Raw genomic sequence first — 144,179 nt, forward strand, 5'->3', positions numbered from 1 at the left:
CACTATCAACCCAGGGATTTGCCTCTTCCAACTCAGGTCTGTATTTCTGGAGGCGTTTTGTCTTTTTAGGATGCGGTGGAGTAGATTTTTTCAAAGCGAGCGCGCAGACAGAGGTTGGGGACAGCTGCGGCACAGAACTCTTCCTAGCAACGTGAAAGCGCTAATTCTCATTGGTCGGTGAGCTGCTGAGCGCACGCCCACCATAACAGAGTTGCCATGTCTGTTTATTTCCCCCGACTTTGACTATTTTGGCTTGTTTTTGAACGCCGGCTGGCTCATTTCTCTCACTAAACTGGCAACCTTAAAATACGGAACATAGGGCGTCCCTTATCAGTTCAATACGGAACGCGTCTTTTAGTTTACAATTACGGAACGATTCCGTATTTTAAGGAACGGGTGGCAACCCTAGTTAAAGTCCGCAGGACTCCTACCTTCACCCTGAGCGCAGGCCGAGAGGACTGCAACACTGGTTAACGGGACAGCCGAAGTCGAACCCGGCGTCTCCTGCGTTGGTGACGAGGGTAATGTCCGCTGCGCCACCCAGCCGCCGTTCTCCATGTTGACGAAGTCCTCGCTGGCATGGCACCCGGTGTAGGGTCGACTAACATCCTCTGTCAAAGATGACGTCATAGTCAGAGTGTTTAAGGCTTGTCATACTCACAGTAACGTTCAACAGTGTAGCATTAAGCTAACAGCCGCTCCCGACGGATAGCAACAAGCTAACGTTTCCTAGCCTAGTGAACACAACGGGCTAGTGTGACGGATCGTATTGGTCTGCGTTGTGTTGTTGTTAAATGCTTATGTCCCGAGGGGGAGTCGAACAGGGGAGCTCCCGTGCCGCGGGCGACGACATAGGCCGCTGCACTAAGAAGTGAATCCACTCCTATGTACCGTACCTATGCGTCTATTAACCCTGTTATGAGGAAGTGAGTTTAACTTACCAGCCCGTAATGCCACAGTCACTTGTCAACACCCCTGTTTCTGTGACTGTGTATATACTCACGGGCTTCCCCGTTACACTAGCGCCGCAGCTAACAGCTGACTGGCTAAAAGTAGGCCACACACTAGCACGCAAGCTAAGCAGCTATCACCTGAACTGTACACAACGACATATCAAGCCACACTTCAGACAGGCCGCCGCCTGAATCCCTCCTCATCCTAAGAGAGAATAGAAAAAGAAATGTCAACACAGTTTTAAACAGTGATTTACCAGACATATGGCGGAGTCGGCTTGAGCATGGAACTACCAATAAAGAAGATCCAGACCCACATTTCCTCGTGTTTAGGGTGTAATCTCTCAATCATTTGAAAGAAGGGGCCTTCACGGGACAGAGAAGCATCCGCTCGTCCAGAGAATCCCGGGTTCAAACCAGATCTCGGTTGCGGCCCACTAGTTTGACCATCATGGGCGTCAGACCAGGACCCTCCAGACGTCGCCTAAGAGGACCCCAATCTGGGGCCGGCCTTCGTAAAATTGTCAGCCAACCCCATAGCATTAGCAGACAACTGGCGCTCGCAAGCAAAACATTACTCACCCAGCCCGGAAGCAACCAGTTTCTCACAACAGCCGGTGCCTCCCACAGTCCAACTGTAGAACCGGAGGTTCAAAACCTATCCAGCCGCAGCAAGGAGGACTGCAGGCGGGGAGTAGATCAGCGACGCGAGCCCCTAATACGAGAAAGCCGGTGGAGGTCAGAATGATCATCATCTTCCAGACACCCCAGTGACAAAGACATTATCGCCGTATTTTCTCGAAATAGTGAGAGAGAAAATAAAGATATAACGTCAACGTATCTCCTTGTTCTTCTGTTTTCCTTTCTTCAGCTAAATACCCTTGTCAAGTGATTGGTATACAGGCACTCTCTTGTGGTGAAAGTGAAGAAGGAGGCGAGTGTGTGGCCACACACCTGCTTATGTAGGTAGCGGATGGGGTGTGGCCAGACGGATGTTGGTATGTAAAGGTGCATTTGTGAGTTTTTATTCAGTGCATATGCACTAAGTGAGATATGTGCAGTTGACGCTGAGCGGAAGCTAATACGATATAGAACTGGGGCTTGTTCAATGAGATTAGTTTACCAAATGTGACATGAATGTGACCCCTTCACCTTTTATACGTATGTGTAGCAGAGTAACACAGGGGGAGACAAAAATCAAGGTACAAGGTTATTTATTTATTGTTTTTTCATATTTGCACACTTAAAAACAAAATGTTGTTCCTCACAGTGCAAACAATCAAACAATAATTTTTTTTATAAAGCAGCATATAGTAAAACAGTAGTTCACGCTTCAGAATAAAATGACAGACAGATGCGGTTCAACCCATGATTGGGATTAGCATCTTGTGTGTATTCAAAGTTCTGATGGCTTGGGGTCAGCTCACAGTCTGGCAGAGCTGGCCCGGATGCTCTGAAACCAGTCTAGTGCAAAGAGGAGGTGAGAGGGGTCAGCCTTTCGGACACACCATGCTTCATAGAGTAAGCTATGGCAGTCAGAGTGACACCCATGATCATTCTGGCTGTCCTCACAATCCTCTGCAGGGACATAAAAACAACAGAGGTGATGGGGAAGGGAAGGCACAAACAATGGAAGAGACGATCTACAAAAGAAAAGACGGAAAAATTAAGGAGCTGACACCAGGTCAGCTAAAATAGCCCAACGGCAAAATAGACACAGCTAGCCCACAAAATACGTTGGCTACCGTAACAAGGGGGGGCTGAGTGTGTATAGGGAAAAGAGCTACTGGGTAAATCTGCTTCCGGAGCCATTATTGTCCAGTTGTGCTTGGAGTATAGGTCAACCTGTTGAGGGAGAACTCAATGAGTGGCGTATTTGTTCACAGTTCAATATCCAACACCAACATGTGAACAGAAAAGATTCTAGTAGAAGTGATTCCCAAGCCAAGGCATCGAGCGGGTTCTGTGGTGTAGTGGTTGTGTTGGAGAAGGTTTGAAAAACCATTGCAGATGATGTTGTTCTGTGTGAGACTTCCTTGTAGGAACCAGTCTGACATTCCATATTTCCTTCCTGGTTTTATCTCCAAACTCTGTCATCATCTTCCTATAGGAATACTTACCTATAGGAGAGACAGCAGAAGGAGGAGATAGGGGCAAAAGTAGCCAATAGCACACAAACAATAAAGTGAGCCCTCCCCAATTAGTCCAATTACATCGTCCAGCTACCTCTCATGATAGCAGCTGGACTATGTAATAGGTCAAGGTTCAATGTCAATGTTACTGGTGGGGCATTCGCACAACCTTGGGAAAATTGCCGTTATCATAGTCTCTGGTCACAAAACAATAGGAACACAGGAGATTCCCTGTCAACCTCTGACAATTGCACTCAAGTTTGACAAGCTCACAACATTACTCCCAAATGTCCTCACTGGTCTACAAATTACAAGCAAAAACACCCACGAGAACCATCCAAATGCAGCATCAATATGATTTTTAAGTTGAAAATATGACAAGATAATATCATGATGAGGCTGAGGTGTCATTGTTAAGAGCGCTAACTGTTATGGATTTCCGGTCTGTTCACCCAGCCGCCCGGGTCAAACCCTCCCACATGTTCCCACACGCCTCTCAGTGTGGTGTGTCGGGTGATGGCAGACCTGTGGGCACCAGCTGGGGCTCCAAACGTGAGTTCAGCCAGCCACCACAACACCGCCCTGCCCCACCCCCCGCTCCTTCTCCTCCTGGCTGCAAAGAGAGACAGCTGACAGGTGTGAGGTTCAGTACAGCGAGCACGTACACAACAGACATGACGGACATGACAGACACGACAGACAGACATGTATAAATCACGGCTTCCACGGTAGCAAAGACCGGCAGATATGGAGTCAGATAGACAGGGAGGGTGGTACCGCAGGTCTAGGTAAATATGGAGGCCTTTAGTCAAAACAGGGAGACAAAACAAGAAAGATGATAGCCCAGCAGGTTGGTAAAACATAACAAGAGAGCAGATATCCAGGAGGGAGGCAGGCTGATAGACGTATAGGGAGAGAGGGGAATATATGGACCGGGATGAAGCCATATATGTGACCTTGGAATTATAAGGTAAAGGTTCTAATGACATCTTACATTTTGGCCAAGAATGTGTACATATAATGTACCTCTACAAACAGGTCTTTACATGTGGGCTTTTGGGATTTGCAGATTAGAATCTTTTGTATCTAAGTGGGAAAAGAAAAATGCAAATTAAAAATGTTTTCATTCCATGGGATGTGAAAGCTACTCCAGGCGTAGTAATTACCTTGTAATTCAAAGCTTGGATGCAGACTGAGAAATTAACCGGATTAAATTAATCACAGTGGTTTGCTTTCTGGTGCTTTCAACCCCAGCGCAATGGTCTAATAATAAATTGATTAACGATAAATACACCTCTCACAATAATGTATGTGACGCTTCACGCCGACATCAGGGTTTGTCAACACATTACGGGCCTCTTCCCAAACCGTTCAGGGACACCATGCCTGCCAGCCTGCATTGACAACATTGATTATCTGCCTGACGACATAAATAAGTCGACTAATGAAAAACCTTCCCACGTTGTAAACCAAGTGTGAAAAGACAGTGACCGTGTGTCAGGTCGATCCATCATGAGCCATGATGGAGGGGAAGATAGAGGTGTAGCCTCGACCTTGAAGGAAAGCCCCTGTCCTGCCACATCATTTATATTACCTATATGTAATTTATAGCTCTGTTCTTACTGCCCTGGTTCATTTATTTTGCCATGTGTTTCTGACCGGGCGCCACACACATGTTAACACACGTCACACACGTTAACACAAGTCACACACACGTTAACACACGCCACACACATGTTAACACACGTGACTATGTGCCTCCCAGCCAGGCACATGGACAGGACCCGAGGGGTCCGATCAGGAACGGCATCCACATAACACGCTATGGAAGTCTGTTGCATAACCATCTATTCTGATGTCATCACCTAAGAGCTGTATCGCGTGCAAGATGTGGCGGCGCGGTCGTTTCACATTTGGGAAAAATGCCTAAAATGTTGCAGGAACAAAGTGGACAGTCCAGTCATGCGGCCACTCGGTGTCAGCGACGCACCGATTAAATGATCCTACAAAACGACCATGAATGAGTATCCAACTTATAGCCCATGGCGCCAGTCTGCAGCACCAGGGGGAAAATAGCTTTAATTTAATAATAAGTCGTCTTGTAACTTGGTTTTCTTTCTTGTCTAGTCTAATTTCTTTGATTTCTCACTGGCCTATATTGTGAAGTAATTGTTGGAATGTCAGAATATACAATGTAGTGTTTGTATATTATATAGCGTGTACATCTTGGTGGTGATGTGTGGTTAATGCAGGCAGAGTTGGCCTACTAACTATAAAGGCCATTGGTCATAACTCTCCTCATTCCCGTAAATTGGACTCAACAGTGTTTGGCTGGAAAACAAAGTTATCTGTGTGCAGTCTGGCTGAGAGGCAAGTGTGACCATTTCCTATGGGAGCAAACCCAATTAGCATAGCTTTAATTCTATCAATGACAAGTTCTGAATTTACAGTAATGCTTGCAATGGGACTCCGAGCAACACAGGGTAATGGAGTTGCTGGCAAACTGTACAGTTTCATGATCAGAGCCAGCGAATAATCACAATTAACCGTTTCATTTCGGTGATATTTATTCCCGGAAAAGGCACTCACTACATTTGATGTAATGTTTCCACAAAATAAACTGTAAACAACAAAAAGTCTGAGCAAGATCAACTTGTCAGAAATGACAGTCGTGGTGAGGTTAATGCTATTCATAGCAGAAATACAGGTTACAAGTACAACCAATATCTATGGTATTCACCATTAGAAATGCATGCATTGCAAGCCAATGATACATCTTCTAATATTGTAAAATTACAATAGAGGCCTTACAAGGAATGTTTCTGTAGTTCTCTTTCTTCCTGTAACCATTGGTAACCACTTTCAAAAGAAAACTGAGCAGTGGTAGAGTAGGTAAAACATGTACTGTAGGTAGTAGAGTAGTGGTAGAGTAGGTAGCATGATATTGTGGTAGCCGGATTTCCCCAAGGGGATCAATAAAGGAATATCTTATCTTATCTTATATTGCTATTCCACTGTGAATTATTTCACAGTCTCATCAGAAAATGTAAATAAAGTACTAATTAACCACAGGAAAAAGGGTGCATAATGTATGTTATGTTATAGCCATAAGTAATATAAGTCTTATATATTATCTTATATATTATTATGTATTTATGTTTTGTATTGGCAAAAGTCCAAAAAAAACACCACGACTGGCAGTCGAACCAACAATGCGCGGGGGAGTGCTCTCACCACTAGATTAAGACACCCATTCACCCTGATATACACAGCAATACTATGATGATGGTTCATTTTAACATTTAGCGGTTATGGTTCAAATATAAAGTTAGGGTTAAGGTTAGGCTTCAATGGTTATGGTTAGTTTAAGGTAACAGTGTGGTTAGGGTTTGGGCGAGGCTAAGTGTATCTCGGTAGTCTTAAAGGCACTTGCCTCCAATGCAAACGCTCAGGGTTCTCCAGTAAGGGAAATCAAACATTTTCTGAAAACGTTAAACGTTTACATTTTCTGAATATGTAATATATGTTATTTGTAATACATACACATTCTACATTTTCATAAATACATCAATATATTACTATAGCATAATATGTACAATATGTACCTTTTTCCTGTGGTACTTTATTTACATATTTTAAGTGAGATTGGGCTGATTCTTTTCAAGATCCAGTAATAAGACACCAAATTATCATGTTTTTTGTTGATATATTTCTCATAAATTAACACATAGCAACCAATGTTTTGCACATAGCCTACAGTAGCAACCGTTGTCTCTCGCACAAAATAACGTTTGCTATGTTACAGGCAGCCATCCTGGAAGAAAGAGACCTCCATGCCCATTCCGTGCAAGGCCTCTGTTAGGCATTGGACAGCAGTATCAGTACCTGTTTTCATAATGCAGGTGATACAAATTAGTTTTACAAAATGACCAAAATGATCACAACTTTTAGAAAACTGGCAAAACGTTGAATGAGTAAAGCTTTAGAAAGAATATAAAATGTTGAGAAGAGACTGGCATCTTTTACCCTCAATGTGGAAAGTTCCTGATGGGTGTCAATACTTTATGACTGTTAGCAAGAGAATAAAAAAAATGTAATAAAACATGACATGACATCACACCTTTAGACATACTTCCTTTTTACAGTAGAATGAAAAAAATGCAGTTGAAGTGCAGGGATGATATAAAAATGGAATAAACACATACCTGTACAAACATGCTCGGTGAATACAAAATCATCAGTAGCATCACATTCGTTAAGTAAAAAGTCAATCAAACAGTCCGTCATAACATTACTAATAACTAGAATCATATAAAAAGAAAATGTTCTGAAGTAGTTTTTCAATTATGCTATAACAATCCCATAACCAAAGGTGATGAACGTGAGTTGGTTCAGGTGGACACCAGCGCTTTGAAACCATATCTTGTTGATTCATACTGTAGAAACTGGTAGTTAAGTCCTAATTGAAAAAAAAATCTCTCTCTTTCCTGGTTTTAGTGAACAATACAAAGAACAGTAGTACAGCTATAATAAGCCTTCAGGTTAGTAGCAATATCAGTTGTGTGTCAGAATACCCATGCACAATCAAGGTGAATAGCCTGCTTCATTATGAACTCTTAGTATGCAGTCGTTTATACCCTAAGGCTACGTTTTCATAGTCATATACCATGAATAATTTGACATGTCAAATGCACGTATCGTCTATTGATCCAGCAGAAACACCATTCACAACCTCTCTTCATTAAACCCTGGAGTAATTTTTATAGCTGTATGTTCGGCAGCTAAAAATAGCCACCACAGTATAAAGAGATGACAAAAAGCATGGGGCGATATTGTTTCTCATGAATGATGGCAAGACGCATGGGTCTCTGGGTCGCCTGGTCACATTAGTAAAAGGAAATTCAGTGTTGTCTTTGTCAACTTTTGTTTGTTGTTTTGCAAGCAAGAAGGGTAGTGGCAAGAAAAACATCCTCTGAGGAAAAAACAAGTTGTTTTTGAGGAATAGTACAGTATGATGAGAAGTAGGAGGTATTTCACTATAGCCGCTAACATCCTTTCCCTTTCATGTGTTTTTTGGCAACATCATCTTCCCATGGCTATGGCATAGTGACTGTGAACATCTTCAGACCAGTCCCAAATCTAAGCATAGGGAACAAAAAGGCACATTTCATGACATGGAAAAGGACCTTACACCAGAGACACACCAGACGCCGGAGCACCCCCAAAGAGCTGGGAAGAGCAGCCAGTTTCCATTTGGTGCCCATATTAACCGATCGGACCGGTCATACCGGCCACGACGTGGCACAGAGCTCCACAGGCAGCTCGTGAGCTTCAGCGATAGGTTCAGCATCTGGTCTGTTTTCTCTGCAAGCCACGAGCGCCTCTATATGTGTTTGGCCCAGAGGAGCGGAATATCTTTTCGACCGACGCAGAGAAATGTGTGAACAGCCAGGCTCCTGCCCTTCTGCTGTGAACAGCCAGGGTCCTTCTCTTCTGGTGTGAACAGCCAGGCTCCTGCCCTTCTGCTGTGAACAGCCAGGGTCCTTCTCTTCTGGTGTGAACAGCCAGGGTCCTGCTCTTCTGCTGTGAACAGCCAGGCTCGTTCCAGAATTGACACTTCACGGTGCTCCGGCGTTCTGTGTGTCCCCGGCCTCACAACCTCTCCCTCTCTCCCTTTCTCGACAGACCCTATGGGCTCATCTGAGGTGGGAGAGCCCTCGCTTCCGGCATCTCGTCGCTCTCCCCCTCTCTGACCTGTGCCGGTATGAACCCGTTGAGCTTGGCGCGCTCCACGGAATACTGCGACAGATTCGACAGGCTGGTGTTTCCCACCTTCCTCTCGCCACTTTCCTCGTCCGCTTCCCCGTCTCCCTCCTCTTCCTCCCAGCTCTCCTCCCCCAGCATGATGCCACCACGGCCCGCAGCCTCGCATGCCCGCCGCACGTCCTCGGGAATGTTCCGCCTCATTTCCCGGTGCTTGCCGCGCCTGGGCAGCTTGGTGAGGGATCCGAAACGCAGGTTAAAGAGGTTATCCTCGGATGAAGATTCCGATGTCTGCCGTGGCTGCTCGCTAGCTCTCCGGTCATACGGCCCGCCGGCCCCCCTCAGCCTCAGGTTGTTGAGCTTGGTGTCGATGCTCTCCTGGGAGGACGTCTTGAAGCGGCCAGTGTCCAGACTGGCGAACACGGCCCTCTTCTCCGGGGAGAGCATGTCCAGGGACTGCGTGCGCTGCTCCAGGCCCAGCTGCCGGCGCTCCATGCTGCGGATGGTGGCTGCCCGCTGGAGCTTGTCGTGGATCTCCACGCTGAGGCGACGCCGCGTCTCGCGGAACTCTGCGCGCACGTTTGCCTTCCATTCGGCCGCATGGGCCTTAAACTCTCCGACCTGTGGTAAAAAAGATATTAGGGAAAATGGATCAAAACAAATTTTTATTATGTTAATGACAAACCATTATGACTGTGTTATTTGTTATTGTAGCAATAACAAACCCAGGGTGGATGTGCCCTTGAATGCTGAATATCCTTCAACTCTTCTGCCTCCTTTCCTTGGTTTAACTTTTAACAAGGGAATTGCAACTTTCTCTTTACATTTAGTAGAAAGCTATCCGGCTACAAACTAGCCTAGCTTAGCACAAATGGATGGACGTGGATATGGATCAGCTATCCTAGCTTAAAACTCTGGGAGAGGTGTTTTTTTTGTTTTTGACAGCTTTCTACTGAACGCACAGAGAGGAGGTTGTCTTGTCTGACTCTGGAAAAGAGGGTATGTGCAAGGAGATCTGGACCTCCCAGTCCCTGGTCTGTCTGGGCATAACGACAGCTTCTCTATAACCAGTCTCACTCCGTGATGGGCTCCAGACGAGGCACTATGCCACATAATAAGTCAGCGGACACAGACGACAGAGGAGAAGGGAGGCTGCGGCTGAGTGACCTTTCATTTTCCACCGTGTGATCGAATCAACCCCCACCTCCACCTCCTCTAGTAATGTGACGTTCACCAACGATCCAATTATTAAGCGAACCGAGTCATACTTGGAGGGAGCTGTACATCGTATCATTCAATTCACTCACGCTCTCTCAAGCGTTTCTTTTAATCCGACATTGCATGATTCATTTACAATCTCATTTCCCCTTCTGTCTTCTATAACGCAATAAGGATATAAGCGTTTTTTTTTACTGTAAGAACAAATCTGGGATGTTTTTGAGGACAGGATATGGTCGAGGACAGATGACCTCAGGGACTGTCATAAATACATTTGAACAATTTGAGGCTTTGTTTCCAGGGGCTTTAAGTATCTAAGTTTGAATCTGAACTAAATCGTCATTATCCTAGTGATTATTCCGCTAATAAACCAAAGCTTTAGATTTAAGACTGAGTAAAGTAACCCCCTGCCCCCTGATGATCCATTCTTTTGAACGTCTCTTGGAAAGGAACAAAGAAAGATCCGGCTCCCTTCAAAGAGCCGTAATTCCCATCCCTCACCTCCTCCTTGGTCTTCTTGGAGAGCACTCGCAACCAGTCTCCTATCATGCTCAGGACCGCCGCAAAGTAGGCTAAGCCCACCAGGATCCAGAACCACACCAGGGGCTTGTACCACGGCTTGTACTCGATCTTACGATCGCCACCTGGAGGGGAGGGGGAGATCGGATCGCTCAGACATTGAATTGTTGATAACTGCATTGCCTTATTCAATTGATGTAAACTGCTGCGTCGCATAGCACAAATACAATGTAAATGCAGAAATGAGTGGAAGCAACTGAAAGGTTTAACTCCAAAATGCTGTTCATCCATTTTGGAAAAAAAACATTTAATTTGATGGTAATTTCTCTATTATAAAAAAAAGATAATAATAATAAATAAATAAAAATATTACATCCTGAAGTTTTTTGCTATTATGCAAATGTATTAAGATAGATACTAGTTTCAATAATATTCTATATTAACTATATTATAATTATAACAGGAAGTTCTACTGAATTATGGAAATACCATGATGATGCAAAGCACCTCTATGACCGGCAATGTCACTAACTCACTCATTCATTCATTCATTCATTCATTCAGTCACTGATTCATCCAGTGATTCAGTCATTCACTCACACTCAGCCGCTCTGCGCTAGCCCCTAGTGGCGTCTCAAAGGCAAACCACTTTCTGGTTCACTCAACGCGATAATGCTTTGCATCTATGACACAGCGTGTCCTTGTTTGGAAATAAGAGTAAATACTTTCACAGTAGTGAACGGTGATCAAGTCACAATATACCTGCCACATAATCTCCTATTCCCACAGTGGTGAGAGTGATGACGACGAAGTAGATGGAATCCAGTGTGGACCACTCCTCGATGTGTTTGAAGATGACCGCCGGGAAAGCCACAAAGACGATGCAGCCGGCGAGGATGAAGAGGATGGTGGACGTCACTCGGATCTTTGTCTGGCTGATCTGCCTGTGTTTTTGCTGCGGGGTGGGGGATCAAAACATGTCATGAGAAATGGGTCAGAAAATATTTTCGATTATGTATTGAATGGTAAAATGGTAAATGTTGTATTTATATAGCGCTTTTATCGAAAGTGCTTTACAATTTTTGTTCCTCACATTCACACACCGACAGCGGAAGCAACCATACAAGGTGACAACCTGCACATCGGGAGCAATTAGGGGTTAGGTGTCTTGGTCAAGGACACATTGGCACTATGCCCGGGTGGAGCGGGAATCAAGAACCTTCCGGACCAGACGACCACTCTACCTCCTGAGCCACTGTCGCCCCGTAATACTGTGCAAGACGTTGTAACCCTCAAAGCTTAAAGACACTGGGAAGGCTTAACGAAACATGCCCTTTTTAACTTTTTAACTTAACGAAGAGAAAACGACAGACGTCGATAAACCCAGGTGGGGCAAACCAAACCGGCAAATTCTGTCTTTGTCAAAGCAATTCCCACTCCTCCTGACACCTTTTGTGGTGTATAAAGGCCATCGATCAGTCCAGAGCTCATCTCCTGCCCGGCCAGGTTCTTCAGCTCTGTTCACCCTCCTCTTCCTCACACTCCATTACACCCGGGCCTCACAACAAAGCTGCCCCACCTGACCTCCACAAGCCGCTGCGCTCCCCGGGGAAAAAAAGGTTCCGAATATATCCACAGACCCAGGGTAATACTGGATAACAGCCACCTACACTGTGTGGACAAAAGTGTGAATCAAAGATAGCTTGCTGTTTGCAGTGAATGGGCTCGTGGTGGGCTCGAGATAATACCTTGGTTCTTACTGTGGGAAGCGTAGTAATACTTGGTATTAGTTCACTGAAGAGCCCAGAAAGCCAATTTGATCAGTTACAAAGGCTTACAACTTAAGCTTTTTCCGACGCTAAGCCGGCACAAATAGCGCTGAAACACATTTAGCTATTCACAGAGGAGGCGCAACGGGTGAAATGAGGTGGTAACTGCGTTCCATCAGCATTGCGCCCGGTGCAATTAGCACGTATTTAAATTAGGTCATATGGGCGGAACATGTTCCCCTTTCTATGCAAATGAGCCTCCTCCAAAAACGCTCCCAATTCACAAAGCACCACGCAGTTAAAGCCATGCTTCTTGTTACATCCCCAGGCCCGGCCCTGGCTGGGTCGGGCATGAGAATGACAGTGGACAGTTCCCTCCTCCTGACATTGGTTCCCTACCTCCCTCTGGTGACCTAAGCCCGATGGTGCAGTTGGCCATCAGTTGGTTTGAAGTAATTTAATTGATTTCTAATTATTTGCTATCCTGGGCCATCCCTGTCTGTGTTTGATGCCGTCCCCCTGTCTGGTTGTTGTGTGTGTCATTGCCTTTGTTGTGTTTATGGTGTCAATGCTTTTTGTGTCTAGGTTGTGTTTGTGATTCTGTGTTTTGGCCTGGCCCTGCCAGGTGTTGTTTGTTGTTAATTAGTGTGGGTATTCAGGTGTCTGTTTGTCATCACTTCCTCGTGGCGTCATTGTCTCCCGTACCCTCATTGTACCCTCACCTACTTCGGGCCTCCCCTTGCCTTGTTTCATGTTCGTCTGTGCTGTAAGTTGTTATATTTCCCGTTTTCGCTCATCTTTGTTTTTCCGTCCCCTCAGTGTTGTTTTGTATGATTTTGTTAGTAAACTTATTTTGATTTCCACGTATCCTGCCGTCTCTGCCTCCTCTCTTCCCTCTGCAATTGCGTTCTCACCCTCACAGCACCCCTAATCCTAACAGAATGACGCCACCACCAAAGAACGCAGCAGAAGGTGTGGCCGATACCATGAGGATCATCCGGAGCCTGATGGACGGTGACATACAGAATTACTCACCGGCCAAGTGGGTGTTCTGGTTCCGGATGATCGACCGGGTCGCCACGGAGAGCTCGATAGACGAGCCAGCGATGCAGGACATAGCCGACCAGGTCACTGCCCTCATGGAGGGGTGTAGGTCGAGGGCTAATACAGCTAGCCTGCCGAGTAGTGTCAGGTTCACGGTCAGCCTAGAGCCCCTCACCGCCGTTGAGGGTGCTCAGATGTCCATCGCTGACCAGATGTATTTAGCTGGCACAGCCCCGTCCGTTAGCTTCGCTCCTTTAGCTAACCAGACGTCTCCAGCTAGCACAGCTCCGCCCGTTAGCATCGCTCCTATAGCTAACCAGGCGTCTCCAGCTAGCACAGCTCCGTCCGTTAGCGTCGCTCCTATAGCTAACCAGGCGCCCCCAGCTAGCACAGCTACGCCCATTAGCATCGCTCCTACAGCTAACCTGGAGTCCCCAGCTAGCACAGCTCCGCCCATTAGCATCGCTCCTATAGCTAACCAGGCGTCCCCAGCTAGCACAGCTCCGCCCGTTAGCATCGCTCCTATAGCTAACCAGGCATCTCCAGCTAGCACAGCTCCGTCGGTTAGCATTGCTCCTATAGCTAACCAGGAGTCCCCAGCTAGCACAGCTCCGCCCGTTAGCATTGTTCCTATAGCTAACCAGGCGTCCCCAGCTAGCACAGCTCCGTCCGTTAGCTTCGCTCCTGCAGCTAACCAGGAGTCCCCAGCTAGCACAGCTCCGCCCGTTAGCATCGCTCCTATAGCTAGCCAAGCCCTCCCAGCTAGCATTGTTCCTGCAGTTAGCCAGGTCTCCCCAGCTAGCACAGTCTCCACTGCTAGCTTAGACTCTGCAGCTAGCCAGGCCTCCCCAGCTAGCACAGTCCCCACTACTAGCTTAGGCTATGCAGCTAGCCAGGTGTCCAAAGCAAACCCAGCCCCCACTGCTAGCTTAGGCTCGGTAGCTAGCCAGGTTCAACCAACTAGCATTTCCCCCACAGTGAGTCCAGGCCCCACAGTTAGCCTAGCTCCCACAGCTCACAGACCTCTGAGAGTTAGCAAGACTCGGAGGTCTAGCGAGGCTCAGGCTAGTATTGCTAACAAGGCCTCCACAGCTGGTCCAGCTTCATCGCCCAGCTCAGTCTCTACACCTTGTTCGGCCGCAATGCCGGCTGCTACCGCTCCCCTTCCAGGCTCCACACCCAGCCCAGCCTCTACACCTGGTCCGGCTGCAACGCCGGCTGCCGCCGCTCCCTTTCCGGCCACACCTCGTCGCCTCAACTGGTCCGGCCTCCACGCCCAGCCCAGCCTCTACGCCTGGTCCGGCTGCTACGCCGGTTCCTGGCTCCTCGACTGGTCCTGGCTTCCCCTCTGGTCCAGCCCTACGCCGTGATCGACGCCCTGGTCCTCGCCGTGGTCCTCACCGTGGTCTGCACTGGATCCTATTCCGGGGGTCGTCGCCGTCGCACCTCCGTGCCGGCTCTCCCGATCCGGTTCCTAGTCCGGCGACGGGAGGGTTCCTCGTCCGGGATCCTGCTCCGGGGTCCTTACCCTTGCCCCTTGGCTCCAGGTCCTCTAACCGGCTCCCTGTTTATCTCTCCGCCTCCCCTCTCCGGTCCTCTGTCCCCGTCCCCACCCCCTCGTCGGGCCTCTGTTCCCAGGTCCAGCTCCCCTCTCCGGGTCTCGGCACCCATTCCCACCCCCCCTCGTCGGGCCTCTGTTCCCAGGCCCAGCCCCCCTCTCCGGGTCTCGGTGCCCATCCCCACCCCCCCTCGTCGAGCTTCTGCTCCCGGCTCCAGCTCTCCTCTCCGGCTCCCTGTTTCTTTCCCTGCCTCCCCTCTCCAGGCCTCGGTTCCCATCCCCAGCCCCCCTCTCCGGGCTTGTGCACCCGTTTTCGGGCTGCTATACCCCTCCTGGGTTTTTTGCTCAGGCTCCCGGCCCCAGGTCTCCGGGTTCTCTCCCTGGGTTCATTCCGGGGTCCCGGCTTCCTCCTTCGCCTGTGTCCGGATGTTATTCTCTGGGGTCTGGAAGCCCCCCGTTGAGGGGGAGGTACTGTTTGTCATCACTTCCTTGTGGCGCCATTGTCTCCCGTACCCTCATTGTACCCTCACCTACTTCGTGCCTCCCCTTGCCTTGTTTCATGTTTGTCTGTGCTGTAAGTTGTCATATTTCCCGTTTTTCGCTCATCTTTGTTTTCCGTCCCCTCAGTGTTGTTTTGTATGATTTTGTTAGTAAACTTATTTTGATTTCCACGTATCCTGCCGTCTCTGCCTCCTCTCTTCCCTCTGCAATTGCGTTCTCACCCTCTCAGCACCCCTAATCCTAACAGCTTCTACCGTCTTCAGAGACCTGGTGGTAACTAAGCGCAAAGCCTTAATTGCCAGCATCACTGCCAGCGTCACAGGTGATCATGGCAGCAGTATTGTTGCCAGACGCAGGCATCGTAATGCCAGGCGTGCCCGTGAAAGAATATTTCGAAGGAGAATATCACTTTTTTATTTAAGTGAGACCGAAATCATCTGGAGACACAGGTTGCCAGCTCAAGCAATCATTGATCTACTCTGGATGAAATCAAGGATGACATTGAGCCAGCCACCCAGAGATCCCATGCAATCGTATTTATTATTTAAATATTGTTATTTAACATTGTCAGCTTTCCCAATGTTGTTATGTTGCTATTGATTGATTGATTTTTAAATGAGATTTAGATTTTCCATCATGCTGCAATTTTACTTGTGTTATGCATTGCTCTTGCTGCTTGTTTTATTATGTATTCATTATATAAAGCACTTTGAACTGTAATCCTTGTATGAAAGATGCTATATAAATACAGTTTATTATTATCATTAATGACTGCACTCACGTTCCAATTGTACCACTGCACACTCTCCAGAATAAACTTTTAATTTATAACATTTCGTCGGGACCATGAGGAGTATACGCTGGAAACAGGCCAATGAAAAGTCTATTCTGGAGTATATGATAATGCAGGTTCTATTATCCTAACTAAACATTAAATACAAATTCGGTATAAAGATTCACCACTATGGACAGGTGTGCTCCAAAAGATTTATAATTTATTTGTCCATATTATTCAGCAGTAGGCTATTATGAGCAAACGAAATTAGTTAGATTGGACATTGTTGAAGTCAGAGGTTCTGTGTAGGATTGTTAGTAACTGTCTAACTGCATATATAACTGTTTCCACAAGTAACTGTCTAACTGCATATATAACTGTGTCCACTAGAGGGCGCTCTAGGCGGAGCCACTCAGGAACACCACCAGGTGGCGAGTATAAATAGATGTCTCCTCCCATTCTTTCTCTTTCCCCCAGCCTCTCAGTGAGAGGAGAACTGTAGAACTGCTGCTCTGCCATGTGAATAAATAAACCACGCCAGTTAAGGCTCAAGATAGAAACCATGCCTCTTGACCACATTATTGTCGCCCTATAGCCGGATTCTGTCAACAGACATTTTGATTAATTATTTCAAGCGGAGAATTGAGAAATTCGGCACTACTGATAGATGAAGTTATTTCAGGACACTGCCTATATTGAATAACATGACAAATGAGTATGAGTGAACAAAGCAATGAGTGCTTGAGAGGTTAGTCACCTTACTAAAAATGCTTCAAATATTTGCATGAATAGAACAATTAGATTGGACATTTGATTAAGTATGTCATCATGCACAATCACAATATGCGGCACGGTGGTGTAGTGGTTAACACTGTCGCCTCACAGCTAGAAGGTCTAGGGTTCGATTCCCGCTTGGGGACCAGGTTTCCGCGTTGCCAGGTACCCAGGTGGGGTATCTCCCAGGCCTTTCTGTGTGGAGTTTGCATGTACTCCCCGTGCTCGCAAGAGTTTCCCCTCCCGATAAGATAAACCCAATAGAAAAACATGCACAACAGATCGCTAACGCTGTCGCATTCCCTGACGAAGACAGACAGGAGCACTTGGATTGGTCCCGGGAGAAAAACAAAGGATGGAATGTGTCATGAAAATACAAATTAAGCAAGCTCTATACATTACGGAGTAAACGAAATACAATACGAAATAAACAGTATACTAATGGTGAAAAATACTGTTATGTCTATGCCTCATTTTTCCCCTTCCTGATATCTGCCAACAGCGCTGTCAGGTGCAAACTGCTCGGCGAGCAAACTGCACTGGAGCAAATCAGGAGCAAACTGCACACATATGGGCGTGTCTGCGCTAGTAGCTCATCCGTGCAATGTCCTTAGTGAATAGCGTGCAAAGACGGAGCAGATACTGCACGCTAAACTAAATGTCCCCATTGTGGACAAAATCTTTCGACAATGGTCAGCTGACTTCAGTGTTGTTCAGTGTAACAGGGTCACGGATGGCCGATTACATGCTGATCCACGTCGTCCTAGGGTCAGACAAAGTTCTGGTAGTGTCCAAAACTTTGGGGCATAGTCGTGCAGTGTGGTTGGTGGTAGGTATATATGGCAGCAATGAGGCTATCCCAGTAAGTGACCAATAGAAACACAGAAGGCAATGACAGCATGCTTGGCAGTCGATTGTAAAAAGAAAGAAAGAAGGGGAAAAGAACGTGAATATTTTGTCAAACTTGAAAGGAAAGCTAATACAGCCCAACTGGAACAGAGATCAAAAGGAATATGTCAGAGAGATTTTTATGGAATGAGAAGAAAGCCTGTGGGACACAACTCTTTGACCAGGACAGAACCCAACAGACATTGCTTGGGGAGAAACAGCGGAGCTGCCGGGTGAACAAACTAGATAACAGAATGACGCGCGTCGACTGGCCATCAGCTGACATTGGATTCAGCCCTGTTTGACAGCAGAATGGCTCCAACTTGAACGGTCTGACCTCGTTTTCCTCTTTCCCGTTGCACAATCTGATACATATTAAAGGGGCTTTTTCTTTTCACCTGGCAGCGCGGACTCTCACTGAGAGGGTGTAACGTGTGGAAGGATCACACTACCCCCCTTAGATCCTATCCACGCTGAGCAGGCGTCCCGACCGAACTGTAGGAGTCGCTGTTTACAACGACCCGGACCCACCCCGCCAGCTTTCCCACCCTCTAATACTGCCAATTGTATTAGTGTGAACGGCCAGCCAAGCTGGTGACAAAGCCGGAGCTGTGAGCTGGATTCGAACAGGCGAATCCAGCGTCTCCGGCGTTTGGTGACGAACGCAATCGCTTATTAACTTTTTATAATAAATACCCTCAAAAGTGTTTCATCTCTTTTATCTTTAAATATCTTATTACAACTTTCACGTATCCAAGTTTAAAATACGTGACAGCACCTTACATGGTTGCCTCCACCATCGGTGTGTGAATGTGTGAGTGAATGGGTAAATGTGTAACAAAATTGTAAAGCGCTTTTGATAAAAGCACTATATAAATGCACCATTTACCATTTATAATCTTACATTTATCTTTTACATTTAAAGTGCCCCTTTAAATGTAAAGGATGGGCAAAATTGCAGTGTGTCAATTCAATTCAACACAATTCAAATGATGAAATACCATCAAACAGTCCTGTTTCTTTAGCTGCAAAGCAAATAAATAGTCAACATTGGTTCACCGGCTGCTCCTCGGACACGGCCAATACATTCAAACAAACAACAACGACACAGTTTCACATGCAACGCACCCTGAATATTTTCTCCGCTCTCAAGATGCTCTTCACAAAGATGGTCCCCAGCTGGTCCCCGATTCCCGCCAACAGGAAGCCAAACAGAGGGATGCCAAATATGGCATACAGGATGCAGAAGATCTTCCCACCCTCCGTGCTAGGAGCTATATTACCATAACCTGCCAGAGAGGGGAGGGATTAAGAGAAGGGCATGAGGGGGGGGGGGGGGGGGTTAAGAGCAAGTGTTAGCAGAATGAATGTATGAATGAATGAATGAAAACTTTATTTAACAGATTGCAGAATGGGTACAATACAGTACGGCTCAATACACACAATTGTTAAGGGGATGCAGACCAGAGAAAGACGTTTGTCTTGTTTACATCAGGGTCCCCCATTTTCAATTCATATTGACATTTATGACATACACAACATACATGACATTTATGGCATAGGGACATACAGGTATTTAGTACTGACGAGAGAAGATGGTGAAGCCTTTTTATGTAACAGCTTGATCAACAGAGGGTCTTATGTAATACCCCTTAGTTCCTAGAAGAAGGGTTTGAGGTAAATCGTAGAGGGACAGTAATTAGGTTTAGGAAATTACATTAATTACAGCCCTGCAGTGACAGAGGTAAAACAAGAGCGCTGGAGGAAGTAGGAAGTAGCATCTTCCAAGCCGTCCCCTCCCACTTCCTCCACGTCAGGAAAGACCCTGTGATTCTATGTCAACGTATTGAATGCTGCTCCTCTGACCAGCCGTTAGGATGTCTGAGCTACAGCATGAAAGCATGGAGAACATTCAGACACGTTCCGTTTCTTTTCAGGTGTTCTCTTCCTAGTCTTGTGATGGTGTTGCTAGCAGTATGAAGAAAAGCCAGCACACATTATTTACTCAAGGCAACATTTCAATACGGTTGTATCTTCATCAGGTGTATTGACCTAACGAAGATCGAACCAGATCGAAATGTCTGAGTAAATAATTCAAATGCAGGCTTTTCTTCTGATAATACATGTTATACAACAGTTAGTTCCAACCAAGTAATTTGATTGGACAAGAGGCATTCCATGAGTGCTGGTATTTAGTATAACATCACTGGGACTTTTAACTATATGTATCACTATTAATAACCGTTCATTTCACATTGGTGTGCTCCACGGCACTTTGCGAGCGTCTGCTGCATTTTTCGCCAACCATTTCGAACACCACATCACTTGACCAATTGCATGCCTCGGTTCTCAAGTTACATGGCGATATGTCAGGCGAGCGTCTTTTTACAGGCCGCGTGTCAAATTACCACGTCTGACTTTATACGCTCTAGAACTGACACAATCACCGCTGATGGCGAAGATTATTAGTCAGTGTTGTAGCCAACGAGCGTCCGCTTCCAACAATACCCCACGTGGGTGGGTGTGAGTGGGGGAAGTAGGTGAAAGTTGATGAGCGAAAATGTGTGTTTTCATGCTTTTCTTTTTTGGTACACGGTTTACTAAAACCTTTCAAATTTTTGTATGGATTATTTTTTTATTTGGACCTGTACATGTACATAGGACTTCAGGCTATGGAACCGCTGTGTTTTCCAGGAACTTAAAAACAGGAATATGGCAACCACTAAAGATAAATGTGAGTACAAGTTCAAGTTCAAACCTCTGTTACTCTATTTCATTAGCACTAAAAGTGATTTTCCTTTTTTGCTTTGGTAACTTCAGAATGTTTCAAAAGAGACCAGGCTCATGCATGTGCTATTAAATAAGTATACAGTATAAAGCTCAAAAAAACTAAAATTACTTTTTGGGCCACCTGTTAAGAGGTTAAATCATAAAGAAATCTTAATCTGTTGTCGCTTATTACTGTTAACTAATAAATGGTGATTGTAGCAATATCACACTCGAGGTTGTGCTGTTCTGTATCACACTTAGCTCACGCTCAGCGTTTCATGCATATATCTCGCTTCAGCATATATACACTGAATAATTTCACAAATGTACCTTTAAATGCCAGCATTCATCTGGCCACACCCCCATCCGCTTACCTATATAAGCAGGGATGGTGCCACACACTCATCTCCTTCTCAAATTTCATCACAAGCAACGTGTTGCTATATGCCCACTTGACGTGGAGAAAAATATTGGCTCGAAAAGCAATGTTTACGGGAAAGGAAGAACAAGGAGATACGTTGACATCATATCTTTATTTTCTCTCTCACTATTTTCGAGAAAATACGGCGATATTGTCTTCGTACTGGAGTGTTTGGAAGATGGTGATCATTCTAAAATCCTCCACCGGTTTTCGTATTGGGAGCACGCCGCTGCATGCCTCTCAACTGCAGTTCCTTGCTGTGTTGGTTGGGGTGAAACCTTTCAGGGCACAACTGAACTGTAGGACGCGCCGCTGTTGTGAGAAGCGGTGGGTTTTCAGGTTGGGTGAGTACTGTTTGCTGGCAGGCTCCACTTGTCTGTTAGTGCTATGGGGGCTAATTGACAATGTTTATGAAAACCGGCCCCAGGCTAGGGTCCTTTGTTCAGCCTCCTAGGCGACGGAAGACCTTGGTCTGAAGCCATTTTAGTTTTAACTAGTGGGCCGCGACCATTAACACTGGTGATCCCTGTGTTTTCTGGACGAGTGGGTATCTCTCTGTCACCGTGTTAAAGCCCCTTCTTTCATATCCAAATGAGAGTATTCCTTCACGAGGAGATATGTGCATGGATGTTCGATAGCGGAAGATCCATGTTCAAGTCAGCTACACAAGCCAGTTTGGGTATTGTGCTGGCTCCGTCGGGTGTTGATAAAATCACCGTTGTAAAGCTGTGTTGACATCTTGTTTCTCTTTTCTCTTAAAAAGTGAGGAGGGTTTCAGAACGGCGGCCTGTCTGGGTGAGTGTTATATCATTGTTTACAAGTTCAGGTGATAGCTGCTTAGCTTACGGTTAGCCAGTCAGCTGTTAGCTGCGGCGTTAGCCTGCTGGGATCACTGCGTGGCCTACAAAGGTTGGGCCTACTGTTAGCCAGTCAGCTGTTAGCTGCGGCGCTAGCCTGTTGTGATCACTAGGAAACGTTAGCTTGCTGCTATCGGCCAAGGCCCAGCGTGGGGTAGCTCCGGCTACTCGTGCGCCGCCGCGAGCTACCCTCTGGTCGCGTGCGCCGTTCGCTCGGCGTCTCGCGAGCAGGGGCAGTAGCGACCGACGGTTGGAGCGGCCGTTAGCTTAATGCTACTCTGTTGAACGTGCTTTGATTATAACATGTTTTACACTCTTGACTACGACGTCATCTTTGACAGGGGATGTTCGTCGACCCTGCCCTGAGCCAGGACGGCAAGGATTGCGTCAACAAAGGGGACCGTTGCGACGGGTGGAGCGGCGACACTGCCCGGATTGAACAACACAGGATGGCTGTGTTTTCTACGGTGTCTTAAGACTGCACTTCGCTGATCTACGCTCCGGGTAGGACAAGGTTTGGCCAGACCTTATACGCGTCTTTCTGGCTTTACCTTCTATATGTTTTGTAAATAACGCTGTTTTCCAAAAACGTGTGTTGCTGCAATACATTTGGGATACGACGCAAGTTTTTGTGTGAACTGTCTTGTCACTGGTAAATAGCTTCTCCGGGCAAATCGGGTTGTTGTTACAGATGTGAAAATGATCTGGTTGTTGTGTGAGAAACATCATGTGTGTTGTTATGTACCGTGTACTCACAACTAAGGGGTAACTAACCTATGAAGCTATGCTTAGTGACAAATGAGTAAAGAATTTTCTTTTCTCAGCCTGTGATGACAATGAACAGTGTGTTCACATATTAACAGGTTTTCCTGTTTAACTGGCCGTATTAAGGGTAAAGCAGGAGGATTGTGTTTTCCCCCCGGTTCCCTGGGACTTTTTCATCCTCCTATCAGACATGTTGTTGCACTACATTGTGTCTTTTGTGTGGTAGGGATGCGATGTAACCCTTAGCTTGATTGCTGAGGTTGTGCTAAAACTGCTGGAGAAACTTTATTTTCCTAAAAGAAAAGATTGTTGGTCGCTGTCGTGTGTGCTTAGCAAGGCCTGTGGCCGATACTAATCGAGAATTATGTATTCTCTCATTATGAAAAACGCCGTTCCTCTGTAGAGTGTTTTTGCCATTTTTTGTAGGTGATGATGGGTTGTGTGTGTCATGTGACCTACAACTGGGTTGGACTGGCCACAGAAGCACATGTGTATGTTGGACCGGGGCTCTTAGAGAGCCCTCTCTATTCTGTGTTTTTTCCTTAGTAAAAATCAGATAGCAGGTTAGCTCATGCGCTGTGTGAAGCTGTCAAACGCTTCATAGAGCTGACTATGACTGTGTCATATTCTCTTTTTGTCATTACATCGTATCATGGGTGTGGGGTCGTAAAGGGGTGAACTGGTAACCTTTCCTCTCCCCCTTGTTTCTGTCGGTCAGGGGTACACCCTCTGTCCTTCAAGGTTCCTGTCACGTTGCGGTTCGGCACGTTACGGGATGGGGGGGGGGGAGTTTCCTGGTCCCACGGCCTGGAATATTGGGCGTGTGCACCGCAGAAATTCCCCCGCCATAGAGTACGTCACTGTGCGCGTCTCTGTTGGTAGGACTTCCGTGTGCTGTTCAGGTCCATGTGATGGATCTGTTTCGGGGGGGTGGTCGGGGCTCCTCCTCACCAAGCGCCTATTCGGGCCTTCTGTGAGTTCGGACTCCTCCTTCCATGTGAGGGAGCCTCCATCAGAGTCCAGAGCCTTCCTCCTCAGATTGTCAAAGTGAGTGGACCCTCTAGAAGGTGTCCTATTCTATTGTGTATGTATTCGATTCAATTCGATTATTGAGTGTGTATGGGTTCAGTGCCTCTTCCCCGGAGAGCCCTAAAACCAATTTTTTACATGGCTCAAGGTGCAATATATTCTTTTCAATCTGTACAGCTCGCGTGGGAAGTCTCTCTGGGGATTCCCGTCTCCTTCCTATGGGAGGGTGGTGGGATGTAAAAATGTGAAAAAATGTTACCCCCGGCTGTGTAGACTGGGATACATACTGTTGGTGCTTCCTTCTTTTCTATTAAAAAAAGAGTTGGAGTTAGGAAGTGTCACACCCCTCTTGTCGTTCCCCTGGGCGCCTTGGGGATTCAATGACAGGTCTAAATAGCCTGTTCATTGATGTGGGTGTGTCCCGACGCACGTATAGTGCTAGCTCGCTATAAACAGGCGACTGACTGGCACGCCTTGGTTGCTTGAGGTTAAAACGGCGTTTTTATAGAGCAACTGAGATGGAGGTTTTTCCTCTTCCGACGACCACATCCCACGACCTGGGTTGGTTATCGACGGATTCTCGTTCATGTCTGGGGGATGATGACGGAATGGATCTGAACATATGTAGAGGGGTCTCACGCCCTGGGGGTGGGCCACCGGGCGCGGTTCGCCCGAATGTCTGGGTGGCGCCTTCTTTTCATGTTAAGATCAACACGCATATCTGCCCTTTCTCCTGGAGTAGGCATGTCGGCGTGGTTAGGGCACGGGACTGGTTCTGGTCACGCTGGTCCGGATCAGTTGAACCCGTTGTCCGCCGGGGATGCAGATCTGCTGTTCTGGTACCCTGAGGGACTTGGGCTCTTTTCAGTGGGAAAAATCCCAGGTCGGTCCGGGTGTCACAGGGTTAAGCGCTATGGAGACCCTGGTTGAGTACGTTTTTACTCAGCACTGTCGTCATGGCTTACGGCCATGCCAACCTGTACACGCTCGATCTCGTCGGATCTCGGCCGCTACACAGGTTGGTCCTGGTTAGTACTTGGTTGGGAGACCGCCTGGGAATACCAAGTACGGTGGGCTTAGGGGCTGGTTCTCCATTCTTTTTCGCTCCTCTCTCACGCATGGCGAAGAGGGGCCTGTTGGGGTGGTCTTTGACCTCCTCTGGTGACCCTGTGCTTCCCGTATCGCCAGGCCCGGTCCGAAGTAATGTTTCGTCGACCCGTAACCCTGGGTTAACCCTTTTTTGAAAACTGAAACACTTGTACTGCGGTATAGCCGGTGTATACCCGCAGGTGTGTTTTGGAGTTTTTTCTTGAGGGGTTATAGGAACAACCACCGCGTTGGGTAACGCCAAGGTGGTTGATTCCCTGGTGTGTTGGAGCAGTGTCAACTCCCGGGTTCAACGTTTGAGGGTGCCCCTGCACGTTCATGACGTCTGCCAATCGTGTCAGCCTTCTCTGCCTCAACCCCTCTGGGTGGGTTTTTTTTAAATGGAGGCTTGGTCATGCAACACCGCCAGCTTACGCTCCTTCCGCCGGTGCGGCTGTGTTCAGCTGTCCCCTCTGGCGCCTGTCTCGTCCGCAGTCTCCAGGCTAGGGTTAATAGCCTGTTGCCTGGTTTTTCCCCGGTGCGCTGCCTGCTTCCGTTGGTTAACCTTTTTTGTGTGCTTACGGCCATGCTGACTGCCTGTTGCAGGGTCAGTGTGCCAGGCGGTGTACTATTGGGGGGACAGGGCCCGCTCGGCTGAGGGGCCTTTGTCCGAATACGCTGGCGATGTGGGGGGCGGGGCACTACGTGCCCACCTGGTGGGGTCTTGATGCTGGCATCATGGACTTCTCCGGGCCCCCGTTCCAGGGGGTCCAGTCCCTTGGTGGGTCTGGGTCTTCCTTCGCGCTCCGCTGCTACGGCCTTGCCACGGGGTTGGGTTTGCCCTTGACCCCGTGATTCTGGGGGCAGTAACGAGGTTGTTTCCCTCCGTTCATTCCCGGGTGGCATGCGGGTTGTGCGTGTGTGTAGTCGTGGGGTCAAGCCACGGTCTGCTCACCCTGTGCGTTGAGTTGCTTGAGTGCCTCTTCGCACGGTCGGGTCCGTCGCCCTCCCGTGAAGCCACCAATAGGGGGGGTGCCCTCCATTAGGGTGGGTCGGGGGGGGCTCGGCCCTCCCTGGTCTGATGGTTGTGGGGGGGCTCAGCAGGGTACATTTGTCGAGCTTCTAGCTCCCGCTCAGCTTCTATTATGCATGAAACGCTGAGCGTGAGCTAAGTGTGATACAGAACGTTAGGTTATGACTATAACCAAGTTCTGTTAACACTTAGTGAACGCTCAGCGTCTAGACGCTGCTGCAGGCCCTTGATTTTTCATTGTGGTGAAATTTGTTGGGAAGGAGATGAGTGTGTGGCACCATCCCTGCTTATATAGGTAAGCGGATGGGGGTGTGGCCAGATGAATGCTGGCATTTAAAGGTACATTTGTGAAATTATTCAGTGTATATATGCTGAAGCGAGATATATGCATGAAACGCTGAGCGTTCACTAAGTGTTAACAGAACTTGGTTATAGTCATAACCTAACGTTATACTGAATATCAGCGCGGCTGTGATCTTCAGTACTGCAGCCTCGTACCTATTACCGAATCACAGCCACACTGATATTCGGTATAATGGCACTCCCTCTCGTGTGATATTGCTTAATTAGCACTCAGCCTGACACCTACTATATCTGGATGTGTGTGTCACATACTGCACTGCTGCTATACTGCACACGTGATGAAGATCAAAGTGTTCTGAATGAGTGAGTGAGTGAGTGAGTGAATGGGTGAATGGGTGAGTGAGTGAGTGAGTGAGTGAGTGAGTGAGTGAGTGAGTGAGTGAGTGAGTGAGTGAGTGAGTGAGTGAGTGAGTGAAGGAATGAATGAACATGATTCACACATTACAATACAGATACACACACAGAAGCAGCTTAATTTCATACAAATTAAGCACATTAGGATTTATGAGTGCCCTCATATAGAATTGCTGAATGGAAGCTGGATGGTCAGCAGCTGATTAACTGTGCATAACCATGAATGATTCCCCAGGCTGTACCATAAATGCAGGACAGTGATATTGATTTTTATAATCAGTTTACATGGCTCTTTATAACAAGGAGCTTATACAAGGAGTAATCTTGAAATGCTTAACAGTAAAACTTAAATCATAAATAGCACCAAATTAAGTAAATCTCATTTTAATTGCATTCCATTTGATGTAAAACGTATATAGTTGATATAGTAGGCTAACTGTATGCCTATAACATGACTTAAGTACATGTAAATGTATGCTTACAATGTGACTTGTAAAGTACTTATAGTTGACTAACTGTATGCCTACAACATGACGTGTAAGTACATATTGTTGGCTAACTGTATGTCTACAACATGACTTGTAAATACATATAGTTGGCTAACTGTATGCCTACAACATGACTTGTAAATACATATAGTTGGCTAACTGTATACCTACAACATGACTTGTAAATACATATAGTTGGCTAACTGTATGCCTACAACATGACTTGTAAATACATATAGTTGGCTAACTGTATGCCTACAACATGACTTGTAAATACATATAGTTGGCTAACTGTATGCCTACAACATGACTTGTAAATACATATAGTTGGCTTGGCTAACTGTATGCCTACAACATGACTTGGAGTAGAAGAACAACTACAGTCATGGTGCTTGCTTCATCGTCCAACTCACACTGATCTTCACAGACAGTTAAATCCCAAGTACGCAAATGTTTTCCATCGTTTCACATTCACTTACTGAGGTATTGATTAGATATCCCTGAGCACATTTGCATGAGGGTAACAGCTGCTGTGGCAGCTGATATTACAGCTATAACCTCTAACTCTGCTGTATGGTTTCCTGTGGGAAAGAGAAAGATATGGTACGCTGATTGCCTTTCAAATGATTAATGGTGTGGTGTTGGGTGGCGTGTGTGTGTGTGTGTGTGTGTGTGTGTGTGTGTGTGTGTGTGTGTGTGTGTGTGTGTGTGTGTGTGTGTGTGTGTGTGTGTGTGTGTGTGTGTGTGTGTGTGTGTGTGCGTGCGTGCGTGCGTGCGTGCGTGCGTGCGTGCGTGCGTGCGTGCGTGCGTGCGTGCGTGTGTGTGTAGGATAGGCCACACCATACGTATGCCTGACCACCGCCTGCCCCGCCAAGTCCTCTATGGCCAACTGAGAGGAGCAAAGCGGGCTGCTGGAGGCCAAAAGAGAGGCTTTAAGGACTACACCAGGGACCTCCTAAAGTGTGCAAACATCACGCAGCTTGAAACTCTGGCACTCGACAGATCAGCCTGGCAAGTCACTTGTGCCACTGCAGTTTCCCAAATACACCAAACGAACCAAGACCGAAGATCTGAGAGGCGCACAACACCAGCACAACACCATCTGTGGACGGGTGTGCGGCTCAAGGATCGGACTTAACGCCCACGAGAAGTGGCACCAGCGGCAGCGGCGCTAACCCCCCCCCCCCCCCCCCCCATCCCTGGAGCAAGCGTCATCATCGAACACGATGGACAGCTAAGAGTGACAAAGCTAACTGTACCTATAGTAGTGATGACAGTCCCAGCAAAGAAGAAGGCACTGCCCATGTCCCAGTGGCTGGAGTTGTAGGACGTGTCTCCGATGGGACTCACCCCTGCACTCACTGCATCTACAGCATGCTGGGAACAAGAACACACACCACGATTAGTGACAGGAGTTGTAGGACGTGTCTCCAATGGGACGAACACCTGCACTCACTGCATGCTGTGAACAAGAACACACACCATGATTAGTGACAGGAGCAGAGTGAACTAGAATATGAGAGGCTGTACACAGCACGTACAGCACAAGGAGCAGTGGCGGCTCTGCCACTAGGGGCGCAAGGGCGCCGACCCACCTGCTGCCAGCTGCTGTTAAATCACAGAAGAAGAAAATAAAACTTTTTTGTTTTTTGTTTTATAACCCTATAAATAATATAAACATGTTTAAAATGAATAATATTTACTCATTTTAAGTATGTTTGTATTTCCAATGCACAATATAACATTATTATCTCAAATAAAAAAACACTCGTTTTCCTGAGCAGGAAGTGACATCAAGTTTTTTTAATTTTTTTTATTTTTTCGTATTTCTCGGCCCGGGATAGAAGCGATAGCGCTCTGAGTGCGCGTCACAGTTTGATCGCTGTATCCGTCACAGCCAATCAGTGCATAACGCGTTGTGCGTTGAAATATGACTATTATGTTGGAATCCGGGCGCGATTTGAAGCGGTCTAGCCAGTAGCGTCAAGAATGTCTGTAGCCGCATTTCGCGGAGACGCTCTCTGATTGGCCGACGCCAGTATTTTTTTCCGTAGCAGAATTTCACAGAGACGATCTCTGATTGGCCGAATCCAATTTCTAATGTTCCAATTCTAGCTTATTCCGGCTAGGTTGGTTCCTAGGTTGGTCCTAGGTTGTTTGTCTTAGAGCGTGCCGTGACTGCAAGTTCTTTAGACTGTTAAGCTTAGGCACTCTTTCAAAGTTGGTTAAGGTTAGAGTTTGTCTTAGAGCATGGCGATAGAACGCCAGGTAGTTTGCAGTCTGTTCGAGCGGAAATGGACAAAGGAATGAAGTACTTGTGACTGTTGTGTGGTGCTGCTAACAAGCTAACACTTGGCTAACAAGCTATATGGCGGATGCAGTCTGGACACAGTGGACAGTGGTCTGGAATCAACAGTGGATTATACACTTTATCAAGGCAAGCCCTGGACGTGTCAACTAAACAGTGAGTCTCTCTCTCTCTCGCTCTCTCTCTCTCTCTCTCTCTCTCTCTCTCTCTCTCTCTCTCTCTCTCTGTGGTTAACGTTAACGTTTGTAAATAGTTTTTTTTAGGAGCAGTACTGTTAGGCTACTGCTGGCCATTCATGAAGCGAGACATTGCTGATTGTTTATTTATTTTATAACACAAGACTATGACTACCAACTGCCTAGCCAGCCGTGTATCAATCTTGGATGCAATAATAACGTTACCACACTGACTGTGTCGATGGCTCATTGATTTAACTACTGCAGCTCTCTCGGATTGAAAATACGTGGATTATGGCTTGTTCAATATCGTCTATGTTTGAATGAATGAATGAATGAGAACTTTATTAACAGATTGCAGAATGGGTACAATACAGTACGGCTCAATACACACAATTGTTAAGGGGATGCAGACCAGAGAAAGACGTCTGTCTTGTTTACATCAGGGTCCCAGATTTTCGATTCATATCGATAGTTTAATAGCTAGCCTTGGCTCGTTTAACAATATGCAAAATATGTGTACAGCCCTGTACTCATACTGAAGTTATTCTTGGTATATAATAGGTCTGATTGTGTAACGAATCGATTCCACGTCGCGCTGTGTGTGAGAGAGAGAAGGAGAGAGGGAGAGATCTGCCTGTGTTTGGAGACGGGGCGAGTTTTGTTTCTAACTTTTCTATTTATATATTGTGTTTCAAGTTGTGAATTAGAGTCTAGACTATACTTTATTTGACTGGTTGTGTGTTGTTGTAGTAACAGCTGAGCGACTCGTTCATAAGAGCCGATTCATTGCCGTGAGCGTGAGTCGAATCGCTCACGTCTTGCCATGAGTCTGTTGCGTGGTACTGTACATGTTTGCAAAATGTTTGGTATAGCGCCCCTAGTGGCGAAGCACCCACCGGCCGCCACTGACAAGGAGGCTGTAGCTACACAGCACATACAGCACAAGGAGGCTGTAGCTACACAGCATGTACAGCACAAGGAGGCTGTAGCTACACAGCATGTACAGCACAGGGAGGCTGTAGCTACACAGCATGTACAGCACAAGGAGGCTGTAGCTACACAGCATGTACAGCACAAGGAGGCTGTAGCTACACAGCATGTACAGCACAAGGAGGCTGTAGCTACACAGCATGTACAGCACAAGGAGGCTGTAGCTACACAGCACATACAGCACAAGGAGGCTGTAGCTACACAGCATGTACAGCACAGGGAGGCTGTAGCTACACAGCATGTACAGCACAAGGAGGCTGTAGCTACACAGCATGTACAGCACAGGGAGGCTGTAGCTACACAGCATGTACAGCACAAGGAGGCTGTAGCTACACAGCATGTACAGCACAGGGAGGCTGTAGCTACACAGCATGTACAGCACAGGGATGCTGTAGCTACACAGCATGTACAGCACAAGGAGGCTGTGCAGCACAAGGCAGAGGAACATTATTTAAGACCACAAAATAGACAACCACCTTATGGAGTGATACAATCAACAATGTTTGGTAAATGCAGCGTTTTACTAGTACTACACTGTAGGACACAAAGTGGTTTAGAATGGAATTTAACCCTTAATCCTGGCAGTATTAGAATAGAATATATTTTCACACATGTAACAAATAATAAGAAAACAATCACACACACAAAAATAACCAGTAAAAATTAAATAATAATAAATGAAAGAAGCAGATTATCCATTCTCCACTTATGGTCCTACCCCCTTATAACTTAAATAATGAACTTCATGTTTACCCTACACATACATAATTATGTTCAAATTCATTGTATACAACTTTACTTTATTTACTTTTGTTTTGATCAAATATAACTTAAAAGAAGTACCTTACTGTTCAACTATCAACTTTACACATACATAATCATCGTGCAGGTGCCCATCCAGCATGCCCCCACAATCACATATAAAACAACAACAACATTTTTATTTCTTTTTATTTAACCTTTATTTATCCAGGCAAGCAAAGAACAAATTCGTATATACAAAAGCAGCCTGTCAACATCAACAACAAGCATCTCAGTCCTGAGATAAACAAGGCCGTGCTCAGAGAGGCAGCACCCAGTGAGCTACACTGGAGGCACATTTCAAAGTGAGACGCAGTGTCAAAAGATCTCTGATTAAATGTTTCCTTAACAGGGCTGGAGAGGCAGTTCCTTGGGCAAACAGGCCCAAAAAGTGCCCTGTGTATCATTGCCTTTTAGAGCCAATAGCAAATGAGCGCAATGAAGCAGAGCGTTGTGTTTGGCCTGTCAGACTGAGTCTGATGAGCATCAGGAGACGGTGAACAGGGACAGTGGCTTGCATGTCAGCTCAGGTAATAGAAACACAACGAATACATGTGTCTTCTTTTAATTCACACCATGAAGTCATCTTGCTGTGAAAATACTGAGCAGATTAAGCTGCCACCTCCTGTCTGCGTTGTGCATTTGTGTGTGTGTGTGTGTGTGCGTGTGTGTGTGTGTGTGTGTGTGTGTGTGTGTGTGTGTGTGTGTGTGTGTGTGTGTGTGTGTGTGTGTGTGTGTGTGTGTGTGTGTGTGTGTGTGTGTGTGTGTGTGTGTGTGTGTGTGTGTGTGTGTGTGACACAAGCTGTGGCTCTTACATAACGTAATGGCTGATGATGACCACGGCTGTCTCCGAATGAGCCCGGTCGAAACGAGGGAAGAACAACATGGAGTGGAAATTGGTTACATGTAGCAGGAGGAGGAGGAGGAGGAGGAGGATGATGAGGGGGAGTAAGAGATTATCTAGAGGTGGAGAGAGAGGGAGCGATAGAGATGTCACTGCTGTCATATTGCTTCATATTTTTTTTTTAATCCTCTTTTTCTCCGCCTGATTTTCTGTGCTTTTCCTCCCATCCCAATTGAGTCGTTATGCCAATTCCCCCCTCCCCTACCTGGTCGTTGTGCACATGTGCCCCCTACTGGTCGGTCAAGGGAGCCCTGAGGTCTACCACATGCTTCCTCCGACACATGCGGAGACAGCCAGCGGCTCTCTTTTCACCTGACAGCGCGGACTCTCATTGGTGAAGTGTAACGCGTGGGAGGTCACACTGCCTTCACCACTTCCTGTCTTTTGCTGTGCAGGCGCCCTGACCTGACCTGTAAGAGTCGCTGTCCACAGCGCCAGATTACCACCCCATCGACTTCCCTCCCGCTAACTCAGCCAAACGAGTTAGTATGACGGCTGGCCCAAGCCGGAGGCAATGCTGACACCCGGATTCGATATTGCTTCATATTCTGTGAGAAATTGGGGTAGAACACATGCCCAGTTAAAATCTGTTTTAACCCAACACTCTGAGCGCAATCTGAGCATCTGCCGTATGCCCTATCTCCCATTGGGTGACTTTGCCTCAAATATGTTAGCCTTGAAGAAATCAAGGTAGGAGAGACTCAAGAGAGGTAGGTGTGACCGAAACAGGGAGATGCCGATAGGGTTGGAGGATAAAGAAAGAAGGAGGCAGGCTTGGAGGGCATGGAGCGAGAGATGAAAGGATGAAGGCTTTTGGGGTGAAGAAGGGAAGGAAGGAAGAGAAGGGTGAACCGGGAAGAGGGTTTGTGTTCCTGCCCGTCCAGATGGCTTGGCTGCTTGTGGAAGAACAGTCAGGAACCAACACTGCCCAGTGCTGATCAACAGCACAGCTGTGAGAGTCAGCTTGTGAGGAGAGGTCAGGTTGAACGAAGTGAGGTAAGAAGGCAGGGCACTTTCCTTGGATACTTCCTGTCGAATGACCAGTCTAAGGATGTGGTGCATGGGATCTGCATGTACTGTACTCAGTGGTTGATGGAAATGATGATGAGTGATGAATAACATCTATCTAATAATATCTATCTAAAGTTCCTTTGTTGTATGTGTATTATATTTAGCACCTGCTGTGACAAACCCTACAACCCTTTTAAACAAGGCTACAGGATAAGTTCAAACGAAGCCACACACAGCCACACTGATGACATCTAATTATCACTATGAAGTACAATTAGGGCTGGGCGATATGGCCTAAATATGATATCACGATATTTTCTGACCTTTCGGCGATACACGATACACATCACGATGTTTTTCTTTTTTACCCCAAACAATTCATTATGAGGCTTACCAAGACAGTATTTGATTTTGCAAGCTAACATTAAAGACAAAATAAAATACCCATGCATTTAGCATTTTTATATTATATATTAGATTTAGATTATTAGATTATATATTGCATATATTTAGCAATGAGATATTATATGATTTAGATATGAAATATGATGAATTGAAAATGGGGGACCCTGATGTAAACAAGACTAAAGTCTTTCTCTGGTCTGCATCCCCTTAACAATTGTATGTATTGAGCTGTACTGTACCCATTCTGCAATATGTTAATAAAGTTTTAAATCAATCAATCAATCAATCAATAGCATTTTAATGAAACTACTGTATATATGTATGTCTCTAAATGTTTTGATGAATTGAAAATGGAGGACCCTTATGTAAAAAAGTCGAAAGTCTTTTTCTGGTCTTCATCCTCCTGTACTGTATTGTACCCATTCTGCAACCCTTTAACAAAGTCTTCACTCATTCATTCTGACGGAAACATATAATTTTGATTGACAGTCGAGTCTGCCAATTACGTCACAGCGCTTGCACCCGCCCTGCTGTTCTTAGCACCAATCGGCAAGCTCCGAGCTTTTTACTTCCTGAATGTCCTGTGGCTGAACAACGTCAACAAGGCTACTAACGTTAGCTCCCCGCGGCCGTCGAGTAGGAGACCAGTGCTAAACAGGATGACTAAATGAGGCATAATGATTTTACTACAACGAATGTTATAATAAAAGCCTTTCCATACATCTGTCTGATTGAAAACTTTATTAACAGACCGCGGAATGGGCATATCTCAGCACGGGCTGAGATATGAACGAGTAACGTGTGGACAGATTGACGCGACACAATCCTCTTGGGCAAAACATCACAATATCCACGATACGTTGAAAAAGTGTATCGTTAATGAACTGTACCCGATATTTATATAATATCGTCATATCGCCCAGCCCTAAGTACAATGTATCACTCCTCTGTATCTAATATTTTTTCGATTGAGAAAGCAATGGGTAATACGGGCAGCAAAAACATTTGTTGCATATAATAATCTTTATTTATATAGCACCTTTCATACATAGAATGCAGCTCAAAGTGCTTAACACTTTGAGTGCCGGGACACGTCTTTTCACGTCTTTGCTGGCCATGCTAAAGTTGCCGGGGGACGCTGTACAGCGTCCTTATATCAATATTTCAAAAATCTGCGATCGGATTCATAATGTCCCTCCGCTGGCCTGAGATCCACCAGCAGGACCCACTGAGCTCTCTGGCGGTTCAGGAGCGCCATCTGGTGGCCGATCGGCGCAATCGCCAAAACAGGATGTTGAATAGAGGTTGTCATGACGACCGTAGTACTTCCGGGCGCTCGCTATAGTTCATGTGACTCTGGCTCGTCACGCTACACGGTGATCGATTGCCAATAACTCGATAAACAACATGATTTGGACGTATATACCATTATACAAGCTGGAGATGGACCGGGTAAAAATATATCCCATAATGATAAAATGTCTACTCGACGATGATCGCCCAACGGCGCGCGGAGACTGGGGTGAGTTTCAGCGTGTAACGTTACCGTCTTCGATAATAACTGATATTATCAACATTTGACCCACATTAGATGATTGGTATAACGCTGCCCACGGAATTATAAACGCCCCCTCGCCCATCCGGTCAACATCAGATGACGTGTAGTAACTTCTAGAAGTACGTCTAGTTGGAATTTTTTATATCGCGCTGATTGCCATCAAACTGTATTTCATCATCAATATAATGCATTTGGGGCTATATATCACGTTCTGGAGAAAGCTGCAGAAAGAGATGAAAACATACTTATACATTAGACCATACTTTACTATGAATATGTGAATGAAAAAGTTTAACATTGCTACACAATGAACAATACATATAGGACTTTGAATGGGCCCTAATAATGGCAATGTAGCAATAGAATTTAAAAAGTTATAGCCCTGCAAAGAAGGGGACTTTCTCCATAGACAAATAGCGCTGGCAATCTATGGTATATCATTAATTTAACCTTAGGCAACCAAAGTGTTAACAGAGCAAAAAATATAAACACAAAATCTGACAATAAAGCAAAAGAAAAGTTAAGAAAAGAAAAGCAGGAGTTTAAAACCACAAAGAAGATAGCAAAACATGATTAAGAAAATAGCTCAAAAGCATAAATGACAACAGGGATTTTAAAATCAGCTAAAAGCAAGAGTATAAAAATAGGTCTTGAGCTGTGCTTTAAAGCTATCCACAGAGGCTGCCTGTTTTAGGTGTAGTGGGAGATTATTCCAAGCCGTCGGCCCATAGAAACAAAAAGCTGCTTCGCCGTATTTTTTATATTTCATTGTAGGCACCTCGAGCAGGTCCGCACTAGAGGACATCACACCCCTTCCTGACAGGGAGCGACGCGAGCGAGCGTGATTGCGAAAATGATTAAAATGTATTTGTTTCAATCAGACTATCCTGACCTACCGCAAGCGACAGCGAACTGAGCGGCGATGTCGCTCCCCCCTCAAATATTCGCTCGCTGTGTCTCTAGTTGAGCGATTACGCGGCCGAGTCCCGCCCCTAAACACTTTTTATTGGTCGAGAATCGCAGGCTGCTTTGCCCCTGTGCTTCCAGGTAAATACACACACACAGACACACTTGGACAAGCGCCGCGTCATATCAGGACAGTGTCGCGCGCGATTTCGTCTCCAGTTCGCTCGCTCGCTGCCTGTCAGGAACCGGTGTGAGGGCGCGGTTTGGAACATATCTATGTAGGCAGTCGCAGAGGTAGGATGGTGCCAGACCATTAACACATTGAGTGCCAACGACGAGAAATCTCGTTGTTGGCCGCCATGCGTTCAGTGCCAATGACGAGAAATCTCGTTATTTAATCGTTATTTCTTTTATTAGCGATATCCATACATTTTTCATCAATCCAGCCTCACGTTATCATTGGGACTGTCTATGAGCTCGAAAAGGGCAAATACCTATCGTCTCCCGGATGGTATTGCACCCATTGGAATGGACTCAATGAAAATGCATGTGAAAAGAAAACTCCGGATTCCACATTTTACTTCTCAGGCATGTAACCGGAGACTATTGCATTCATTGGGGCAACCGAAAGCAGCGTGGATTATCTGTTTCGAGGTCTATTGTTGGATCAATAAATGCGAATTGGAATAATCTTTTTGCAGAACATCTGATCTGAGGTAAGGAATCTATTTTACCAGTTTTGGGGTAATCAGATGTTTTTTTTTCACATATTTCACAACGTGTCTGTGTCTGTGTGTGTGTGCGTGTATGACGTTAGCGCTGACCAGGTCATAGATCATAGATTTTTTTTTAGCCCGCTTCTCTAGCGTGCATAAGTACACATATACTATCGATAATCTAGCGTTTATTTGAAAACGAAAAAAGCCGGAAAATGACAATGTGTTGTGTGTATTCCAGTAAAAGGCGATTCCTGTGGAATCTTTTTATTTTTTTCTAGAAATTTCCAAAACTATACTCGTATTCAAAACGGTATAAAACGGAAATGTACAGATGAAAAAACAATCCGTTTGGTACATGTTGACTGCAAGCAAGTCATTGATAAGCGACAGGCGTATTAGACACATAATTTAAGATATAGTTTATGCGTTCACAAATGTGCTCGCCCTCTCATTGACTTAAGCGCTGGCACTCAAGCGATAAATAGCCCACCCCATGCTGGCAATCAAAGTGTTAAGAGCTTTAAAAACAAGCAAGATAATTTTTTTATCAAACCCGAAAACAACCGGGAGCCAATGCAGTGAAGCTAAAACTGGAGTAATATGTTCCCTCATCTTAGTTCTAGTTAAAACTCTGGCTGCTGCATTTTGGACAAGTTGTAATCTGTCAGTTGTTTTCTTTGGCAGGCCAGAAAAAAGTTCATTACAATAATCAAGCCGAGAGAAAACAAAAGCGTGGATCAACGTTTTTGCATCATCCAGGGACAGATAGGCTCTAATTCACGCAATATTTCTAAGATGAAAGAAGGCAATCTTCGTAACATCATTAATGTGTGTATTGAAATTCAATTCAGAATCAATAATAAGCCCCAGGTTCTTTACTGCAATGTTATTTTCTACATTCAGGTTACCCAGTCTACGTATTATCGATTATCTCTGCTCAATAGACCCCACTATGAGAACTTCTGTCTTATCCTCATTTAGCTTGAGAAAATTCTCACTCATCCAACATTTAATGCTGGTCAAACAGGTCAACAGCGGGTCTAGAGCACAGGGCTCGCCTGGAGCTACGGAGAGATATAGCTGGGTATCGTCAGCATAGAAATGGAAGTTAACTCTGTGATTGGTAATAAGTCCACCCAGCGGCAGTATATACAGGGAGAACAATAAAGGGCCAAGAGTGTTTGTCAGAATCATAATCCGCTAGATTGACAAAGTAGCTTCTGCCTGTTAAATAGGAATAAAACCAGGACAAGGCCGTGCCTGACAGACCTATCCAGTACTCGAGACGGTGCATTAAAATTGTGTGATCAATTGTGTCAAACGCAGCCGTTAAATCTAGGAGTAGGAGAACGGATACCTCTTTATTGTCCGCAGACACCCTAAGGTCATTGATTACCTTTACAAGTGCTGTCTCAGTGCTATGGCCCCTCCTGAAGCCAGATTGGAATTGGTTATGGACCTTATTTTTCTGTAAAAAAAACACATCCAGTTGAAAAGGGAGATTAGAGAGTCTATAATTACTCAACACAGAGGGATCAGTTGTGTTTATTTAGTAAGGGCCTAACTACAGCCGTTTTCAGTGAGTCTGGAAAGACGCCTGATTGGAGAGAGCTGTTTACTATTTTAAGGATATCTCCAATCACACTGTCTAAAACCTCTTTGAGGAAGGGGGTGGGAATAGCATCCAATGAACAGGAGGATGATGACATTTGTGATATGGTTTTGCGAAGTTCCTCTTCATAAATTGCACAGAATTATGTTAGACTTCCCCTGGAGTGATTTACACTGTTGCATATAGCACCACTAGCGGCAGTTTGAGAGTTTGTGCTAGGAGCATCACTCATAATACTAGCGTGAATGTTACGAATTTTGTTATCGAAAAAGGATGCAAACTCATTACACTTAGCTTTAGTGGAAGCAAGCAACTGCTTGTAGGACTGGGGGGGATTTAAAAGACGTCCAATGGTGGAAAACAATACTCTGGCATTTGTCTTGTTCTCATTAATAATGCCAGAGAAAAATGCCTGCCTTGCCAAACGCAAGGCTTTGTTGTAGGCAACTGTAGATTGCTTTAAAATCTGTAGGTAGTTTGCTTTTTCTCCAAACTCGCTCCGCTCTACGACATTCCCTCTTAAGTGAACGCATATTATGTTCGGTGATATGGCAAACTGGAAACAAACTAATTCCATAGCCACTGTTAAAACATCCCTGCATGTGTATATGTGCATAAACAACAAGCAAGGAGACCTATTCTAAAATTATTCAGTGCACTGTTTACCCTGCTCAGTGTTCCACCCCAATTTCCATGTTTTTCAACTCTACGCGGGGGACAAATCCAGGGGGACCTTTGTCTCTCGGATGTCAGGCTTAATTTAGTTTCTAATGCTTTTCTTCATCCCCAGCTCCCTTTGGAGTAGAGCGAATATGAACCAGTCCCAGTCCCCTGCATTAACCATCGCTCCCATTCTCCTCTCTTAGTCTCTTTACTAGGCTGGATCTGCAGTACAGTGTAGCCTTAAATAACTCACTCTTAACATCTCACACCCTCTCACACTGCGCCCACTCTTCTCTCCTGTGGTTTACTATCTAGAGTAGAGTGTAGCCATAATAAGATGACAAACATCTCACACTCGCTCTCAGTCTGATGGGTGCTCTCCAACAATGAGGGTTTTTGTGAGAATTCCCTGTTGGAAATGTATAATTGAAGTGCCCATGAAGTGAAAAACCTTTTGCTCGTGTTACCTTGAGTGTCTGGATGTTGTATACAGTTATGTAATAATTACATTACATTCAAATTGCATCTTCTGATCTTTTCATATTCAAATGTGTATGCTCTCTATCTGGAAAGTGACAACATTCTCACCCATCCTTCACTCAAGGGCATAAATAAATAAATAAAAAAACATTAATATGATGGTAAATGTAAAAAATCTAAAAAATTCTAATCTGAATCTGATTTATATAGTGGTTTTATCCAAAGCGCTTTACAGCTTATGCCTCACATTCACACAATCACACACCAATGGCGGAGGCAACCAAGCAAGGTGCCAAGCTGCTCATCTGGAGCAGTTAGGGGTCTTGCTCAAGGACACTTATAGACACACTGCCCCATCATCGATTGATCAATTAAATTCTTCCCATTGGCCCTTGTGATGAAGTGAAGGCTAACATCACAGTCATTCTCCATATTGTCATTATCTTTAGTCACTGAATGTTCAAATCAGGTCCCTTCTGACGTGAAGTCCTGCCAAATCAGCCTGTTTAATTTTTAGAAACATGTCAAATGCCATTTCATGGGAATTTCCGGTTTTAAAATCCAACTAAAGACTTCTCATATGTCTTTGTATGCTGTCAGTTTGTGTGATGCTTGTGCCTCATGAAACATGTACACATTTTACAGACACATTTATAAAGAGAAAGACATTTCCTCACATCACATCATACAGTATCACATCACATCACCACGCATGCCCTCTCATAAATATGCAAGTGATAGAGATTTAAATCACCTTACAGTCTGTGAACCCCCCGCCCCCCCTAATTCTGTTTCTATAATTAGCCCATTACAGTAACATTACTTCACTGCTTTTAGGTAGCCATGCTCACTCAGCTACTTCATATACAGACTGTATCAAAGCTGTAATTAGAGGCTAATTCAGAAATAACCTAATTCTGGTGTGAAAGGGCCATAAATAGCCTCACACTGTATCTGAATACTTTATGAGGAAGTCTATTTTTGTCTCTCTCTCTCACTCTCACAAATACACACATTTTTCACAGCCCGTGTAGCCGGTCTCGTATTGCTCTGCGTTGTGTTTCAGATTCTACCCCTGTTAAGGGATTGCCCCGAGTGGGAGTTGAACCCCGGTCTCCCGCGTCGCGGGCGGCATCACAGACCACTATACCAAGAGGTGAATTCACCTCTAAGTAATGGGTCTGGATGCCTTTTAAGGGGGAGTACGTTTTAACTTGCAGTACCGCTTAACGTCCACAGCCACTTCACTATACAAGTCCCTTGTGACTGTGGATAGACATGCGGTACCTCCGTTACACTCACTCCACCCAGGGCATCCGGGTCGCCTGTAGCTGTTCCGCAACCGTTGCTATTTCCGGGGTAGGCCTGATTGGCCCCGACAGGCACGTGACCCGCCGCGGCCACGCCCCGCGGCAGCCCCAGCGGCAAGCGCGCTACTGCTGGAGTTCGCTTCGCCTTTCACATCGCTGCCGTTGGCGAAAGCAGGATGAGAGGCGAGAGCGTAGATTTCGCTGTGTATCATTTAATCATTTAACATTTGAAAGACATACATTGTTGTCATACAGAAGTACAGAATACTTTTATCCAAAATGCTTCTTACTGTTACACTGTTAGAGACTGTGCTAGACAAATGAAATAACGTAACTAATAACGTTAGTAAGCACTGCTTATATGCTTATTATGTCTGCGGGGTACAGTAAACGTTTCTCCCGGTACATTCTGAAGAGCACACCGCTGTATGTTGGAGAACCAGCGGTCTTCCGAAGTTCCGCTCCTCCTCACTCGAGTGAGACCCGTGCACAGCTCAGCCCTGCTGTGAGACGCGAGCAGGAAGGAGCTGGGAGTCCTTCCAATCGGAATATGTTGTTTCTTTACACATATGTTGGATTATGAATATGTCTTTATAGCTACAAATGAATGACTAATTCGGTCAGAAAGCAGTAACACAACAGTTGCAGTGTTACTGCTGTTCTTGGCATAAGCCCCAATAAGACCGTCACCAGAGCTCAGCGATGCCGCTCGCGTGAGCATATTCTCCCTGCTATTTTATTTCATACAACAATGTATGCCTTTCAAATGTTAAATGATAAATGATTGCATGACTGCCGACTGCGGCGCGACGCTGTACATATGTCTCTATACTATTTTATTTCATACAACAATGTATGCCTTTCAAATGTTAAATGATAAATGATTGCATGACTGCCGACTGCGGCGCGACGCTGTACATATGTCTCTATACTATTTTATTTCATACAACAATGTATGCCTTTCAAATGTTAAATGATAAATGATTGCATGACTGCCGACTGCGGCGCGATTATTATGACTGATGACTGCGATGTGAAAGGCGCCGCGAACTCCTTCCTAATGCTGCGGGCGGCGTTGAAGGCGGAAAGCGCCTGTGAACCACAGCAGCCTCGTTGCCGCGTCCTGAGGCTGCCGCGGGGCGTGGCCGCGGCGGGTCACGTGCCTGTCGGGGCCAATCAGGCCTACCCCGGAAATAGCAACGGTTGCGGAACAGCTACAGGCATCCGGGTCACTGGGCACCACGTCTAGCCGGTGTGATCTCGCTCTGCATTGTGTTTCGATTCGACCCCTGTTAAGGGATCGCCCTGAGTGGGAGTTGAACCCCGGTCTCCCGTGCCGCGGGCGGCATCATAGACCACTGTACCAAGAGGTGAATTCACTTCTAAGTACTGGGTCTGGATGCCTCTGGGGAGTGAGTTTACTTGCAGTACCGCTTAACGTCCACAGTCACTTCACTATACAAGTCCCTCGTGACTGTGGATAGACATGCGGTACCTCCGTTACACCAGCATCACACTGCATTAGTAATGTGTGCGGCCCAAAATGTTCATTTCTCAGGCATTATGAAGATGAGGATTTTCATTCACACTGCTGTCCATTTAGCAGGATGAAGCCAATTATTTTGTTGTTGTTGTTATTGTTGTTGTTTCACATGTGCTCTGTCCCATTTCAACAGTGCAAAAAGAACACAAAGATAATGCAGTTAACACAATTCCCGCCCAAGCACGGAGATCTCCGTGTTTCGAGTCCATGCGTTGTGGACAGAGGTGTAACGGGGAAGCCCGTGAGTATATCCACAGTCACAGAAACAGGGGTTAATTTACCATCCCTTGCCAGCTCTATTTGTCTATGGAGAAGTTCCCCTTCTTTGCAGGGCTATAACTTTTTAAATTCTATTGCTAAATTGCCATTATTATGGCCCATTCAATGTCCTATATGTATTGTTCAGGGTGTAGCAACGTTAAACTTTTTCATTCACATATTCATACTAAAATATGGTCTAAAGTATAAGTATGTTTTTATCGTTTTCTGCAGCTTTATCCAGAACTTGATTTATAGCTCCAAATGCATTATATTGATGATGAAATACAGTTTGATAGCAATCGGCGCGAGATGAAAAATTGCAACTGGACGTACTTCTAGAATGATCTACGTATGATCTGATGATGACCGGATGGGCGGGGGATCGTTTATAATTCCGTGGGCAGCGTTAGATGATTCATCCAGAGTGGGTCATATGTTCATCATAGCAGTTTATATGGAATACGTTAGAAAATAACGCTGAATCTTACCGTATGTTCCTCGCGCCGTTGGACGATCAGCGTGGAGTAGACCATTTTCGATTATGGGATGTTGATCCTGATGAACCATTTCCAGGTTGTATAATACTATATACGTCCAAATAACGTTGTTTATTGAGTTAGGGCGAGCGATTGATCATCCAGTGTGTTGAGATGGAGTCCGGCTACCGATCGCGAGTGCCCGGAGCACATATGGATGAGCACTTCCTGTTTGGCGCGCCCCTCCCTCTTGGCCACCAGATCGGCCACCAGATGGCGCTCTCGAACCGTTAGACAGTTGAGTGGAGCTCACCAGTACATCTCAGGGCTCCGGAGGGGAAATATGATTTCGATCACAGATTTTTGAAATATTGACATCAAAGACGAGTTACGGCGTCTTCGGCAGAATGAGCATGGCTAGGAATGACGTCTTAACTCGTCCCCGGCGATCACTTCCTCATAACAGGGTTAATAGACGCATAGTTACGGTACATAGGGCTGGGCGATATGACGATATTATATAAATATCGGGTACAGTTCATTAACGATACACTTTTTTAACGTATCGTGGATATCGTGATGTTTTGCCCAAGAGGATTGTGTCGCGTCAATCTGGTCCACCCCGTTCAAACTTTTGAACAACGCCGCTCCCACACACACACTACTGCATCAAAGTTAGTACTTATGATTAACAAAGGCATTCGTTTTGTGGCATCAACATTATATAGTTACACGTTATATAGTTACACATCAGCGTATTTACCCAAACATAGCAACGTCCGATGACGACATAGATAGCAAGCGTTACTGTTCATATCTCAGTCCGTGCCGAGTTGTGCGTGCCCATTCTGCGGTCTGTTAATAAAGTTTTCAATCAGACAGATGTATGGAAAGGCTTTTATTATAACATTTGTTGCAGTAAAATCATTATGCCTCGTTGTCATGCTGCGGTGCGCTAGTAATCACTCGTCGGCTGCGGTGAGCTGTTGTTGTTGTCGTTGAGCTGAGCTGAGCTCTCGTTAAAATCAATGGAGGGCATTCAGGAATGTAAAAAAAGAATAGCGCTGCTTGCCGATTGGTGCTAAGAACAGCAGGGCGGGTAGAAGCGGTGTGACGTAATTGGCAGACTCGACTGTCAATCAAAATTATTCTGTTGCCGGCTGAATGATTGAATGAATGAACGTTATTAACGATTGCAGAATGGGTACAATACAGTACAGCTCAATACAACAACAGTGGACTGACTGGAGGATGAAGACCAGAAAAAGACTTTCGGCTTTTTTACATAAGGGTCCTCCATTTTCAATTCATCAAAACATTTAGAGACATACAAATATACAGTAGTTTCATAAAAATGCTAAAATCCTATTGATTGATTGATTGATTGATTGATTTAAAACTTTATTAACATATTGCAGAATGGGTACAGTACAGCTCAATACATACAATTGTTAAGGGGATGCAGACCAGAGAAAGACTTTCGTCTTGTTTACATCAGGGTCCCCCATTTTCAATTCATCATATTTCATATCTAAATCATATAATATCTCATTGCTAAATATATGCAATATATAATCTAATAATCCAATTATCTAAATCTAATATATAATATAAAAATGCTAAATGCATGGGTATTTTATTTTGTCTTTAATGTTAGCTTGCAAACTCAAATACTGTCTTGGTAAGCCTCATAATGAATTGTTTGGGGAAAAAAAGAAAAACATCGTGATGCGTATCGTGTATCGCCGAAAGGTCAGAAAATATCGTGATATCATATTTAGGCCATATCGCCAAGCCCTAAGTGGACTCACTTCTTAGTGCAGCGGTCTATGTTGTCGCCCGCGGAGCGGGAGCTCCCCTGTTCGACTCCCCCTCGGGACATCAGTATTTAACACTATGGCGACCGGTGGGGCGCGGCGATTTAGGCCTCAGAGGACAGCAGATTGTAAACAAACCGATGTACTTTCTAAGAGCTTTATATATAATTTATAGTATTGCTATCTGTCCATTCTCATTGTCACTTGAGTGCATAAACCGTGCCTTCATAATGGCTTAAAGAAAATAAAAATCCATCGGTTGGTTGTCATTTTATAGTGTCGTGAATATAAGGTATATCGCACTTTTCGTCCAGGCTTTTCTGCAGGAGGCTGCCAAAAAGGCTAAACATTGGCGCCGTTATATCAAACGCCATTTCTGCTGTATATATACGAATGAAATAAAACAAACTGCGTAGCATCCGGACTATTACAGAGCATCTATGGATGAAATGGGGGCGGCGGGGAACGCCGATTACTATTATTGATTAGCAATACACTGTGTGTTCAATATAGCATTTTCACTGACCGATAACGTTACGTTATAAAACAATGTCCAATCCAGCTGTAATTTGGGGTAATATTATCCTACCGTCAGGCCATGTGATCGCTGGCAGCATTTCCTCACCAGTCATCGGATTCTGGTAGATCGATATGCACATTGGCTAATCATAAATCCCATTATTCCACGCTGAAAAAAACGCTCGGCAAGCTGATCCAAGATGGAGGGGCTTCGTTTGGAATCAAGGAACTATGATCCGCCCACAGAACTGTACTTGCATTTTTTTTTTTCACATAATGATACTGCAGTGGAGCGATGGCGCCCCTAAGCGGGTCTGGCCGGTACTGCATGTTTCGAAAATCAAATATGTGAAAAGATCCTGATAGTGGATCGGGTACCTAAGAAGCGTTATAAATATGGAATAAAACAATAACCACTCGTCACGTATATACTCGTGGCTCTGGTCCACAACGCTCTTTTTCTAAACACGTATATACTCGCTCTCGGACGCCATAGTGTTAACATCAACGCAGAGTGAACCAATACGATCCGTCACAGTGGTGCCCAGTGACCCGGATGTCCTGAGGGGCGTGAGTTTAGGGAGGTGAGTGTAACGGGGAAGCCTGTGAGTATATCCACAGTCACAGAAACAGGGGTGTTGACAAGTGACTGTGGCAGTAAGCGGGCTGGTAAGTTAAACTCACTTCCTCATAACAGGGTTAATAGACGCATAGGTACGGTACATAGCAGTGGATTCACTTCTTAGTGCAGCGGTCTATGTCGTCGCCCGCGGAGCGGGAGCTCCCCTGTTCAACTCCCCCTCGGGACATTAGCATTTAACATCAACGCAGAGTGAACCAATACGATCCGTCACAGAGGCACAGATAAATCCGTGGGAAGTTGTTATTGCTTTTATTCCATTTTAATAACCTATTCAAGGTCGCCGAGCGGCACTGCAGATTTACCCTACTCTATGAATTCAACAAGGTGCAATACCGGCCAGATCCTCTTAGGGGCGCTATCGCGATAATGCAGTGTGCCCTGTGGCTGAACGGATCAGTCTTTTTTCTTTTCTTTCAATAGAGATTTCAGTTAGCAGGATTCTAGATGTGCAGCATGTAGCTTGGATTACGTTTTGGATCGCAGATTTCACCATGCAATAAGGGGATTTATCATCAGCCAATGGACATATCGATCTACCAGATGGTGATCGATAACGGGGAAATGCTCGGGGGTATCCCACCGGACCACGGTAGGATCTTTTTCACGTAAAGTACATCCCGATCGGGCCTTGTTTTGATAGCCAACCAGGCGTTCAGCTATGAGGCTAATGAGGCTAACGCGGTTATTGGTAATCGATAATCAGAAACGACGTCCCCCGCCCCCCCCCCTTTCATGCATACATGCGTGAGGATTGTACCGATCATATGCAGTTTGAGTTTTAACTGGAGCATCTTTACTTTCACGTACCTCGTCCCATCCGCGATATCTGTGCCTGTCCATATTCTCCTTTTTATTGGCGACATCGCGCTGACACCCCACTGCTCCAGTTTCTCCAGAATCTCTTTGTCTGTTATATATCCTGGCAAATTCATGAATGAAACAACCATTTCATCATTTGACAGTTCTCTTGCCATTATGCGATTATTCTTTATCTTCAAGCCATCCATTACTTTCTCCTTTGTTTTCAAACATTTCAGTGTTAGCTCGTATTTCCTAGGCGTCTTGAATCGACAGCACATTACTGTACCACACTGCGCTTTCACTGCTCTCAATAATTCCATCATCTTAATCCGATCTTCTCCTTCAATATCCATTTCGATTGTTAGTTTCTTCTCATAGTTATTTTCCGTTCCATTATCATTTGCCCTCGTATTCCCTCCGCCATTCAAATTGTCCGATGCCATCGTATCCAGCCAATGATCATTTCCCCCGAACAGCACAAAGCTGCTGGGGGAAACAAACACAAAATAAGAACTATTAACACTTTAACTGCCACACACGAGATATCTCGGGTTTCCGATAGTTATGTTGAAAGCCACTCACGAGATTTCTCGGATTTTTTTCTTTTTTCTTTTAGCGATCTGAAATCATATTGCATCACGCGAGCCTACCCGAGTATACCCGAGCACCGCCGGCGATCATATGTGGAAAAAAGCGCCCCCTATCGTCTCCCAGATTACATAAGGGATTTTGGAATGGACTCAATGAAAAAAATTCGGTACTCCACATTTTCCAGTCCACTGATTCAGCAGGGACATCCACAGTTCATTCTGGAGCCTCTCAGCCCCGCGGAATCATGTGTACTACTGTATCACGTTGGATCCATACACTTATCGATTTTTTCGAATGGTGATCAGGAATTGGAATATACCAGTTGGATACCATCTGATGTCAGGTAAGGAATCTATGTTATCAGTGTTAGGATAATCAGACTAATTTTGATGAAGATATAGGCTGTTTTGTGAAATGGGCTCTTTCGGTTTCACTGTAAAAGTCCAAGAGGAAATCAACACGCCGATTATCCGTGCGCGGCCCGAATGTGCTTGCGTGCACGTATAATATTGATCATCTAGCGTTTATTTGAAAACGATTCATAAATAGGCCGACGAATATCAACGTTGTGGAATATTCCAGTAAAAGACGATTTTCATAGAATGGTCCAGAATGAACTGTTTTTTATCTCAAAACGGGTGCTTTTCTAAATGCTCTGAAACGGAAATGAAGCGATAAAAAACCAATCTGCCTTGACAGCACTGACTGGAAAAGTAGTCTTTGATAAGCGACGGGCAGATTAGACACATAGCCATCATTTAAAACATAGATTAGGCGATATTAACGTTAACATTGAAGTGGACCGTGGCATCAAGGGGGTAAAAAGGAAAACCCGGCGTGGCACTCAAAGTGTTAAAACCGAAAAGAAATAACAACTCTATATTACCTAAAAAACAATAATTATCCTAAAACTCCGCTCGCACTTCGTTCCAAACAACTCTCACTTCCTGTCGCAAAAAGTGACAGCTGTCAGACAACCGCTCTACCTCCTGAGCCATGATATACTATACCATATCATTCTTATTAGAGTACTGAATATTCTCTCCAGCTTATGTGAAATATGACTTTCTGAGTGTCCTTCCCCTCACGCTTTTACTGATAGCATGTATTCCAGCTGCATGAGCACTATGGCTAATGAAGTCCCATCTAAATGACCTTTAATTGTCTGCTAGGATCTAGACAAAGACCATAACTATATTTCCCTCTCCTGTAATGAAATCTGTTTGTTAAAAGAATGGATCCTGTCATAGAATGTATTATATGTATTTATATTTATGTGCACTATGCCTTTAGTAACTAACGTAAAGTGGACCTTTGACGTCTTTGACTTTTCACGTAATATTCAATACTTATGTGTGACGTAACCTGTATGCTGTTGCTCATTGGCTCGTCAGAAGTAAACAAACTTGAACAGAACACAGTGTGTGTGGACAGTGGAATGCTTTACTTTACATGGTGTCAGAAAGTGCTTGACGAACGCATTGCATCGGAGAAATGGCTAAATTTTATCCACCGGACAGTTTTTCTTTTGATCGTCCTGGAGAGTGGGCCGAATGGAAGCAGCGTTTCCAGCGATTTCGAGTGGCGACAAAACTAAACAGGGAGATTGGCGAGGTCCAGGTCAGTTCCTTGATTTATGCCATGGGCCATGAAGCCGAAAACATATTCAAGTAATTTACTTTTCTGGAGGAGGAGGATAAGGATAAGCTGGATGTTGTGTTAAAGAAATATGACGAGTACTTTTATCCCAAACGGAATGTAATTCACGAGCGCGCCTGTTTCCACCTGAGAGGACAGCGGCCCGGTGAGAAAGCTGAAATGTTTATTCGAGCTCTTTATGATTTGTCAGAACACTGTGACTTTGGAGTGAACAAAGATGAACATATTCGTGACCGTATAGTGGTGGGCATTATTGACAAGGAACTGTCACATAGGCTGCAGCTAATGGCTGAGCTTACTTTAGCCCAAACTATTCAGAGGAGGTTCAACTTCAAGTTCACCAGCAGGGAGAGGCATGCGCTGCAGTGCAGGAGATTGCACGTGGAAAAACGCCATACAGGGGAAGACCCAGGTGGAATTCCAATAGGAGAGAAAGTGAGGCGCAAAGAGAACCAAAGTGGGAGCAAAGAGAACCAAAGTGTGGAAGATGTGGAAAATGTAAGCACAAAGACCAGGAAAGGTGCCCAGCCATGACATCAAGGTGTAACAAATGTAAAAAGGTGGGTCACTGGGGAATAAAATGTCAGAGCAAGTCAGTCAGAGAAGTGACAGAGACTGTTTCACAGACACCATACTTCCTGGGTGCAGTCACAAACAAACACTCTCCCAACAGAAAGGAAAACAGTACATGTTTTCATCGGAGCGACATCTGTCAAATTTTTTATTGACACGGGTGCAGATGCAAACATCATGTGTGAAGAGACATTCAACATGTTAACCCCTGAAAAGACATTAGAGCAGTATAGTGTAAAACTGTGCAGTCCTGGGGGTCAGTTGAACTGTTTGGGGACATTTCAGGCCACACCGTACAAAGCCGTACACATTTCCAGTGTATGTCGTCCGCAGCCAGAATGCAAATAACCTGTTAAGCCAAGACACAGCGACTGCGATGGGGCTGGTAAAGCGCATCGAAGAGGTCCACAATGCATTTGGTGAGCATGGAACACTCGATACAGAACCAGTTAAAATACGGTTATGAGAGGACGCTCAGCCATATGCACAGTATACAGCGCGTCCCCTTGCCTCTCGTGAAAAAAATTGAGGAGGAGATAGAGCGCATGGAAAAGAACGGTGTCATAGAACAGGTGACAGAGCCCACTGACTGGTGTGCACCTATGGTGCCTGTTCCAAGGAGAAATGGAGGAGTGCGCATCTGCGTGGACTTGAAGAGGTTAAATGAAGCTGTAAGGAGAGAGAGGTACGTCCTTCCTACTACAGAGGAAATCACTGCAAAACTGAGTGGTGCAACCATGTTTACATCGTTGGATGCAGCCTCAGGATTTTGGCAGATACCTCTACACCCAGAAAGCAGCAAGCTAACCACCTTCATAACACCTTTTGGGAGGTACTGTTTCAAACGTCTCCCATTTGGAATCACAAGCGTTCCAGAGAAAAATGGCTGAAACTCTAAACGGCCTGGAAGGAATAGCCGTTTACATGGATGATATACTGGTGTATGGAGACACTCCAGAACAGCATGACCAACACCTTAGCAAGGTGTTGAAGAGGGTTGAGTCAGCCGGCTTGAAGTTAAACAGAGATAAGTGTGTTTTCAGAAAAGAACAACTTAATTTCCTGGGCCAAGTGATTGACAAATCAGGCGTGAGGCCTGACCCTGAAAAGGTCAGAGCAATCCGTGAGCTCCCATCGCCACAGGATGTGCAGGAGCTGAAACATATCCTGGGCATGTTCAATTACCTGGGCAAGTATATCCCAAACCTGTCAACAGTGGGACAGCCACTGTATGAACTGTTGAGATCCAAAACTGTTTGGACTTGGGACCACGCACAGCAGGAGGCATTCCAGCGCATCAAGGACATTCTGTCTACCTCTCCAGTCCTTCCTGATGTTCTACAATGTGAATCGGCCTACTGCTGTTTCAGCTGATGCCAGCAGTTATGGCATAGGTGGCGTACTGCTGCAGCTGCATGATGGGGATTGGAAACCGGTGGCATACTGTTCATGTCGTCTATCTGAGGCTGAAACCAGATACGCCCAGATCGAAAAAGAATGTCTTGCAAGTGTCTGGGCCTGCGAGAGGTTTGAAAAATACCTGATTGGCCTAGAAGACTTTAAGTTGGTCACCGATCACAGGCCTTTAGTGCCACTCATGAACAAAAAGGACTTGGACAATGTGCCGATACGGTGCCAGAGACTCCTCATGAGACTGATGAGGTTCAAACCAAATGCAGAATATGCACCGGGCAAAACCTTGACCATAGCCGACACCCTCTCACGAAGTCCACTACTGTGCATGGGACAGGAGACTGACACTCACTCAGATGTGGAGTGTTACATTGCAGCCGTTGTGGATAATATGCCTGCTACCACACATATGCTGGACACCATAAGGGCAGCTACAGCAGCTGACAGTAAGCTACAGATGGTGCTGCAGTATATCAAGTGTGGGTGGCCGGAGTATGTCGGTAATGTACCAGCAACAGTCAGAGAGTATTTTTCTGTCAAAACTGAACTGTCTGAATACACTGGAATTGTTACAAGGGGAAGCCGCATGATAATCCCGGATGTGTTGAAAACAGACATTCTAGACAGGATACATGATGGACACCAGGGTCTGACAAAATGCAGAGAGCGGTAGACTTCTCTGCTCACCCCCCTACTCCTCCACTCACCCCCAAACGTCTATTACAGTTCAACTCATTGGATTGCAGCCCGTTCTTCAAGCTCAGTGTTATACGGTCCCAAAAATAATATATGAAATGTTCTTTTCTTTTTTTTGTTATCAGGTTATGTTAGCATATCCGATCCTCTGCCTGAGCATGTCTAAATACAATCAGAATGTAAATGAACACTTTTGTTTTCCTGGCACGGTTTCCTTGTGAAGCCAACCTCACCAGGGGGAACAGATAGGAAAATCCATTTAACTATGGGAACATTCTTTCAATTCGGAAATTCAATTGGAAAGGTAAATAAACACGAAGGCTTTGGAATATACATTTCATGCTCTTCCATTTAGAGATGAACTAGGGGGCAGGTAACTATAAGAATTATTCTTCTTCCTGCTCCTTTTGCCCATGGTATGGTATTTATGATTTTGTATGAAAACTCTATGATTGTATTGCTTCCATGTGGCAAATAAAACTCTGAATCTGAATCTGAACTCAGAACCTGTTTGGGTACAGGGGTAAGGAAGTACAGAGTATCGGGGAAAATAATCCAGTCCTTCTATTCCGGGGCTGTGGAGAGCATCCTGACTGGGAATATCACTGCCTGGTTTGGCAACTGCACTGCCCAGGACAGGAAGGCTACAGAGAGTGGTGCGCTCAGCAGAGCGTACTACGGGTATTGCACTACCACCCCTGCAGGACTTATACAATAGGAGGTTCAAATCCAGAGCCTGCAGAATAATGAAGGACCCTCACCACCCCAACAATAGCCTGTTCAAGCTGCTGCGGTCAGGAAAGCGCCTCTGCATACATGCAGCAAGAGAGAGACTCAGACTCAGCTTCTTCCCCCAGACCATTAGAACACTGAACACTGATCACTCCACACACAAGCACACATGAACACACACACACACACACACACACACACACACACACACACACACACACACACACACACACACACACCACACATCCTGCACTCGCTCACACACAAACTCACTACAGGTCACTTTAAACACAAAAGAAAAGGTCACACAAAAACATAACTGTTTTTTGTATAGTATAGTTAGTATAGCTAGTATAGGATAGTTATATACATATAGTATAAATGTATATTGTATAGTATATTTTATAGTAGTGTATATAGGATAATTCGGAAGCTTAGTATTGTATTGTATTTTATCTTAATACTTTTTATCATGTCTATTTTATTATATCTTGAATCTTGAATCTAACTAATGTTGGATTGTTGCTTCTGTTTGGATTTCCATGCCAGGTTAATTGCATGCAACAATTACTAATAACTGCTGATTGAACATGAGATACCATAAGGAATACACACAATTGTTAAGGGGATGCAGACCAGAGAAAGACATTTGTCTTGTTTACATCAGGGTCCCCCATTTTCAATTCATAGTGACATTTATGACATACACAACATACAGTACATGACATTTATGGCATAGGGACATACATGACATACAGGTATTTAGTACTGTTACATTTGTGACATATACGATATGCAAATATACATAGTCTGTTACCCATAGATCCTGACAGAGTATATACATATGATGGGGAGGGGACTGTACATTAGGAGGGGGTGGGTGGGTGGGAGAGAAATATACATACGGTGGGGAGAGAATATATATACGGTGGGGAGGAGACTGTACATTAGGAGGGGGTGGGTGGGTGGGAGAGAAATACGGTGGGGAGAGAATATATACATGTGGTGGGGAGGAGACTGTCTATTAGGAGGGTGTGTGTGTGTGTGTGTGTGTGTGTGTGTGTGTGTGTGTACGTGTGTGTGTGTGTGTGCACTTACTTGCATCCATCAGTGTGTGTACACGTTGGTGTGTCACGGTATGGTTCCTTATATTATTGAAAATTGGTTCCTCTGATCTAACGACCAACCACAGCCATGTCCATGATGTCTATTTTAAAGCAAAGCCATTTATTTTAAATGAATTAATAAAAAAGAAAGACAGCACAAACAACAAGCCCTTGATTGATGTTGATGACAGCATGGCTTCACACAGTGTGAGTCATATGAATGGCACAGGCAATTAGATCACAGTCCTGCTGGGTGAAGAGTAGGTGGGAGGACACATGCTGAGACCAAGACAGACATGAGCCGTCTACACGTGTGCATTCACTCTCCCTCACTCTCTCTCTCTCTCTCTCTCTCTATCACAGTCTTATAAACTGCCATCTTGCTGCTAACTCCAACATTCCGACTGCCACCGCTCGGAGCACGCAAGAGAGAGAGAAGAGAGAGAGAGAGAGAGAGAGAGAGAGAGAGAGAGAGAGAGAGAGAGAGAGGAGTATGAGTGACAGGCTTGACACAGCAGCAAGGGTCTGGTCAGACCAGATGATTCACAGAACCTTTAGACAAAGGAGGGGGGCTTCTTTTCACACTGCGTGCCTCGCAGGCCACTTCTCAAGATAAAGATGCTGCTTTCCTTCAGTGTGAGCCTCAAACACACATTGATCTCTGGGACGAAAGCATACGTTTTGTGTCGTAAAAAAAAACAGAGGGACTGGGTCAATCTGAAAAGTCGACCTGTTTGCGTTTCTTCCGATATCAATCAAGCTTTTGGCTGCTAGCATTTAATTAAGGATCTCGAAGAGTAATTCCATTCAGACTAATGACTAATGATGATGTTTGCTTCTATTGGGAGAAAAGGCAGAGTTGTGTTTATGGTACCCTGTTCCTGTCAGTAACCAATAAATGGTATCTTATGCATTTACCTGTACTAATAGTATTTGATCCTGAACATCTATCTACGAGACAATGTTTCCTGTGATTCAGCGACTGCTGCTATTAGTGCTGTTGCCTGTTACAGCCGGCCCATGCAATGAATAATTTATATCCTACGGTACCCCTGGGCTCACCATGCCAGAAGGTTTTTTATTTCCAGTCCTTCCTTCAGGAAATACTACCATTGATTTTTATTTATTTTTTTATTTACAAACTCATGCTAGACCATTTTTATGGCTCAAAGCTTGTGTACCCCGTGAGGAAAAGGAGAAAATAGCTTAGGACGCTTCAGTGGAAAATAACGTGTGTGGAGAAAGAGAGAGAGCGAAGAAGAGAGCAGAGAGGCACACCCGTATCCGCTGGAGTAGCGCTAAAGGAGCTGCCATCAAAATGGAGTCATTCTAGTGGAAAGTGAAGCGCACCAAATGCCATGTGGTGGGTTCTCTCTTTGGGGTCATTTCAAGCTTAAGAGATACAAAAGAACCCATTGAAGCAATGAAGTGACTTCGCTCCGCTATTCTCGTAACACGCATGCAGCGTATTACTCCAAAAAGCTCCCCTTTGCCCTCTCGACAGCCATATCACACGTTACGTTTTTTCTTTTTGCTTCAAACCAGGAACTACAACCATATGCTTCCTGTAGAACACTGCTCCCTCTACGCCGCAGTTGGTAAAACAGGGTTGGTTTGTGTTCCGTGTGTAATAACCTCTCCTGGAGAAATAACCTGCTTTGACACAGGATTTCCCCTCTGTTATGTCTTTCTGTGCAGCTGTGTGGAATCGCCGGCTGAACAAAAACAAGTATCGCGAGGCCCCTAGTGGGGGGAGACCCCACTGATCTCAGGTCAGCTCTTTTCCATCATCTCACACCTCGACGACCTCAAGCCGCTTAGCTCTCGGTCAACTGCACACCAGAGGATTTCAAATAATTTTCTCTCAATCTCAGCTCCAGCTGTACATGTTCCTGTTGATATATGGACTAATTATTGCCCCATAGTTTTGGTTTTAGACCACGTGGGGATTATATTTGACCTGCTTGTTATCTGATCAAATACAGTTTTGCCGCTTCTCCAATGTCTTTGTTTTGCTTTCTCCGCTGCCAAGTGACCCAGAGTACCCGTGCCAATTTTTGCTACAGCTCTCAAGCTTTGTATGCCATGTATACAAAGCTCTATAAAGAACTGCAGTGGATTCTGAGGGTCAAGTCAAAAGTCGTCCTAACTAATTATTGCAAGTTCGCATTGTGTTTTTGAAGGGATCAACAGAAAGCTCAAAGGGTCTCGACAAAGGCCGGTGTGGTGAAAACACAAGCCGCTACTGAAATACAGTATAAAAGTACCCATTTCTTTCCGAAGTCTCCTTCTGTGGTTTTCTGGGAAAGCTTGACGAATGCTCAGTGCTGCCACCACTGGTCACCAGTAAAACACATTACTATCACTGTTAACACATTGGACGCCAGAGGTCGCTGTGGGCGTATGGCCGTTTGTGCCAGCGCTGTAATGCAATGGGGGTAGATGCCGGTGTTTGTAGTGCTAAAACTATATTAAATATTATAGCTATGGATCTAATAACAACGTTTCTTCCGGTCAACATGCAAAAAACAGATACATTTTTCATCCATACATTTCCATTTTATACCGTGGTGAATATGAGTATAGTTCTAGAGTGATTCTGTGTAATCCCAGGAAACTCTGTCAAACACCGCTTTACTGCATTCCACTATAAATCGTGCCACTCCTCGCCTGGATCAATAATCATCCTGAAATCAACGCTAGATTATCGGTATTATGTTTCATCATCGATGCATGAAAGGGGGGAGGGAAAGCCGGCCCTCCGTGCTTTGATCGCAACCAACGGGACACGGCCCACACACACACCACAGACACATGCTGCGATCGCGGAGAAAAAATTATCGGATCAACGCAAGATTGATAACATATAGTCCTTGTATATGATGTACTGCAAAAAGAAGAATCCAATTATCTGATCGCCATTCCAAATACTCATCGCGATCGTGTGTCCAACGTTATCCACCAAAGAAAATTAACGGGGGGGGGGCCTCGTCGATGACATCCCTATAAGCGATTGTCTTGCTGGAGTGTTTAGACCCCGCCTGCACGCTGCAGCTCGGCCCAGAAAACAAACTACATTGTTTCAAATGGAGTGCAATAGCGGCCGCAAGGCGTTAGACAGAGTGCCACACAGTCCTACAGCATAGGAGGATGAATTATGAATGGAAATAGCGAATAAAAGAAATAATGATCATAATAAGGAGTATACTCGTTGTTGGCAGAATTCGATTGGCGGGCTATAACGAGTTAACTCGTTGTTGGTGGCCATTGTGTTAAGAAGAAGTCTTTAATTGTCATGCAGATTAACACACATAAATGCGAGATGGGCGACCCACAGAAACACACACACACACACAGATGAAATGACTATCTGCACTTTTCCCATCCCATCGTCCTTCCCCCCAAGGGCAGCCGGGAGCAGACATGGGCTGCTGCGTGGGCCATGCCCGGGGACCAATCCAAGTGCTCCTGTCTGTCTTCGTCAGGGACGCGACAGCGTTAGCGATCTGTTCTGCATGTTTTTCCATTGGGTTTATCTTATTGGGAGGGGAAACCCTTGCAAGCACGGGGAGAACATGCAAACTCCACACAGAAAGGCCCGGGAGATACCCCACCTGGGTACCTGGCAACGCGGCAACCTGGTCCCCAAGCGGGAATCGAAACCAGGACCTTCTAGCTGTGAGGCGATGGTGTTAACCTCTACACCACTGTGCCGCCCAGGATTTTAATAGACTTGGGAGAGAAAATAGTGGAAAAGGGTGGATGACAGTGGCCAGCTGTCACCTATCATGCTTAGCGTTAACTTCTGAGGTAGGCCAACGTTCCAAACGAACACAGGAGGCACAGGGTAGCCATCTTTTCCAAATGCATAGCTAGAAGCAAGTATACCGAAGCCTTAACAGTCAACACGCCACGGGTAGGATACAAATGAAATGCCTGCCGTCATGTAAAGTGCCCTGCTGGTCAAGCGCCATTTAAGGCCGGTTTATGAAACATGGCACGCATTTAAGGTTCACAAGCCAAACCAAGCCAATAAAAGACCAGAGACCAGAGCACAGCAGACTAATTCAATCAGCCTCTCTGTAGGTCACTATTTACAGGGTGTCAATAACCTCAGTTATGGTGTCAACGACAAGTCCACACAACCTTAATCTCAGAGGCTGGTTAAAATAGTATCTCTACAATATAGCTGCCTCAGAGTGAGAGGTGTTTTTATCTTTACGTCCATCATTCCGTCCAGCTCTATTTCTGTAAAGCTGCATCATACAAGACCCTGAGGACTACTAAATTCCTTGCAGAGCTAAACTACTTGATGTAGGGCAATATTCTGTGAATATTCACATCAGGAAATGTATATCTGGCTTTACCAAAGGCTATATCCCCTTTTGTTAGATGAAAAAATCTATTGAGGTTGCCACGACTTTCAGCTTGTTTCCTTATTAAAGCTTTGTCTCCAACTACTGGCAGTGAGAGTAATTACATAAATACTGTCATCACCCTTGCCATTGAACACTTTTTTATTTAGTGTTTTTTTATTCTTTCATCATTTTATCTTGAGCATCCACTCCAGAAACCTTTCTTTGGTGCTTCTTAGGTGTTTCCGCCATTTCGGTTTCGCTCTTGGCTTCTAGAAAACGAACCAATCATTGCTGGTTGACATAAAACACATCACTACAGGTGCACCAGCACCAGAATGTCTACACAGACACTACTCTGGTATACTGAGAAATACAGAGACAGTCCCCTGGCAGTGATAGGCTTAACCATGTTCATTGACTACAGCTCAGCGCTCAGCGTTCAACACCATAGTCCCCAACAGACTGGTGGACAAGCTGATCGAGCTGGGTCTGAGCTCCGCCCTGAGCGCCTGGGTACTGGACTTTCTGAGTGAAAGACCCCAGGCGGTCAGGGTGGGGGGTCAGACCTCCAACACCATCACCCTGAGCATCGGGTCCCCCCAGGGCTGTGTTCTAAGCCCCCTGCTGTACTCACTCTACACACACGATTGTGTGGCCAAGTTCAGCTCCAACTCCATAGTGAAGTTCGCAGACGACACGGTGGTGGTGGGGCTGATCTCGGACAACGACGAGAAGGCCTACCGGGAGGAGGTTGAGGTACTGGAACGCTGGTGCCAGGACAACAGCCTGCTCCTGAACATTGGTAAAACCAAGGAGCTGATCGTGGATTATAGGAGAGGACAGCAGGAGACACACACACCACTGATGATTAACGGGGCTACCGTGGACAGGGTGAGCAGCTTTAAGTACCTGGGGGTCCACATCTCAGAGGATCTGACATGGTCAACACACATAGACACAGTAGTAAAGAAGGCGAAACAGCGCCTCTACCACCTGAGACAGTTAAGGAAGTTCAGAGTATCGGGGAAGATACTCCAGTCCTTCTACTCAGGAGCTGTAGAGAGCATCTTGACCGGAAACATCACTGCCTGGTATGGAAACAGCTCGGCACAGGACAAGAAGGCCCTACAGAGAGTGGTGCGCTCAGCCGAGCGTACTGTAAAGTCAACTCTTGCTTTCCACTCCAAAGGACATAAGGAAACAACTCCAAGTTCCAACTCCAAGTCAATTTTTATTTTCAACTTTTCAACAGTTTTAGTTGCAGTTGATTCTTGACTGGTTGGTTCTTCATATAGGTTGAAAACCTTCGAAAACAAAGAAAAAGGTTTTAACAATGCAATAAACATAAACAATAAACAACAATAACCATCTTTTCAAACCAATAAGTTCTTTTTAAACATGGTTGATTTTAAACATTAAATATATATTTTAAATAATCAAACGTCTTTTAACGATAGTGTTTACACAATGAATGCCAAAATGTAAAGTATTAAATTACCTTATAAAGTCGACATTTTAACACAGTCTTAAATTAACTCGACATTTTAACCCAATTATTAAAGTAATTTTCAATGAATCATTTCTGAATTGTAACCTTTAATAAATGATTCAAGTTAGTAAACATTTGATTCAAGTCAAGTAAACATTTGGTATTTTAAATTGAATAAGTGAAGAAATATAGCTAAACTTTAAGCTTGTAGATCAGCTCTGATTGAACAAGGCATTTTAAACCTTTAAACATGAGTTGTCGACCTTTTTAGTAGTCTTTCAAATTCTTAAATCATTTTAACATTTCTAACTTGGTCTTAACTTGTAAAGATACTTTTAAACATAAATGAAAACCAACTCTCAAGCAAGTGAATGTGTAGACTGAAACAGTTGGAGCTACTAAACACACAATTGAATTAGCCTGATTTTAACCACATTTAAGCAGAAGTATAAATAAACAGTAGAATAAGTAGAACATAACCGACCATTGGCGTCTTTGGGGGTAGAGCTCCTTGGGTCGACCTTCAGCTTGCTTTGTTTGTTTGTTCTGTGAGTGTCTCCACCACCTTCAGCTTGCTTTGTTTGCTTGTTCTGTGAGTGTCTCCACCACCAGCCTTTAACAGCTGTTCAATCAGCCAACGGCAGCCATCTTGCAGCTGATGCACTCTGGGAGATGTAGTTGGTAGTTGTCTGAGGTGTCTTGACATGCTCCACTCATGAGTTTTAACTCAACACCTCCCACTTGAGCTCCTGGGTTCTTAACCACAGAGGTCACTCAAGTCCTTCACGCCTCTGTTGTTCTTCAGTAGGAAGTAGAATGACCAGCCGTCTGACATCTCGATGCAGAATTGTGGCCGGGATTTTGGTTTTTTCACTATTTGATTTTGTGGGCTTTCCTTTGTCATTTGCTTTCGTGATGGGGACAGGATAGCTGGGAAAGGTCCTCACCAGCACATCTCTTACGATGCCTTTGCGGTCAGCGTTGACACTGACTACTCTAGCCAGCTTGTACTGTCCTCTCAGGGCATTTTGGTCAGCCAACCAGACCACATCTCCAACAGCAACATTTCGCTCTTTGGTGTGCCATTTGTTCCTTATGAACAAATTAGGACCGGCCAATTGGCTCCATTTCTTCCAGAACTTGCTGACTTCTGCCTGAATATTCTGAAGTCTTTTGTATGGGTAGCCATCAAACTGAAAGTCTCCAGGGTCACCTTTAGGATGGGCACGTCCTAAAAGCAGAGAGTTTGGAGTGATGTACTCTATGCAGTCTTCCCTGCTTTGAGTTCTTGCATCGATGGGTCTCTCATTAGCAAGGTTGGCTGCCATGAAGAGAAACGTTTGGAATTCTCCCCATGTGAAAACACCTTCTCCACCAAGGTTGCTTAAGGCCCGCTTCACTATTCTGACAGCTGCCTCTGCTGCACCGTTCCTGTGGGGAGAGTCTGCGGGGTGGATCTTCCACGACCATTCTGTGCCATGTTTGGCAGCTCTTCCTTCAAGTTCAGGCCTGTTCAGTTGGTCAAGGAATTTGTAAAGCTTTTCCAGAGCAGGCTTGGCTCCCACAAAGTTAGAGCCAGGGTCTGACCAGAGTTTCCTGGGGTGTCCTCTCAGCGAAGTGAACCTTTGATAGGCGAGCAGGAATCCTTCGGATGACTGGTCACTCACCACTTCAGTGTGCATGGCTCGGGAAGCCATGCAGCAGAAGACGATTCCCCATACCTTGAGTCTGGTCCTCTTTTTGACCTCATCCTTCACTTCATAGGGGCCGAACAGGTCCCTGGTGGTGAATTCAAAGGGTGCAGCTGGGCCTGTTCGCTCTGGAGGCAGGTCAGCCATGATTTGTTGACACTGTTTTACATTGTTCTTTCTGCAAACGACACAGCTGTCAACCACCCTCTTGGCAAGTCTCCGGCCTTTTATCACCCAAGCCTTTTTCCTCATGCGAAGAAGGGTTCCTGCTACTCCCTCATGGTTTGCTTTGTGGGATTCTTGTGCCAGCAATGTAGACACCCACGATTCAAAAGGTAAGACTGGCACTGCAGTCTTCACTTCGTTGAACATCTGGATTCTGCCTCCACAAAGTAGGAGTCCAGAGTTCACGTCTTTGTACACTGCCAATCTGCTTAGAGTCGTCTCTGGGAAGGCTATAGCTTCTTGAGCAGCGAGGAAAAGGTCTTCAGATGCGTTGTCAATTTCTTTTACAGTCAACCCAGCTTGTTTGGGTGATGCCTCCCACTTTGACTGCCCTGGCACCTGGCACTTCCTCTCTAGCCACTGCTTGACAGCTCGATAGACCCAGGCGATGACTCTCACCAGTTTGGACAGGTTGCTGAATCTTCTTATTTCCACAAGATCTTTGACCCAGCCAGTGGGCTTCCTTCTTAGAGGAGTTGGCATTTCCTTTTGACTTTCCTGTGTGGTCAGAGGGTCGTCTTCCTGCGGACTGATTTTAGCTTGAGCTCGTGTGATTGCAGCTGAAAATGCCTTCCTTTGGAGTCTGTTTACGCTCTCCCTGGCCTGGGCAGCTACCTCTCCAGCTGATTTAATGGGCCACTCCTCCACTGGCCACTTCAGGAAATCTGGTCCATTTTGCCAGGTGGAATCCTCTTTTAAATCTTCAGGAGTGCCTCCTCTTGTAATGATGTCAGCTATGTTCAGACCTCCACGGATCCACCACCAGTCCTGCACTGGTGCAGTCTTTTGGATTTCACCCACTCTGTTGGCAAAGAAGCTTTGGTACCCATAACTGTCTCTCTGGATTGCCCCAAGGACCGTCTGACTGTCCAGCAGATGGAACCATTTCTCGATCTTCATTCGAGCATGCTTTTCCACATACTTCCTGATTCTGGCTGCGAAGACTGCTCCACAGATCTCAGCTTTTACAGCTTCTCCCTTTTGATCCAGAGGTGTCAGTTTGGCTTTTGATTCCACGAACCGAACTTCAATGCCATGACATGTTTCCCACCTTAAGTACATCACAGCTCCAAAGGTTTTGTCACTTCCATCAGAGAATGTGATGCCCCAAGGGTTTCCTTTCCAGTCAGCTGGTGTGAGGCTTCTGTAGAATTTCACCTGACCAAGCTGTACATATTCTTCAAAAAGCTGTATGGCTTCTTCTCTGATGCTTTCCGAGAGTGGTTTGTCCCAGGTTTCTTGGGTCAGCTTGCCACCTCCTCCCTCTTGGAATGCCTTTCTGACAAGAATTGCTCCCTTCTGCTTGACCGGTGCTACTAGGCCAATTGGGTCGTACAGCCCGGCTACTTGGCTTAAGAGAGCCCTTCTAGTCAGTGGGTTTGGTGTTTCGGTTCTCACCTCTTCTTTGAGGAGATCTTTGCCAACTCTCATTTTCTTCTTTCTTTTGGAAAAGTTAACAGAGGTCAACATGTAGAGCTTGTCTTCGTCCACTTGGTAGCCGATGCCTAGAGCTTTGTTGTCTTCTTCCCTCATTTGATTTGGGAGAATGAAGGTTTTCCCTTGTTCCTCTTTTAGGACTTCCTTCTCTGTTCCTTTCCTCCCACTTTGCCCTGACCGGACCCATGGTTTGAGGAAGAAGCCTCCAGCTCCCAAAATCTCTTCAACTTTTGCAGTGATTTTGTCGAGTTGATCCAGGTTATTGTGGGAGGTCAAGAGGTCGTCCACATAACTGTCCTCTTCAATGACTCTGCGTTCATCTTCCAAGTGAACAAAGCTGGGCAGGCTCGCCGTTTCTCTCATAGCCAACTGAGCGATGCAACCAGCAGGTTTGTCCCCGATGTTGACTCTGGTGATTGCATATTCACTGATCTCCTCTTCTGGGCTGTCTCTCCAGAGGAATCTGTGTAGATGCATCTCACGCTGCTCCAGCCACACAGAGTTGTACATCTTCTTTATGTCTCCTAGAGCTGCATGCACACCTTCTCTGAACCGTAGCAGTACAGCTCTAATAGGGTTGAGTACATCTGGTCCCTTAAGAAGGATGTCATTCATGCTCACGCCTTTGTACTTCTGGCTGCTGTTCCAGACAATACGAACTGGTGTTGTCACTGAATGGGGGTTTGGCGCCACCAGGTGGCTCACATACCACACTGGTCCAATCCACTTGTCAATGATGTCATCGGTGAGTTTTATGGCTGCTCCTCGTTCGACCATTTCCTGGATTTGGGTTGTGTATGCGACTTTCCAGTCTGGTTCTTTGCTCAGTTGTTTTTCCATCCTTAAGAAGCAGGCCTGGACTGCACTTTTGTTGTAGGGGAGAGAGACAGGATCTACGGTCCAAGGATATTTTGCATCCCAGTGTGGAGATGGGGTGTGAGCATCCTCCTCTTTGTAGGTGAGGCCTCCTTTAATGATTTCATACTCCCTCTCCTCTGCCAGGGTCATTTCTTTTCCTCCTGGTGGACAGTTTCCACAGCGACATCCTCCACATTTTGGTTCACATGCAGCTCCGATGCTGTCCCAGTGCCACCACTCAAGGAACTCACGGTTACTGGCAACTGTGAATGTCTCTTGATATTTGACTGCTGCTGTTCTCATGGAGCGAGCAAAGTGAGTTCTTGATTCATATGCTTCCACGTCCACCTCTTCATGCAGATCAGGATGTGCTCCGCCCACCGTCTTCCCCAGTGGACTCTCCCATAAGACAAGGTCTCCAACTACTTTTACTCTTTGGGGAGAGAGTCTTCCCTCTCGGTGGCTTATGAGTAGTTCAACCTCTTCTGGCCTGTCCAGCTCTTCAAGCTTGACCTCCGGGAAAAACCTTTGCAACCTCTCTGGTTGAATCACTTGATGGACCTTGGCGATTTCATCTAGGCCGTAGCAGACTAGTTTGTGGGCTCTTTCAGTGCCTGTAGGTGTCTTCACTCTAACTTTGAGGAGGTATCTCTGAGTGTCCACCTTCATGGCCATTCCTCCAACCCCATGCACAATCAATGTTATCTTCTCTCTTCTCAACCCAAGTCTTTCAGCAGCCTTATGGGTGATGTAGTTTGTATCTGACGCTAGGTCAATCAATGTCCCAATTTTCTGACCAGCGTTTGCAGTGACTTTCATCAGCATCATGATGACAGGAAGCTCGGCGAGACCATTTCTTCGCAGTAGTTCAGACTGGCCGGAGGTTTTGAGTGCCACTGTAGTTTTGTTAGTAAAAGCCCTTCTGCCTCGATCTGCCATTTCAGAGGAGAGTTCAGACAAGAACGACTCTTGTTCCTCTGTGAGTTTGCCTTTGTTGCCGTCTCTTCCACCTCTTCCTTCTTCCCATCGAGGCTTGAATTCTCCTTTTGGGCAGAGGATATAGTGGTGGTCTGCAGCATTTCCTCCCTTCTTACAGTCTGCATTTCTGCATAGGAATGTCTCTCTGCAGTATGCAGTTCCGTCATGGCATCCGAGACATTTCCTGCATGCTCCCAGCTTCTTCAAGGCAGCCGTCTTCTCCGAAAGCTTCAGTCCCTTGAACTTCCGGCAAAAGAACAGTTTGTGGTTATGTCCACTGTCGCCACAGACAACACATACGTCAAGCTCTAGTCTCTTTGTGTTCTTTGTCAAGGCAAACTTTCTTTCATTCTTTTTGTCCGGGCGATCTGGCTTGTCAGTCTTCTCCACAATTCTTAGTTGATCAAGCCTCTCCAGTACGTCTTCCTGGTTCTTCAAATATTTCAAGAGCATGTCAAAATGGTTCTCTGCTGTGACATTGCTGCTGGGATCTACCATGAACATCAACCAGTCTCTCTTAATAAAGTCAGGTAACTTGCTTTCAATTGATTTGATCACAAGTGCGTTGTTCATGGCCCCAGAGTTGCCCAATTCAGTGAGATCTGACAGAGCCTTCTCCACAGTTTGTATAAGGTCGATGACCTTTCTTGGCTGGTTTCCTTTTACATATGGTATCCTGTCGAGCTCTTCAAGGATTTCCACAGTGATGCTTGATTTATTTCCATGCCTGTTCTCTAAAACTCTGAAAATGTCTCTGGCTGTAGTGTAGGTAGAAAGTCTGAGTTCTTTGGAGATTTTCTCCTCCACGCTGTCCAAGAGCTGGATCTTTTTAACTTCAGGGGATCCGGATGGCTCTCCCTGCCTTTGCAGGCTTTCCCAATATTTTCTCCATCTGTGATATTCTCTCTTATTTCCAGAGAAGGTAGGTAGGGTGGTTGGCTTTATCCTCACCAACGGTGTCGTCGGATGGTGTGGTGCAACTCCTGTGCCTTGCTCAGCATTCCTCAGGCTGCGTGCAGATGTAAACTGAGGTTTCCTCATCTTCAGCCTGAGAAGGGTGTCTTCTAGCTTCTTGAGCCTCGCATTCAGTTCATCTCTGGATTCGTCAGGTATCCATTTCTCCCACGTGGACATTATAGAGATGGCCTTGTCTCCCATCTCGTCTGAGAGCGTTAGGTGCTGTTCATAGCACTCTAAGGATTCAGTCCTCACTGGCACAGTTCCTGCTGCTTCACTTACTTTCTCAGCTCCATCAATAGCTGTTTCCAGCTCATGTTTTCCATATTTGGACCACAGGATTAGCTGCACAATGTCTTTGATCTCTCCCATCTTTGTTTCGGCTTCTTTTGAAGTATGTTTGAGGTCGTCCTCTTCCTTCTCGTCAAGCCCTTCATCCTCAGGTTTTACTTCAGCCTCCAGCCCAAACCTGAATTCATCATTTGCCTCAAGCACGGCTCTATAACAGAGTGAGAGTGTGCTGAACTCATCCATCAGCTCAGATCGCAGCATGGTGTCTGCTCCTCTGGCAATGTGGTTGGCTTGTTTGGTGAAGCGGCGTTTTGCTGTGGTCCTCTCCTTCTTTAGTTCTTTGACCTCCGCCATATCTTCAGCCATCTTTCCCTTCCGTGTCAGCAGTATTGGGTCGAAGCAGTTTTATCCTCGTCCTCCACTGCTAGCACTTGGTTTTCAACTGTAAAGTCAACTCTTGCTTTCCACTCCAAAGGACATAAGGAAACAACTCCAAGTTCCAACTCCAAGTAAATTTTTATTTTCAACTTTTCAACAGTTTTAGTTGCAGTTGATTCTTGACTGGTTGGTTCTTCATATAGGTTGAAAACCTTCGAAAACAAAGAAAAAGGTTTTAACAATGCAATAAACATAAACAATAAACAACAATAACCATCTTTTCAAACCAATAAGTTCTTTTTAAACATGGTTGATTTTAAACATTAAATATATATTTTAAATAATCAAACGTCTTTTAACGATAGTGTTTACACAATGAATGCCAAAATGTAAAGTATTAAATTACCTTATAAAGTCGACATTTTAACACAGTCTTAAATTAACTCGACATTTTAACCCAATTATTAAAGTAATTTTCAATGAATCATTTCTGAATTGTAACCTTTAATAAATGATTCAAGTTAGTAAACATTTGATTCAAGTCAAGTAAACATTTGGTATTTTAAATTGAATAAGTGAAGAAATATAGCTAAACTTTAAGCTTGTAGATCAGCTCTGATTGAACAAGGCATTTTAAACCTTTAAACATGAGTTGTCGACCTTTTTAGTAGTCTTTCAAATTCTTAAATCATTTTAACATTTCTAACTTGGTCTTAACTTGTAAAGATACTTTTAAACATAAATGAAAACCAACTCTCAAGCAAGTGAATGTGTAGACTGAAACAGTTGGAGCTACTAAACACACAATTGAATTAGCCTGATTTTAACCACATTTAAGCAGAAGTATAAATAAACAGTAGAATAAGTAGAACATAACCGACCATTGGCGTCTTTGGGGGTAGAGCTCCTTGGGTCGACCTTCAGCTTGCTTTGTTTGTTTGTTCTGTGAGTGTCTCCACCACCTTCAGCTTGCTTTGTTTGCTTGTTCTGTGAGTGTCTCCACCACCAGCCTTTAACAGCTGTTCAATCAGCCAACGGCAGCCATCTTGCAGCTGATGCACTCTGGGAGATGTAGTTGGTAGTTGTCTGAGGTGTCTTGACATGCTCCACTCATGAGTTTTAACTCAACACGTACCACGGGTATTGCACTACCTCCCCTGCAGGTTCTATACAACAAGAGGTGCAAATCCAGAGCCTGCAGGATAATGAAAGACCCTCACCACCCCAATAACAGCCTGTTCCAGCTGCTGAGGTCAGGCAGACGCCTGCGAACCCCAGCTACTAGGACAGAGCGGCTTAGGCTAAGCTTCTTCCCCCAGGCCATCAGAGCCCTGAACAATGAACATTGAGTGCCACAGAACACTGAACTATCCACACACAAGCACACATGAACACACACACGACACGCACGCTGTGCACGCTCACACACTAGCAGCCACTTAACACTTTAACATGAGCGGGCACACACTCATGCCGCACACACGCACACTTATGGCCAAAAGGAAAGGCCACTTTAAATTAGAATAACAGGAACAGTGTATTGCACTACCAAAGCTACCTAGCATGTCCTATATGCTCTGTAAATAACTATGTACAGATACCGAGATGTCACACCATGTTACCTGTTACCTGTTTATTGCACAATGTTTTTTTTTTATTGGATTCTATTATATGTTGTACCACTGTATTGCACATCGTTGCGGGCAAGACCACCCGCATTTCATTGTATACTTGTATGCCGTGACAATTAAAACTCTTGACTTGACTTGACTTGAACCAAGGGCTTAAATGTAACAGACATTAATTTATATGTAAAGGTTTCACACTGCAGTTTAAAGTAATGTGTGTGTGTTTGATTTAAAGCCCTAATCCGGATTTTTATTTGTTCTCTTTTGTACCAATACATCAATTATTGAAGGTAGGACTTGCAGAATGAAAATGTGTTTGTTGTTTTTGTTGTTGCCATTGTTGTTTTTGTTGTTGTTGTTGTTTGCAACCCTTTTATCCCACAGTATTTTAACACTTTGAGCGCCGAATAATTGGGTTAACTCGCCGAACGTTGAGCGCCAGGACCCCCGAAAACCCGAGTATAGTCGGGTTTTCATCGTTATTTATTTTATTCGATATTTCCATTCATAAAAACATACCGGCAGCCTGTGTTATCACTGGGGATGGGTCTGAGATCGCAAAAGTCCAATACCGCCGCCTAACGCCTTGCGGCCGCTATTGCACTCCATTTGAAACGATGTGGCTTGGTGTCTGGGCCGATCTACGGCCAGCGGGCATGGTCTAACTAATCGGGCAAGGCAATCACTTATAACGGATGCATCGACGAGGGTCGTGCCCCCCGCCCCCGTTCGTGTTCAGTGCTGGATTATGTTGGAAACGCGTTCGCGATCAGTACTTGGAATGGTGATCAGATAATTGGAATATTCTTTTCGGGATTGATCCTGGTCAAGGTAAGGAGTGGACTAAATGGTATCAATATTGCGTTGATCCGAAAATTTCTTCATGCGATCGGGAGCGTGTGTGTGTGGTGTGTGTGTGTGGCGTGTTCCGTTGGTTGCGATCAAAGCACGGAGGGGCACCCCCCCCCCCCCCCTTTCATGCATCCATGATTAAACATAATACCGATAATCTAAATTTGATTTGAGAACAGTAGCTAGTCCAGGGAAGAAACGATAACGCGTTTACTAGAATACACGTTGCCGGCCATTACGAAGCATTTTGGAAACTACACTCATATTCACGACGGTATAAAAGGGGAATGTATAGATGGAAAATTGTTCAGTTTTTTGCATCTTGACCAGAAGAAACTCAATGACAATCGACCATAGTATTAGATCCATAGCTACAGTATAATATATAATATAGCTTTAGGCCTGCAAACACAGCCACGTATCCCCATGTTAAAAGGCGCTGGCCTTTCAATAGTAACAGTAAACAGCGCTATCTGGCGCTGAAAGTGTTAACAGGTTCAGCGCCAGAGGTCGCTATGGGCGTTGGGCCGTTGTGTGCCAGCGCTCTGTTCAATGGGGATAAATTCAGGTGTTTGCAGTGCTAAACCTATATTAAATATTATAGCTATGGATCTAATAACAACGTCGATTGTCAGTGTGTTTCTTCCGGTCAACATGCAAAAAACTGTTAATTTTTTCATCCATACATTTCAGTTTTATACCGTGGTGAATATGAGTATAGTTTTAGAGTGATCCTGTGTAATCCCAGGAAACTCCAGCAAACAGCGCTTTACTGCACTTCATTATAAATCGTGCCATTTCTCGCCTGGTTGATTCTGAAATCAATGGTAGATTATCGGTATTATGTTTCATCATGCATGCACGAAATGGGGGGGGGGGTTTCTATGCTTCGAGCGCCACCAACGGCATACATTACACAGTACATTACAGACATGCAGTGAAAAAATCATCGGATCAATGCTAGATTGATAACATATAGTCCTTACCTCGTCTATGATGTACTGCAAAAAGAATAATCGAATTATCTGATCGCCATTCCAAATACTGATCGCGGTCGTGTGTCCAATGTTATCCACCAAAACAAATTAACCGGCGGTGCTCGAGTCTCCCCAATCCATGTGTTATAAACGTTACTCATGCCCGAGAAGGAAAACCTGGACCGGATTTCTTAGATCGACGTAGCGCTGAATGTGTTAAGGGGAACAACAGACATATTTTGGAAATATATATAAATATATATTATTTAGTAGGTACTACAACATGTTAGAAAAAAAGCCTGTACTTATACGTGCACATTCAAAGCCTTTTGGGGAGAGCGTCATCAAGGTCATCTCATCAAGCAGCTCAGCGTGGTAATGAATCAAGTGCAAAATGACAGCAATATTTTTACTTAAAATACCGATTCAATAACAGGCTGAGTTGCATTTTCTGAAAGAGGAAATGCTTGTAAGCTAGGACAGGTATAACTTACATTTCTGAGTTCATCATTTTCCTGTATCCATTGATTTTGTAAGCTTACTCGCTGGAAAGTGTGAGCAGTGCAGATAGAGGACTCTGTGGTTGGAGTATGCATATCAGACAAGCAGTGCTCAATTTCACTATTGGTCACAATATTTAGTCAGGAAATGCCTAACTTCCCTTTGGTGGTAAGCTCAGCAAATCGACACTGGAAAACAAACAAACTCGGAAATGTAAGGCTGCGGTTACACCTTAGTTTCATTTTCAGATGAGTTTCGCTTTTCCAGGTCGCAACGTAGCGGTAGCCGAGTGAGACATACGTTTTGCAACCTGAGTACAGTGATGTAGTACACTGCCAAAGCAGTAGGTGGCAGTAGGTGGCGAACATGAAGGCAATTTTCAACCAATCAGAACTTGAATGTGCCAATACACTTCCTGCAAAGAAAATGTCAACAAGGCGCCGCCATCTTTAAATGCCTATTTACCCAATGCAGCACTTATTTTTCAGCAAAGTGTAAAAGTGCAATAAACAAAACGGATACATTCACTGTGTGTTCTGCCTCTCATTTGTTGATGAAACAAAACTAACATCAACACAAGTGACCACCAAGAGCGGATAGTTTAGTCTCAAAAAGGATCGGCAATGTTGTTAGCTACATGCTAACGTGAATGGAGTATGCCAGTATAACAGTATAGCATTGTGGCTAGAAGCTAACGCTAGCTCACGTTAACCAGCCAGCACCAAACTGATGATATCGGGAGCTATCAGTAGCTAGATAACATTAGACAACGCCGTGTGTATTAAACAAAGGTGAATAGATGACTGGGCCATTTTGTTTAATGCTTGTTAAGATTGAAAGAGGAGCTTGAGCTAACAGGGTCTGATAGCTAACGCTAGCTCACGTTAGCCATCTGCAGTGCTCATGCAATCGGTAATGCTAGCAGAATGAATGGATGTAAACTTTATTTAACATATTGCATAATGGGTACAATACAATACGGCTCAATACAAACAATTGTTAAGGGAATGCAGACTGTTGTAGCTTGGACTGGGGTCCTTATAACAATAACTTGACAACACATGGTAGCTGCAGCTATTTGGGACAGCTCTGTTGTCACCGGAAGGGCTCGCAGATGGTATCTACTGCGCATGGGCGTTGAGCAACAACGGCTCCGCACAGATTACACGACATGTTGTCAGCGAGTTTTTGGCGCTATTCCAAAACGGAAACACAATTTAGCGTTTTCAGTAGGGCCACAACGTTTCCAGCAAAAATGGCATTTCTATGTAATAGGGACAGCAAACGTATTCAAAAACGTATAAAAACGAGCACAAAAACACTGTGTGTAACAAGGGCCTAAGATGTATCTGCTCTAGGTTAGAAGCTTTTCATCTCCCAGAAAATGGTGCTCTGCCTATTATTGAGTATGTAATTTAAGTTTTTGCAATTTTGCACTCCATTCATTTCCTCGATTAGCTGCCTGGCGAGATTGCTTTGATGACGCTCTCCCCAAAATACTTTGAAGTGTGTTCTCGATGAATGCGCAGGCATGAGTGGGGCGACAGTGGCTGAGGAGGTGGAGCAGTCGTCTGGTATTTCTCCCGATGTGCAGGTTGGCACGTTGCATGGTTGCCTCGGCCATCGGTGTGTGAATGTGTGAGTGAATGGGTAGAATGTGAGGAACAAAAATGTTAAAGCGCTTTGGATAAAAAATGCACCATATGCACAGTGCAGGCTTTTGTTTTAATGCCCTAAACAATATATATTTCCAAAACATTGTTCCCCTTTAACACTTCTGAGTGCCAACGACGAGAAATCTCGTTGTCCGCCGCCATGCGTTGAGTGCCAACGACGAGAAATCTCGTTATTTAAACGTTATTGCTTTTATTTAGGGATGCATGATCATTATCGGGCCGATATCAGCAATTATGACTTCATCCCGATAAACCCGATAACGTTATTGATAGCTCCGATAATATAATATATTTTTTGGTAAAAGAAAATGCGGTGTGGGTGAATTGGGATGAAGGGCGTTTGTTTTTACTGTAGGCTCCTCCTGTTTTGCCAGTACTGTGGTACGACTGATAGCGTGTGGTTTAGGAAGAGGGCGTTTTACACAAATCCAGCGCTCCCTTTCTTGGCTGTGACGTAGCCACGTAAGTTTCAGAAGCAGCGCGGATGTAAACAAAGATGGCGTCAGTAGTGTGGGAATAGTTTCAGAGGAAAAAAGTTTGCTTGCTATTTGTAACAAATGCAATGCAGAAGTTCCACAAGGAGGGAAAAGGGCAACAACTTATAATACATCCAACCTAACAAGTCACCTGCAACATCACCACCGCTACGATGGTGTGTTATTGTGTTAAAGCCTACAACGACGCGCGAGCAGCTAAAGCTGCTGCAAATCTAGCCCCTTTCATGACTGTGATGCAACCCTTGGTTGAATACGCAGTCACTTATTGCTCCGTAGTAGCCAGGTTAATTTGCACCACCAAGCACTGCTTAAAAGCTAGCGGCTTGAGCCCTTGGGTAATTTCTGTCAAACTTCTTTAATTTAGCAAACGCCTCGTCAATAGCTACAAGCGCCGCAGGTTCCTTTGTAGCTGGCTTTGGATTCACAGCAGCTTTAGCTGCTCGCGTGTCGTCGTAGGCTTTTAATGATGTTGCAGGTGACTTGTTAGGTTGGATGTATTATAAATTATTGACGGATTGTGAATTTTCTGATTCAAATTATATTTATTTGGAAAAATAAATATGGTCACTTTATCAGTCAAAACTGTTGTCTTGGCTTTGTTTTGTTCATAGTAGTAACGCTCATGTCATGATAAATCTGGTTAGGTTAGGACTTTTTTTTTTAAATTGTATAATACAATAAATATCGGTTATCGTAGGGCTGGGCGATATGGCCAAAAACATTATCGCGATAAAATTATACAATTATTTTCATATAACTCGATATCGATAATTATCGTCGATATAATGTCTGTCAAGTTTAATTAACTTCTTATACCCGGCGCCGATGGACGGGCTATTAATAGACTTGTTTTGCTGATGCGAATGTCTCGAGTTGATGTCGTCATCAGTCCGCGCACGTTAGCAGTTAGCCAGAGCAAGCGGTGTATCCCATGACAATGTACTAAATATGACCCTAAAATACTCCGTTCCGCCCCAATACATTGCAACGACGTCCACTGCATACCCCACACTACTCTAACCGTGGCCTCAGAATTCACGCCCAACACACCCACTCGGCACGTAAACTATAAAATAGCGCCGTGCAAGCTAATTATCCTAGCCAGCCTTGTTCCAATGTACTAAATATCACCCTAAAATACTCTGTTCCGCCCCAATACATTGCAACGATGTCCACCGCATACCCCACACTACTATAACCGTGGCCTCAGAATTCACGCCACACACCCACTCGGCACGTAAACTATAAAATAGCGCTGTGCAAGCTAATTATCCTAGCCAGCCTTGTTTACTACTTGAGTCATACCTCTCTACCCAGAGGTCTCCTTCCGCTGTCGGCCATCTCCTTCACTGATTGGTTGTTAGTGCGTGTGCTCATATCCAAGCTTGGAAAATCGATATATCGAAACTTTGCGACCACGTTTCATGTTTATTTCGAGGAAATAATTTATCGCGATAGTTATCGTTATCGTTTTATCGCCTCGGTATCGGCCTTGAGGAGCATAAAGTTATCGGTATCGGGGTCAAAAAATCTATATCGTGCACCCCTACTTTTATTAGCGATGTCCATTCATTTTTCATCAATCCAGCCTCACGTTATCATTGACCTCTGACCTCGAAAAGGGAAAATACCGCCCCCTATCGTCTCCCGGATGGTAATGCACCCATTGGATTGGACTCAATGGAAATGCATGGGGGGGAAAAAACCCGGATTCCACATTTTACTCCTCAGGCATGTAACCCGAGACGATTGCATTCATTGGGGACCCTCAGAGCAGCGTGGAATATGTGTTTCGAGGTTGGATCGTTGGATCAATAAACGCGATCGATATTTGGAATGGCGATCAGGAATTGGAATAATCTTTTTGCAGAACATCTGATGTGAGGTAAGGAGTCTATTTTACCAGTCTTGGGGTAATCAGATGTTTTTTTCACATATTCCACAACGTGTCCCCTATGTGTGTATGTGTGTATATGACATTAGCGCTGACCAGGTCATAGATAATCGATTTTTCAGCCCACTTCTCTAGCGTGCATAAGTACACATATACTATTGATAATCTAGCATTTATTTGAAAACGATTCATAAATCAGCCGGAAAATGACAACGTGTTGTGTGTATTCCAGTAAATGGCTATTAATCTTCTTTTTTCTTCTTATTTTTTCTTATTTTACGTCCGTTTTTCAAAACGGTATAAAACGGAAATGTACTGATGAAAAAACGATCCGTTTCGTACATGTTGACTGCAAGCAAGTCATTGATAAGCGACGGGCGTATTAGACACATAGCCATAATATAGAACAGACCTGGGCATTGTACGGCCCGCGGGCCGGATCCGGCCCGCGGGATGATTCTGACCGACCCGCGAAAGATTACATGATAATAAAAAAAATAAAAAAAAAAATAAAAAAAAAATTTTTTATTTAATATTTTTTTTTTTTTTTTACTTTTTTTTTTTCATGTCAACGTTCACACGCACAGTATACGCTTAGGAGACATGCTCAGAAGATGTTGGTTCTCTTTGGATCCACCTACATACAGTATGTGAACAGACATTCTCAGTCATGACGTTTACCAAGTCCAGGTACAGATCCTCTCTCACTGATGAACATCTGGCAGCTGTGCTTCGCATCTCCACCTCAGACATGCAACCTGACTTTGATGGACTTGTTAAAGCTCAACAGAGACTGGATTTCTCACACTGAATGAAAAAAAAGAACTGAAGAACACTAAAATGTGGAAATATAACAAGTGAAATGGGACACTTGATCTTTTTTTTTTTCTTTTTTTTGCACAGTTCTGAAAACATTAAATGTTTAATATAGGCATGTAAAGTAAAAAAGGCTACAAAACTGGGACACTTTTCTTTACACAGTTCAGTGACATGTTTTGTTTATTTTTGCTATAAGATGATGTGATGTCTTTAGAAAGCTAAGAAAATCCTTGTTTCAATAGTATATGAAACTCAAAATGCCCTTTGTTATTAATGTTTCACATTTTGTTTATCATTTTGGAAATAAATTCTATTTGAATAAATGATATTTTTGAAAGCTAACCTCACCTTTTAATTGCCAAATAATAACATACACTCTTACCAGGGGTCAAAACAATGCCATTTACTGCTTTTTATATAGAAATAAAATGTATATTATGCATAATTGAGTTTGGAATTTTGGCCCGGCCCCCCAACATATTTTCAGTTGCTCATTCGGCCCCCCGGGAAAAATAATTGCCCACCCCTGATATAGAATATAGAAATAGCTCCGCAAAAATCATGAAATATCAGAAAATCAGTCCCAAAAGGCTGGCATTCAAGCGATAAATCGTGTTAACATTACATGTCTATTTTACTACAATCTTACAAATCATGTAATGTAATAATGAAAATATTTGGCTTCATTATGTTTTTTAAATACAATTTTACCTTACATACATTTGCAGTTATATACAGTATTGTCACTAATTGAACCCTTGAGACGAACAACCATATAATTCTTTGGACAGACATTGACACTGTATTTGCAGTTGTAATCAAATCACTTGGAGTGTGAATGATATTTAACAAGAAAAGTACTCAACCTCTACTGTCTACTAGTATAAAAGAAGACAACACTCTAACTTACCACCTTAAATATAATAAAGTTGGAAGACATTAAGGGCCCTCATTTATCAACGTGGCGTACGCACAGATATGTGCGTAACCCGTGCGTACGATAATTTCTAAGCAAAGTGTGGGATTTATCAATTTGAACTTGTGCTTGACTTTGTGCGTATATTTAAGCACAGGTCGGACCATGCGTACCTGGCGCCCATCGGTAGAATATGGGGACTGCAGACGGACGGCATAGCTCTCATCAGTTGCATGCATTAGTTTCAATGCGGAAATAAGCTTGACTGACGTGTTCTGTATGACCCCCGTAATTCATTATAGTTCATTGTGAAATAGCGATAGTAGTGTAATTATTGTCAAACCCTAAATAGCATGTGGAATAGGTCTTTCTCTCGGAATGAATGCAGCATATGGTTTATATATAGTGTTATCGGATGCACTGACTGCGCTCGCAGGAACTGTTTTCAGAGATAGCATCAGATAGGGATGAATGAATGAATGAGGGGCAGTCTAATTGCAGAGAGAACATAATATTAACTAGAGTCCACTACCCGAGACACCTCCTTCATTTGTACCGCAATTTGGGACCCAAATTGGAGCTATAAGCTTAAAAGCTTTTCCGTGCTTATTTGATAAGGGTCCAGCTGCAGAGCCGGAGAGACAGACAGCAGAGAGACAGACAGACAGAGAGACAGACACTGTTCCACAGTGTGTGTGTGTGTGTGTGACTACTAGTCTCCTAGTAGAGACTCCCCCCCCCCTCTGGACCACCTCCTAGTAGAGACCCCCCCCCCCTCTGGACCACCTCCTAGTAGAGACCCCCCCCCCCCCTCTGGACCACCTCCTAGTAGAGACTCACCCCCCCCCCCCCCCCCCCTCTGGACCACCTCCTAGTAGAGACCCCCCCCTCTGGACCACCTCCTAGTAGAGACCCCCCCCCCCCTCTGGACCACCTCCTAGTAAAGGCTGTACGACCGGCTGCGATGAGGAGGGGGAATTGCAACCACCGCAAGCAAAACTTAACCCTTTCACTGCAGTACACGGCTGTAACCAGAAAAGTCAAGTCATTAATCCTCATCTTCGTCTTCTCCCTATAGAGAAGTCTCTACTAGGAGGTGGTCCAGGGGGGGGGGGGGGGGGTCTCTACTAGGAGACTAGTAGTCACACACACGCACGCACGCACGCACACACACACACACACACACACACACACACACACACACACACACACACACACACACACACACACACACACACACACACACACACACACACACACACACACACACTGTGGAACAGTGTCTGTCAAATCAAATAAAATGTATTTATAAGGTCTGTCTGTCTGTCTCTCTGCTGTCTCTCTCAAAATAGTATAAGTGCTATCTTGGCCCTGAGAGCGTTGCTCTCCGGCTCTGCAGCTGGACCCTTCTCAAATCAGCACGAAAAAAGCTATAAGCTTATAAAACGATTTAATATGCTAAACTTCGTTTTAAATTCTTTAATTCACATTTGTTTATTTCATAAATATTTTCCCGACATAATGCTACCTGCCCCGACCAGATCCGTGACTCTGTTGCGATACAGATTAATGATCTACTCAGAATAGTATTATAAAGTGGCTATCTTTTATGCTGTAGATCACTGCTGGTACGTGCGTGCAGAACCTTTATTTCAGCGGGTACGTATTTATTTGACGTTACTGTACAATATATGTGTGTATTAAAAGACGGAGCTGTCTTTTATTGTAATATAATAATTATTAGTATTAAAAATAAATGAAGAAAGGCATTCTTATTCCAGCATGCATTAATGACATCAACGGGCAACGGCAAAACAGTGGTTAATGGTCTTTATTAGTGTTTGCGGTGTCCAGGCAGCAATGGTCTTTTAGGAAGTTAATAGATATAATATCCGACGTCACCATGTACAACACGCTTCCCTCGGCTTAGTCCACTTTTCCACATTTCATGGGGGTGGCCCATTACCGTATATGGTTAATCGGGCGGTTCTGGTATGCAAATACTTAAAACAGTGCACAAGATCCAGCTTAGGAGCAAGGTGATATTTATCAAGACAGGTGTGCGTAGGACCTGTGTACGCACGTGTGATAAATCCAGTTTTTTTTGTGCGTGCACACATTCTAAATTCTGTGCTTAAGAACGAAAATAGTCTTACTTTGAGATCAATGACAATGGAGAAGTGACATCCACAATACTGTGGGAAGCTGCAAAAGCAACAATACGAGGAGAAATCATAGCATATTCATCCTGGAAAAAGAAGCAAAGAGATAGAGAAAAGATGGTACTGGAAAACAAAGTAAAAAAACTACAAGAAGAACATGAGAAAGGGAGGAACAAAGAAGTACAGATACAATTGAACGTAGCTAAAAAAGCATTGGAAACTATAGAAATACATGACATTGAAAAGAATCTCATGCTCTGTAGGCAAACATATTATGACAACAGCCCAAAAGCACTGAAAATATTAGCATTTAAACTAAAGAAACAGAAAGAAAAAACTGCAATAGCCACTATCATGGATAACAACTCCACATATAAGAGGGGGAAATCGAAAATAGCATTATGTTTTAAGGATTATTATCAAAACCTCTACACTCCAGAAGTAATAGGTGTGGACCCACAGAAAATTAAACAATACCTAGATATTTTAAACCTTCCCACAGTGTCCGTTAAACAAAATAATGAATTAGTACAACCAATAGTAGAGACAGAAATCCTAAAGGTCATCCAGAAGGGTAAACCGGGAAAAAGTCCTGGAAGTGATGGATTTACTTACGAATTCTACAGGGAGTTTAGATACCTAGTTACTCCCATCTTATGTAGAGTTTTTAATGAGATCCTACAAACAGGAAACTGGCCAGACACATGGAATTCTGCAATCATTACTGTTATACCTAAAGAAGGAAAAGACCCGACAGACTGTGCATCGTATAGACCAATATCGCTCTTAAATGTAGATCAAAAATTATTCACATCAATTATAGCAACCAGACTCTCACATATACTACCTAATATAATTAACTTGGACCAAACAGGATTCGTTAAAGATCGTCTCCTAAGCGACAATGTGCGGCGTACTCTTAATATCATTGATTATGCAGTACAAACAAAGCAACAAATGCTGACATTGACATTAGATGCTGAAAAAGCCTTTGATCGGGTGTCATGGCCCTTCATATTTGGAGTATGTGAGAATTTTGGATTCCACCAAACTTTTATTAAATTGATTAAGGGAATATATAAAGAACCTAACGCAAGAGTAAGAGTGAATGGGACACTCTCTACGAAATTTATTTTAAAAAGGGGGACAAGACAAGGGGACCCATTATCGCCCCAAATATTTGCCTTATGCATAGAACCCTTAGCCGAAAGCATAAGGAAAAATATGAGGATAAAAGGTCTCACAATAAAGGAAGATGAACATAAACTAGCACTGTACGCGGACGACATCATAGTGTATCTTACAGATATATATATTTCACTACCGGAGTTACTTGATGAAATTACAAACTATGGAGTTCTGTCTGGATATAAGCTTAATTTAAATAAAACTGAAGCTATGGAAGTAGGTGACCACTTGGAGAAAGACTTCAAAAAACAGTTTAACTTTAAATGGGAACGGAACAAAGTGAGATATCTGGGAATAACTATACCTAATAACAGCGTTTCCGTTAGCCGGTAATTACCGGTATTTGACCGGCAAAATCTGTTGAAGTCCGACATATTTAATCTCTCCGGTCATAATGTCCGGTGAAAATAATTCCCTCTAAACACAATTAGATTATTTGAATTGTATTAAAATAGGCTAAAATTAAATAGCCTATGCGATGAACGAAACAAACAATCATTACATTTGTTTCATCGTTGCTTCACCAAGCAGCCGGTCTAATAATGACATCCTGTTGTCAGCGCGAGCTGGCTGCTGATATATTTGCGAGAAGCATCCATCTGCCGGCCGGCAGGGTGCAGTACTCCAATTCAGCCATTGGCAATTCAGCTGTTGGGTGGGGGCGCTGCCGAGCGGTTTCCAGACCGGACCTAAAAACACTGCTGCTCCATGCTTCACGTAAATATATCAGCAGCCAGCTCGCGCTGACAACAGGATGTCATTATTAGACCGGCTGCTTGGTGAAGCAACGATGAAACAAATTTCTTGTTTCGTTCATCGCATAGGCTATTTAATTTTAGCCTATTTTAATACAATTCAAATAATCAAATTGTGTTTAGAGGGAATTATTTTCACAGCACATTATGACCAGCACCAAGTCGTTGGGAGGTAAGATAAGATAAGATAAGATATTCCTTTATTGATCCCCTTGGGGAAATTCAGGCATCATAGCAGCATGGGGGGGAGGGGGGAGGGGTACAGGTAGTTACCGGTAATTGGAGTGGAGATATACATCACGCAAACCCACGATAATGTTGCCGTCTCTCTCTGCCAAATTTCTCAGTTCTTCGCTTGATATAATTAATACAAATGTCCAATATAACGGAATTCGTTAGCTCATAAAAATGTGATTATAACAGACTGCTGTTTATTAAGGTCGGGCAGACTGCCCACCGACACCTCAAGTCGGCAGCAGCACGAAGTCTCGAGGGACTCATTTTATTTGGAATATATTAATGACTGTATATACGCAAAAGTAGCCTAGTTTTAAGTTAAAATATTATAAATGCCTTGATGATGTCATTCTTTATATAGGCCTATCAATTGTTTTTAAGCTCAATAAACTCTGACCGGAATTTATCCCATTTGTCCGGTAGATTGAAATCTACCGGACACTCAGACCTGCAAAAAAAAATTCTAACGGAAACCCTGCCTAATAACCTAGACAATCTACATCAGTGTAATTATGGAAGTTTGGAGAACTCTGTAAAGGAAGATCTGAATAGGTGGAAAATTGTACCTCTCACTTTATTTGAAAAAATTAATATTATTAAAATGAACATCTTGCCACGTTTTCTATTTTTATTCCAAAACATGCCATTATACATAAGACCTAAATGTTTCAACGTTTGGGAGGGGCTGCTGAGAAAATTTATATGGGATGAAAAGAAACCTAGAGTCAAACTCAAAATCTTGCAACAAAAAAAAGAAGGAGGGGGACTAGCATTACCAAATTTAATTAATTATTATTACGCAGCACAGGTAAAACCGATTCTAATATGGATGAAAAACGAGATGAGACCCAAATGGAAGTCAATTGAGTTGAATCTAGTGGAATCACTCAGCACATTGATCTTCTCCAGATATAAAAAAAAAAAAAGCACAGATCAAAATACACAATTACTCTATATATAACACATTTAAAATCTGGAGGGAAATATGTAAAATAAATAAAATTAAGGAACAAGAAATGATCTGCTTAAGACAAATAGCATGGGACCCAGATTTCTCTCCAAACAGTATTGACGGTTTTTTTAAGACATGGGAAGCTAAGGGCCTCATACGTTTCTATCAAATGTACAATGAAGGAGTGGATTCTTTTGAAAATGTAGCTAATAAATATGCCTGTCCTAGTAATCACTTTCACCGATACCTGCAAGTAAGAAGCTACTTAAGAGAAAAAGTCCAAATTAAAACTCTTGAAGATCTCCACCCCCTACTGAAATACATGATAAAGACTCAACAAAGCCATAACCTCAAAAACACAACTGGACAAATCTACAAAATGCTCCAAGAAAACAAAATTGAAGATTTAAGCTATATTAAAAATAAATGGGAGAAGGAACTGAAAACAAACATACCAGATAAGGAGTGGAATCAAAGCTTTAAAGATATCTTCCATTACATAAAATCACCCTTTTGGCAGGAGTATGCTTGGAAAATAAATATGAGGTACTTTAGAACACCATCGAGTATGTCCAAATACGCACAAAATGATCCCGGCTGCTGGAGGGAGTGTGGGGAGAAGAATGCTGACCATACACATATTTTCTTTACATGTAAAAAAAATTCAAATCTACTGGTCAGATATTCTAGACATAATGGAACAGATGTTTGAGGAAGTGGGTATAGAAAAACATGATATACTCTTAGGAACACGCCCCAAAAACCTACAAAAAGAAGAACTATACCTTTTTTTTATCTTGAGAGCTGCAGCACTTAAACAAATTACAAGAGCTTGGAAAAAACTTGAACCCCCGAAAGTAAACAAATTGTTAGAAACTGTAGAGGACATATATAGTATGGAAAAGGTAACCTACAAAATCAATAAGAATGAAAATATGCTGGGAAAAAGATGGGGTCTCTTTAAACTATGGAGGGGTACTAGTTGACAGACAGATCAGTCTTTAAGGAAGATTTTAAGTAACATGAAACAGTGATGATCTACTGATCAATTGGTGGGGAACACCCCTTAGGCCTACAGCTATACCTACAATGAAAATTCAAGCCTTTTTACTTATTATTATTATTTTATTTAAATTTTTAGTTTTTTGGTTGGTTTCTTTTTTCTATTAATTTCTTATTTGTTTGCTGTTATTATTGTTGTTGTTGTTTGTTGTTTTTCTTGTGTGTGTGTGTGTGTGTGGGGACGGGTAGGGATGGATGTTGGATGTGTGCCGGTCCGGGATCTATGCTGGTGCTCGCCCCTTTGTTTGTGTTTTCGTCTCTTGTTTTTTGTATGGGTGATGGGTAAAAAAAAAAAAAAAAAAAAAGTGTCAAGATTTGGAATATGCGTATGTACATTTGTGTGGGTATGTACGTATGTAGGTATGGACAGGTGCAGTTGTGTATGTGGGTACACTTACTATACCTAAATGTAAAATGTTTTTCTTTGACACAATAAAGTATATAAAAAAAAAAAAAACGGAAATAGAATACTTTCTAAGAAAGACTTGATAAATGAGGGCCCTGGAGGTTCCTTTGAAAGCAATCAGTTGCAATCAGTTCTGAATGCCTTATCTGTTTGGGTACAGGGCAGGGATGTTTTTAGAACCTGGAAAGACCAGGGACTAAGCCCAGAACATCTGGGACTGTGGTGATGGTGACATTTATTTTCCTGCTGTGCTGTCTGGCTATTTTATCTATGAATCAGCCTCTCTCTCTCTCTCTCTCTCTCTCTCTCTCTCTCTCTCTCTCTCTCTCTCTCTCTCTCTCTCTCTCTCTCTCTCTCTCTCTCTCTCGCAGTGGGGGGATTTTTTTAATGTTAACCCGTTAAGCCCTATGATTTTTTTTTTTTTTTTTTTTGGCGTTTTTATCGCTTTATTGCTACTGGGCAGTCCAGTAGAGAGAGACAGAGGAGTGGGAAGACATTCGGCAAATAACGACGGGTTTGGGAGTCGAACCCGGGTCGGCCTTGTCGCGGCTGAGCGCGCTATGTGGTTCGCCACTGGGGCGCCCAAGCCCTATGACTTTTTTGGCCTCATCCGGATCATTCTAGCCGTCCCTGGGTCGTTTGTATATGTTTTAATTGCAATGCCGATCGACTATCACCAGGTGGCAGCATCATCTGTGTCTGAACTGGAATGGCTTGGTGTTGATACACGTCTTCCTTTTTTTTTTTTATGGTAGGGGCCCCTCCTCCTGCTTGAACAGAGATTCACATTGATCGCCTCGAAATTCCGTTGCCTAAGCGTATTTTACCATCGAAACGTGTATAGACATAATACACTGGTAATCGCAATGGTGATGCGATCACTTGGAATTATTCTTTTTGGAATACCTTCTGGCTAAGGTAAGGTATATTCTATGTCTATTTTACCGAACCTGAAACGTGTTTTTCTAACCAGGGCTCAAAATTTACATTTTTACTTGGTAGCACTCCACCAGCAAAAATGTTGGTGCACCAACAATATATATGTAATATCTTTTTTTTTATTGATAAAATAACAACAATATAACAGTACTGTAATGCAGTAAAACAGTGAAAGTAGCCTTAAACTATAGTATAGTGTAGACCTAGTAGTGTAGCCTATAGTGTAGACTAGGCATGTGCCGGTATGACATTTTGAGGGTACGATAACCTTGGGCAAAAATACCACGGTTGCACAGTATATCACGGTATTCGGTACATAAATAAATCCCCCATTGACCAAAACGTCTTTTATTACAATGCACAATAAGCTTTTCTGTAAGTGTTATTTATGAATGTGTGAAGACTGTCTGTATTACACACAGAGGGAAATGTCTGACCACTTTCAAACTAAGTACAGAATATAAAATGCTTCCAAATAAACATTCATGATTATGAATATGTAGGCTACAGTACATGTCAAAAGGGCAATACATTTAGCTAATGTAATCTACTTGCACAGATGTATGTTATATAGCCTAGTAATATTCTTACTGGATTAAACTTTGGATTCATCTTTTGTGGTGGCTCAACATAATTCACACACAGAAAGATGGCGCCGCTACGTCCGGCTGCCTGTCTGTGCGCTCCGTCGAGACTGTGCATACTTTTGTTAATATTTATAGTTTTAAGAGTTTTGTCTGTACCAACAGTAGGTGCATTTAATGTGTATGACCGTCAGTCACTAATAGACATTGGATTACGGGAAATTTACCGACTGGATTACTCTCTGGATCAGCTCTCTGAACCGCAACAATGGCCCGTTGAGATCTTGAGGACATCAGGACCGGATCTCGCCCCCAGGGACAAAGGACCCAGACGGCGAGGAAAGAGAGCTGGAGTCCGTAACAGGCTGAGAACCAGGCGGCACAGGACACCACTACCCAGTATATTGCTAGCCAATGTACAATCAATAGACAATAAACTAGACGACATCCGAGCAAGGATTCAATTCCAGAGAGACGTTAGGGACTGTAACGTTCTCTGCTTCATCGAGACGTGGCTGGCGCCAGAAGTCCCAGACCACGCCATCCTACCGGCCGATCATTTCTTCATTCACCGCAAGGATAGAACAGCAGAATCCGGTAAACAACGTGGAGGAGGTATTGCCTTCATGTTGAACAAAAATTGGAGTGACCCAACTAACGTGAAGGAACTATCCAACCACTGCTCCCCAGAACTGGAATATATAACCATCAAGTGTTGTCCTTTCTTCCTCCCGAGGGAGTTAACGGCGATCGTCCTGGTCGGAGTGTATATTCCACCGCAAGCTGAAGCCAGCAACAAGGTTGCGCTCTCCAGACTACACGACGAGGTAAATAGAATCCAAGAGGCGAATGTTAACGCCGCCATTTTAGTTCTGGGAGATTTCAATAGCGCCAATCTGAGAAAGGTATTGCCCGACTTCTATCAGCATGTGACTTGCAACACCAGAGGCGGTAACATCCTAGATCACTGTTACACGCAATTTAAAGGTGGCTACAAGGCTCATTCTGATAGTGGCTTCGGTAAGTCAGATCACGCATCAATTTTTCTTACACCGAAGTACAGACAGAGAATTAAAAGTACTCCCGTAGTCTCGCGAGAGGTGCAGAAATGGGATGTGACGTCAGAGGATACGATCCGGTCAGTGTTTCACAACACAGACTGGAATGTGTTCCGCGACACAGATAACATTAATGCCTACACGGAGACAGTGCTGGACTATGTTTGTACTAGGGTGAAAGAAACAATCCCCACTACCAAAATGAAAGTTTACCCAAATCAAAAACCCTGGGTAGACAAATCCGTCCGTGAAGCTCTGAGAGAGCGCACCAAAGCATACAACGACGGCCTAGAGGCAGGCAACATGAATGACCACAAGGTGGCGCGATACAACGTAAGGAGGACTGTGTCAGAGGCCAAACGACGCTACAGGGATAAAATTGAACTCCAGTTTGAACAAGCTGACTCTAGAGCTATGTGGCAGGGGCTCAAAACGATGACAGACTACAAAGGCGCCTCCCTCAAACTGAACAGTGACATCTCCTTAGCAAATGACCTCAATACCTTCTATGCGAGGTTTGATGCTGGTAATAACAACACCAGCTCACAAGCCTCGGCAATGGGGGGGGGGGGGTCGGCTGCTGATGGAGGCGCAGTGTTCAGGGTAACAGAGCATGAGGTGAGGCGGACCTTTAAAAAAGTGAATATCAGGAAGGCAGCAGGTCCAGACGGCATCCCCGGCCGCGTCCTAAAAGTCTGTGCCGACCAACTGGCCCCAGTATTCACTGACATATTTAACCTGTCCTTAGAACAGGCTGTCATCCCCACCTGCCTGAAGAAGTCCACTATTATCCCTGTACCCAAAAAATCCAAGCCTGCTTGCCTCAACGACTACCGCCCTGTAGCTCTCACCTCCATAGCCATGAAGTGCTTCGAGAAGCTAGTAAAGGGCTACATCTGCTCCTCCCTCCCCATCAACATGGACCCCCTGCAATTTGCATACCGCCCCAACAGGTCCACGGAGGACGCCATATCCCATGTGCTGCACACAGCAGCATCACACCTGGACAAGAGGCAGGGGAACTATGTGAGAATGCTATTCATCGACTACAGCTCGGCATTCAATACCATAGTCCCCTCCATACTCATAGCCAAGCTCAGGGACCTGGGCTTGGGCTATGACCTCTGCCAGTGGGTCTTGGACTTCCTGACTGGCAGACCCCAGGTGGTGAGAGCAGGCAACTGCACCTCCTCATCCATCACCCTCAACATAGGGGCCCCCCAGGGCTGTGTTCTGAGTCCCCTCCTCTACTCCCTGTACACACACGACTGTGTGGCTCAGCGGAGTAGCAATACAATCGTCAAATTTGCTGACGACACAGTGGTGGTGGGCCTGATCTCTGCCAACGACGAGAGGGCCTACCTGGAAGAGGTCAAGGTCCTGGCGGGATGGTGCCAGGAAAACAGCCTCTCCCTGAACGTCAGCAAAACAAAGGAGATGATTGTGGACTTCAGGAGGTCGGGGGTCAAGGACTACAGCCCCCTCAGCATCGACGGGGCACCGGTTGAGAGAGTCAACAGCTTTAAGTACCTCGGAGCCTACATATCCGAGGACTTGACATGGACCACACACATTAACAGTGTTGTGAAGAAGGCACGACAACGCCTCTACTTCCTCAGGCGCCTAAGGAAGTTCCAAGTCAGCCAGAAGATCCTTAAGAACTTCTACTCATGTACAATAGAGAGCATCTTGACCGGCAACATCACCTCCTGGTTTGGGAATAGCACTGCACAAGACCAAAGCAGACTACAAAGAGTGACACGTTCAGCCAAACGCACAATTGGAGGGGGGCTCCCCACCCTCCAGAACATTTACTACAAGCGTTGCAAGGGCAAGGCTAAGAGAATCATTAAAGACTCCAGTCACCCGAACAACTGCCTCTTTGAACTGCTGCCGTCAGGCAAGCGATACAGGAGTCTCAAGGCGAGCACAGAAAGACTCAGAAGAAGCTTCTATCCCCAGGCCATCAGGCTGCTAAACGAACAATGAATGAACACTACACAACAACAACCACCAAACGCACATAGCACACACATCCACACGCACACACTCACTTTAAACAAACACACTGTAGCACCCACTCCACACACTTATAGCACACACCCACTTTAAACAAACACACTGTAGCACCCACTCCCCACACTTTATATTTATGGATGAAGGATTGCACTACAACTCGTACACCTTACTGTAAATTGTACCTAAAATTGTACCTCATCCCATTTCTGCTTTGCACTAGATAGTACTGTACATTAGTACACTGCATAGTATTGTGTATTGTATATTATATGGTAACTCAGAACATTGTACATATGTCTATACCAAACACTGTGACCTCATTTTCTTCTCTGGAGCGTAACAGTAAGAAGCATTTTGTATGAAAGTATTCTGTACTTCTGTATGACAACTATTAAAGAACTTGAACTTGAACTATGTGTTGGGGATAAGGGTTCCGCACAAACCATATTGTTTGTTACATTGCTGTCAGCAAACTAGCTTCCGGGTTGTTGCGCACCCCCCCTACTGTTGGTCCGAGAGGCCGGAGACTATCACATGCTATCCTCCGACACATGCGCAGCCAGCCGGCAGCCAGCCTGCCAGCTCAGATTCTCACTGGGAGAGTGTAACGTGTGGAAGGTCACATTACCTCCCTCCAGATCCTTCCTTTGCTGAGCAGGCGCCCCGACCGAACTGTAGGAGTATTTTTCAACGAGGTGTTTACAACGCCCAGGACCCACCCAGCTTTCCCACCCTCTAATACTGCCAATTGTATTAGTACGGACGACCAGCCAAACTGAAAACAATGTGGAGAGCTGGATTCGAACACGCGAACCCAGCGTCTCCAGCATTGGTGGTGAGTGCCTTGCCCACTGCACCACCTAGCCGCCCTGAGTTGATGTTTAATACATGTTTAGCGTTGTCTATCCTATCCTTCGGCACTACACTTTCATGATTATGAATATGTAACGGAACGTAGGCCAATCTCGCTAACGTTATTCGACCGAAATCAATTGGCAACATATCACCGTACTACTAGCTAGCTAGCTGGCTAACGCCAAAACGTTATGTTATTTATATTTGACATTAGCTATTTATGGGTGGAATATTCCGATTCTAGCTCACTAGATCAGTCACATTAAACTTTCTTTTTGTGTAGCTTATAGGGGTGGGCGTGAGTAATCGATGGCTGTGAGAAAACTCGATCTTTCAGCAAACAGCCAGCTACTGCACTATGAACTGCCAGCCAGCTAGCTGGCTACCCGAATCCACAACAGCCAGCCAGCCAACTGTACAAAATACAGTCTCAGCCAATCACATCGATTTGTACAGTTAGTTAGCTCCACTCCATTGCAAATTAAAACGTAGCCAGTCAGCACAGCCCGTATTAGCTAGCTACAGTTGCTAGGTAGCCAACGGAAGAACGGTAGCTAGCTAACGTTAGCCAACAGCTGCAAAAACAAACAGCAATGATGTTATGAGCTATCAGTAGCTAGCCAGCTAGATAACATTAGACAACGCCTCGTGTATTAAACTAAAGTTAATAGTTTACTGGGCAATTTTGTTTAATGCTTCAGTGATGTTAAAAGAGGAGCTGCACGCTTGCTATCTTCGGTGCGAATGAGACGGGTCTGTGACAAGACGGGTCTGTGAGGGGGAGGGGCAATGCGAGCAGCGTGTGTGTGCGTCAACAATTTATTGTAGGAGAGAAGACAGCAAGGCTTGAAGGCTAATCTTAACCAATCTAAAATCAGCATTAAATGTAAGAACGTCAAGCTCACGTTTGATTGGTTAGAATGGTCACTGTCAACTCACAAGGCACATACTGAGTGTACAAACTAGCGAATGGACAGAGAAAGGGACGTTTGGGGAGGGGGGGAGGAGGTCGCATCAGAACAATTTTCACTCGCACAAATGCTCCCAATTATATTTCGGGAGCATATGCGACAATTTCGAGCCCTGCTAATGATCACAGTTCTGTGTTTCACTGTACGTAAAACATGCTCGGCAAACACGATCACAGTTTTGAGTTGTACATGTTATATACCTTTGATTTGGAGTACTTTGATTTGGGAGTATTTGGGGGTTCAGGGAATCAACCAGAACGGTTCTGGCTTATTGCACATAAAGCGTCTTATCTCGCGATCTATGAAAAAAGACTGGATTATCTTGGAAATGCACGATGTTTAGCATGTAATAAACTACAAACTACAGTGTGTAGAAACAAACAATTTCTTCCATGTTGCACTATAAGTAGTGTATGTCAAATGAGCCACACCATTGTCTCCACAGCTATAATACAGAACACACACACAGCTTTGCAAACATAGTGAAACACCACGGAAAGCTGGCCATCTAGCGGTAGAGATGGATAGAACGGCTGACGCTGAAAGGAGGGAGACGACTGCAGCATTCTGTCAGTCTGTGCCTGGCTGGCTGCCTCATTCAAGGCACTTCCATATTCCAAATGTTTTTTGCAAGTCATTTAGCAGGTCATTTAGCAGACCAGGCCACCAGCCCAATGGCCAGTCCAGGCCTGCTGGGAGGTCCGCCAACTCATCTTCACTATCGCGCCATCTAGAAACACTGGCCTGATTGAAAATAAACTGTGGGAGCTGGTCGGTAAGACGTCATTGCTGTCCTAGCCCAGGTCTTGGCTACCTTGGCTCTCAACTGTGGGCTAAACAGCATTCATTTTAACGCTAGCTACTTCCAAACAAGTGGTTTGAGGATTGAACCTTTAATTGCAACAAAATCGATACAGAAAGAGCCCTGCTAATTTATAAAAGTCATATCCAGGCAATAATAGTGAGGACTGGAAGAAGGTCATCGCGATTGAACTTGTCTCATGATGTAAGGAGGATTAATGCCTCACATTATTTGCCCTTTTCATCCTTCTGGCTATTATTGTTATGTAACAAACTCCACTGGTCAACTGTTTCATAAACCAATATGTACAGTATCTGGAGTGTCACTGAACATTATGGGTACTGGTATCTATGGAGACCCTGAAGGTCTTATTGGAAGGAGGATGGACTCCCCGCTCAGTCTGCAAGTGACATTTACCTTACTGTGCAGCACAGCACACAGCAAACCAAGCAGGAGGGCATACAGCAGGTGGTGGGTACTCTGATTGTTACTAATGTTAAATGGATATTATCAACAATATTTCTTTACACGTTTAAGAAACGGTGGCTTCCACTGTGCGATGTGGCAATGAAGAGTGACAAATATCCTGAGAAACCATTCAACATGAAGAATGTTCATTGACATGGGCACTGGTACATGGGAAAAAGTTCAGTGTTCAGGTGTTAAAGGAAAACTCCAATATTTTGGGAAATTAGCTTATTTGGCATCTACCCTGGAGTTAGACAAGAAGATACATACCCTTTTTCTTCTCTGTGCATGCAGTAGGAGTAGGAAGACACGCACCGTTAGCCTAGCTTAGCGTCAGTCACTGGAAGTAGGTTCCTCCATTAGCCTAGTTCCAAACGTCTTCCTACTCCTACTGCATGCACAGAGAAGAAAAAGGTATGCATCTTCTTGTCTAACTCCAGGGTTCCCAAAATGTTGGAGTGTTAAGATTCATACGTTTTTCTTCTCTGTGCATGCAGTAGGAGTAGGAAGACGTGCACCGTTAGCCTAGCTTAGCGTCAGTCACTGGAAGTAGGTTCCTCCATTAGCCTAGTTCCCAACATCTTCCTACTCCTACTGCATGCACAGAGAAGAATGTATGTAGGTATGTATCTTCTTGTCTAACTCCAGGGTAGATGGCAAATAAGCTAATTTCCCAAAATGTTGGAGTTTTCCTTTAACTGAATTTCGTTGTATGTCGTTTATTGTGTGCAGGCCCTGGACGAATGCAGGAATACACCTATCACCTACACCTAGCCCCGCCCTCATTTCAGTTCAACAGTTGTGATTGGAGGATCCCATGATCAAGGACAGGATTTGAGATCAGTTACCAACTAAATATATTGGATGAAGGGGGAGCTCAGCGCACTCACCTTGATGATGGCCTCCAGCTCGTGGGGAGTGACACAGGGGTGCCTGCGCAGGAACAAGGCCTTCTCCAGGGTGATGCTGTCCTTCTGGTTGCTCTCGAACGGCTGCTCCAATGCCCTGAACGCCAACCCCCCGCACACCAGGAAGAGGACCACCACGACGAACACCGCCACCACCGTCTTCCACTTCATCACTGAGTGGAGCGCCGCCACCGTGCCATCGTAGCTGGCGTCCATGCTGGCCACCACGCTGGCAGAGCGGGAGGAGATGGAGAGGCGGGGGAGGGGACAGTGGCCATTGGCCTTCACCTCACAGCCCATAGGGTTCTGCATGGCCGCCACGCTGGCCTGGACCAGGCTGGACTGGACTACGCTGGACTGGGCCTTCTTGGGGGGGGCCAGGTTGGTCTGGACCGCCACTAGGAGAAGAGAGGAGAGAGACGTTGACTTTTTGATGCGCTTCGTTAGACATCTCAGTTACAGAGAGAGAGAGAGAGAGAGAGAGAGAGAGAGAGAGAGAGAGAGAGAGAGAGAGAGAGAGAGAGAGAGAGAGAGAGAGAGAGAGAGAGAGAGAGAGAGAGAGAGAGAGAGAGAGAGAGAGAGAGAGAGAGAGAGAGAGAGAGAGAGAGAGAGGGCTTTATGGTCCACATGAAGACACATGGTTAACCAATTAATTACCAGCCTTGGATAGTCATATTTTATAGTCAGGATAATAGAAGTTTCAAGTTTCAAGTTTCTTTATTAGTTGTCATACAGAAGTACAGAATACTTTTATACAAAATGCTTCTTTCTGTTGCGCTCCAGAGACTGTGCTAGACAAAAGGATAAGTATAAAATAAAATAAGTAAAGCAAGTATAAAATAACATTAACAGAAGATGCTGAGATTCAGACAGATTTTGACACTGACACACTTGAAATTATGACATTACAGGACATCTCTGCTATTTCCTATACTCATGTGCGCTCACTCAGATCATGTCCACTGACTATCCATGCTTGCAAATATAACTGAGAGGGCATACATTATATACCCTCATCTTGCACCTTGTTGCCCATATGCGCATTTCCAGAGTTAATTATATTGTTATATTGTTTACACTGCCTTTTTATTATTCTATTTTTTATTTTTACTTCTCCACTGTATACTATAATTCTATGACCTGTACCATGTCTTCCACTACCTGTACCTCTCCTCCCCCCTCCCCCATTCTGCTATGATGCCTGAATTTCCCCAAGGGGATCAATAAAGGAATATCTTATCTTATCTTATCTTTGCTCTGATTACACTAAACTCAGCCAGACTGGTGCATTCTCCTCTGCAGCCTCGGTGTCAGTTCTAGACTGGTGTTTGAAGGAGATGACTCCGTTCTGGCAAGCTAATGATGAAATCCATTAGTCATTTGCGCTGGAACCCCACCCCATACCCTGAAAGTAATCATTTATCTTCCTGTCTGCCCTCCACCACTAACCCATGAGTCCATTTAGTCCATATAGGCTCCTAAATTAAATTAAATAAATAATTGATTGAATCAAATAATTTTGGATTCCATAAACTGTGGATGTGATTAGGAAATTGGCTTGGAATTTGGATTATATACTGTCTAGTGTCTATATTCTATATTGTATATTTGATTCTATATTACCTATATAGTGGCTTCTTATATATATTATAATTATTATTTAATTATGGTGATGCCCCAGAATCACAACGCCATGCTTTATGTCATGCTGCTTTACGATTTGTAACTAACAGCCCTCATCCCTCACACATCACTGTGTATTGTATGAATTGTCAGGTCAGTCATCCCTGGCCATAAGAACACATACTGTACATTGGTATTTGTTTGTACACAAAGCCATCCTGAGGCAGCTACCAACTTACATAAGCACTTCACTCATTCACCCAAGAGGTGGACATTACAATCTGAGATCACAAAAGCATAATCTTATATCATGCTCCCACTGTCAGAACAGAATTTGGGAGGGGCACCCCAGTGGTGCACCACGTTAAGACGCATACTGTGCAATCGCAACGTCCTGGGTTCGAATCCGGCCCAGGACATGTGTTGCATGTCCTCCCCCATCTCTTCACCCAATTTCCTCTCTGACGGTCCTATCCACAATAAAGTATAAATACCCTAAAAGATATATAAAAATTAAATTAAAAACAGAATTTGGGAAACATACAGTATTCTGAAATCATGTGAGAGAGAGCCGGGGTAGAAAACTTTTCCGCACCTACTCCCGAACTCTGCATGCGCAGATTGATAAACCTAGTTCTCTGGACAATCCAGAGAGACTCCGTGGGCAATCTGCGCATGCAGAGTTCGAGAGTAGGTGCGGAAAAGTGAATATAGCTTGGCCGAGAAAGTGCAGATCGACTTGGGATTGGTCTCTCCGTGTTCAGAAGACTCAGGCATATAAAAGTCTATTGGATCATGTCTCCAGCACCCCCACAGCCGTAGCTACAACCACTTAATGTCAAGGCTCTCATCCACATTCATTCATTTTCTCCCCCCGCTCTCTCTCTCATGAGCTCAATGTAACGTGGAAGTGCAGTGGTCTTTGCTTCTCCATTCTCCTGGAACCTATTACAAAAGGATTTGAAGCTAGATTCCCTAATTGAAATTGGTCATTTCAAAGAAAGAATTGGACACCTGCTTGCCATGGAGTGCTCATGTTTTTAATTTAGTCTTTTTCATTGAAATGTGACATTTCTTCAACTTTTTAGTATTTGTGTGCTTTTACAATCTTGTTTTTTATTTGTGTTGTTTTATATGTGATAATTATCTATATGCTGCCTTCTTGGCCAGGGCCCACTTGAAAAAGAGGTGGAAATCGCAATGTGATTACCCTGGTTAAATCAAATAAAAAAATAAAAATAAAAAATAAATATATATACAGTGTATATATATTTACCACCAGTATGTATTTACTTTGAAATGTTAAATTTCTTGTTATAATTCCAATAGAGATGACAATATATGCGGCCATGGCCACTTGGAATATTGTCAAGATGCACTGCAAAATATTTAGTCACCCTCTCTCCCAGAAAAGCAGGATTCAATCTCTTTAATAGGCCGTACGAGAGAGGGCTAACTGGCACTTTAATAGGCCGTACGAGAGAGGGCTAACTGGCACTTTAATAGGCCGTACGAGAGAGGGCTAACTGGCACTTTAATAGGCCGTACGAGAGAGGGCTAACTGGCACTTTAATAGGCCGTACAAGAGAGGGCTAACTGGCACTTTAACCCATTCTCCGCCAATCACGTGTTAAGGCGGGTTTCTCTGCCATGCGTTGTCTGCCAATCACGCCGTAAGGCGTGTTTGAGATCAATATTTCATATTTTCGTCATGGTATTCATATTTCACCCACAGAGTCTTGGCTGATGCTGTCTGAGCCATCACAACTTTGCAACGCTTCAATACCGCCACCTGGTGGCCGATCGGCGAGTTGCCAAACCGGAAGTTCCCATTGGAGCTCGGTCCGTCCCCTATTTTCGTCCGGCCACTCGTTTATCGTCCCGGGGCTCAATACAGACACCGTGGATATGGATCTTTGCCATAACTCAATAATCAACATGATTTGGACGTGTATTAGTAATATACAAACCGGAAATGGATCGCATCGATCAACATCACATAATTGGGATCTGTTTGCTCCACTCTCATCGCCCAACGAGGAGACTGACGTGAGTTTCAGCGTTTTTCTTTATCATTTTCGATACAAACTGCTCTGATCAATATATCACCCATACTACATAAATCATTTAACATAAACGACCCCCCCCCCCCCCCTCCGTTCACCCGCAGATGATCAGTCATGACGTTTAGGACCATGTACAGTTGACATTTTTAATATAGCATGGATCGGTATCAAACTGCATTTGATAATCTAATATATGCATTTATGCCTATATCTCACGTTCTATGAAATACTGCAGAAAACAATAAAAACATATTTATACTCTAGACGGTATTTTAGTATGAATGTGTGAATGAAAAAGTAAAATGTTCCTACATCCTGAACGATAGATAATTGATGTTGAATGGGCCATAGTAATGTCAATTTAGCAATACAATTTAAAAAGTTATAGCCCTGCAAAGAAGGTGAACATCTCCATAGACAAATAGCGCTGGCAGAGGATGGTTTAGGATGGTCAAAGTGGTGGCAGAGAATGGGTTAATAGGCCGTACGAGAGAGGGCTAACTGGCACTTTGGCTCATTTGCTTCTGAATGGGCCGTGTAATAAATGCAAGCGAGCTTGAATAGGTCACCCAAGGTGGGGGACAACGCCAAGGAGGAAGCCATATTTAGACCCTTTTATGTAAGTAATGTATAAACTGTTCAGAGCCCCCGGCCTCACCCCCAAGGCCCCCACCTCCCTCCTATGGGAGAGCATTCAGCTGTGGGAGGGGCCCATGGCTTACAATGATGCAATGCAATCCCCAACACAAGGGGTATAAAAAGAACTGATTTGTTGAAGGGAGGGCTCTCTTTTGTTTAATTTGTGTCCCGCATATGTGATATGCCAGGCAAACAGAAAGGCAGGCAGACAGACAGACAGATGCTTGCACACACACACACACACACACACACACACACACACACACACACACACACACACAGCCAACCCCACCCCGATGAGTCAAGGACATCCAGGAAGCCTTCTCATTCTTCTCCTGGAGATATAAATCCTGTTAGTGGATCCTTTGACATGTCTCAGGATTAAATTAATCAAAGCAAATGTTGGACGATTCAGAAACACTGACACGCTGAATGCCCGTGACAGGTGGCGGTGAGCTATTTTTAGAACACGTGATGCCAAATGAATTGAGGGGGGGGGGGGACAGAGTAGGAGGAGCTGAGACACGAGAGGAAAACAGTGTGTGTGTGGGGGGCTCTATCGATATCTGGTGCTAATGTAGTGATGGGCGTTCTAGAACAACATACAGTGCAGTGCAGCCCAGTTCCCACTCCGAATGCTAACGGGCCCTAGTTCATGACTAGTCTGACAAAAGCCATTAATTGCTTTTCGTCTCGTCTCGTAATGAAGTGAATTGAACAAATCATCTCGTGCAGAGGAGCCAGTGTCAAACTATAATAACACACACTCCTTCCTACACATGGCAGATGAGGTCACAACCTCCCGCTCCTCTTTTCCATTCCAGCACAGCTAAAAATAGCCGTCCGCATGGATAATGAACGCTCTAATATAGTATATAAAGTTCTGGATTATAAGGGTATAATACATTTTCACTCAAAAACCATACTCCCACACGTCTCACGACACTGTGGTTGATACGAGCGGGTTTTCAACTCAGATTTCTGGAGATGTGCAGCGGCATTTGTCTGAAAGTGTACTCACCGCAGAGTCGGTTGCCCATCGATTTCTACAAATTACATTAAGCCCTATGTGGAGAGCAATCCTTTTTATCTCTCCCTGCTCAGCCCTCTGCCCCCCCCCCCTTTCCTATAGCACATGAAGGAGGAACACTTTCAAGTCTATAATAACGAAACGTGCACAACAAGATCAACAATCCAGATATAAAATAATCACTATCTGGATGATGATGGTGGTGGTGGTGTAAGATAATCACTATCTGGATGATGATGATGATGATGATGATGATGATGATGATGATGATGATGATGATGATGGTGGTGGTGGTGGTGTAAAATAATCACTATCTGGATGATGATGATGATGATGATGGTGATGGTGGTGGTGGTGGTGTAAAATAATCACTATCTGGATGATGATGATGATGGTGGTGGTGTAAAATAATCACTATCTGGATGATGATGATGATGATGGTGGTGGTGGTGGTGTAAAATAATCACTATCTGGATGATGATGATGGTGGTGGTGGTGTAAAATAATCACTATCTGGATGATGATGATGGTGGTGGTGTAAAATAATCACTATCTGGATGATGATGATGCTGATGATGATGATGATGGTGGTGGTAGGTGGGGGGGGGGGCAAACTACATGATTGTGTTCACTGTTTGCAACACTTGGTTAAGAAAATAAATAAAAACATTTGACACCTAACAGCAAACAAACAGCTTAATGCAACAAATGTTAGATTGTGTTTTTCATCACCTGGCAGCCCACAGCAGTGGTTTTCAACATGGGGTCCTCAAGGGGTTCCAGGGGGTCCCCAGAAAAAAGGGGGAATTGTTACATTTCAGTTATTTCATTCACTAGTAGTTAGAGAGAGAGTGTCATATAGATTTCAATCTCTCCACTGTAATCGCCTATTCTGGACTAAATCACACAACTAAAATCTTCTCAGATGGGGGTCCCTGAAACTAAATCTTAATGGGGCTCCACTGCCTATAATGTGTATCAATTTGGGGATCCTTGGCACGAAAAACGTTGAACCAGTGGCCAACAGAATAGCATAAAACTCATTATGATCAACAGAGGACACAAAAATCCAAAATTGAGTCAGTAAGTAGCCTATACACTGTACATTTCTGTTGGATTAGTATGGCTTTTTGCCCAGTAATTCCCCATTGTCCTAGAGAGAGATGGGAGGCGCATCTCCCCAGCTGCCCCTGGCCATCCCTAAACAAGGGGGCGCTCCCATAGCGCTGACTGTCACGCAGCTGAGCCCACGAGGGATGGAGAAGAAAGAAAAACAAAACAAACAAAAAACATCCCAACCACCTTGTCTCATATCACCATATGAAAACCATATAGCAAGGAGCAAGTAATATTAATAGAGAAATTGTATTAAAAAAATATATATGAAGATGTAGGATAAAAACTGCAGTTTGTCTTCTGCACGAACCGGTCTCTCACAGAGAATGATGCTGAATCTGAGTAGTCTCTAGGCAATGCCATATATATAAATATAAAATAAAAAGGATACAAGTATTTACCAACCTTGTTCTGGGTCCCAATTGACTTGTTTTCTTGGTGTTTCTATTGGAAATTTCATTGCTATTGTTGTTTCCCTCAAGAAACACAGAAACAAATATGTGTTCAATGGCTTTTATAAAAACGCTGGAAAAAGAACTAGTTCGTCCGGTGTTCTTCTCTCGTATCTTCTGTATGTCAGCATCACTTGAATTGCACATTTAAATTGGACTGGGAAAAGGAAACGCCACGGCGCATTGTCTGCCTCTCTCTCCTCAGCCTGGCACGGGCGCGTGGTGTTTGCTTATAAATTGGTCCTTATGAACCGGTATCACAGAGCTGCCGCATCATTTGGATGACCACCCTTCATCACATCACATCACTCTCACTCTAGTGGTCCGTCCGGTCCAGGGACAGCGGTTGAGCGTGTGAAACGACGAACTTTACGCATGCGATCCGGTACCAACAATAAGGATGATCTCTGCAACCCCGCCTCGCACGCACGACGCACCCAACCCAGCCGTCCGACTCGGAGGCTTAGGCAATGTGCTTTTAGCATGACATAGATCTATTTAATGAATGTATTAAATTGAATACTTACTATAGTCTCAACTGGCGTGGGTTCTAGATCTGCTCCTAAACAGAATTACCCTCGCCGCATCGGATTGACACTGACAGCCGGCGCCCGAGCACATGGTTCAGGAGCGAAAGTCAGGCATTAAACGCCTATTCAATGGCAGACTTGCCGTAAACCATGACATCATTCACAATCGAGAGGTTATTATTTATGAACATGAATACATAAAGACACGTCATCTTTCCAACCCAGGCACACCCCTTACGCAGTGGTCATTCTTTTTGTGTAATTCAGAAGTAGGGGTAGGGGCTAATTATAAAACAACAACATGGACGATAGTATATTGTAGCCAGGTCATCTTTTTTTGCACAGCTAGCACTTGGAAATGTGCAGGATACAATTCTGCAAAAGTAGACATTCCCCTAAAATCTGCCAATATTTACTTATTTTATATTGTGAGTCTGATAGTTATAAGCTATCAACGTAAGGGAAATGCAATCCTATGACACCATCGAATTGCACTGCCTGACATATAAAAAATTGTATGGACAGTCATGTTAATGTAGACCTATACCTATAACATCTAGAATTATATACAGTAAAGTGTGTGTGTGTGTGTGTGTGTGTGTGTGTGTGTGGCGGGGGTCATTGTAAGTATGGGAACATAATTGGTCATAATAAAAAATTTCTTTCAACCATGCAGTCAGTGCAATTTGATGATGTGGATTGCATTTTCCTCACTCCTAAATCAAAACTCACACAATAAGAGAAACAAATCTTGGCACATTTTACATTTACATTTAGTCATTTAGCTGACACTTTTATCCAAAGCAACTTACAAATTGTGTACAACGTGTCAGCACAATTCAACAATTCTGGCAGCTAAGAGTAAGTGGTATTGTTCGTCAAACAGTGTCAAACTTGAGTGCATAGTACAGTACTGTAGTATACATATTAGCGTGGTAGGTAATAGTATAGGCATAGTAGATACATTTCAGATATTGAAGAAGTGTGTTTTTAGTTGATGGCAGAGAATTGGGTGGGTTTTCAGCTATAGCTACTCACTGGTGGGAAGTTCATCCCACCATCATGGAGTGAGGACCAAGAATAGCCTGTTTCACTTGAATGACAATTGACCAGAGGTAGGATTGATTGAGTGATTGATTGAAACTTTTATTAACAGATTGCAGAATGGTACAATACAGTACGGCTCAATACAAACAACTGCTAAGAGGATGCAGACCAGAAAAAGACTTCCGTCTTGTTTACATCAGGTTCCTCCATTTTCAATTCATCAGGACATTTATGACATACATGACATACAAATATACAGTACTGTTTCATCAAGACATTTATGACATACAAGACATACAAATATACAGTACTGTTTAAGAGAAAGAGATCATAACAAAAATATATACATTTGAAGGGGAAGAAACTTGGAGGGGGTTGGGTGGGAGGGTGCCATATTTATGGGGGCCATACAGATATATATCATGACATTTATGACAATACATGACATACAGTACTGTTACATTTGTGACATACAAGATATGCAAATATACAGTATTGTTAAACAGAGATACTAACAGATAATATATACGAGGGGGAGGAAACTGTACACATTATGAGGGAGTGGGTGGGTGGGATGGGGTTTGTACATTTATGGGGGCCAGTTTCGAATTGCAACCGGTGCTCTTTGAGAGCGGTTTTGAAGGTGGGTAGTAGGGGTGGACGGTATAAACGGTATACGGTATAAACGGTATGAATTTGCTCTACGGTATGGATTTTGCCTATACCGTGTAACCGGTAGTGCAGCTCTAAAATAGCAATGACGTCATGTAACCACAGCGCGACTATTTCACTGGCATTTGCCCCTAAAAATAGATAGAATTAGTCATAGATAATAGATATGTGCGAACTGGAAAAAGTTATTTAGGAGGCTTCGCGCAGTGGGCGTGCCAGCCCCTCCCGCACGCATGTAAACACGGGTCTACAGTGGGACGGGACGTCTCCCTGAGCTAACGTTAGCTTAGCTACCGTTACAAAATGACCCAGTCAACTATTCACTTTTAGTTTAATACATGATGAGGCATTGTCTAACCGAACGGTATCTAGTCGGCCAGCTACCGATAGCTCCCGACATCAACAAACGCTCCATCAAGTCTAGTAGAGTAGACGTGTATGATAGCTCCGTTAGCCGTTAGCTCACGTTAACGCAAGTTGGTTCACCGTTCAAAACGAAATGTCCCATTGAACTAAATAATTCACTGAGGCGTTGTATTAACGTTATATATCCGGCTAGCAGTAGCTACAGATAGCTCCTGATATCAATGTCTTATAACACTGATTCGATGCGTATTCGAGCTGAGGGCTTGTGAATGTGATTTAACGTTATACCAATACTAGGGCCCAGCTGCAGCGCCGGTGAATCCTGGCCGTAGCTCGAGGCTACTCGAGTATAGGTCCAGCTGCAGCTCCGGAGAATACTGGCCGTAGCTGGAGGCTACTAATGTACACACAGACAGTGGAGCTTGTTGCGTGGTGGCGATGTCTCGCAGATAATACAAGTACAAGTCTAATTATATAATATATATATTTTATATATAAAAAAAAAAAAAAATTATATAAAATTAAAAAAAAATTTTTTATCAAAAACGATGATACCGTGATATATACCGTTACCGTCTATGCTTCAAATTATACCGTGATATAAATTTTAGACCATACCGTCCACCCCTAGTGGGTAGTGATTCAAAGTTGTTTACGGCTGTGGGTAGGGCGTTCCACATTGATGTGGCATAATTGCGAAACGTGTTTAGACCCTTGTTTGTGCCGAATCTGGGTTGAACATGATTTGTGGAACTCCCTCTGGTGTTGTGGTCATGGTATTCACTGACCTTTGGGAAGTATTTCGACATGTACATGTGTACCTTAGTGGTGTATTGGATCTTGTAGACCAGGCCCATTGCAAGTTGCTGTACTCTGTTGTCTACTCTAATAGGTTGTCAAAATGGGCAGGGGTGAGGTGGGTTTTAGGAGTACGGTCAAGCAGTAGTCTGACCAGTTTGTTTTGTGATTGTAATCTTGTATTTAGTGCCTTTAAGGTGCTTTGGTACCATGAGGTGCAAGCATAGTCGTAGTACCCTTGAATGATTGCTCCTGCTAGAGTCTTCAGGGTATTCTTGTTTACCAGAGAGGAGATCCGGTACAAAGATTGTGTTCGTTGGTTGACTTTTTTGATTACATTGGATGCCATTTTGTCACAGGAAAGATTTGCCTCTAGGATGGAACACATGGTATGTAATTATTTCATCTTTCCTTGTGACAATATTGTCACCCACTGTAACAGAGTTGGCCTTGCTGAGTTTGTTATTTGATCCAAAGAGAATGGATTCTGTTTTACCCAGGTGTAATGATAGTTTGTTATCAGTTCAGAGCTGAGGGCTTTTTCAACCTGCAACTTGTCCCTGTCAGAGACCAGCAGGGCTGAGTCGTCCACGCACAGGAACAAGTTGCAGTCACAAGCTGATGACATGTCATTTGCATAAATTAGGAACAGTAAAGGTCCTAGTATGCTTCCTTGTGGAACACCACAGCTCACTGGGAGGGGGGGGGGGGGGGGGGGGGCAGTGTACCGTTCACCTCCACCATCTGTTCTCTCCCCTCCAGGTAGGATTGCATCCAGCTCACTGATGAACTATCAAAACCAATTGCTTTTAGCTTATCAATCAGAATGGAATGATTGACAGTGTCGAAAGCCTTTTGGAGGTCCAGCATGACCATGCCGTATTTGCCCGCGTCCACCTCGTGTTTGATGTGGTCGTTCAAATAGAGCAGGCAGTGGAATGGGATGTTCTGAAGCCAGATTGGAATTCGTAGATTAGCTTTTTTTTCACAGGGTACTTTTTGACCTGTTTGTAGACAATTTCTTCCATAACTTTCGAGATGGAGGTAAGAATAGAAACAGGGGGAGAGACTCTTGGGTCTATCACCAAACCAAAAAGGGCTTATATCTGAAATGTATCAAAATATTATGTGCTTGACTAAAGACAAAATCGCTAAGACGAGATCCAGGTGGGAGGAGGAACTGACGGAGGAGTGGTGGGGGGGGAGCACTGGATAGGGTGAATTCCTCCTCCACTTGCGCCCGACTCAGTCTAATACAACTAAAGGTGGTACACAGAGTACACTACAGCAAAGCAAGACTAGCGGAAATCTACCCAGACTCCAATCCCAATTGTGACCGCTGTAATAGTCCACAAACTGATCTCTCTCACATGTTTTGGTCCTGCCCAGGGCTTAGACCATTATGGTCCTCAATATTTGAGGTGCTCTCGATAGTACTAGATACTACAATACAGCCCTGTCCACTGTTGGCCATTTTCGGGGTACCGGCTGAGCCTCTCCCTATTGTAATTCAAACGAGACTGACATGTTGGCCTTTGCCAGACGGAGAATACTCCTAGCCTGGAAATTGTCTACACCCCCCCCCCCTTCTCTGCCTGGCTAAAAGATATGGTCTCATTTCTAAAACTAGAGAAGATTAACACTTTCACTGCCACACACGAGATATCTCGGGTTTCCGATAGTCACGTTGAAAGCCACTCACGAGATTTCTCAGATTTTTTTTTTTTTTTTAGCGATCTGAAATCATATTGCATCACGCGAGCCTACCCGAGTATACCCGAGCACCGCCGGCGATCAGATGTGGAAAAAAGCGCCCCCTATCGTCTCCCAGATGACATAAGGGATTTTGGAATGGACTCAATGAAAATGGATGGGGGAAAAAATCCTGTACTCCACATTTTCCAGTCCACTGATGCAGCCGGGGTTACCACAGTTCATTCTGGAGCCTCTCAGCCTCGCGGAATCATGTACTGTGCTGTACACACGTTGGATCCATACACTTATCGATTTTTTCCAATGGTGATCAGGAATTGGAATATACCAGTTGGATACCATCTGATGTCAGGTAAGGAATCTATGTTATCAGTGTTAGGATAATCAGACTAATTTTGATGAAGATATAGGCTGTTTTGTGAAATGGGCTCTTTCGGTTTCACTGTAAAAGTCCAAGAGGAAATGAACACTGCGATTATCCGTGCGCGGCTCGAATGTGCTTGCGTGCACGTATAATATTGATCATCTAGCGTTTATTTGAAAACGATTCATAAATAGGCCGACGAATATCAACGTTCTGGAATATTCCAGTAAAAGACGATTATCATAGAATGGTCTAGACTCTAGAATGAACTGTTTTTTACCTCAAAACGAGTGCTTTTCAAAATGCTCTCAAACGGAAATGAAGCGATAAAAAACCAATCTGCCTTGACAGCACTGACTGGAAAAGGATTCTTTGATAAGCGACGGGCAGATTAGACACATAGCCATAATTTAAAACATAGATTAGGCGATATTAAGCGTAACATTGGCGCCGATGGTGGCATTGAAGCGATACCTCTGGCGCCACCTCGTGGCATTCAAAGTGTTAAGTATGCACTTAGAGGAGTTAACGAAAGATTCCTTAAAAAGTGGCAGCCGTTTGTCGTGGAATATATTATCATGTCCTTATAGATCTGTGTTGAGATATCATGTTATACAGCGTGACTTTCAGTGTGACCAGCTTGACTGGTTAATGTGTGTATGTCTCTTTAAGAAGACTCCGACATCTCCCCAGCCATAACTTCTTTGTTGTTGCTTCCAGTGACTGAGAACCATTTTTGTTTACCTTCATCATCATATCTGATATTATGTTATGTCTGACAACTGTGTATTTAACATATGTCTGAACAGAACTCTTGGTCAGTCTATGGTCAGACGCTAATGTGTTAACATATTGTCTCTGACTATAAACTGTCCTTTCATTTGTGGCCACGGTGAAATAAACTCTTATTATTATTAATAATGACTCAGAATGATTTGTAAACGGCTCATCGTTTAGTCCTTTAATATTTCCCATTACACGTTAATTTCCTACTTTAACAGTCTATCTGTTCTCCCTCCTGACTGAGTGTCTTTCGTTTTTGAGTGGCCCTCCCATCTAACCAGGCCCAGCAGCAGGGGTGCGTTGCTCATGGGACGAGGTTGCACACAGAGCAACCAGCTCTGTGAGCAGAAGCACGCGAACACACATGCAGGGATGTGCACGCACGTGCACACAGGAATGCACTGCACTCGACTGATGCGCCAACTCGCCAAGTACCCACCTGGCTACTTTGCATAACAATAGCGCAGGTCGGGTGGCGTAGCGGAGATTGCGCTCGTCACCAATGCAAGAGGCTGCGGTCTCGACTCCCGGAGTCATCATTGCCTGCGTCTTGGGCCGATCGTCATACTAACTCGTTTGGCTGAGTTAGCGGGAGGGAAGTCATGGCTGGTAATCTGGCGTTGTGGACAGCGACACCTACAGGTCAGGTCTGGGCGCCTGCTCAGCGAAAGGCAGGAAGTGGTGAAGGCAGCGTGACCTGATGAATTGAAAATGGGGGACCCTGATGTAAACAAGATGAAAGTCTTTCTCTGGTCTGCATCCCCTTAACAATTGTGTGTATTGAGCTGTACTGTATTGTACCCATTAATAAAGTTTTCAATCAATCAATCAATCAAACCTCCCATGTGTTACACTTCACCAATGAGAGTCCTCGCTGCCAGGTGAAAAGAGAGCCGCTGGCTGTCTCCGCATGTGTTGGAGGAAGCATGTGGTAGACTTCAGGGTTCCCTTGTACCGACCAGTAGGGGGAACATGCGCACAACGACCAGGTAGGGGGGGGGGGGGGGGGGGGGGGGGAATTGGCATAACGACTAAATTGGGATGGGAGGAAAAGCATAGAAAATCAGGCGGAGAAAAAGAGGATAAAAAAATAAATAAAATAAAAACAATAGCGCAGGTCGTCAGGTGTGTTCAAATACGTTCTCAGATAGACCACCGTAACACTTCCGGGATTCTGAAATCAGGGAGGAGATTGCGGGGGGTCAAATGAATGGATGTGGACGAGAGCCGTGATGGAAGTGGTTGCCGATACGGCTGTGGGGGTGCTAGAGACATGATCGAATAGACTTTTATGCGCCTCGCTCTCCTGAACACGGCGTGACCCATAACTAATCCATCAGAACTAAATCGGCAGAGAAAAAGCCCATTTTAATGCACCTATTCCGCGTGGACATGCGCAGAGTGCCCATGGAGTCTGGACGACGCGTGACGACGCTCGAATGAATGTGGACTGTTCTATCAGAGGGGGGAGCTTCGATGGTCATGTAAGTGGCTACAGGCCGCTGCACTTAAATATAAACATTCGTCTACCTGTAGACTCAATGAGGTAATTGTAGATGTCGCCATAACAAGACGCGTCTGGCCATTTAGTGGGATAATTTTTTCATTATCCTGTTCGGCTGGCCACCGAAGCTCCCCCCTCTGATAGAACAGTCCACATTCATTCGAGCGTCATCACGCGTCGTCCAGACTCCATGGGCACTCTGCGCATGTCCACGCGGAATAGGTGCATTAAAATGGGCTTTTTCTCTGCCGATTTAGTTCTGATCGATTAGTTATGGGTCACGCCGTGTTCAGGAGAGCGAGGCGCATAAACGTCTATTCGATCATGTCTCTAGCACCCCCACAGCCGTATCGGCAACCACTTCCATCACGGCTCTCGTCCACATCCATTAATTTGACCCCCCCCGCAATCTCCTCCCTGATTTCAATGTAACGCGGAAGTGTAGTGGTCTATACATTCACACAAAACTTGTGAATTAAATGTGTTACATTCCATTCCTAGAGGCAATTAGGCATTGTCTTTAGTCTGTGCGAACGCGAGGGAACATTTATGCGCATGCGCGGGAGCGCGCGTGCGCGTGGCATCTGTAGAAGCAGAAACCGACTTGTAGAATTTATATTATTGTTTAGTCAGTGTCTTATTTATGTTTGAACTCTAGGGGGCACCCCACCTATTATAAGTTACCTAGCTGATCAGTGTAATCCATTGACAAATAGAGCAATTGACAACTGTTCTGATTTAACCATTTATTCACTATTATTATTTTTTGGACAATAAAACCCTGCAAACTGTGCCAGCCGCAATTTGGACATTCTTCTATATTTACATCACAAACTATGTTACTGAGTAGAGAACTAATTATGCATGGTGCATCGTGACGCCTGTCAACACATGCAGGGAGTGACAAGCGGCCACTATAAAGTAGGAAAACTCCCTCACGAAAGAAGGACGTGTGAGTATAAAGTTGGACAACCTCCCTCACCAAAGAAAGCCAGAGGTAAGAAGATTTATGAATAAAACCTCTGTTAATGAAGACCTGGATAAAGGATTTGAAGGACGTGAAGAGCTGTAATGGCCTACAGCGACGTGGAATTGTTTGGACGCTGCTGTATTTATGAATGAAACTGACTCGGGACATTGCTACTTTGTTGCGCTTCCTTACGAACGCTGTGGAGTATTCTAGTGTCAGACTAATTGAATTGCGATGCTGTGGATAATGGAACGGACTATGTGCCGTATTAACACAATCGCGGCCACTGGGATGAGTCTAATTATTCTCAAGAGGACCAGGAAATGTAAACAGACGTGGGGATGTTTGTAGAGCTAAATCTATACTTTATAGTATTGCTATCTGTCCATTCTCATTGTGAATTGAGACCATAAACCGTCCCTTAAAAATGGCTTAAAGAAAAAGATATTTCATCAATACGTTCTCATTTTATAGCGCCGTGAATATAAGCGTTATACCGGATTTGGTCTAGTATATTTCCTGGAAGCCGAGTTAAAGGGCTAATAGCTAATAACGTTAAATCCAATGGCATTTCGATTATAGATACGCTCCAGTTAAAACTCAAACACGATCCTCACGCATGTATGCATGGAAGGGGGGGGGCGGGGGACGTCGTTTCTGATTATTGATTACCAATAACCGCGTTAGCCTCATTAGTCTCATAGGCCGAACGCCTGGTTGAGTATGATAACAATTCCCGATTGGGCTGTACTTTACGTGAAAAAGATCTTACCGTGGTCCGGTGAGATTCCCCCGAGCATTTCCCCGTTATCGATCGCCATCTGTCCATGTCCATTGGCTGATGATAAATCCCCTTATTGCATGGTGAAATCTGCGATGCAAAACATAATCCAAGGTACAGGCTACACATATAGAATCCAGCTACTGGAAACTCAAAAAAAAAGTAAAAAAAAGATTGCTCCCTTCAGCCACAGTGCACACTGCATTATCGCGATAGCGCCCCTAAGAGGATCTGGCCGGTATTGCACCTTCTCGAATTCAAAGAGTAGGGTAAATCTGCAGTGCCGCTCTGCGACCTTGAATAGGTTATTAAAATGGAATAAAAGCAATAACAACTTGCCACGGACTTATCCGTGCTTCTGTCCACAACGGGTGGAATCGAAACACGGAGATATCCGTTGTTCGTCCCCAATGTGTTAATATGTGGAACCATCACAATTAATGTTGTCTGGTCGTGCGGAAACTGTAAACTAAATGACGCAATGGACTGTCTGATTGAATTCCGATGCAGCAGTGGACTAAATAGAACCGAGAATGTGCGCAGTAGTATTACGTGGAACCAACATAATTAGTGTTATTTGTGTTATATGTAATGCTGCGCTGAAACCTGGCTGCGAGCTGTGGCCTATATATGCCTACAACTGCATAGCCGCTACTACGTTACTGCAGTGCATTCATTAGCAGGAAGAAGATAAACCCACTTTGAAGGCTCTGACGTCACACCAAGTGAATGTAACATTTAAGCTACAAAAGAATATAAATAATAATAAAAAATAAAAATAGTAACGAAATGTCTGAAGCAATGGAAGAAAATGGAGCTGTTGGACCAGCCCAGGAAGGCCAACTTCTAATTGAGACAAGTGGAAATGGAGCAACAGGCCCTGTGGAAAAAGAACCTGATGCTAGACCTAAGAGGGATAAAAAGCTCACAAGAAAGGCCCTCCAAGCTCATATAACCCAACTTCAAAAGACAAGAGCAAAAGGAATGAAAACATTGACTATAAAAAGGAATGCAATAAGAATTAATAAGTTTTGCTGCATTCAGAGCCATTGAAGAGGAAGTTATAGAAAAGCATGAGTCCATTCAGAATCTCATTGACGAAGAGGATAAAGTACAAGACAACCTAGAATGGCACTCTTCCATGCTTGCTTGTAAAATGTTCCATGATATTGTGAATAATTGGATGTGTAAAGCTGCCTCCCTTCCTCAGGAGCAGGCAAAGGCACCAAAAAGGGGCCAAACAGTCATAGAAGTAGTGTGAGCTCAACAACCTCATCTATGCTTAAAAAGACTGAAGCTGAAAAATCCGCCATGATGGCACGCCATGCCAATTTAAAGAAAAAACAAGAGCTTGAGAAACAACAAAGAGATTTGAAATATGAATTGGAAACCAGACAAGCAGCTATAAATAACTTACAAGAGGAGCTTGAGCTAAAAACTGACATTGAAGCAGCAGATGCAAAAATAAGGACACTATCAAGTTTTGAGGAACAAGTTGTCATGTACGCAGGTCTGATAATAACAACTGGAGGGCGGCACATGAGCAAAAGCAGCCCCTCTCAGTAAATATGTTCAAAATCAAGGTCCCAGGTGTAGGTGAAAGAAGACACAACACAAGACGTTTTCCAAATAGTAAAGTATATATTTATGGTGGTAGGACTTCAAACCTCCACCATAAGGCAAGAAGGGGAAAAGGTAAGGGAGGACAAACAATACAAACAGGTACACAAACAAACACTTAGTAGTTACAATACAACCTTGGGCCCATCCTAGGACACCACAGCTGTGGAGTTTAACCCACACTCCATGTGATAAAATGGCACCGTGCCACACAGTGTTGCTTTAGGCCATCGACAGGCGAGACGGCAGCCTCCTCACTCCACCATAAGGCAAGTGACTTCCAGCAATGAGACTACTGCAAAAATGACACCATGACGCGCCCCGACATGTGTGTGCTGTCAGCTACTTGTGCACCCGCCCCTCTTGATGTGATTGCCATCAGCTGTCCCTCATTAGGCAATCAGCACCCTTCAGTATAGGGACGGGCAGCACCTGACAGGAAGAGAAGAAGAGATATCATTAGCTCTCATGTTCACACACACGCACACATACAAGCGATACTAATCTGATGTTCACATGGTCTTCCAAATACAGTAATAATGATAATGACCAACCCACGTACGTCACACCTCCCCCCATAAGAGCGAACCCGCAGGGTTAGCAAAACATTATCACTTATTATCAACCAACATCCGATTAGTACCAACAAGAACAAAAATAAATAGAAATCACACTCCATATAGGCCACATGCCCCTATGTTGGGCCCACACGGTCAACCACCACCTCACCCAATACCAGATGCATCAGCCGCCGGACGTGGCTGGCACATTCCTCATACCGAGGCCATGACGGTATACTGTAGTCAACCATACGCGAATTGCTCAATGGTGTTCGCACTCCCAACATCAACCCTGTGCGTCCTGTAAGGCACATTAGAACACAACACAGCATGTGAAACAACAGTCCTGTCACATCTCAACTCCGACGAGACGCGGGCAGGACTTTTCCTTAGCCTATTCACATGACACCAGCGTGTCCTCCTCCGCCGCCCGAGCGTATGCAACATATACTTAGTGGCAGAGACCTTTCCCCTTACCACATAAGGTCCTGAGAACCGGGCAGTGAGCACCGTACTAGGCGTGGGCAGCACAATCAACACCTCATCCCCCGCCTCAAAATGCTGCGTCACCGCCAACTTGCAAAACTCACCACAGACCGAGTCACCCAACGCTAGACCTTGGTCTCGCTTCCGCTCCTGTGCACTAGGGACAGCACAAATAGAAGGGACATTGGGGTGATTATTAATCAATGCATCACACAATAAGTTCGTAAATGGAGCGTCTCCAACCTCCAACACAGGGACGACCTTACCCCCACCGATATCATTCCCCATGACGAAATCCACGCCCTTTACGGGAAAACATGGGCGAACCGCGACCGGAAAACAACCTGTGATCAGTGCAGACTGTACATGCACCTTATGCAACGGCACGCGCACACACCCCATGCCAATACCTCTCACCAATCCGCTCGACCGACAGGAGTCCACATCCAATGGTAATACATCAGCCAGGATGAACGATTGAGAGGCTCCCGTATCACGGAGTATTCTCACCCGTTGGTAGTCCCCAACTTTACCCGACAGGGACACACAACCATCAAACAAAAAGGGCTCAAAAGAGCTATGCTGGTCAGGACATGACACCGTACCAATCAACCCCACCCCTTTCGGTTCCTGGGCTGACTCCCTGGTCTCCTGTCGATCCCTTAGCGCATGACAGTCCTTCACAAAATGCCCTTCTTTTTTACAATAATGACACACTCGCTCGTCACCCAAGGCATTTCGAGACGGCGGTGAGCGAGGTCGGAATGGTCGCTCGTCACCTCCGCGATACGGCGGCCCCGACGGAGAAAACGCGCCCCCTCCTACATACACACCATTTCGTACAGAAACATTTTTGTGGATCATTGCTAACTCGTCACACAAAACTGCAGCTTCCTGGAGGGTAGAAACCTTTCGCTCCTCTAAATGTACTATCATATGTTCGGGCACAAATTTTTTAAATTGTTCAATGAGGATTAACTCACTCAAAGCCTCGACCCCATCCACCTTACATGCTTCACACCAACGAGTGAACATCGTCCGTTGTTCATGGGAAAATGCCACATGTGTTTGCGAGGGAGCTTTACTTAGTGCCCTAAACCGTTGCCGATATGCTTCTGGCACCAGCTCATATACGCGCAAGACAGCACCCTTCACTTTCTCATATATCATGCTGTCCTCCTTCGATAATAACTGGCATGCGTCCTGAGCCCTACCCGTGAGCTTATATTGCAATAATAGTGCCCACTGGTCCTCCGGCCAACGCGAAGCCCGCGCTATCCGCTCAAAAAAAAAAAAAAAATGCTTCCACCTCAGACTCTCGAAAAACAGGAACCATAGAAATATGCTGCCCAACATTAAAACTGCCCTGGTAACCTTCAGATGAGGGCGAAGAAGAGCCAACACTCTCCAGTTCCATCCTCCTTAGTGTAATCTGGAGCTCTCTATCCTTCTCCTTCCCCTCTCTTCTCTCCTCTCTGTCTCTCTCCTCCGTGTCACGCATAGCAGCTCTGTCTCTCTCCTCTCTGCTCTCCTCCTTCCTCTCCAACCTGTCTCGCTCCTCCCTTCTCTCCTCTCTGTCTCTCTCCTCTCTTCTCTCCTCTCTCCTCTCCAACCTGTCTCTCTCCTCCTTTCTCTCTTCCCTGTCACGCATAGCAGCTCTCTCCTCTGAAACAGAGGCACGTCCTGAGTGTACAGAATTATCACCGTCAATCTCCTCAGCCATGGCACCGCTACCCCTCCGTTCCTGTATAGCAACACCTGTCCCCTCACTGGACTCACCAGACGCCTCGTCATGCGTGACGTCCTCCGAGCCATTTCCCCCGGCTATGGGCGAACTCAATATCTCCCTATCAACCAACCCAGCGAGCACAAGTGCTTTCACCTCCTCTTTACTTTTTGAACTTTGGACCGTAATGCCATAATGCTTGGCGACCCCACACAATTCAGCTTTCGTGCAGTCATCAACCTGATCCCTTGTAGGATCCACCACAAACAAGTCCAAAGTAAAAGCCACCCCAGCCATAGTCCCTACAGAATATGACTACAAAAAGTAACACAACAATAATAAACGAATCACAGGTGACAAGAAAATATCCCCTCACCTACTCCACAATATCCGTGCGTACACCTTTAATCATTACATTCCGTAGTATACAATTCAACCACTCTGATCTACTGCCCACATCTACCATCTATGAAAACAATAAATGCTGGTCTAACCACCTCAACTAGGAGTCACCTGTGTCACTCTAGCCTATCCCAGATAAACTACTCCACTACCTGGATGAAGGCTACACATATCTTCAGTCGCTTACCGATTTCATTGCGCGCTCCACCGGAATCACAACTTGTGCCCCCCACCCTCTAGCCAAGCAGGTGACCCCCCCTGTTACCTATGTGGCAGAAAAACAGATTAGTTCAAGAGCATCACAACAACAATGGTTTACATCAATCAACTGTGTAGCACGGACAATGGAACACACTAACTTACCAATTTAGAAAACGCTATCTTATTACACCTGATATGCTTCAATCGACAAGTCACCCCGTTATTTTACCAACAAGGAACCATACAATTGCGCAAACTAACGAGCCCCCATGTCATGTACGCAAGTCTGATAATAACAACTGGAGGGCGGCACATGAGCAAAAGCAGCCTGTTGTGAAGGATCAGATTAAACCGAATATATATGTTTATTTATATATATATATTTGAATAGTATTCGTATATCGTTTGATATCCCCTGTATATTCCTTGTACAATATGCACTGAATATCCCTTTAGTCTACTAAACAGCCCATAATACGCCCACCCCACGGGAAGCAAGTAACGAGGAGGCTGAGAACAAGAAACCTATGTTCTGTGGACTGAGCACAGTCGCCTCCACAGACCCCAACATAGATGACTGCACTACCCTAGAGAGTGCGCAGCAGAGGACATTCCTGTGGCACCACCCAGAGATTCAGTCCACCACTGACATGTCAGCAGCTGACTACGAAGAAGCGGAACTTCTTCTACTACAACGAGCCCAGAGAGACTCGTTCCCCGATGAGCTAGACTGTCTACAGGGAGGAAAGCCCGTCCCATCAGACAGCAGACTGCTCCACCTGGCACCCGAGAGTGACGCCCATAATCTCATCAGAGTGGGTGGTCGCCTGCGGAGAGCCCCCGATCTACCGGATGACATTAAGTACCCGATAGTCGTGAACAGCCGACACAAGGTCACAGAGCTGATCATAAAGAAATACGACGAGGATGTACACCACGCAGGAGCAGAGAGAGTCTTCGCGGAGATCAGACGTCGTTATTGGATACTGCAAGGGAGAGAAGCAGTGCGGCGCTTCCAGCGAACCTGTCTAGACTGCCGTAAGTGGCGCGCGCAGCCCAGCATACCACGGATGGCTCCGACTCGGCGACAAGCCATTCCACTCCACAGGCATGGACTGCTTTGGCCCGTTGTATATAAAGAGAGGAAGAGGAACCGAGAAGCGGTGGGGTATTGTATTCAAATGCATGACCACCAGAGCGATACATATCGAGCTCCTTCCGACCATGAGCACAGACTCATTCCTTATGGCCTTCCGAAGATTCACATCACGGAAAGGAAAACCGTCTACATTGTTGTCTGATCACGGGACAAACTTCAAAGGCGGAGAAAGAGAGCTGAGAGAGAGCTTCCAAGCTATGGGCCCAGAACTTAAGACCCACCTCGCTCCATCCCAGATTGACTTCCAGTTTAATCCCCCGAACGCACCTCACTTCGGCGGAACCTGGGAACGAGAAGTACGTTCTATAAAGACAGCCCTGTACGCCGTGCTTGGGGCCCAGACTGTGGCGGAGGAAGTCCTAATGACAGTCCTCACGGAGATCGAGGGAGTATTGAACTCAAAGCCCCTCGGTTACGTCTCCAGTGATGTAGCAGATGTCGACCCAGTCACCCCCAACACACTCTTAATGGGGCGGCTGGACCCCGCGCTACCCCAGACAATGTACAGGCCTGAAGAAGCGAACGGCCGAAGAATGTGGAGGTACAGTCAAGTGCTAGCTGACAAGTTTTGGAGCAGCTTCCTACTCCACTACCTACCGTCTCTACAGACCCGCCAGAAGTGGGTAAAAGAGAGAGACAATTTGACAGAAGGAACAGTCGTCATGATTATCGACCAGTCACTACCCAGAGCTATGTGGCCGGCTGGCCGCGTAAGCAAAGTGATCACCGGTGCCGATGGCAAGGTCCGAGCAGCTGAAGTACTCGTCCAAGGGCTTTGTGAGTTGACTGACCCTTACAGCGGACCTTGAGTGGTAGACAGTGCGGTTAATCTGTCTCTGCTTAGCTAATTAGGTGGGACTAATTAGGGGGCGGCTGTTGTGAAGGATCAGATTAAACCGAATATATATGTTTATTTATATATATATATTTGAATAGTATTCGTATATCGTTTGATATCCCCTGTATATTCCTTGTACAATATGCACTGAATATCCCTTTAGTCTACTAAACAGCCCATAATAGTTTCATTCTACCATTGGACGAGAACCTGGCGCCAGCAGCCATACCCCTAGGTTCAAGTTCAATCGTGCCGCCCAACATGTCGTGGCAAGCCCGGTTCCGCGTAGGAATACGTCTGGCGAAATACGAATGGTACTATTTGTTCATAGCGCATATATATATGGCGCAAGTAAAGTAGAACTTCCTTTTAGTCCAGTTCTTTACCCTCCAACAGAGTAACAGACGCGAAGCCTCACCCACGACGCACGTGTGGTGCAGTAAGGCCTACTTGGCCTCAGAATAGGCATTGAGATATCGTGTGGATTAATAGTTGAATAGTCATAGTTTGGCACTATACCGTCGAGTTGGACGTATTCTATTAAGCTAATAATAGTCTATTTATGTATGGTGCATCGTCGGTTAGAGTTATAAAGTTATCAGTACCCCCATCGTTCCTGACGTTATCTGGAGTCTTACCCAGGCTGGGCAGACCACTAGTGGTGCTTGCATCCGAGGAGCTCCGGGCCAGGGCGACTGGACCTGTATATTGGATTACTCTACCCGGACGACGGCGAGCCTTCCACGGCTTGGATTATGCTTTGGGTGCTTTGATTATTCCATGGATAACGGCCAACACTGCGGAGTGTTGGAACTACCCCCCGGAGAGGAGCAAGGTGAGACGGCGCTCTACACCAGTGAGGTCGCCTCACGTCTCTCCGTTGTGGACCGGCAGCTACCGTCCACCAGAGGGTCCAGCTGTATTCGTCTGCGGACCGAGGTTCTGTGGGCACCGTGTTCAAGACTTTGAATTCTCCCAAGAAATCGTCGGCCAGATGGGATACCGCCAGCGGCTTCTCTAACCCCCCCCTCCTACTGTCTTACAACCAGCGGGACCCCCCCCCCTTAGTGTATCCAGCTATAATCATTTAAGTACCATCGCTATAGTTTCCTAAAGAACCAGGTTGTATACTTACTCCCTGCGTAACCAGAGATTGGACATTCAATGTTGATTTACCTATGAATACTCATTTGCCATACAAGTGCATTTCAAATCATAAGTGTAAACAAGTGAACGTTGTATATACCTTTTGCTATATTAAATATTCGATTTGTACATTTGTGTGGACTTCGTTTCATCAGGTGGGAAAGTGTTCATCATATTTATATCATGTACTGGATGGCCAGAAGTTAAAGTACAAGAGGTAGTGGTTTAATAATACCATACTTAACAATACAGTCAGGGAATTGTACCCCTCAGTTACACAGCCCCTCTCAGTAAATATGTTCAAAATCAAGGTCCCAGGTGTAGGTGAAAGAAGACACAACACAAGACGTTTTCCAAATAGTAAAGTATATATTTATGGTAGTAGGACTTCAAACCTCCACCATAAGGCAAGAAGGGGAAAAGGTAAGGGAGGACAAACAATACAAACAGGTACACAAACAAACACTTAGTAGTTACAATACAACCTTGGGCCCATCCTAGGACACCACAGCTGTGGAGTTTAACCCACACTCCATGTGATAAAATGGCACCGTGCCACACAGTGTTGCTTTAGGCCATCGACAGGCGAGACGGCAGCCTCCTCACTCCACCATAAGGCAAGTGACTTCCAGCAATGAGACTACTGCAAAAATGACACCATGACACGCCCCGACGTGTGTGTGCTGTCAGCTACTTGTGCACCCGCCCCTCTTGATGTGATTGCCATCAGCTGTCCCTCATTAGGCAATCAGCACCCTTCAGTATAGGGATGGGCAGCACCTGACAGGAAGAGAAGAAGAGATATCATTAGCTCTCATGTTCATACACACGCACACATACAAACGATACTAATCTGATGTTCACATGGTCTTCCAAATACAGTAATAATGATAATGACCAACCCACGTACGTCACACAAGTATATGGTCAAGACAAAGAGGCATGTTCAATTAAACACCATGACAATGGAAGAATGAAAGATAAACTGTATAGTCAACTTGATGAAGACGAGGAGGAGGACAGTGATGAAGGAGAGGAGGACAGTGATGAAGACAAGGAGGAGGACAGTGATAAAGAAGAGGAAGATGATGGAGTAGAAGAGGTGGACCAGTGGCCAAGCCATACCACTAAAACAAGATGTGCTGCCCCTGCTGGTCGAAGCCGGCATGTGCTGCCCACTTCCTCTCAAAACCAAGCCCCTCAGTCTCGCACTGATCTAAATCAAACAAGCGGAAACAGCATCCTGGCAAAGGTGATGAAAAGGCAGAACAAAATAACTGAAATGCTAATAAAAGAACAACCTCATTCATTACTTCCTACCAGCCAGATACCCATGTTTAAAGGAGATCCACTACAATACATGTCATTCATCCGAGTCTTTGAGCATTCAATTGAAGAGAAAACTGACAACTACAAAGACCGTCTTTTCTTTCTCGAACAGTTTACAGAAGGCCAGGCCAAAGAGCTTGTAAGAAGTTGTCAGTATACAAACCACAAGAAGGGTTACAACGAAGCCAAAAGACTGCTTGAAGAAAACTTTGGAAATCAACTCCTAATCGCAGCAGCTTGTATGGAAAAAGTTTCCAAGTGGAATACTATCAAAAGTGAGGACAAAGAGGCACTGCGTGCTTATTCAATTGCTCTGCGTGGATGTCTAAACACAATGTGAGACATTGAATTTTTGGATGAGATGAGCACCCCATCTCAAATGAAGCTGGTGATCCTAAAATTACCATACAAGCTCAGGGAGAGGTGGCGAGCTACTGCTTATGACTTTTATGAACGTAAAATAAAAAGGGCAAAGTTTCCTGAACTTGTTGCTTTCATAGAGCGACAGGCTAGAATAGCAACAGATCCTCTTTTTGGGGACATACAAGACCCTGCACTCAAAAAGGAACAAAGAGGAAGCAAACCGTTCAATGCAAAGTTAAATTCAGATTACAAGCGAAGTAGCTTTGCAACTATTACAACTATTACAGAACCGTGTGTATTCTGTGCGGGAGAACATGCAGATGAATCATGTAAAATGTAAAAAACAAAAGACCTCACAAGGAAAAAATTGAATGCTTGATGTCCAAAGGAGTATGCTTTGGCTGTTTAAATAAGGGACATACAAGCAACGATTGTCCGAACAGATTGAATTGTGATGTGTGCTCCCAAAAACATCCAACCATTCTACACATAAAGTAAAAAATGAAGGACAAAAGACTGGTGAAACAAGTACGACAATCAGCAGTTTCTCTGGAAGCCCATGGCATTACCGGGGCCGGTGATGGCCAAACACTTTCAATCATACCAGTACAAGTGAAAATATCCAACTCAACTAAAATCATCCAAACGTATGCTTTCATAGATTCGGGGAGTACAGCATGTTTTTGTACTGAAGCATTGAGACGGACGTTGAATACAAAGGTAAAGAAAACATGAATCCTCCTGAGGACGATGGGCCAAGAGCAAGCTGTTAGCACTTAATTTATCCCTGCTGGTCGACTTGAAATAAGCAACATTGACAGTTCTGAGTTCTACGAGCTACCAAAGCTGTACATCCAAGATTAAATCCCTGTAGCCAAGGAGCACATGCCTACACAAGCTGCACTAGAAAGGTGGGACTACCTGAAGAAGATTCACTTGACAGAAGTTGATGCGCCTGTTGGACTGGCCATTGGAACCAATGCGCCACAACTAATTGAACCGTGGAAGGTCATTAACAGTCAGAATGAGGGACCTTATGCTGTTAAAACAGTGTTAGGATGGATAGTGAATGGACCACTAAACAAGGATGATGGAGACGGACTGCACTCATCTGTCACCGCTAATCAGATTTCAGTAGCAGACTTGAACGATCTTCTCATTGGACGATGCAACTATGATTTCCCAGAAAGGAAATATGAGGAAAAGAAAGAAATGTCTGTTGAAGACAAAAGATTTGTGGAGATTATGTCGAACTCTGCTGTGAAAATAGATGGACATTATCAACTTGCACTTTCATTTAAGCAAAGGGAAACCAGCTGTGCCAGTTATGCCCTACTAAAGTCTGCAGAGGACAACACAGAAGCATTCTCAGCTGAGGCAGTTGACACTGTTCGAAGCAATGTAGATTGTTTAAAGTCTGTTTCCACAGAAGAAGAGGCAGTGACAGAGGAAATCACTGTGTCAGACATTGAAAAGGAGAAATACAGTGTGGCAGCTGTGGAGGAGAGTGCTGCAAATGAAATGCAAGAAGAAGAACCTGAAACAGCACCATTAACTCTGCTACATGTACACCTGATGAAGACTAGGAGGAAAATGATGATGAGAGAGAGGCATCAGATGATTCCGCAGATGAAGAGTGTACTGGGGAACCAGATGATGTGCCCGACTGCAGCTCCTCAGAGAATGAAGCAGAGGAAGAGGAAGATGCACATAACAAAATCACTGCTGAACGTCCAGTGTTTGTGTCGTATATTTGGCCAGTACTTCTGTCTACGTGTGTGGGCGACCACCGGTCAGGTGCAAATGTAGAAGTGCAGATGAATCGTGTCCCACACTGATGCAATTTGAGTGGTATCAAGAATAACTCTTTTATTGAAGGCGTCCTGGTGTAACGGGTGTAAAACTCACTCCCCAGAGGCATCCAAACTGAGCGCTTAGAAGGGAATTCCTTTCTTGGCGCAACGGTTTGTGATGTCGCCCGCAGTGCGGACGCCTGGGGTTCGACTCCCACTCAAGGCATGGTCGAATTCGTGGCAGGGGCGAGTTGCCTCTGTTACACTGGTGCCGTGACCCGGATGCCTTGGGTGGTGTGAGTTTAGGGGGGTGAGTGTAACGGGTGTAAAACTCACTCCCCAGAGGCATCCAAACTGAGCGCTTAGGAGGGAATTCCTTTCTTGGCGCAGCGGTTTGTGATGTCGCCCGCAGTGCGGATGCCTGGGGTTCGACTCCCACTCAAGGCATGGTCGAATTCGTGGCAGGGGCGAGTTGCCTCTGTTACACTGGTGCCGTGACCCGGATGCCTTGGGTGGTGTGAGTTTAGGGGGGGTGAGTGTAACGGGTGTAAAACTCACTCCCCAGAGGCATCCAAACTGAGCGCTTAGAAGGGAATTCCTTTCTTGGCGCAACGGTTTGTGATGTCGCCCGCAGTGCGGACGCCTGGGGTTCGACTCCCACTCAAGGCATGGTCGAAGTGGCAGGTTCAGTGTTGGACTGTTACAGTGGTGCCTTGGGTGGAGTAGAGATCCTCGGAGGCAGGATAGACGTGGTTAGTTAGTAGGGAATTCCTTTCTTGGCGCAACGGTTTGTGATGTCGCCCGCAATGTGGACGCCTGGGGTTCGACTCCCACTCAAGGCATGGTCGAATTCGTGGCAGGGGCGAGTTGCCTCTGTTACACTGGCAAAACGGTCGTCTCAAAGCATTCTCTTATGGCAAATACACACTCGTTCTGGATTTCCCAGTATTCAAAAGTATTTAGTTACAAAGTTCTGGTTGTACAAAAGTTTCTTCTTTAGCAGTTTTAGCAGCAGGAGCAGGCCTTCATCGTCGCTCAAGTCCAATCTTTGGATTGTGTTGTTTTTTTCTTCTCTTTTTTTCGTTCGTCTGTGTGTCCCTCCTGGCTGTTTCTCCATGTTGTTCCTTTAAGCTCAAAGCCACGCCTCCCAGCGCATCGTCGGGTGATGATGCTCGTAGGCGTCCTGGCCTATACCAGCTCAATTTGAGACCATGTGGTCTCGTCTGGGGTTGAATAACGCTTGCCCCCTTTTCTTTCTTTAAGAGAATCTAAGTTATACCAATTAACCTGTTGGATTTCATTATTTTACATTTAGAATTAGCAGATCAAGTCATAACACTTAAACACAAACACATCGACACTTTTCTTGACAGTTTTACTGGTTGGCTGAAAACAGTTAAAAGTCATTCCAAATCATGTAGTTTTGTGTAAACATATATTTTCACAGTGTGAGACAACTTCTAGTATCAATAGAACACAACATTTGTAATTTGCCTACCACTTAAACATCTGATTATTACCAATTAAATGTATTCTGTCTTGTTGCTGTTAATCTTTGTAATATGAACTAGTTTTTAGTATCCAGTTACTCAAAATAATGAACAGGGGGCGCCCCAGTGGCGAACCACATAGTCAAGTCAAGTCAAGTCAAGAGTTTTAATTGTCACGGCATACAGGTATACAATGAAATGCGGGTGGTCTTGCCCGCAACGATGTGCAATACAGTGGTACAACATATAATAGAATAAAAAAATGAAAAAACAACATTGTGCAGTAAACAGGTAACAGGTAACATGGAGTGACATCTCGGTATCTGTACATAGTTATTTACAGAGCATATGGGACATGCTAGTTAGCTTTGGTAGTGCAATACACTGTTCCTGTTATTCTAATTTAAAGTGTCCTTTCCTTTGGCCATAAGTGTGCGTGTGTGCGACATGAGTGTGTGCCCGCTCATGTTAAAGTGTTAAGTGGCTGCTCGTGTGTGAGCGTGCACAGCGTGCGTGTCGTGTGTGTGTTCATGTGTGCTTGTGGATAGTTCAATGTTCTGAGCACTCAATGTTCATTGTTCATGGCTCTGATGGCCTGGGGGAAGAAGCTGAGCCTAAGCCGCTCTGTCCTAGTAGCTGGGGTTCGCAGGCGTCTGCCTGACCTCAGCAGCTGAAACAGGCTGTTATTGGGGTGGTGAGGGTCTTTCATTATCCTGCAGGCTCTGGATTTGCACCTCTTGTTGTATAGAACCTGCAGGGGGGGTAGTGCAATACCCGTGGTACGCTCGGCTGAGCGCACCACTCTCTGTAGGGCCTTCTTGTCCTGTGCCGTGCTGTTTCCATACCAGGCAGTGATGTTTCCGGTCAGGATGCTCTCTACAGCTCCTGAGTAGAAGGACTGGAGTATCTTCCCCGATACTCTGAACTTCCTTAACTGTCTCAGGTGGTAGAGGCGCTGTTTCGCCTTCTTTACTACTGTGTCTATGTGTGTTGACCATGTCAGGTCCTCTGAGATGTGGACCCCCAGGTACTTAAAGCTGCTCACCCTGTCCACGGTAGCCCCGTTAATCATCAGTGGTGTGTGCGTCTCCTGCTGTCCTCTCCTATAATCCACGATCAGCTCCTTGGTTTTACCAATGTTCAGGAGCAGGCTGTTGTCCTGGCACCAGCGTTCCAGTACCTCAACCTCCTCCCGGTAGGCCTTCTCGTCGTTGTCCGAGATCAGCCCCACCACCACCGTGTCGTCTGCGAACTTCACTATGGAGTTGGAGCTGAACTTGGCCACACAATCGTGTGTGTAGAGTGAGTACAGCAGGGGGCTCAGAACACAGCCCTGGGGGGACCCGATGCTCAGGGTGATGGTGTTGGAGGTCTGACCCCCCACCCTGACCGCCTGGGGTCTTTCGCTCAGAAAGTCCAGTACCCAGGCGCTCAGGGCGGAGCTCAGACCTAGCTCGATCAGCTTGTCCACCAGTCTGGTGGGGACTATGGTGTTGAACGCTGAGCTGTAGTCAATGAACAACAGTCTCACATAGCGCGCTCAGCCGCGAAACGGGCGACCCGGGTTCGATTCCCGAATCCGTCGTTATTTCCCGAATGTCTTCCCCCCACTCTGTCTCCCATTTCTCCTCTGTCTCTCCCTACTGGACTGCCCAGTAGCAATAAAGCGATAAAACGCCAAAAAATAAATATTTAAAATAATGAACAGGACATCCTTTTCATATTCTTAGTTTTATTCATTGCCAATATTAACTAGATATTCTGCTTTTGGTCAAAACACTCTCTGTTGGTTTGTGGGCAGGTCTTTAGGTAACTCAGCTAGTCTAATTAGGAGCCAAGCTTGTTGTCCCAGGGACTTACAGCTGGCACGAAGATTAGAATCGAGTCTACTTTGAACGGGTTCATAAATTCCTTAAGTCCTTGGACATTCTTCTATATTTACATCACAAACTATGTTACGGAGTAGAGAACTAATTATGCATGGTGCATCGTGACGCCTGTCAACACATGCAGGGAGTGACAAGCGGCCACTACAGCGTCAATAAAACACAGTCCAACCAGCTTTGAAATCACCAACGCACCCCTGCCCAGCAGTACTATGTATGGAGGGGGGTGGGCGGGTGGGTTTGGGGGTGGGGTGGGTGGGGTAGATTATACAAATAAAAATGTTGATTGAATAATGCTGATAGTAATAATGCTTTTTTTTTAAAGAATAGAAACAGGGCGGTAGTTGCCTTTTTTGTGCAGGGGGGTCACTCTCGCAATTTTTTAATCATTAGGGGCGTGTCCCTGTTTTATGGAGAGGTTTATTATGTGGGTGATGACTGCGGTGATGGTGGCTGCTGAGTCTCTGAGGAATTTGGAGGGGTTATTGTCATGGCCAGTGGCCTTGTTAGGTGGCCTGAGCTTGCACTCAGTTTTTTGAGCACCTCATCTGTTGTTACCATTTCGAGTTTGAAGTTGTCTTTCCGAACCCCTAGGTTTATGTAGAAGGCTAGGATGTGTTCTACACTAAAATGCCCAGAGTGGGAGGGTAGTTTATTAACCAGTGTTGTGGCTATGTTTGTAAAGAATATGTTTAAGTAATTGGCCACCTCCAGCTTGTTGATGTTTGTAAATCTGGTTTTCAGTTTTTTATTGCAGTCTAGTTGGTTGTTGAGTAATTTCCAAAGTTCATGGTGTTTGTTTTAGTTTTCCTCAGCTTTATCATTGATGAATTTTTTGTGCAGATTTGATTCTTAGCCTTTTTCGTTGTTGTTTGAGTTTAACCACATGGGCTTGGAGATCACTGTTGAAGCTTTTGGCAAGCTTTGACTGACTTTTATGAAGTTCAAAAAAAAAATTTGTCTGGTTTTCATAGCGGTCAGTATTGCCTCTTTTCCATTGCATAGTACCTACTCGACTCGACCCTACTCTACTCTACTCGCTTTAGGTACCTGGTACTTCGTTCGTTTTCCACTGCAGGTAGTACTCCATTTGTCTCCGTGTGGGGAGGCGGGGCCGCTGGCATATAGCATGAGAGCTCCGTGAGCATAACTATGTCTGTGAGGGCTTGGAGCAAGCCAGAGTAAACAGTTTCAATCAATCAATCAATAACAACATTAACCACTCTCGGTGTGTCTATTCTGGTAACGTTAACGCTACCTCTCGTGTCTATTCTACTAACGTTAACGCTACCTCTCGTGTCTATTCTACTAACGTTAACGTTAGCATTAGGTAATAACGGTTTAAAATGGACGATGATGATTATCTCACGTTGTGTCTATTCTACTAGCATTAACGTTACTAGTACAAACAATCAATAGCGAGTTATATTGATCTGTGCACGCTATGTACGCTAGCCAAATGCTAACGGTAAAACGCAATCACATAAGCTAACAAATCAGCTATCTTTTTGTGAGAGTAAACTCTCCGCTCGGTGGTAAATTGTGTTAATGTTGGTTTTGTTTCATCAATAAATGAGGCAGAATACACAGTGAATGTATCCTTTTTTGTTTATTGCACTTGTTCCTGCTGCAAACAAATAATTAATCCTACGCGAGCATTAAAGATGGCAGTGTTGTGTTTTTGTGCAGACGCTCCAACGTGTGACGCTTCTCTCTTCTGACCAATCAGTGGTATCTTAGTGTTACACGTCACTTTTTTGGTACCACTTCTACCCGCTTGGAACCTCGACAGAGCAGGGACTAAAAAAGTACCGGGTTCCAGGTACTATTCCCAACTTTTGGCAATGGAAAACCGAAAAGGCAGAGTAGTGGAAAAGGGGCAATGTCTGAGTGCATCCATGGCTCAGCGTGATTTTTAACCCTGGTGGTTTTTAGGGGGGCCATGTTGTTTAGTATTGATGAGAATTTGGTTTTGAATCCACGCCATGTTTCTTCAACTAGTGTACCACTGAGCTCATCTGACCAGTCTAGGCTCTCCAGTTCTTGGTTAAAGGCCTCACTAGAGTAGGTTTTAAGGTCCCTAGATGTGACTGTTTTGTGACAGCCAGTCTTTTGTTTTAGCTTTTTGCAGGGTACACAATATCATATAATGATCGCTTAACCCGCATACTATAACCCCTTTATTGGAGATCCTGGACTTGTCCGAGGTCAAAATGAGATCAATGGTAGTTTGTGTTGAATCACACACCCTTGTGGGTTGGGTGATTAGCTAGCTGACACTGTGCAGATCACAAAACCTACTGAAGGACTTGGAGACGGGTGCTTCTTTACGTTGCATATCCGTGTTCCAGTCCCCAATACGATTTTTTTCTACATCTTCCACCCCAGCTAAACACCCATCAAGTGTATCATAAAAGCCACTATGCGCTGGTGGTCTGTAGATGGTGCCGACTAGTACAGTTTTAGCCCATTCGAACATAATTTCAACCCATACCGTTTCAATTGCATCATGATTCAGGTCAGTATGGAGGTGGTGTCTGCAGACACCACCTCCATACTTGTTCCTATCATTTCTGACGATTGAGTAGTTTTCTATTACTATCTCAGGGTCTTTGACTGACTCATCAAGTTTTGTTTCAGAGAAACATAAGATGTTTGCCTTACCGTTAATAAACATTTGTCTGATGTCAGTCTTAGGCTGTTAATGTTCAGATGAAATATGTGCAGTCCATTGGAATTAATTAATTATTCAAAGGGGGGAGCCTGCACGGTATGTCAGGTCAAGAACCTTGAAGTCGATTTATGCAGCAATGGCAAGCCAGTGCAGCTCTCTGAGAAGTGGGGTGATGTCGGCTGACTATATTGGAGATCAGGCGGGCCACTGCGTTCGGTATGAGTTGAAGCACTTTGCAATAGTCGAGGTGAGACATGACTGTTGATTGCAGGAGGAGTTGAGTGGCTTCTTTTGTCAGGAAGGGGCGGGTCCTTCTCACGTTGCTTAGGAAGAATCTGCAGATTCTGGTTGTTGAGTCAATGTGAGCAGAGAGGTCCAGCTGGTCATTAAGGACCACACCTAGGTTATTGGCGGTTAGAGACAGAGCCACTGCTACATTCTTCACTGTGATTGAAAGGTCAGTCAGTGTGGAGGATTCAGCCAGCAAGTGAAGGAGCTCTGTTTTGCTCAGGTTCAGTTTGAGGTGGTTGGTCATCATTGAGGCAGAAATGTCAGACAGGCAGGCTGAGATCCGTTCAGAGACTTGAGTAACTGAGAGAGGAAAGGAGAGGAAAAGTTGAGTGTCATCGGCAGGGGTGTAGCTCCAGATTCTGGGCCCCCTGAAAGAATGTATTTGTAGGCCCCCAGTGAATGCGAGCGCGCGTAAGCGTGCGAGCGGAATTTTTTGTGCCATTTTTTTATTGATGAAAACGCATAATATGGTTTTTACCTATACATTCGGATCAGCAGTTCAGCACCTGCACTGTTGGTGGGTGAGCCTAGTAAAGGATGTCGCATTGCGTTCATCTTCAATGAATGGACCAATGCAATAGTCTACCAAAGCCCCCCCCTCTCTCTATATATATCTCACACACACACACACTTCAGAAACAAACATAGTATCAATGAGAGCATCAATAATACACCTGAGTGATGTCTAGTAAAAAAATAAAAATTAAAATTGTGCCCCACCCAGTGCTGGGCCCTTGGAATCATCCTAAGCTACCCCCCCCCCCAGCTACGCCCCTGGTCATCGGCATAGCAATGATATGAGAAGGCATGCGAAGTGATAATGTCCCCTAGAGATTTGGTCGATAAAGAGAAGAGCAAGGGTCCAAGTACAGAGCCCTGGGGGATCAAACGTGGTAGGAGCCGTCGTTGAGGTAGGATGAGAGCCATGCCAGTGCAGAACCTACAACTCCCATTCCTGCAAGGAATGTGAGGAGGATCTGATGGTTAACTGACAGGGCCAGTAGAATTAGGACAGAGGAGAGGCCTTTCGCTTTTGCTAAGTGAAGTGCATCTGTGACTGCTATGAGGGCCGTCTCTTTGGAGAGACCAGTCTTGAAGCCTGACTGATTTGGGTGTAGGAGTTTGTCCTGTAATACGACGCACTTTATGGAAATGTCTAATGTATAATAATACTGTATATTACATTCTGCAAAGTAAATTTCGGTGGAATACCCCTTTATGGGTTTCACATTTACAACAATAGACATAAGGAATAGCCTAATGCTAGAAGAATTACAGAGAGAAAAAATTATTTACATAAGATACATTTGGTATGTATATGCTGCAATATGGATAACGATTGGCTGCCTGATACTAAGCTGACATTCAATGTAATGATGGAACAGGTTGGGAGGAAGCATGTATTGTTTATATACAGTAGAAGTAAATGACTGCATATATACAGCACTTTCATCCAAAGCCCTTTACAACTTGTGTATCACATTCACCCATTCACACCATGCAAGATGCCAACCTGCTCATTGGGAGCAGTTAGGTTAGGGGTTAGGCCGGAATCGCACCAGGGCCCTCATTTATCAATAATGCGTAGAAAGTGTTCTATTTTCGTTCATATGCACGGAATTTAGAATGTCTCTACGCACAGAAAAATCGGGATTTATCAAACGTGTGTACACAGGTCGTACGCACACATGTTGTTGATAATACCAATTGTTCTTACCGTTTATTTTGCATACAGAATCGCCCCTAATTAACAATATATGGTAATTAAACACCCCCATGGGAACATGCCTGTTTGTGGAATGTGGAATAATGGCGAACTAATATGAGAAACTTCACTGAGAGCGAGATTGATCATGGAGGTCATCTAACCAACAAATTGAAGGTAGAAAGCATTTCGTTCTTATTTGGAAACATGACACACAAAATAATAGTATTTCACTTTTTATTTTAAACAATATTTAATCGTATGATTTTAAATAAGGGTGTTGACTGACGCAGTCCTACAGAACCAGCACATTGACAGAAATAAATGACAAGCTGACCCAACATTTGCACTGTAATGACTGAAATGAACGAGTCACTGAAGCAAATTGCTGCCCGTGCAACCCAATGGAGAATAAAAACTCGTAACCACTATTTTGTGCTTGCGTTTTAGTCATTGTGATAATCATACTTGTTACGAAGGATCAGATTAAACCGAATATATATATTTATTTATTGATATATATTGCATAGTATTTGTATATCGTTTGATATCCCCTGTATATTCCTTGTACATATACACGGAATATCCCTTTAGCCCAGACCATAATAGTTCATTCTCCTATTGGACAGCGGTCCACCGGCGCCAGGGACCGGCCTCCGGAGCCAGGTTCAAAGTCACCGTCAAGATGTGTCTGGACATGCCCGGCCTTGCCCAGGAATACGCGACAGAAGTGAGAGTGGAACTAGTTTTGTTCACCGTGCGTATAAATACGGCGCAGGTGAATGTAGAAGCCCCTTACCTTCCTTAGCATGTTACCGATAAGTTGAAGCCTCACCCACGATACAACGTGCGGTGAAGTATGGCCTGTTTGGCCTCAGAATAGAGCATCGAGACCGCGTGCGAATTAATAACTGAATTGTCAGAGTTTGGCGCTATACCGTCGAGTGCGACATATTTCTATTAAGTCTTTAATAGTCTATTTGTGTATAGTGTATCGTGCGGTTAGAATTCTACAGTGACCAGCATCTCCAACGCTTTCTCGTATTAGCTAGAGTTCTTATCCAGGCTGGGCCGACCGCATGGCGCTTTCACCCGAGGAGACCTAGGCGAGAGCCGTATGGACATGTACACTGGATTAATCTACCCGACGACTACATAGCCCTTTGCGGCTGGAATATATTTGCTTTGGTCCTGTGATTTATGGAGCGGATAATCGCCGACGCCTGCACGTGTTGGATTTACCCCGAGAGGAGTCAAGTCGAGTCGGCGCCCAGAGAGCCTGAGGCCGACTAGCTTTCTTCCCTGTAGAGCTACAGTCTACAAGAGAACCAAGCTGTATTCGTCTGTGGATCAAGAGGCTACTGCACCGGCTTCTGTACCTGAAGTCTCCCTAGTCATCGTTGACCAGATGTCCTACTACCGACAGATCTTCTACCCCCCCTGCTGGCTTACAACCAGTGGGAACCCCTTCCAGTATCTTCCGCTATATTACTAGTGCACCATAGATATAATTCCCTAAGATTCAGGTTGTATAATTACCTCCTGCGTAACCAGAGAATGGACATTCAATATTGATTTGCCTACGCATACTCCTTTGCCTTACAAGTGCATTCAAAGAATAATGTAAAGTATCCTATGTACCTTTTGCTCCATTAAATACTTGATTAATACCTTTGACTGGAACCGATTTCATTGTGGGAAGTGTTCATCATATTCATATATCGTGTACTGTATGGCCAGTAATTAAAGTACATAAAGCGGTAGTGGTTTAATGATACCATACTTATCAATACAGTCAGGGAATTGTACCCCTCAGTTACAATTGGTCCTTCGAGCCAGAGGGTAACTAGTGTAATATTAATATAGTGGTATTAATATTGACATGGCCTATGATGAACACTCCACAAAACGGTTCTCCTAAAGTAGATCGCCCGCAGCGTAGACGGCAGACACCTCAGTACTTAGAGGATTACGTTGCCAATATACTACCTAGCCTTCTACAGACGGTAAACGCGGAAAAAGTAGATAGTAAAATTATGTCCGACCCTATCGCCCAGGTTACCCCGCCAATAGAGGCCCTAGTGGGTTCTAATGTAACTGACCAAGCTCACGGTAGGGACCAGGAGGGACCTGACACGACTTTACCCCCCGCCAAGACCGAAGAAGTAGTCCCCGGAGAGCTCCAGGATAAAGACGGCTCTCCAGGGATGGAACTCTACCCGCTACAAGAAGAAGAGACCCCGGAGATGGATCTCCAGGACTCGCCACAGGAGAGCAGATCTCCAACGAGTACTGCCGGGAGCGGATCACCTCAACCAGCGTCTTCCCCCAGCGGGGCGGACAAGATGCTGGCACAGGCATTCCTCGCCAGCCTAGCAGCCTCTACAGAGCGCGATTGACTCCAAGCACAGATGCTTAGCGAGCGCGAACATTCTTCCATGGAAAGAGAACGCATTCAAGCGCAGCAACGGAGCGACGAAGATCGTATACGTCTAGAGATTAGACGCCTTCAGACGGAAGAGAATATGGTAAGAGACCGGGCCGAAGCAGAGCGCGCCGCCGCCGAAGCAGAGCGCGCCGCCGCCGAAGCCCAGCGCGCCGCTGCCGGTGCCCAAAGAGAAGTAGAGCGCGACATCGCTCTCACCAAGCGCGAAGCCGAGCGCGACCGATTACAAGCGCAGATAATGGAGCAGCTGATCGCCAGGGCGACACCCCCTCCCTCCGCACGGGGTTCCAGGGCCTCGTCAAGACACGGGTCAAGGGCACCCTCCCCTACCCGATCAAACGACCCTGAGCCCGACCACCAGAGAGAGCCTATACCCCCCTCCGAACTCCTTCCCCGACCGGTCCACGCGAGGACCAGCTACAAGGAAGAAACGGTCTACACCGCGGAGAGGCTAAATAGACGACTACAGGATCTAGAGGACCTGCCAGAGCAAGAAGAAGAGGGAGAGGAGGAGAGTCAAGCCCGACAGCAGCACAGAACTCCACAGGACCAGGAGGTCCAGTACAGCCCAGGCTCTACCCCCGCGGCTCTGCGCTACAGACCCCCGACTCAATTCACGGGTGAGCTTGACGCACGACCAGCTCAGAGGAATAGCACCTGGATACGCGGGCCATGGTACCCAGCAGGTACCAGCCCACCAAGAGGCGTAAGAGGAGACTCGCCTAGGAGGCCTCTCTTCCAACGCTCACCGATGTGCCAGCCATCCATGGCATCATACATTGGCACACCGACGTTTCCGGACTTCACCCACGAGAACAGAGCACAGTACACCGAGCTACGAATGTGCTTAGAGACAATGATGTCCGATGTAGCAGACGAACCGTACAAGTATGCTATCCTACTGAAGCACCTCAAGGTGCCCCGAGCGCACAATATAGCGCTGGCCTATGCCACCTCTACTACCCCATACACAGCGGCTCTAGCAGCACTCGACCAAAGATATGGACGTATATGGAATTACGTAATACAAGAGATAAGGCATATTGACCGCCTACCCCCAGCCACAGACAATCGCTCACTAGATGACCTGTCTATCAAGGTACAATCCCTGGTAGGGATGCTGGGGGCGCAAAGAGAAAAGGGTATGCACGAACTGTACGCAAACTCTAATGTCGAGAGGATTTTAGAGAAGCTTCCGCCCGCCCGACAAGAGCGCTTCAGGCGGCAAAGAGACCACCGTGATCCTAACGGTCCCGAGCCATCCCTCCTAGACCTAGCCGACTTCCTGGCGAGAGAAGTCAACAGCCTACGGTTGGATACGTTCATGCGGAGCACCCCAAGCTCCAGAGAGGGACCTAGGAGAGCAAACGATGGCCGAAGATTGGTGACCGTCATGCACCAATCAGAACCAGTACCGAGCAGCAAGAACCACAGTACCCCCTCGATGAAAGAGAAGTGGAAGATGGTGTGCCCGTACTGCGAGAAAGAACACTGGTTGTCACAATGTGACACATTCAAGAAGATGACCGCCGACGAGGTGGGTCAATGGATAAAGTCCAACCGACGCTGTTACCGATGTGCGCGCAGTCACATGGCAGCCGACTGCCGCTTAAAGAAGAGGTGTAGCCGGTGTGACGGAGCCCACCTAGATGTCCTACACGACAGTAACAGAAGAAAGCCCACACCCTCAAGCAGCACAAAGGCAAGTGTTATGTACATTGACCCCGCCAGCAGCGGGGGCGCCCGAGTGCTCTTAAAGGTGGTCCGTGTAACCCTGAGTTACCAAGACAAGGTCATGGACACTTACGCCGTCCTTGACGACGGGTCAGAGAAGACCCTTCTCCTCGCATCCGCTGCGGCCCAGCTGGGGCTGCGGGGGAGCGAAAACCAGATGACGATTCGGACAATAAGAAGAGATCTAAAGACGATAAAGGGCGAGAATGTCTCCTTCACTATCGCAGCAAGCGGGCAGCCAGAGAGACGATATAGGATTACTAATGCTTTCACCAGCCAAGAAATAGGCCTGTCGCAGTATACCTACCCCATCGCCAAGCTGATGGATAAATATGTGCACCTGCGTCAACTACCTATCCCGCTCATAGACGGCGCCACCCCGACCCTGCTGATAGGCTCCGACCATGCAGACCTCATAGTCCCGATAGACCGGGTCCACACAGGGCCCAGAGGCTGTCCTGCAGCAGTCGAGACCCGCCTAGGATGGACATTACAAGGCCCCCTCGCTAAGTCTCTTAACCGAACAGCAGCCACTAGCTGCCTCCACTCCAGAGTGACAGAAGAAGACACCACCCTCCTACAGCATGTCGAGAGGCTATGGACACTAGAGACAATGCCCTTTAAGAACGAAAAGAAAGACATTCGCTCCAAGGAAGACATTTACGCCATAGCACTCCTCGAGCAAGGGACAAAGAGAGTCAAAGTCAACGGAGTGATGAGATACGCAACTCCACTCCTGAGGCGAGAGGGTATGCCTACCTTCCACGCCCCAAAAGAAGCGACGGAGCGGTATCTATTGAACACAGAGCGGCGCCTAGCCAGAGACCCCGCTCAGGAGACTATGTACCGCGCTGAGATTAACAAGCTAATCACAGCGGGACACATAAAGAAAACTGACTGGCGACGTCGTGCGCTGCTCCGCGCCTCCCTGATCAAAGGCGGCTTTGATCTCCGGCAGCGGGCCAGCAGCGACCCCCCAGTATTGCGCAGCCTCTCCCCAGAGGACAAGCCCCTGCTGCGGTTCCTATGGAGAGAGAGGATCGGGGATGAGCAACCAGCCATCTATCAATGGGAAGTCCTCCCTTTCGGAACCACATGCAGCCCATGCTGTGCTACGTTTGCACTGCAAAAGCACGTCGCAGAGGACCCAGCAGCTGATGAAGAGGTCCGACAAAGTGTAGAAAATAGTTTCTACGTGGACAACTGTCTGCAAAGCGTCTCGACGCCAGAAGAAGCCGAGGCCCTTCTACTCAAGCTCCGCGCCTCCCTGATCAAAGGCGGCTTTGATCTCAGGCAGTGGGCCAGCAGCGACCCGCAAGTATTGCGCAGCCTCTCCCCCGAGGACAAGGCAGCAAGCAGCGAGACCTGGATGGCGACCATCCCAGGAGAAGCCCAAGAAATGACATTAGGACTAGTCTGGCGCTTCAAAACAGACTCGCTCCATTATAAAAACACACCCCTGACCAAGGAGCAGGGAAGGTCGACTGCACTACCGACCACCAGACGGAGTGTATACAGAACACTCGCCAGACAATATGACCCGTTGGGATGTATTCTACCTTACACCACCAGGGCAAAGATGATTGTAAGAGCGTTATGGGACAAGGACCAGGGCTGGGACGACCCCATACCCGAACACCTTGCATCCACATGGAGAGAGTGGGAGACGGAACTCAGCTCACTCCCAGGTGTTAACATACGCCGCAGCTACTTCCCACCCACAGTGAGGCCGGAGACGTGCCAGATGGACCTGCACGTCTTCAGCGACGCCTCCGAAGTAGCCTACGGTTCGGTGGCCTACTTGCGTGCCCGAGAGGAGGGAGGAGAAATACATACTGCTTTCATCCTGGCTCGCTCAAGAATAGCCCCACGAAAGCAACAATCTATCCTGCGTCTAGAGCTCTGCGCAGCCCTAGCAGGAGCGCAACTCGCCACGTTAATCCAACGTGAACTCACCATTCCGGTGCAAAGAACAATCTTGTGGTCAGACTCCACGACAGTACTCACATGGATCCGGTCTGATTCGTGCAGATACAAGGTCTTCGTGGGAGTCAGAGTCACAGAGATTCAAGATTTAACAGAAGTAGCAAGCTGGAGGTATGTGGACACAAAACACAACCCAGCTGACGTCATCACCCAGGGAATGTCCCTGGATGACCTCACCCGTCACAACCTGTACAGTGACGGGCCAGAGTTCCTCAAGCTCCCGGAAGAAGAGTGGCCTACACCCACCCCACGGGAAGCGAGTAAAGAGGAGGCAGAAAACAAGAAATCTATGTTCTGTGGATTGAACACACTCGTCTCCACAGACCCCGACATAGACGATTGCCTCACCCTAGAAAGTGCGCAGCTAAAGACATTCCTGTGGCACCACCCAGAGATTCAGCTCACTACTGACATTACTGCAGCTGACTACGAAGAAGCAGAACTTCTTCTACTACAACGAGCCCAGAGAGACTCGTTCCCCGATGAGCTAGACTGTCTACAGGGAGCAAAGCCCGTCCCATCAGACAGCAGACTGCTCCACCTAGCCCCCGAGAGCGATGCCCATGGTCTCATCAGAGTGGGTGGTCGTCTGCGGAGAGCTCCAGACTTACCGGATGACGTCAAGTACCCGATAGTCTTAAACAGCCGACACAAGGTCACAGAGCTGATCATAAAGAAATACGACGAGGATGTGCATCACGCCGGGGCAGAGAGAGTCTTCGCGGAGATCAGACGTCGTTATTGGATACTGCAAGGGAGAGAAGCAGTGCGGCGCTTCCAGCGAACCTGTCTAGACTGTCGTAAGTGGCGAGCGCAGCCCAGTATACCCCGGATGGCTGACCTACCTCCCTGTCGCCTCCGACTCGGCGACAAGCCCTTTCACTCCACCGGTATGGACTGTTTCGGCCCGCTGTATATAAAGAAAGGAAGAGGCACAGAGAAGCGGTGGGGTATTGTATTCAAATGCATGACCACCCGAGCGATGCATATAGAACTCCTTCCAACCATGAGCACAGACTCATTCCTTATGGCCTTCCGAAGATTCACATCGCGGAAAGGCAAACCGTCTATATTGTTGTCTGATCACGGGACAAACTTCAAAGGCGGAGAAAGAGAGCTGAGAGAGAGCTTCCAAGCTATGGGCCCAGAACTTAAGACCCACCTCGCTCCATACCAGATTGACTTCCAGTTTAATCCCCCGAACGCACCTCACTTCGGTGGAACTTGGGAACGAGAAGTACGTTCAATAAAGACAGCCCTGTACGCCGTGCTTGGGGCCCAGACCGTGGCGGAAGAAGTCCTAATGACAGTCCTCACGGAGATCGAGGGAGTATTGAACTCAAAGCCCCTCGGTTACGTCTCAAGTGATGTAGCAGATGTCGACCCAGTCACCCCCAACACACTCTTGATGGGGCGGCTGGACCCCGCGCTACCACAGACAATGTACAGACCTGAAGAAGCGAACGGCCGAAGAATGTGGAGGTACAGTCAAGTATTGGCTGACAAGTTTTGGAACAGCTTCCTACTCCACTACCTACCGTCTCTACAGACCCGCCAAAATGGGTGAAAGAGAGAGACAATTTGACAGAAGGAACAGTCGTCATGATTATCGACCAGTCACTACCCCGAGCTATGTGGCCGGCTGGCCGCGTAAGCAAAGTGATCACCGGTGCCGACGGAAAGGTCCGAGCAGCCGAAGTGCTCGTCCAAGGGCGGACCTACACCCGACCCGTGGCGAGGCTAATAGAACTGCCAAGGCACCCCGATACCATCGATGACGACCATGACCCCATGACTTTGTGAACTGACAGACCCCTCACAACAGACATTGAGTAGTGGACAGTGCGGTTAATCTGTCTCTGCTTAGCTAATTAGGTGGGACTAATTAGGGGGCGGCTGTTACGAAGGATCAGATTAAACCGAATATATATATTTATTTATTGATATATATTGCATAGTATTTGTATATCGTTTGATATCCCCTGTATATTCCTTGTACATATACACGGAATATCCCTTTAGCCCAGACCATAATAGTTCATTCTCCTATTGGACAGCGGTCCACCGGCGCCAGGGACCGGCCTCCGGAGCCAGGTTCAAAGTCACCGTCAAGATGTGTCTGGACATGCCCGGCCTTGCCCAGGGATACGCGACAGAAGTGAGAGTGGAACTAGTTTTGTTCACCGTGCGTATAAATACGGCGCAGGTGAATGTAGAAGCCCCTTACCTTCCTTAGCATGTTACCGATAAGTTGAAGCCTCACCCACGATACAACGTGCGGTGAAGTATGGCCTGTTTGGCCTCAGAATAGAGCATCGAGACCGCGTGCGAATTAATAACTGAATTGTCAGAGTTTGGCGCTATACCGTCGAGTGCGACATATTTCTATTAAGTCTTTAATAGTCTATTTGTGTATAGTGTATCGTGTGGTTAGAATTCTACAGTGACCAGCATCTCCAACGCTTTCTCGTATTAGCTAGAGTTCTTATCCAGGCTGGGCCGACCGCATGGCGCTTTCACCCGAGGAGACCTAGGCGAGAGCCGTATGGACATGTACACTGGATTAATCTACCCGACGACTACATAGCCCTTTGCGGCTGGAATATATTTGCTTTGGTCCTGTGATTTATGGAGCGGATAATCGCCGACGCCTGCACGTGTTGGATTTACCCCGAGAGGAGTCAAGTCGAGTCGGCGCCCAGAGAGCCTGAGGCCGACTAGCTTTCTTCCCTGTAGAGCTACAGTCTACAAGAGAACCAAGCTGTATTCGTCTGTGGATCAAGAGGCTACTGCACTGGCTTCTGTACCTGAAGTCTCCCTAGTCATCGTTGACCAGATGTCCTACTACCGACAGATCTTCTACCCCCCCTGCTGGCTTACAACCAGTGGGAACCCCTTCCAGTATCTTCCGCTATATTACTAGTGCACCATAGATATAATTCCCTAAGATTCAGGTTGTATAATTACCTCCTGCGTAACCAGAGAATGGACATTCAATATTGATTTGCCTACGCATACTCCTTTGCCTTACAAGTGCATTCAAAGAATAATGTAAAGTATCCTATGTACCTTTTGCTCCATTAAATACTTGATTAATACCTTTGACTGGAACCGATTTCATTGTGGGAAGTGTTCATCATATTCATATATCGTGTACTGTATGGCCAGTAATTAAAGTACATAAAGCGGTAGTGGTTTAATGATACCATACTTATCAATACAGTCAGGGAATTGTACCCCTTAGTTACAATACTGGAAAATAAACGCCTTTTTTCAATTAGGTTTTTTAAAGTTAGATTAAGACCTTGCCAGGGGAGACTTACTTAAAACTTCTGTATGATCCTCTTGACTGAATTGCTGCTGGAGTGCACCCCATGAGAAGTATTCTGATAACGCAAGATAAACCATGCTGCATTCATTCGGAAAGACCTATTCCAAATGCTATTTCTAGGGTTTAACAATAATTACACTCATGTCTCTATTTTACAATTAACTATAATTAATTATGAGTCATACCGAACACGTCAGTGTTGAAACTCGAATGCATGAAAGCTTATTCCGCCTGTTGCAGTTTTTTGTCGGAGCTGTGCGTAGATGTACACACAATCTCAAGCACACGTTCATATTGAAAAATCCCACACTTTTCTTAGAAATAATTGTATGCACGGTTTACGCACATATCTGTGCGTACGCAGCATTGATAAAAGAGGGCCAAGGAACCTTCTGATTACCAGATGACCACCGCTCTACCTCATGAACCACTGTCACCCCCAGCAGTAGACTATATTCCTCTCAGACCTACTTGTGATTTGTGAACATCGACTATTGGATAATTCACCTATCTCAGACTCTGCCATCTTTCCTCGATCCTCCTCGAGTTTGAGATTCGATTTTCAGATGAGAGCCACAGTTTTCATAGACACACCTGTCCACAAAAGACTGACAAGAAATTATCACATATTGTAAACTTCAAATGTCATATTGTAGGAATAAACAATTTAAATAAGTTATGATTTATACTTAAAAACCAAATACCTAACAACAACAAACAGTAGTGCACTGTCAAATGGTTTGTGATTTACGTTTGCGGTTCAGTGTTGCCAGCTAGGCCAAATTATCTCCCACTTCTGGCTATTGTCGCATGTGGAAGATATGACTGGTTTTCATGATGATTATAACAGGCTAAGTGGTCTTATGTTTGGACAGACACATTTCACATGTGGCAGCTGTGCCTGTGAGGAGAGAGTTGCACAAAGAAGCTCAAGGCCAACATTCTTTTAGAGATAAAACTACGCTCTACATGACAGACGGCACCTCCCAAGCAAAGAGCAGGGGAATGGGGTAGGGCCGAGGTCAGAGAGAGAGAGAGCGGTGTTTTTTGGGTCAAGGTTGACGAGCAGCTGCCGCCACCTAGGTAACGAGACGTGGAGCGACATTTTAAGAGATAACGAACCGACAGAAAACTGTTGGTTCTTCCAGTGGGAGTTTAGTTGAGTCTGAACAGTGAGACCGAGCTGGTAGGAAGCAAGGCAGTCCCCCTGCTGGAGAACAGAACAGAGGGAGGGAAGGGAAATGGAGCGCATGGCCGAGGATAGCAAGACAGATAGATGGATATTTTCTTAGCTTTCCTGAGACCTCTAAAGACTTTCAATTCACTTCATTCTGTATGAGAACCTTTGTTTATGTAAATAAACTATCCTTTTTGATACAACCTGGACTTTCAACGTATGTTATTCCGAATGCACAGGGAGAAGAGATAGGGTTTCAGCCAGTAAGCACGTGGGAGTGAGAATTCCACCGAACAATAGGTAACCGAATGCCCGGAATACTGACCAAGCATAACGGGCAGATGCCCTGGGGCCCCAAACCACCAGGTGCCCCAGATCACCAAAGGCAGTAAGAGCTCCAGGATTCGTATGTACATTAATTGCATCATCTAATTTGGAATGTGTGTCCATGCAAGCATAATTTTCATTGAAAGCATGCTGTTTAAGTTAATGTAAAGGACCTACGGTTTTGTCAGATGGGTGAGTCTAAGGCTGAGGTTACACCTTTCGTATCATCTTCGTATTGTTTTCTTATACGCATCGCCGCGTATCGCCGCGACGTCATGCGCCTCGAGTCACACTTTCGTTTTTTTTTCGTTTTTGTCACCAGAGCACACTGATGAAGTACACTGCCAAAGCAGTAGGTGGCAGTAGGTGGCAAACATGAAGGCAATTTCAACCAATCAGAACGAATGTGCCAATACACTTCCTGGAAGCTCCAGCAAAGAAAATGTCAACAAGGCAGGCGCCTATGCCGCGCCACCATCTTGCTCAATGCAGCAATTCTTTTTTCAGCAAAGCCTAATAAAAGTGCAATAAACAAAACGGATACATTCACTGTGTGTTCTGCCTGTCATTTGTTGATGAAACAAAACTAACATCAACACAAGTGACCACCAAGAGCGGATAGTTTAGGCTAAAAAACGATCGGTATCATTGTAGCATTGTTAGCTGCATGCTAACGTCAATGGAGTATGCCATTATAACATATAGCATTGTGGTTAGAAGCTAACGTTAGCTCACGCTACTTAGCCAGCATCAAAACTGATGATATCACGAGCTATCAGTAGTTAGATAACATTAGAGACAACGCTGTGTGTATTAAACAAAGGTGAATAGATGACTGGGCCATTTTGTTTAATGCTTGTTAAGTTGAAAGAGGAACTCTGAGCTAACAGGGTCTGAATCCTGATAGCTCACGTTAGCCAGCTGCTCATGCCATCGGTAATGCTAGCAGAATGAATGGATGTAAACTTTATTTAACATATTGCATATGGGTACAATACAATACGGCTCAATACAAACAATTGTTAAGGGAATGCAGACTGTTGTAGCTTGGACTGGGGTCCTTATAACAATAACTTGACAACACATGGTAGCTGAAGCTATTTGGGACACGGAGCTCTGTCCCAAACACACACACACACACACTCTGCTGTCACCGGAAGGGCACGCAGATGGTATCTACTGCGCATGGGCGTTTTCGCAACAACGGCTAGCGTGCTGACTACACGCTGTTTGTCGACTCGTTTTTTTGCGTATCTCCAAACGCAAACACAATTTTGCGTTTCAGCCGTATCCACAAAAAAACGCCAAAAAACGCGTTTCTGTGTAGATAGGACATGATACGTCGTCAAAAACGTATAAAAAAAACGCCAGGAATACACTAGTCTAACCTCAGCCTAAGTGTGAGTTCAGCCCAGGTCAAGGCAAGAGAGAGGATACGTTCATGTCATTCAGAGAGAAAAAGTGAGGTCACAGCAGTTCAGACCCAGACAGGAAGCCCGGCCGTCTCCACAGCCAACTGCAGGTTCCTTGCAATCAGAGTTTTACATCATACAAAAGATTGACTTTTGTGTCATAAATTAACTGTTATGAAAAATATCATGATGTCTACATGGAATGGCCTCAAGTCTCTCGATTTACTCCTCAGTAAATAGACACTGGTGAAAAACCTCCAACTTCTCCTCCGTCTCCTCAGAAGAGCTGACCCTTGTCTCTTCCTGAACAGGACCACTGTGTGGGGCAGGGCCTTCTCAACTCAATGAGGAATCTGTGCCACAACCATATTGTCCAAGTAGATGGTGATCAGACCTCGCCTCTGCTGCGCACTCAAGGAAGGGTCCTGGGTGAGCCTTTTTGTTTTGTTTTGGTCTGATGTGTGGATTGGAGTTAAGTGGGGATAGGGGAGGGGTTGCTACTGCTGGCCACACCCGAGGCTCTGCCAAGAGAGGTCTGGAGATCTAAATAAAACATTTAAATAAAGTGTAACACCAAGCAGGGCTCTTTTTCCTAGAGGTTGCCGTTTCACAGCATTACAGATTCTACCTTTAATGGTTTGAGTGCGCACCGCTGTCACAAACAGCGATTCCATAGTGGAAGGACAGAGGTTAGAGAGGTTAATTATTAATCCATATGCATATATTAACACCAGAGCCGCTTCGATTTATTTTCCCAATAATGAAGGATTGCATTGCTTTTCATAATCCTAATCTGTCAAGGGATAATGCAAGTGTTGTGTACATTTAATTAGCCTTGTCAGCCTCTCCTACTGATTCATCTTTGCATTGCTATTACAACGTTGTATGGTCAGAGGTTGTGCAGCAGTCTGTCTTGCTCAGCCCACGCTCAAGAATCACTGAGGTTCAATTCTCTATGGCAAGTTCATCCTCATTCAGCGCATTGACATAGACAGAAGATATGTCGAATTTGGTTGTTTTAGGGTGTACTGACTCACCCCCCCCCCCCCCCCCCCACAAGAGAATCCACATACCTTGTTGTTACGTGCCCCCGTGGGGAGACGCAACACTAGGCCACAGACAGGATAGGTGAGGGTGCAGTGACACAAAACACCATAGACAGATTGTAAAATAACAATATTTATTTTACACAAATGAGATCAGCAACACAGAGAGCAAAGAGGACCTACCAGTGAGCACCAAATAATATCAAAATGAAACAAAAGCCCACCCCCCCCCCGTTACAGGCGCGGACGCCCCAAAGTACAGGAGGTGGTGCTCACTCTAAGCTGGTGTCTTTAACAGTAGTTCTCCATGTGATGCAGATGTAGACCCCAGGGTATCTTCCTGCCCTCAATGTCCCTGTGTGCGAAACAAAAGGTTAGAAATGGGAAAAGAAACAATTATCACAAACCGGGTGATGATTTGATACACAACTACACAATACAGGTTATGGGTTACAGACAAAATGTATAACAGGTAGGAACACACAAGATACAACTATACAATACAAATTATAAGCAACCAGAGCGTTCACCAGCTCTCACACCATCTGTAGCTCAACAGAGCTGTAAGTGGCTCATGTACCAGACATGAGCCCCACAGAGCTTTAACTAGCTCTCTCAATACCACAAGCCCAACAGAGCTTTACCTGGCCTATGAACCAAATATGAGTCTACACACAAAACAAATGAGAGCCCCTTTTACAACACCACCAGATAGTTACCATACACCGACCGGGCTCTGGCTAACAATGCATACACAAGGATTATATGAAGGGATGTGGAGGCCAATTAGGCTGATGAGCCTCAGCTGTGGTTGCTGCTGCTTCTTCTGTTGGTTGGAGTGGAATGGTGATTGACCCTGAGAGGTAGATAGATTATATAGGGGGGAGACAAGAAAACAACACTACAACCTGCCTACATACATAAAACATATCATATATATATACATAATAACCCATACAATATAATATTACATGCATACATAATGAAATAAGGACAGAGTCCGTAACACTTCCCCCCCCAAGGAGTCAGCCCATGGCCGACGAAAACATACACCATCAGTCACCATAGAACAAATAGAACAAACACCCAACCATCCCGAACAGCAAAACACCTGTTCAACAAGCTACCCCCGAGAAAGGGCATCGGCAAACACATTCTCTGTGCCCTTCTTGTGCCGGACCACCACGTTATACCCCTGCATAAGCAGAGACCACCGCATCAACCGCTGGTTGTGGTTATACATGCGGTGCAAAAAAACAAGTGGGTTGTGGTCTGTGTGGACCACCACAGGCTCCACACTCGATCCCACATAGACCTAAAAAAATTGGAGCGCAAGCAGCAATGCCAACGTCTCCTGTTCTATTGTGGAGTAGCGTGTCTGGCTGCCACTAAACTTCTTTGAGAAGTAGCCCACAGGATGGACCAAACCCTCCGAATCCACCTGCGTCAGAACCGCACCAGCACCCACACAACTCGCATCAACCTCAATAGAGAAAGGCTTACTGAAATCAGGAGCATTAAGAACTGGAGCACTACATAAAAGGGCCTTACAGCTCTCAAAAGCCGCTTGACACTTGGCCGACCACTGGTATGGCACCAAGGGACTGATCAGGTCAGTCAGAGGAGCTGCAACCAAGGAAAAATTCTTACAGAACCCCCTGTAGTAACCTGTCATCCCAAGAAAACGACATAGCTCTCGTCGTGTGGTCGGTACTGGGAACAAGGTTATGGCCTCTATCTTGGCTCCAAGAGGACGCACCTTACCCCCGCCCACCTGTTTCCCCAGGTAGGTCACTGTCGCTTTACCGAACTCGCATTTTGCCAAGTTCAGTGTCAGAGAAGCGTCTGCCAACCGCTGGAATACGGTTCTCAATGAGCTCACATGAGCAGACCAACTCACTGAATGCACCACCACATCGTCCAGATATGCTGTGCAGTTGGGCACATCCCCCAACACTATATTGACCAGCCTCTGAAACGTAGCCGGTGCATTACGCATCCCGAACGCCATCACAGAATACTGCAGGAAAGCATCGGGCGTAGCAAACGCAGATATTTCAGAGGCCCTTGGCGAGAGTGGCACCTGCCAGTACCCTTTTAAAAGATCCAATTTCGTCACATACCGGGCTGACCCAATGGTATCTACACAATCGTCGATGCGCGGCATAGGAAACGAATCAGGAATGGTTACTGCATTTACCTTCCGATAATCAGTGCAAAACCGATGAGTGGTGTCTGGTTTCGGAACCAACAGGCATGGTGAGCTCCACGGGCTCAAACTGTGATGAGCCAAATCATGCTCCAATAAATATGCCACCTCCTGTTTCATTATTTCCCTTTTTACCGCATTTACCCTATAAGGATGCTGTTTGACTGGCCTTGCATTACCGACATCAATGTCGTGTTCCAGAACCGTAGTGCGGGTTGGGACATCCCCAAACAAAATAGGATAACTGCTAATGAGCGCCACCATGTCAGCTTCCTGCTCCTTACCCAAGTGTGGCATCAGGGAGGGAAGGATCAACAACATCTCCGAGTTGCATAAACGAGGAGTCTGCTGCTGGACCTCACAACCATTCAAACCATCCTCATCACTCAGTGGCAGAGTAGAAGGAACAGCAACCACAGTCACTGGTACTCCCCTCACTCCTGCTACTGCAGCTCCCACAGCGGCCCCTGGGGGCGTACTTTGTTTCTCCAGCTGCAGGTTGTCCCTGGGAAGATAACGCTTCAACATATTAATGTGACAAACACGAGTCTTCTTTCGCCTGTCAGGCGTCCTGACAACATAGTCAGTATCACTCAACTTCTGCTCGATAGCATAAGGGCCAAAAAAACGAGCACTCAAAGAAGAGCCAGGGATGGGGAACAGAACTAAAACCAAGTCATCAGACTGGAAAGAATGTGGAATCGCTTTTTTGTCAAACTGCCGTTTCATTGAACCCTGAGCAGCAGAGAGACTCTCCTTAGCGATACTACACGCCTCATGCAGCCGCTCTTTAAACCTACACACATAGTTCAAAACCCCTCTCTTTGGAGGTACGGTGTGCAGAGCCTCCCCATTAACTGATCCT

General features: G+C 45.1%; 1 protein-coding gene across 1 annotated transcript; it reads right to left on the reverse strand.

Annotated features, from left to right (window-relative positions):
- Positions 1 to 8,773: 8,773 nt before the first annotated feature.
- kcnk10b (potassium channel, subfamily K, member 10b) lies at positions 8,774 to 98,457 on the reverse strand (the record flags this gene model as incomplete). The annotated part of the gene is made up of 7 exons (XM_084311209.1): positions 8,774 to 9,469; positions 10,568 to 10,710; positions 11,348 to 11,540; positions 19,023 to 19,183; positions 28,319 to 28,436; positions 91,506 to 91,921; positions 98,403 to 98,457. The coding sequence occupies 7 exons, from the start codon at positions 98,455 to 98,457 to the stop codon at positions 8,774 to 8,776; spliced, it is 1,782 nt and encodes a 593-aa protein (XP_084167335.1).
- Positions 98,458 to 144,179: the final 45,722 nt, after the last annotated feature.

The sequence above is a fragment of the Notolepis coatsorum genome, assembly GCF_963971535.1.
Source record: "Notolepis coatsorum genome assembly, chromosome: 3".
In the NCBI taxonomy this organism is placed as follows: domain Eukaryota; kingdom Metazoa; phylum Chordata; class Actinopteri; order Aulopiformes; family Paralepididae; genus Notolepis; species Notolepis coatsorum.